Genomic DNA, 144179 nt, shown 5'->3' with positions numbered 1-144179 from the left:
AGGAAAGGGTGATGATTAAATCAAGAGAGCAAAACTTTTCCCAGATGTTTGAGTCAGGGCAGGCTAAGTGCTGTAACAAACAAGCTGCTCATCACTGGGTTAACACAATAGAAGTTTATTTCTCACTCTTGCCAAGGTCAATTGATAGCAGAGGGTGGGGGTTTGGGGAGAAGATAGGATGCAGCTCTGCTCAGTGCATCATGCAAGGACCAACTTGGAATATGGGGCTTCCAGGATCATACTAGGCATGAACATCCTGCCAGTATACAAAGGAAGACAGAGCGTGGAGAATTGTGTAGGAAGACTTATGGAGTAGGTCTAGAATCGGGGTACTATATTTTTGTTCACGTTTTATTGGCCAGACTTCAGTCACATGCGTTCGTATAGATGTAAGGGGAGCCAGAAAATATAGTCCCTGAATGCACAGTTCCGCCCCGCAGAGTCTCTATGCCATGGAAGGGGAATATGAATCTTTGGGAGTACAGCTGTCTCTGTCACATTGGAGATCCATAGTGACTTCTACATAAATTTTATTGCCCAGAACCATGGCATTTGATCACCCCTGCCTGAGATAAAGGATGGGAAGTGTAATTTTCAGCCAGTACCATTGCAACCCTGAATGGCTTAGGTTTCTCTTAGTGAGGAAGAAAATATTGTGTAGGCAACTAGCAGTGTCTGCCACATGTCAGAAAAGTGCTTAGCACAGTGCCTGGCGCTTGGTAAATTGTTCAGTAAATGCTAGCTGTTGTCGTTGCTGTGATAGCTTTCTTAAGGAAACGTGCTATCTGACACAGCTGTCTCTCCTGCTGTGAGTTGCTCACTCGGCACTCTGGTTTATCGAGTGCTGAACCTGGAATTGGACGACCTGGGTTTAGATCCCGGCTAGGCCCCTTACTATCTTCTCTGAGCCTCAGTTTCTTTATCGAAAATATGGGAAGGGTTGATCCTGACTTGCAAGTTTGTTATGTGGATTAACTGAGACAATGGGCAAGAATGGGCTAAAAGCATTATTTCAAAATACGTTCTACATACACAATATTAAAACAGAATCTCAAGTGGAGTCAACCCAAATGCCCATTACATTCATTTGCTAGGACTGCAGTAACAAAGTACCACGAACTGTGTGGCTTAAAACGTAGTGGTTTATTCTCTGTCAGTTCTGGAGGATAGAAGTCTGAAATCAGGCTCCCTCTGTAGGCTCTAGGGAAGAAGGGTTCCTTTCCTCTTCTAACTTCCGGTGGCGCTGGCTCTCCTTGGTGTCCCTTGGCTTGCAGCTGCATCGCTCCAGTCTGCCTCTGTTCTTCCATGGTGCCCTCCCTGTGTGTCTCTTTTCCTCTAAGGACACCAGGTATATCAGATTAAAGACCCACCCTACTCCAGTATGACCTCGTCTTAACTAATTACGTCTCCTATGACCCTATTTCCAAATAAGGTCACATTTTTGAGGTACTCGGGGGTTAGGACTTCAACATTTCATTTAGAGGGGGACACAATTCAATCCAATCAATCCAATCAAATGGTGAGCGGATAAATAAAATATGGTGTATCCGTATAATAGAATATTACTTGCCAATAAAAAGAAAGTACTGACCTTGAAAACATCATGCTAAGTGAAAGAAGCTAGACATAAAAGGTCACATATGGTATTGTTCTATTTATATGAAATGTCCAGGATAGGCAAATCCATAGAGACAGAAAGTAGCATAGTGATTCCTTAGGCCTGGGGGAAGGGGGATTCGAGAGTGACTGCCAAAGGGTACAGGCTTCCTTTTAGGGGGGACAAAAATGTTCTAAAATTGACTGTGATGATAGTTGTGCAGAGAAAATAAGCCTCCGCCATTTTAAATAAGTTTAGGCCTCTAACCTTCTATAAATTACATTTCCAGGGTCCTAAAAGAACCTATACATGTCATCCTCTAAATGCTGCTGGAAAGCTGAAAAGAATCACGTGTTTGGGAGGAAGTAAATACAACTTTTCAGGAGGAGGCGACTTAGCTGGCCAAGGGGATTGGTGAGAACGGACACCAATTAGTCAGTTCTCTAATCAATCAGTGTCGTCTAATTCCATGCACCTGGAAGTCTCCTTAATTAGGAACGGAGTGAGTTCCTTGATTTACTGTGAGGATAGCATCCTGTAGCTTGACTTATCTTGACTTAGCTCAATCTTTAGCCCTCCGACACCATTGGCAGGAGTAACCCCACTGTTTTCTTTTCCTTTCTTTTCTTGAACCTAAATTTGCACATAAGTGTTCACTTCACAGGTCAACTTTGGCAAGCCATTCAAGGCCCTGTGTGAAAGTTTCCATGAAATTAGCCCTGCAATGTCACGAAATGATACTAAAATTGGAGACATCTCTTCTATTATTACCAGACTGTTACTTAAACTTGTATTTTCATTTATATTTCCCATAGCATCTAAGTATTTCCATTTCATCCTCCAGATAGGAGGGGGCAGAATCTCATTTTTACATGGAGAGAAGGCAGCTGAGAGCTGATGTTTTGGTCTTGCATACTGCCACGTTCCTGGCCCGGGGCTGGGGGCTGTCTGAGATACAAAGAGGAGTAAGACGCAGCCCTGCTCTCAAGGATCTCTGAATCTGGTTGAGGACAGTGTGAATGGTGAGTGAAGTAGAAAGAACTGGTGCCACTGAGATTTGTGACTCCAGCTGCCTCCCAAACTGGCCTGTGTTCCTTGTGTGTACATCTTTATGTCCCTTTCTGGGTTTTTAATAATTTCGCCACTTTCTCTATGTGCGTCATTCCAAAGAAAGTTTCTCTGGGTCTCTCTTCTTCTTCCCTCCACCTTCCCCTTTCAATTAGTAATACTTCTTTTTGGGGTGACTCTCTCCTGCTCCCTCTAAGCCTCCAAATCAGTAGGCCATTTCTCGTTTCCAGCTGCCCAGGGTTGAATACAAATGCCTGCTACATTAACAGGAAGAAAATGGAACTGAAAGAAAGTTTGCCTAATTTGTAAAATAAAAATGAGTTTCGATCCCAGGAGCTTATGTGTTATTCTCATAAGGACTGGGTTTACATCGATCATCTTTTCCATGGCAGTCAAGTGTGGAATGTGGTGGAGTTAGAAACGTAATTGTGTAGACATAAAAAATTGCATCTCTATAACCATCATCGGGACACTTTTCTCAAGATGCTATCTCGATGTCCTTCAGAGAAATAACTGTATCAATTGAGAATGTAACAGAAGCAACTTAAATATTATGTCTCGTTTACTCCTGGTAAGGCTAATGTGCTTCAGAGCAAGACTATTACTCGTGACATAAGGTAGTCTCAGAGAGGCTGGAAATGCTTCAAGACCATTAAAATAAAATGCCAGCCATTCCTGCTGTTCAAATATTCTTTAACTTCTAATTTAAGGCACTAACACCTAAGAATGTAATTGTGTTATTCTCTCTGATAGCTGGAATCTATGTAAGCCAAATGCCTGGGAATTATGGACTATTGGGGCTACGGGAGTCCAGAAGACAAACGAGGTGGATAAAATGTGTTATTTTATACTGGCACGTTCAACATTTGTGCTCCGTTGTCATTTATGTGTTAAAATGTCTTCGAGGATGAAAGCGCCTGACGTGGTTTTCCTCAGCTGAATTGCAGAAGAGGTTGGGGAAATGCATAACGCACCTCGAGATCGAAACTCAGAAATCTGAGAGAGAGAGAAAGCTCACACACCTGTGCTCAGAATTATTTTCCACACTACATTTTCCCTGGAGTTGACTGTCCATTTTTGAATCAGGAAGTTGTCCTCTTGATGAAGCAGCCCCCAGCCTGCTAACTCACAATTCTCTCCCTGATGAGCAAGTGGGCCACAGTTTGAAAAAGGCATGTCGGAGCAGAAAAGGGCAATTTTAAAAGCCAATGCTGTGAGAGGTGACGCTTCCCCATCACACGGGGAAATGATTTCTGTTTAATGCCTGCCTTGGGAGGGGTACACTTCAGGTTCAGGGACCCCATTGGCACATCAGGACTTTGACTGGGACACGGTGCCAATTCAAACTGTCACACAGTACGAGGAGGGAAAAAAAAAAGCCTAAATCAGCTTCTATTCTTTAATAGAAAGCAATACTGTAGTTTAAATTAGCAAGGCGCTGCTGAACCACTATTTAAAATACGTTTGCACTGACATCCCAAGAAAAGGGTTTTTTTCTTGTTTAATTGCACTGTCAGTGTGGAACGCTTTCACTTAAAACCATTCTGAGGTAGACCTTTTAATAGAAAGTGACAATTTAAATTGCCATGATAGCAGCGTAAATGGTGCTTAAAGTCATTACTAAACTGATGTCGCAGTTGGCTCCAGACCAGTTTGTTAAAGCCAAAGAAAAGGTGTTGGGGGAAGGGAGGAAAGTAACTAAATGGTGAATCATTAATTCCTTTTATATTCATTGTAATAACATTAGCTGTGATGAAGTCATCTGGCTCCCAATGGCTGTAACGTACATTTCTATTGAAGTCCATATTATTCCATTCTAACGTTGCCCTGATTAATGCGTATAACTGAGGAATTGCTCCAGTCACAGGCACTTGCTTCTCTGCAGTTACTTTGTTTTCTTGTCTTCAACCCCATGGCCCAAAGAGAGGAGCTGTGGCTTCCATTTGCTGGTTGGAGTTCAGAAGCAAAAGTGCTAGATTTATCTATCGCCTTTCTGTACTCTCCCTTAAATAAGTCAGATTCTCCTGGTGGCCATTGAAAATGACTCTTGCTAGTCTTCAAGGAGTGCTGTCCCCAGAGCTGAAGGTGTTATGTGAGTTGAGGTCAAGGCCACCTGAGTGGTGTCGTTGGTCAAACTTGATTGGTTCAACCAAACCAACTGCTTTGCCAAACCAGTAAGGCCACATCTAGGGACCCAGTGGGTGGGGGCACCATGAAGTCTCGGGCAGTATTGGATCTGTGAGCCTGGAAAGGAGCTTCATAGGTGGGTTAAGGTTGAGTTTGGAGCACTGGGGACAATGGGAGGGATGGATGAGGAACAGAGAAGCCTGTGGGATCGAGGGCCACTCAGTCACCTTCACAGTCTATCACCCAGTTGTCTCGGTTCTGAAACATACTCCCTTAAAAGTAAATTAATCATTTGGTTGTTTGGGTACAATAGGCAAACTAGTTTATTATAGAATTACCATTTAAAAATATACTGCAACCTACAACTAGTATATACAACTATGGACTGGGGGCTTTGGGGGAAATATATAATATACTGCACATTCCTTTTTATTATGTAAAAATTACTGCTAAGAATCAAACATTGTAATTGGGCTCACAGTAGGGAAACATACTTCACATTTTAAACTTAAAACATTATATTTAGGGCAGGGTTTCTAAATAGTTTCCTCAGGCCATACTATTTAAGGGCTCTGGGAGTGACTCTATACCCTTCAAATTTTCCCTAAATCAGACATTACAATTTCTGAAATTTCCATCACTAAGAATTGGAAATGACCATGGTGATCATGTTGGGGCATGATATTAGGGTCTTAATTTGGGCCTGTGGGTGAGTTGCAGAGAGACCTTGAAAACAATACACAGATTTTTGTGTAGCTCTGCATTACAAGGAGAGAGAGTTCATTTCTTTCATCAGAATTTCAAAGGAGTTTGCTAACCAAAAAATAGTTAAAAACCATTAATCCAATCTTACTTTACTACAAACCAGAAAACAGAGGCCCAGAGAGGTGGTTGACTTCTCAAGGTCACACTGATAGCTCTTGGCTGGTCTACAGAATCCTGGTTTCTGATTCCCAGTCCAAAATTGCCTTTTTAATTTTTCGCAATTCTTCTTCCTTTTGCAAAACCATGGATACTGCAATGCTGTGCTTTCTGAAAGCTGCTCTCCTGGCAACCTCAGCTCCCTGGACCACAACTGTCCCTGGCAGGGGCAGAAGAGGCCTCAGAGCCACTGAAATGACTGCCGTGATGCTCATGCACTTTGGTCCGTGAAAGAAGGACCCAAGAGATCATCGAACACACCATTCATTTATTTAACAAAGATTTATTGAGCTAAATACTTATCGATGCTTTATTTGCATGTAATTTTGACAAATTTTGTTATTCAGTTTCACAGAAAATACCAGGAAGTTAGCTGGAAGAGGACTGCAAAAGGCAGAGCCATGGATCCAGGATTGTGAGATCCTCGCCTGCAGCCTGACAGCCAAGGGAAAGCAGGAGCATCCACTGTCATACAGTGAAGATGCCAAGCCATGAAACAGACAGCAAATGACCTCTCTCCATCTGTTTGTGAACACGGGGTTGGGCAGAGGGTGCTTAAAAAATGTATGCCATGTGATGAAAATATATGTCTACACGAAAACTTATACATGAATGCTCATAGCAATGCTATTAGAATAGCCAGAAGGTGGAAACAATCCAAATGTCCATCAATAGATGAATGGACATATATTCATAAACAGATGAGTGTGGTATATCTATACAATGGAATATTATTCGGCCATAGAAAGGGATGGAGTACTGACACATGCTACAACGTGGATGACCCTCGACAACATTATGCTAAGTGAAAGAAACCAGTCACAAAGGACTCCATATAGTAGGACTCCATTTTTTGAAATATCCAGAATAGGCACATCTATCAAGACAGAAAGTAGACTAGTTGTTGCCCAGAGTTGGGAAGGATCGGGGGGAGGGGGAGATAGCTAAAGGATGCAGGGTTCCTTTTTGAAGTGATGCAAATGTTCTAAAATTGACTGGGTGATGGTTGCACACACACATATATATATACTAAACACCATTGAATTGTACATTTGGAGTGGGTGAATTGTACGTTGTGTGAATTATATCTCAATGAAGCTGTCATTTTTTTTAAATGTATGCCATATGAATGCTTAAAGCCTAAGCTTTCAGCCCTGTGGAAAATTGATTTTCCCTTTGGAGCCAAATTCTGAAACATCACTGGTCTTGGAGAAGGGGTAACAAATGAGGTTAATTCACACCAGGTTCTTAGTGATGTCTGCTTTTGTTAGAGTAAGAAAAGCTGCAGAAAAATCCGTGGGAGAGCACAGAATGTCCGAGGATATCGAGGGAGGGAGGAGAGAGAAGAGTTAGAAAAAAAAGAAAAAAAAATATATATATAGCACCATGTCCTGTCAGAGGATAAACTTGGGTTATGGACTCAGTCATCTAGTCACCTTAACCACCTTAGGGAAGATAATTCTCGAAATAGGGAGGGGGAGGATGTGTGATATAAATAAGCCTACTGTGTTTTGAAAGGCTGAGTCTTCTTGGAGAAAACTAAGTGCTGGTGTCCACAAAATGGGGCAGTTAGTCTCTTGCATTTAAGGGTCAAAGGAGAGAAACTGCCTGGTGGGGTGGGGGTGGGGGTAGTGCAGAAGACAATCTAGAATCTTGAGAGAGGGTGGGGGAGGGTACGGCCCCTCCGTTGTCTTTGGGGATGTAGGAGGAGGCCGCTAGCGCCCTTGAGACCCCCACGACTAGAAAAGGGGCAGTAGTTTTGTGAATTTTACAAAGCATAGATACCTGGGCCAGCCTGAGCCCAGCACTTCCGGGGCATCAGGGCACTCATGGGGACCAACTTGTGTGGCTGATGGGACCAGACACTAAAAATTGTGACCTATGGAAGCCTGTGTACCATGAGCCGAGCACCCAGGGTTGAGCAAATCACTGAGGGAATGCAACACACTGTCCCGGGGAACATCACAGCAGCGAGGCCGACAGCATTGGTCAGCAGCTATGGAAGACTGGTGTTCTTTGTGACACTGGGAGGCAGCAGCTACCACCACAGCAATGCCAGCACCAAGTGACAGTCAGCTGGGATCTTCCCTTTGGACTATATGAGGCCCACAATGTTCGCAGACTGCCTGGAGGGGCATGGAGGGGCCCAAGAGCTTGATGATGGATATTCTGTCCCCCTGGAACATGTGGCCCTGAATCCATCCTAATTGAACTTGGAAAAATAAGAGATGCGATGCGCGTACACACTGAAGTTTGTGGAGAAGTTCATGCTGGTTACGATGAGAATAATGAGCCCGAAAAACTGTACAGGACTTTGAATTTATGATGTAGTTTCACAAGCATCATCTCGTATGGTCCTCACAGAAGTCCTGTGAGAAGGTAGGTGGTTGACATTATTCTCTCCATTTATCAGATGAAGAAATTGAGGCTTAGTGAAGCTAAATGAATTGCCCAACATCACATAATTAATAAGTGCTGAAGCTCTGGCTACAGTCAGATATTTTGACCCTTAGTCCCATGGGCCTCCTATTATGACATGATGCCTCTCAAAGAAAGGGGGTACATAAGCCCCCTCAAACTTCAGGATTTTCCCTGGCTCTGGCCTGGAAAGAACGCTCATAGTCCAGGGCCATAGTCCTAAATAACTTCAGTTTGGCCCCAGCTGCTTTTCTTGCTTTAGTCCAGGGCACTCACTGAAAGAGAACCTCTCTCAATGCAGCTGGGCCCTCCAGCTGCGCCAGGCCCAGGCCCAGGCCCATGACTGCGCCCGCCTGCAGTGGCTCCTGCCCAAATCGCATACGCGCTGACCGAATCCTGCTGCGCCAATCGTTTCTGAGCTCACCGTGTAACGGAGAAGTGAGACTGTGCTTTGTTTGCCGGGATGTCTCCAATATTACTGCTGTCTTGCACTGTTAATTATCTGGGTCGTTGGTGTAAATTCTGTCTTCCTAACTGGAGTGGAAGTTCCTTGAGATCAGGGGCCTTGTTTTACTCACTTTTGACTGTCAGCTGTGTCTAGTGCATGGAGGGGGCCTGTAAACCTCTTTGAATGAGTATTTATTCCTTTCTCTCAGACACATAGTGGGTGCTCAGCAAATTTGTCAATTGCCTGGTTGGCAAATTTACTATTCTCTAGTCAACTCCTACGCCAAAAAACAAAAAACAGAAAAAAAATCAAGATTCTCAGCACCTCTGCCCAACCTGACCCTTACAGACCTATTTTCTCAGTCAGTGACACACTGATGACAGCTTCTCCCTACAGAGTCATGGTTAAAAGCAGGGGCCCTGGGGCTGCCTTGATTCAGGCCTCTCCATCAGTATTGGCTGAGTGAGCTCAGGCAAGCTGTTAGCGTCTTGCTTCCTGCCTGTGAATTGGAGATGATGAGGATGATAACAGTTCTTATCACTTTAGGGTTGTTATGGGGATTAAGTGAGTTAATATGTGCTTAGAGCTGTGCCTGGAGCACAGAGATGTGCTGGATAAGTGCGGCCTGTTAAGATGACAAGGTCAAGATTACACCTGCCCCGTCCGGATGGGGTATCCAGTCCACTAACACCGTGGGTTTTTGTCACCCCCCTTAGCTGAGCTTGAGGTAGATGAAAAGCAGATTCCAAAAACTGCCCCCCAAGAAGAGGAAATGACAGTTTAACAATAGTTTTCCTGGGAACCTTCCCCTCCCTCTTCAAGATGGGCTTTTAAAAAGGGACTATTCTGTGACTCAGTTGAGCTATTAGAGTCACAACAGGTCTTGTCATGCCTTATCCAATGGCAGCAAATCATCGCAGCCCAGCAATGATATTGGGAATTTTCTCATGCCCCCAAACTGTCAAAAGCTTTATAGGTTTGAGTGGGTGTCATTTCAGGGAGCCACTCTACTATCAGCCATCTCCTCAATCAATCACTCATTCATTCATTGAGTCACATATTCTTTCATTTGTTTAACAAATACTACTTAGCACTGACTATGTGGTAGATACATGATAAATGTGACTGCTATTTTCATTATATACTCTTGATCCTCCAGAATCCCCAAACAGATCCATTTCCTAATAGTTTACATCCTAGTCATTTACAGACAATAGACAAGATAAAGGAGGAAAATATGTAGTATTTTTAGAAAGTGAAGTATATGTAGTATTTTAGAAATGTGCTAAGAAGAAAAAATAAAGCAGAGAAGGGGATATGAAATCTCGGGGGATGGATACTGAAATTCTAGATAAATTGGCCAGGGAACCAAAGTCTGTATCAGTCAGGGTTCTGCAGAGAAACAGAAACACCAGGACGGAGAGAGAAAGAATGAGAAAGATTTTTTTTTTTTTAAAGATTGGCACCTGGGCTAACAACTGTTGCCAATCTTTTTTTTTTTTTTTCCTGCTTTATCTCCCCAAACCCCCCCTGTACACAGTTGTATATCTTAGTTGCAGGTCCTTCTAGTTGTGGCATGTGGGACGCTGCCTCAACGTGGCCTCATGAGCGGTGCCATGTCCGCGCCCCGGATCCGAACCCTGGGCCGCCGCAGCAGAGCGCGTGAACTTAACCACTCAGCCACGGAGCCAGCCCAGATTTTTTTTTTTTTTTGAGGAAGATTAGCCCTGAGTTAACTACTGCCAGTCCTCCTCTTTTTGCTGAGGAAGCCTGGCCCTGAGCTAACATTTGTGCCCATCTTCCTCTACTTTATATGTGGGATGTCTACCACAGCATGGTGTGCCAAGCAGTGCCATGTCCACACCCGGGATCCGAACCTGCGAACCCCGGGCTGCCGGGAAGCGGAACGTGCGAACTTAACCGCTGCGCCACCGGGCCGGCCCGAGAAAGATTTTTAAGGAATTGGCTCACGTGATTGTGGGGGCTGGCAAGTCTGAAATTTGCAGGGCAGGCCAGCAGGGTGGAGACCCAGGGAAGAGTTGATGCTGCTGTCTTGAGTCTGAAGACAGTCTGGAGGCAGAATTCCTTCTTCCTGGGGGCACCTCAGTCTTTTTCACTTAGGGCCTTCAGTTGATTGAATGAGGCCCACCCTGTTAGAGGAAGTCATCAAAAGGACATGACCGCTGGTTGACCCTCGAGCTGGACCCGGGCAATCAGATCCTCCTCACCCCCACGCCCATCCTTGGAATGTTTGTTCTGCCCGCTGTTCCCACACTAGGAGCTGGTTTCAAGGATGTAGTCTGGAGAGAGCAATGTGTTGTTGAGACCAGCTGGACGGTATACGTGACCGAACCCAGTTAAGGCCTCTACATAATCTTTTAAGATTCTGGCGGGCAGACGCAGAGATCAACTTGCCTTGTGGCCGCCCAAGACAAGCCTCGTATGTGAGCTCCCTTGCTTGTTTAACCTGCCACCTACTAATCTGGAGTGGCCTGCCTCTCGCTTCCGTCTCTCCTCGCCCTCCATGTACAGAGGCTAGTTTGTGAACCAGCACACCCACATTATGGAGGGTAATCTGCTCTGCTCAAAGTCTGCTGAGAAGGGGGCTTTTGAGAAAAAACTTTCAGAAAGTGAGAGAGTGAGACATGCAAGTAAATACCTGGGAAAGAGAGATCCAGGTAGGGTGAGAAGCAAGGACAAAGGCCTTGAAGTGGGAGTATGCCAGGCACGCTGCTGGAGCTGTGTGAACAAGGGGGAGAGTAATGGAGAAGAGATCAGAATACAGGGGGTGGAGTATGTGGAGCCTTGTAGGTCTTCATAAGGACCTGGGTGTTATTCTGAAGAAAATGGAGGACACGGTTTCAACAAGGGAGTGACAGGATCTGACTTAGATTTTCACAAGATTCCTGGCTGCTGTGCTGCGAATGGACTTCAGGTGGACAAGAACAGAAACAGACAGACCAACTGGGAGCCTATTTCTGTAATCCAGGTGAGAGACAATGGTGCCGCCTTGGACCAGCATGGCAGTAGTCGGGGCAGGGAGAAAGGTCAAGGAGAAGTAGTTAAATTCTGCATCTAGTTTGAAGATGGAGCTAGGATTTGCTGACAGACTGGATATGGGTTGTGAGGGAAAGAAAAAAATCAAGGATGACATCGAGGTTTTTGGCTTGAATCAGTGGAGCTGCCATTAACCGAGGTGGTAAAGTTTGCAGGAGTAGCTTGGAGTGGGCTTGGTATAGCAAAGACTCTATTTGAGACAGATAAAGGGAGGTGCCTAGGACATATTCTAAGTGGAGATGTCAAGCAGGCAGTTGGATGTACAGATCTGGAGTTTGGGAGCAAGGTCCAGTCTGCAGATATACATTGGAAAGTGATCAGCGTGTAGACAGTATTTAAAGCCCTGAGACATTAAATGAGATCACCCAGAGAGTAAGGTAGAAGCAGAAGACGTCTACAGATTGAACTGTGGGCACTTCAACACTTGGAAATTGTAAAGATGAGGAGAAACCAGCAAACAGGATGAGAAAGTGTGATCAAAAAGGGAAGACAAAACAGCTGAGCGGGGTATTGTGGGAGCCAAGGAAGAAAGTGTTTCAAGGAGAAAGTTACCAACGTGTCAAATGCTGCTGCTGAGGACTGAGAAGTGACCATTGGGCTTAGCAATGCGAGGGTCATTTGTGACTAGGACAGTTTTGGTAGAGAGATGGGGACAAAACCTGATTGGGTGGGCTCAGGGGGAAATAGAAGCAGAGAAATCGGAGATAGTGAACAGAAGCAACTCTATTATTTAATATAGAAGAAATAACAGCACATGTGTATGCTGATGGAAATGGTCCAGGAATAGGAGAAAATTGGTGATGCAGTAGAGAGAGGAGGATTGCTGTAGCCATGGCCTTGAGAGGGGATGGAATCTAGTCACAGGTGGAGAACTGTTCTTGGCCAGGAGCATAAATATGTCCTCCATCTGTTTGGAGAGGAAGTAGAGTATATGGGTCCAGATGCAGTGGGGAGGGTAGCTGTGGAGCTGGGAGCTTGTGGAAGTTCTCTTCTAACTCTTTCCATGTTCTTAGTGAAGTAGAAAGGAAGGTCAAGCTCAACTGAGAGAGTGAAGATAGGGGGAGAAGAGGTTGAAAGTTTGAGGAGAGAGTTTAAAAAAAAAAAATCCAGTGCTGAAGTTTGCTTGAATTTCTATGAGTTAGGGGCAAGTTCTTTATTCGGTAGTTAGAGCACAAGACACACAAAGCATGGAGTGAGCTAATCCAAAGGCTTAGGTTCATAGTAAGATGAGTGTCCACAGAAGGGAGGGAAGAGGAGAGCACAAAGGGCCCCAAGATGCCTGCTGCAGGACAGGAGGTACCCCATCCTGTCCATCAGGTAGGAACTGGGGATACCACTAATTCACCAAGTTGGCTTGTGTTGGACCCCACTGTGAGGTTTCTCAGTGCCTCCAGAAAGCAACAGATGAAGAGCATTTCCTCCATCTTGCCCATTTGCTCCCTTCGAATGGAAGATGGGGTATAGAGGGTCAAGCAGCGCCCCCCACCCGGCCTCTGCGTGGCTGGCCCTGCTTCTCTATGCCACGAGGTGAACATGGCAGTGGGATGGGCTGGGGGACCGCTATGAGGAAGGGGAGAGGAAGGCCCATTCTAACTCTTCTACACTCCAAGGAGCTCCTCATGTGCGAAGACAGCGGTTCTCAAGTGCAGTCCCCAGACCAGCAGCATCAGTTTCATCTGGAAAATTATTAGAAATGCAAATTCTGGGGTCCCATCGGAGACCTACTACATCAGAGCCTCTGACAGAAGGGGCCAGCATCTGGGTTTTAACCAGGTCATTCGGATGTGCATGGAAGTTTGAGAACACTGCTTGAAGGCGGCCTGGAAAAGTTTCCATCTGCTCTTATCCAGTAGTGCCACCTATTGGGCAAGCTCTTCCGATGCTGGGAGTTAATATAAACACTGGGGAATTTCCTCTTATTTTTCTGTATTGAGACAACTTTAACAAACCCAAACCAAAAAGCAACCTTCTTGTGACCCTTCACATTATGCAAACACTAATTTTACTTGGCTGTAAGGAACATATTGAGACTCTATATTTTGTTTTTTCATAAAACATTTTGTACCCACTTTCCATGCATTAGCCCAGTAGAACATATAGTCATCATTTTTATTGTAAAATTCCATTATAATAAAATTACGTAGTCACAGGGACCACATTTTTCAAGGTAAATTGGACACATGGCCTGACTGAGCATAAACAAACAGATGGAGACAACATGAGCTAATATCTGGAATTAATACCATCCCAGGAAATCTTAGAGGTTTGTTATTATATCACAAATTGGTCTGTCATTCCATGGCTTTAGATGCTTGAGCTATTTCCAGTTTTCAGTAGTTATAAATATTAAAGCAATAAGTACCTTTGTGCAATAAGCTAGGGTGTTTTGTTGTTGTTGTTTCTTTGGGATTAAAAGAAATCTCTAAAGTAAAATTTCTAACCCAAAAGGTCTGATAACATCACAGCATTATTTAAAGTAAGGTAAAAGAAAAACTAGAAATAATCCAAAAGTGTTAACAAAAGAATTGGTGAGTTGTGGTACAGTCATCATGTGTGCTATTCTGCAGCCATCATCAATCATGTTTACAACATGCTTAAAACAACATATTGTCAGGGAATTTTGTCAAGGTTGTGGCTTCCCAGCATCTTTGGAACACCCTTCCTATGTTGGTCCTGCCTCCCTGGTAGAAGCCAGAAAACTTGCCTTGTCAGCTTCCCTTGCAGATAGGTTCACACATGACCTAGGGTCTATCCATCAGACGTATTGAAGTAAGACTGATGCAAAAGTGAGCAATGTGAAGAAGCAGAAAGCACGTGGAATCTGCTTTCTGGTGAGGGTGGCATTGGCTTCCAGCATTCAGAGGTTCTGGTATCCAGTCCTCAGCATTGCAGGTGCGAGCTGTGGGTCCATGTCTGGTGGTCTTCACCTGATGGTGTGGTTTGACCATTACTCCTGGCTGAGTAGTCTTAAGCCCAACACTCTGGCCCTCTCAGAGATCTGTAAACTATCTAATTTTTTAAAATAAATTCCCTTTCTGCTTGCGTGCTTATTCTAGTACATTTGCTGTGAAAGAAGTCACCCTAAAACTTAGTAGATTACATGGCTTAAAGTAGGGTTTCTCAGCCTTGGCACAACTGGCATTTGGGGCCCGATAATTCTTTGTTGTGGGGTGCTGTCCTGTATCCTGTAGGATGTTAGCAGCATCCCTGGTCTCTACCCACTAAATGCTAGGAAGAGCCCCCACTCAAGTTGTGACAACCAAAAATAATGTCTCCAGACATTTCCAAATGTCCCCTAGGGGCACAATCTCCCCTAGTTGAGAGCCACTGACTTAAAACGACAATCAAGTATTGGAGGAAGTCTTAGCTGGGAGGTTCTGGCTTGGGGCGTCTCATGCAGTCTCAGTCAAATGGTGGTTAGAGCTGGGGGCTGACTGGGAATCTTTCTCTTCTCGTGGAGTCTCAGGGCCTCTCCACATGGTCTCTTTGTATGGGCTAGTTTGGGCTTCTTCACAACGTGGTGACCTCGGATTAGCCAAACTGCTTATGTGGAAGCTCAAGGCTCCAAAAGAGTGTCCCAAAAGAACTGGGTAATGCCTTTTATGACCTAGCCTCAGAAGTCACATGTTACCACTTCAACCACAGTCACAAAATTCAAGGGGAGGGGACACAGTCTCTACCTCTCAATGGGAAGAGTGTCAAGGTTACATTGTAAGATCATGTGGGATGGGAGATATTGTTGAAACTTTCTTTGGAAAACTTAATCTGTCACAGTGCTCAACATCATTACTCATCAGAGAAATGCAAATTAAAACCGCAATGAGACACCACTGCACACCTACCAGAATGGCTACAAATAAAAAGATCCACAATACCAGGTATCGGCAAGGATGCAGAGCAACTGGAACTCGCATACATTGCTGATGGGAATGTAAATTGGCACAGCCAACTTTGGAAAAATTGTCTGGATTGACTAAAGCTAAACATATGCCCAGTCCATGACCTAATAATTTCTTTCCTGGGTTTGTAATCCAAAGGAAATGAATGCATGTGTTCACCAAAAAACGCAAATGAGGATGTTTACAGAAGCTTTATTCAGCATAATTAAAAACTGGAAAAAAAACCCAATGTCTATCAATAGGAGAGTGGATACATAAATTGTGATCTATTCATCCAGTAGAATGTTACACTGCAATATAAAAGGACAAACAAGTTATATACACAATAACAAGGATAAATTTCATAGACTTTATGCTCAGCAAAGGAAGTCAGACACGTACACATGGTGTAAGTCCATTTATATAATGTTCAAAAACAGGAAAAACTGATCAGTGGTGATAGAAATCAGAGGAAATGGTTACCTCTAGGGGAGGGAGGGAAGGAATACTGACTGGGAAGAGACACAAAGAACTTCTGGAAGGCTGGAGATAATTTATATTTCGATCTGGGTGGTGATGACACAAGTGTATACCTATGTAAAAGTTAATTGAGGTATATAGTGGATTAGTACCCCTGAAGTACTTTATTTCATCTCTCAATAAAAAGTAGAAATAAAATACCTTTTCTGTTTAAAGTACCCATTGGATTCTGTCAGTTACAACTAAGACCCTCACCTAAGATATATGGTGGCCCTCGCCGCTGGAAGGCCAGGGCTCACACTGCAGCCACCATGCTCCTTTGTGGCTGGCCCCTCTGCAAATTAAGCCCACTGGAAAACCATCTCCACTCAGCATGTACCCCAGAGAATTTTTCTACAAGAGAGAAGTCCACAACCAAACATTGTAACCCTAAAATATTAAAAGCTGAGGAACAAAACATGTAGCTATTGAAGGGGCTGGCCCCGTGGCCGAGTGGTTAAGTTTGCGCGCTCCGCTGCAGGCGGCCCAGTGTTTCGTTGGTTCGAATCCTGGGCGCGGACATGGCACTGCTCATCAAACCACGCTGAGGCAGCGTCCCACAACTAGAAGGACCCACAACGAAGAATATACAACTATGTACCGGGGCTTAGGGGAGAAAGAGGAAAAAATAAAATCTTTAAAAAAAAAAACCATGTAGCTATTGAAGATATCAGCTACTAGCAGACTGTGCCCAGCGGGAGGACAAATTAGTCAGCTGAAAGGTTACACTAAGGAACTTTCCCAGAACACAGCCCAAAGAGATAGAGATGAAAAGAATGAAGAGGATTGTAAAGACACATGGAGAAATGTTCAGCAGTTACGAGATTTCTCTTAAAGTTATTTCCAAAAGGAGATAATTGAAGCAACATTCAAAAAGTAATGATAGTCAAGAAATTCCCAGAATTGAACTCAAACAAGTCCTTAGATTGAGAGAGAGAGACTGCTGAGTGTTAATCAGTATTTTTTTTAAAAAACAAAACAACCCACATCTAGACACTGTGGCAAATTTTTGGAACAAGAAAGATGAAGAGCTTGGGGCTGGCCCCGTGGCCGAGTGGTTAAGTTCGCGCGCTCCGCTGCAGGCGGCCCAGTGCTTCGTTGGTTCGAATCCTGGGCGCGGACATGGCACTGCTCGTCAGACCACGCTGAGGCAGCGTCCCACATGCCACAACTAGAGGAACCCACAACGAAGAATACACAACTATGTACCGGGGGGCTTTGGGGAGAAAAAGGAAAAAATAAAATCTTTAAAAAAATAAAAATAAAAAAAAAATAAAAACAGCAAACCAAATCAGGAAATGTATTAAAATAAATGTCAAATTTTATTAAAAAAAAAAAAAAAAAAAAAAAAAGAAAGATGAAGAGCTGCCTAAAAGCTACTAAAACAAAAAGACCTGAAAGAAATGAGAGTGAGATTGACATGAAATTTCCCATCAGCAAAATGGATGCAAAAATACTGATCATTTCTGAAGTCCAGTGACAGATACATGGGAGTTCATTCTATGATTCCCTCTACTTTTCTATAAGATTAATTTTTTCCGAATAAAAAGGTTTCTTTTTTGTTTTTCTTTTTTTATGGATGCAAGAAGATAATAGAGTAAAAGAGGGAAAATATCTTTGAACTTTGAATTCTATATCCATTCATATTATCAAGGACTGAGGGCAAAATAAAGAAATTTTCAGGTTGCAAGGACTCAAAAATGCTATCATGCCAGATGTTCCAAGAGAAGTTTAACAAGGAGAAAAATGAAACTAAAAGAAGCAATGGGATGCAAGGAGCAATGAAAAACAAAGAAATCCGTAAAATATGTGGTAAATCTAAATTATTATTGCTTATAAAGATTATGGTCTTTAACACCAAACTGTAACTAAAATTCAAGATATATCAACATGGAAGTCATGGGAGAGGGAAGAAGAGGTGGGGTTAGGGGAGTAACAGCTTCTAAGGGCCTCATTTTGTCCCAGTTGATTATACAGAAACGGACTGACCACCAGACCAGTGCTCCTCAAACTTTAATGTGTATACAAGTCAGCTGGGGGTTTTCTTACAGGCCAGTTTCTGATTCAGCAGGTCTCAGATGGGCCTGAGAGTCTGCATTTAAAACACACTCCACAGACCACACTTTTTAAACAGATTTGTTTTTCAAACAGATTTTTTTCTGCTTTATCTCCCCAAATCCCCCCGGCACATAGTTGTATATCTTAGTTGCAGGTCCTTCTAGTTGTGGTATGTGGGACGCCGCCTCAACATGGCCTGATGAGTGGTGCCATGTCCACGCCCAGGATTCCAACCGGCGAAGCCCTGGGCTACCGCAGCCGAGCGCGCGAACTTAACCTCTCGGCCACGGGGCTGCCCCCACAGACCACACTTTGAGCGGCAAGGCTTTAGACTATATTGTGGTTAAGAGTTGTGTTGACTCAGGGTGACTATATGCTAAACTTCCCTCACTCAGTCTCAAAAATGTAAAAATGATAGATATAGTGTTTCAGGAAATATTTAGGGGCATGATTTTTAAAATTATGGACCAGAAATGAAGTGGAAACCCACAGCAGTAAGCGTGAGCTTAACGTGTGGGCCCATAGTGACCAGGTAGGAACTGACCCAGACAGTAAAGTCTGGAATTTCAATTCCAACCAAGGAATGAGGAACCACCCCGCCCACCCCGTTCACAGTGGGGAAAACTGATGCTCTGTGCTCATGTTCCCCCAGCTATATCTGCCAACTGAACAAGTCTTTCCTCTCTGGGTGGAAGTGGAGCTAGAAACCAACTGCTCGCTTGCAGTAGAGCAAGAAAGCAGAGAGATTTGCACAACCAGCCACCATTTTGTGTGAGCTCCTGCTTTGGAGCTGTGATGTGCCCACAGAGCAAAAGCCCTGAGCCACTGACTTTTGTCCTCAAGACACTGGGCTAAAGCGATCATAAAACCACTTTCCAGGGACAGTGAATGGAAGAGAAAAAAAAGCCTCCGTGAAGATGAGCATTCAAAACGAAAATTACACAGGCCGCCCTGGAAACCCAACACCGCTAAGGGAAGCCAATGAAGCCAACGTATGAGAAGAGTCACATAAAAGAAAGCAGAAATAATAGAACAATCTGGAAAGGGTTTTTAAATAAGTGTATTTAAAATCAACAAACAAAAGCAGGTGGCTATGACTCAAGAACAGATGAAAAATTTGGAAATTAAAAAACAAAAGAAAAATAATTTTTAGATGGCGTATTACTCAAGGTCCAGTCAGGAAAAGAACAATTCTCTAGATATTTTCAACAGAGGGAACTTAATACAAGGAATTTATTACACAGGCCATGGAGGAACTGAAGCTAAGAGGGGATGATAAGGCATCCTAGAGATAAAAACAGCAGGAAGCTGCTACGGCCCCTGTGGTTGAAGGGACAAGAGAAGGAAGTTGTGTTAGCCGAACCCAGCATTTTGAGCCATTGGATGGGAACTAGAACCACAGCAGGAGCTATGACAGCGGAAAGTGCAGCTACCTGGCAGGAGATGGAAGCACAGAGGAGACATTGCCCAAAGCCAAGACAGAAGGAGAGAAATATCCTAGTTTCTCCCCACCTCTCCCTCAAGCATCTACCAATACCTCCCGTTGGCCAAACCCAGAAGGGGTCATGGGACACGTAGTCCTTTGAAATATAGAACAGGGCAGAGTAGGGTGGGGAATGAATCTGAGAACAAACTGACAAATGGTCGACATAATGAGATAAGCAATGGGTGCAAAAAGTGAATTCACAATTTAGAAGACAGAGCTGAAGAATTCACTCAGAGGCAGCACAGTAATAAAAAGATTAAAAATAGGAAAAAGTAATTAAGAGCTAGGAGGATAGATTGAGAGGCACCGAAACACATTTAATGAAATTTCCAGAGAGTGAAACTAGAAAGAATCAGGAAGTAGCAATATTTAAGGAGATAATATCAGAGAATTTTCCAGAACTGAAGACAAATGGAGTCCCTAGATTGAAAAAGCTATTTCCAGGAAAGATGGGCTATATTACTTCTACCAATCATCCCACTGAAAACAACTAAAATTATGGATACGATTTTTTAAATCATAAGAGTACTAAAAAGCTAATGAAAAAGTAAGGAAATACCAGATCAAAATTCAAGAGAAAGCAGGAGCCTGTAGAAAAGAATAGTTTCAAAGCACAGAATCACTTTTACCCCAAGGGACTTGCTAATAAGGAACACTTGTGCTTCGATTTTAGCAGCTTAATGTGGAAATTTGGACATCAAACAATGTCAGGGCCTGCCCAAGGTAGAGAAAGTAAGGGGAGGCCTTCCCTGTGTTAAGCTGGGACCCCACTGGCTTGGTGATAGTTAGAAAAGGGAAAAAAGGAAAGGAAAAAAATGCTTTCCTGCGAAGTTGTGACCGTGAACTTGCATCTCCAGTTCACACTGCCTGAGTAGTTCTGGGAAATTAGAGCTGTGTACCTGACTTAAAGTGGTTCCAGATTGGGAGGGCCCCAAGAAGCAAAAGCAAAAGCAGAACTTTCGTGGAGAAAAGCAGCTTCATTCTAGGCTTCAGTGAATCTCCAAAAGAATTTTTTAAGTACAGTAACCAGCAGAAAGTAAAAAGTAACCAAACTTATAGGAGAAGAAGTCGCCATGAGTGGGAACCAGTTGAAACAATAGACTGCAGAATTAGACTTACCAAAACTTCAGAGATTAACTGGGGGAAAAATGCTTACTTTACTTAAAGAAATAAAATACATGATTGAAAATATCTGCAAGAAGAAAAAACTACAAAAAGTGACTCTTCTTGGTTTCCAATACCATTCTCCAATAAAAGGAATCAAGGCTCCTTGGAGAAATGGTTGTTTCTAGACTGGGGCAGAAAAAATACTAGATGAGCCTGGAGCACCTTGAAGTTCCAGAAAGTAAGGAAGTGCTCAAAAAACACAATGATGGGGGTATGTCAAAGGAACACAGGAGACAACCTGAAGGAGCTCCCAATGGCCAAAGCTGGAACGATTTGGGCAAGAGAAACAAAACAAATAATGTAGCAGTGAATTATAACTTAAAGTTCTATTTATAAAATAAATATCCATGAGTCCATACTGATAGATACAATTGAAAAAAAATTAACGGGGGAAGGGGACAAATCTCCTGTACAGAAGAATTCCAAATAATTTATGTAGCTGCTCCCCCTCAAGGAGGTAAAGCTTAACTCCTTACCCCTTAAATGTGGGCTGTGCTTAAAGCCTTGCTTCCAAAGGGTACGGTATCGAAAGAGAGCAAAGTAACTGTACAGGGGAGAGACCTGACAAGCACTTCCTCAGCCAGGTGATCAAGGTCAACATCACCAGTGAAACTGCAGAAAGATATATTACAAAGAAAAAACAGACTAACAGTGGACTTTTCAACAAAAATAACAGGCCAGAAGAAAATGGAAAGATAATTTTAGTGAGCTGAAAGAAAATAACAGCCAACTTAACAATGTATACTCAGTGAAAGTATCCTTCAAGAATAAATGTGACAGGCCAGCCCTGTGGCCAAGTGATTAAGTCCATGCACTCCGCTTCAGCGGCCCAGGGTTTCGCCGGTTCGGATCCTGGGCACGGACCTAGTACTGCTCATCAAGCGATGCTGAGGCGGCATCCCACATAGTCCAACTAGAAGGACCTACAGCTAAAATATACAACTGTGTACTGGGGGGCTTTGGGGAGAAGAAGAAAAAAACAGATTGGCAACAGATGCTAGCTCAGGGCTAATCTTTAGAAGAAAAAGAAAAAAAAGAATAAATGTGAAATAAAACAGAAGAGAAGCAGAACCACAAGAGCTCCAGAGAATGAGGTTATTAGATTGCAATTTAAAAATAACTATGATTAACAGGCTCAAAAAATTAAAAGATTTGAAAATTTTGGCAAAAAATTAGAAACTATGAAATGAATCAAATGAGAATCTAGAACAAAAAATACAGTCTTGAAATGAATAACTTGGTTGATGGGCTTAACAGCATATTTTACACAGCTGAAGAGATAATTAATGAACTGGGAGATAAGCCATGAGAACAAAATCTATGACAAAGGACGGGGGAAAAAACAGGAAAATACAGGAATAGTGTAAGAGACATATAGGTTATAATGAAAAGATCTAACAAACGGGTAATTGGAGTCCCAGAAGGAAAGAAGAGGCAACATGGGACAGAAGCAATATTTGAAGAGAGAGTGGCTGGCAATTTCCAAAACTAATGAAATACACAAGCCATATAGTCAAGAATTACTATTAATCTGAAGTTGGATAAATACAAAGAAAACCACACCTAGACACGTCATAGTCAGATGGCTGAAAACAAAAGCCAAAGAAATAAATCTTAAGAGAAGACACACAAAAAAAACAATTACCTTCAAAGGGCAATAACGAGACTGACAATTTCTCAACAGAACAAGTTAGAAGAAAATGAAATGATGCCTTCAAAGTGTTAAGAGTAAATAACTTCTCAAATTATTTATTCAACAAAAATATCCTTCAGAAACGAAGGTCGGGGCCGGCCCCGTGGCCGAGAGGTTAAGTTTGTGCACTCCGCTTCGGCAGCCCAGGGTTTCGCTGGTTCGGATTCTGGGTGCGGACACGGCACCACTCATCAGGCCATGTTGAGGCAGCGTCCCACATGCCACAACTAGAAGGATCCACAACTAAAAGAATATATATACAACTATGAACTGGGGGGATTGGGAGAGAAAAAGCAGAAAAAAAAAAAAAAGGAAGATTGGCAACAGTTGTTAGCTCAGGTGCCATAAATCTTCTTTAAGAAAGGGGGCCGGCCCGGTGGCACAGCGGTTAAGTGTGCATGTTCTGCTTCTCAGCGGCCCGGGGTTCGCCAGTTTGGATCCCGGGTGCGGACATGGCACTGCTTGGCAAGCCATGCTGTGGTAGGCGACCCACATAGAAAGTAGAGGAAGATGGGCATGGATCTTAGCTCAGGGCCAGTCTGCCTCAGCAAAAAGAGGAGGATTGCCAGTAGTTAGCTCAGGGCTAATCTTCCTCAAAAAAAAAAAAAAAAATAAGAAGGTGAAATAAAAATATTTTCAGACAAAAGTCTGATGGAATTCATCACCAGCAGAATTTTCTTAAAGGAAATTCTAAAGGGTGTCATTCAGACAGAAGGAAAATGATCCCAGATGAAGTTTGGATTCACAGGAAGGAATGAAGGGCAATGAAAGGGTAAATATGTGGGGAGTTCTAAATTAATATTGACTACACAATACAATACAATAATAATGTTTTGAGAAGCTTATATACACAACTACAATGGCATATAGGTCAGGAGGGGGTATAAATGGAACGTTTCAAGGCCCCTACATGGTCCTGGAAGTAGGCAAAAACACCGTTTAACATCAGACTTAAATAAGTCAAAGATGGGTGTTTAATCTCTATTACAACCACGACCCAGCAATTTTACTCCTGGGTATGTGCTCAAGAGAAATGTGTGAACAAAACACCAAAAGAAGTGCAAGAATGTTCTTAGCAGCAGTGTTTGAGGCAGCCCCAGATGTTGATAGAGAATGGATAAGTAAATTGAAGTACATTGTCCAATGGAACAAAACCGAACCAGGGAGATCCAGAGAGTCTCTGTAACTGGACTGGCTTGACAATCTTTCCCAGCACAGCCACTGGAATGAATGAATTGATTTGCTTCACTCCGTTTAGGATTAAAGGATTAAAAGTTCCAGAAGACTGAGTCACCCTCACATACTTTAGGCAACATGCTGACACTTTGGCTCTATTGCAGAGATTAGAGGAAGAATCTGGCAGATGGAGCCTTCAGGGGCCTCTTTAGTTTCTGTAGCAGGAGTTCTGCCAGATCCTCAATTTGTCATTCCACCAAGATTGTACACACCTAGGGAATTGCCCAGAAGTAATCATGCTTGCTGTGGGAAGGACGAATGAGTGTTGGGTGGTACCCCCTCCCCTCACAAAAGTCCATCCCTTTGGTCACTCATTATTCACATAACCCGTCTTCCCATATATACACTTCCAAAATCCTACTGTCTAAAATAATGTGATTTTTCCCATCCAACATAAAATGTGCTCACACTTCCCAAAGAGAGACACACCAAAGTCTCCTCAGTTTCTGCATCCAGCTGCAAGATAAAGATCTTTGGATCAGATCTATCCCTCTTCTAATTCCATCACAATTCTGTAACACGTGGTCTAAATAGCAAGTTTATCCAACTTCATCTATATTGAGAAAGGAGTCAAAGATATAAGAAATTCTTTAAAATATATAAACATACATATTTGGCAAGGAAGAAAACTTGAGGATCAGCAATCAGTCTTTGTTTTTGCAACTAGTTGTGAGGTTTCCCTCCCCCATCACATAATTCTAATTCCTCTCGCCTTGCTGGTGTGAGGTGTCTCAAACTTTAATTCCTGAGAGTCTATGCCCTTGTCAGCCCTGCCTGTTTAGGCATCTGGTGGTCTTCCATCAACTTTTGCCCAGGGGAGCCCCCTGAGTTCCATCCATCCTCTGCCCTGCCCCCGTAGAGTGGCAGCAACATATTTTGCATCAATCAGAGGCGATTAATCAAGCTAATATCCTAACTCCCTCGGTTTTGCTTTCACACAATAGTATCAGGAAGAGGCAAGCAGTTTGTGTACTGGCTGACCCCAGTAGCTCTCCAGACTAATGTCCTAGGTGAAACCAGTGGCTCTTCCTCATCCCAAAGGGAGAGACTGCATGTGATCTCAGTTTCTCACAGGCTCTCCTAGTGCTATCAGCAATGGGCAGCTGATGTTCTCAGAACTGGTATGCAACTCCCCCGCGTAGCTGGCGTTCAAGTTCAAACCCACACTCTCCCACCCCCACTAGACACATACACAACTGCTCTCACAGGAGCCCTATAAAAAGGGGAAAAATCTCCAATAAATACTATATGAAAAGATTTTCAGCCTCACTAATCACCAGGGGAATGCAAACTAAAACACTGAGAAATCATTTTTCACCCACCAGACTGGAAAATATGACATTTTGGCAAGGTTTAGGGCAAACAAGCAATTTCATTACTGCAGGAAGTATAAACTGAACAGCCATTTTGTCAAGCAATTTGGCAGTGTTACTAAGACTGAAAATGCACATATTATATGACCCAGCGTCTCCCATCTTAGGTGGCTGGCCCAGAAAAACACACTCTGGCATAAACAGGTAGATGTTCACCGCAGCATTGTGGATGATAGTGAAGATCTGGAAGCAACCTTAAGGTCATCAGTACAAGATAGAGAAGGAAAATGCGGTGTTTTCATTTCATTGCTAAGAATGAACTAGATCCACATGTATCAACAGGGATTTCAAAACTGGATGAGATGGTTGAGTGAAAAAAAAGCAAGGAGTGAAAAAAGTGAATGATATTGCAAGACAGTATTCTTTTTGTAAAAACAAGCACATGCATGTTTATATAAATTTCTTAAGTTCTAGAAAGATTTACTCCAAACTCATAATAAAGGGTGGAGACACAGGGAGAAGAGGGATCTAGATCAGGTTACTGTCAAAGAGGACTTTATCTTTATCTGTAATGTACTTATTTTCACCAGAAGAATGTGTTCTTGTTTTATTTTTACAACTGAAAATTAATAATTACTCTGGAGAGTCTACTTACCTTAAAATGCTCACTCACCTGGTGTATGATAAAGATTTGCCTTTTGTGATATCCTCTTTGCAGGCCTATAGACTGAGTGGCTCCAGAAGCTTCCAGGAGTATTCCCCTGGAGACGCAAAGTCTAACAGGTTAACAAGGCAAGCACAGTAGAAAGTCTTTATGAAGCTTACTAAGCCAAATTCAAACAGGAAATTTCTGAAGCTTTTGAAAATCCATCAAGATTAGTGAGCCAGCATTGGCCCTTGAATTAGTTATCTACTGCTGCATAACAAATTATCTTGAAATTTAATGGCTCAAAACAACATTTATTTCTTCAGTTTCTGCAGGTCAGGAACCAGAGTCTTCACCGTGCTGCTGTAAGCAAGAGACTGCAGGGCTGCAGTCTTATCTGAAGGCTCTAAGGGGGAGGAATCTGTTTTCAAGCTCACTGACGAGGTTGTTGGCAGACTTGTGTTTCTCACAAGCTTTGGCCTGAGGATCTCAGTTCCAATGAGGGCCTCAGTTTCTCACTGGTTGTTGGCCAGAGGCTGCCCTCAGTTCCTTGCCAAATAGACCCCTCCATGGTGTAGCTCACAACATGGCAGCTGGCTTCATCAGAACAAGCAAGCAAGAGGCACCAGAGAGAAACATTTTGTGACCAAGACAGAGATCACAGTCTTTTGTAACCTAATCTCAGAAGGGACACCCCTTGCTTCTATTCATTATAAGCCAGTGACTAGTGCAGCGCATACTCAAGGAAAGACAAGCATCATTGGGATCCAGTTCAAAAGCTGCTACCACAGCCCCATGGGAATTTTGTGCTCTGTTTATGTTGTGTTAAAATGGGGCCAGTGTGGGGGTGGGGAGGGAGTGCCCCAAGAATGGAGGAAATATTAGTATCCAAAAGAGTCCTGAATGAGAATTCCTGGTGTTGTTAGAGAGAATAATAGTAAATCCAGTAGATGGTACCCTTCAATATAAGCTGGTACCCATTCCCTTGAGAACAGTACCTTCTGACATGCTTACCCTGGGAATAAAGAGATTTAAGCAGCCAATCAAATATTCTTGTTAGTAGGAAATTATCACATATACCATATTGATGATTAATTTCCAAAGAAAAATAATATAATTCAGCTACAATTCTAAGTGATGTCTGTGATTTCCTTTTTCAAATTTTGTTGCAGATTTTGACATGTATGGTGGCAAATTATATCATAACAACATATGAAGTTTTTGCGTGTAAGCCAGGATCTGAGTATTACTAAGAGAGAAGTCATTTTAAACTAAGAACATCTCAAGTCAGCATCACAACTGATAAATTCAACAACATGTGGCCATTTGTGCCTGACAAAATATTGCAATTCCAGAAAAATAGCTGTACCATCAACTAACTTTTAAACTTTTCTTCATATGGTTAAAATCTCTGGGTTATTATAAATATTAAGGGTCACCTAGCAGTGTTTTTCAACGTATAGTATGTGACTTATTAGTGGATCAAAAGCGACATTCCCATGGGGCTGAGCAATCTTCTGGGTGGTTAATTTGAAGACTACATATGGAGTGCTCGCTCGCTCTCATCGCACGTTCTCCAGGGGCTTGTGCTAAGCAATGGACAGCAGCAACATGTACTCTCTGTCTAAAACTGCCCTAGGAAGCCAGCAATCCCCAACAGAGAGAGATGCAGCCAAACATCCCCCACTCTACCCCAGCCCCATAATCCTAAGAACAAAGCTCCGTAATCAGAGCCGGCGTCACAGCCATACAAGCAGGAATTCTCCAACACAAACATGAGCATGCAAAAATCACAGAACATCTGAGGAAATCCATTGCCATGAAAGACAGCCACCAAGCTCAGCCAAGATAAGAAATACCAGAGTTGCCTCTGGTATTTATGGAGGGATAGTTGTGTGTGTGTGTGTGTGTGTGTGTGTGTTTCCTTTCCACTCCACCTTGAGGAGTCTGAAACATCTCAAGGCTGAGGTAATAGGAGGAGGCTTTCTAAAAAATGTAGTTAAAAGCTGAGAAGGAAACATGAACTCTTTCAGCATAATTAGATTCAAAATATACACCAACAGGAAGTTATTTCCCACAGAAACTTCTCATTGCTTTGTAACTATTTCTCTCACAGGTCATGGCACTATGATGAACTCTTCCACTGTCCACTTCCACCATCAGGACCTAAAGCTTTCTCTTCCCTCATCCAAGAGGAGAATTGGATGGAATACAGTATAACTGATTGTCCATGACAGAGATGATAAAAAGGTTAAGGAACATGGGGAGAGGGCGAAGATATTGGAAATGGTTCAAGGAGGTTGCTCTCTACTAGCAGAAGGACTGGACACAGATGTACAAGATGAGTTGAATGGATGAGGACAACCTACCAAGTTCTTCTTTAGACTACATATGGCTTGGATTATGAAGTAAAGAACCAATTTTGTGTGTTTGCTTGGCTGATGGTGTGGATATGATGTATCTTTTACCTCTCCAATCACTCACGAAACTTTGCTTTCTCCCAAGTGAAGACAAAGAGAGGAAAAGGTCATGCATGGGGTAGTTCCTGACGGTCTCATCCCTTCCCGACAAAATGAGGGCGTAGGGCCTGGACTACATTGTGGGGCACTATAAGTCATCTTTGGGTTTTAAGATGTGATTGCACCTTGACTTCAGGTTAAAACTTTCATGTTAAACATGAACAGGACAACATTTTCATCATGAATGTCAAACTATCGGAACAATGATGTTAAAGAACAGGAGTTGCCCAGACCCAAGCCAAGATAGATCTGACATTCACCCTAGATAGCCCAAAAGAGGGACATTGTGAGGTCTGAAGTCAGAGTGGCAAATTTGGGGGAGAATGTGCCGTTAGAACTGTATATATTGGAGAGAAAATCAAATATATGTGGCATTATGTAAGTCTATCAAATTGAGAAAGTCTGAAGTTGTAAATCAGATGTCATTTAACACATAACCTCCACAGGTGTCCAGTTTCTTGAGAAATTGAAGTTGTTCCTGGATAGAGACAGAGGTCTTGTGACCAACATGCCTGCATTCATTCAGGGCCCTCCTAGGCTCCACCAGTGCCATCAGCCCCCTGGGATTTAGCAGCCTCTGTGAGGCTGGTGAAGATGTAGGCTTCGAAATCACTGATGTGGAATCCTTGCTACCAGAAGCATGGTCAATTAGTGAGAAGTACTTCTTAAGGTACCAGCTCAAAAGACTTAGATCTGTGCTTAGAGATGCCAATGAAATGGGACAAGAGTAGAAGCTGTAAGAACAGAGCATCAAATAAGTGATTCCCATGTTAGGGTTGTTCGTAGACCCTAGCTCACCAAATTGATCGATTATTTGTTTTGTTTTTTGTTTCTTTTTGTTTTTGCTGAGGAAAATTCACCCTGATCTAAAATCTGTTGCCAATCTTCCTCTTTTTGCTTGAGGAAGATTTTCCTGGAGCTAACACCCATGCCAAGTTTCTATTTTGTATGTGGGCCACCACCACAGCATGGCCACCAAGAAGTGGTGTAGGTCCACACCTGGGAAATGAACCCGGGCCACCAAAGCAGAGTGCACCGAACTTAACCACTAGGCCATGGGGCCGGCCTCTTGAGTGTTTTTTGAGAGCTGCTTCACAGCCCTAGAGAGAATAACAGAATGGACAATGGCTGCAATTCATAGGCCAAATTTATTAGCACATGTTAGCACGAAGGGGAAAGGACGCTACCTACTTCTTCAGACTGGAACAACTCCTCCAGCAGGCATCTCCTGGGAAAAAAGACAGCAAGGCTAGAAGGGCCAGAAGCACCTGGAGCAGAGACTCTCAGCTTTGGCTGCACAATGAGTCACCGAAGGAGCTTGTTAAAATGACTGATGGCTTGGCCCCTCTCTGAGAGATTCACGTTCAATTGGCCTGAGCTGAGTCCTGTGTACAGGAACTTGTTAAAAGATCCCAGGTGAGTCTAATGTGCAACTAGAGTTGAGAGCCTCTGATTCAGATTAAATACCTGTAATCTTAATTTATAGTCAAGATTTATTAAGCCATCTTAGACATCACAATCTTCAGAATTCTCACTGTTGGTGAAACTAATCTGAGGACAAGAAAAAGGTTACCATATCTGTTCTCCAAAACCAAGATTAAATCATAAAGCTCAGACTGAAGATTCTGGTGTACGTCTAGGGGAGAGAAGTGATACAAAAATACGAAATCAGACCCAAGATAAGCAAGATCCCAGGGGTTTGGATAAAGCAGGGTCTGAAACCTGAGTAGGGCCCCCCTCCCCAGAGTTTGGTTGGGAGACTACACCCACTAATTTGCTTTCAGTTGAACAGGATAAGTCACAAGTGGGGTGTCAGTGAGTTTTTGGTCACTCATACCCTGGCATTTTGGAAACTCAGACAGATGGAAATGAAACCTAAAATGCTACCTTCAAACACTGGGAGGTTCTATATGGCCTGGGTTTGTTTCAGGTTGTTAAGCAAGACAACCATCCAGCAGCAGCTTACAGACATGAAGCTATCTACTTGGTTAGCATCTCCTCATCTTCTGGTTACACAGGGAAGAAACTGTGGAGTGTGCCACTCCCAGGCTCTAAGGTTTGTGAGAAGGAATTGTGATGAATTCAGTCAAGCTCAGCCTGGCATGGCCTCCAGGATGCCAAAAAAGTAATTAAACTTATGCCAGCAGGAGAAGGATGGAGATGGAACTGGAGAAGGAATAGTCTCTGGGTGCCACTATTAAATACCAGGATTCTCTTTACAGAGACCTTCAAATACTTGCTCAGGAAAAGTCTAACAGGGATGACAATTTTATAATCTGTGTATTCACAATCTTACCTCACTAGGTTCAGTTTCTAAGGGAGAAAGACTCTTCTTCATGTTGCAGCTCTTGGGTTTTCCTTTGTTGTGGAGAATCCCCAGGTAAAGCACAAGGAGATTAAAAAAAAAAAGTAAAGAACATAGAGATTCCAAGTTGGAAGGAGAGCAAAGGTGGGGGGCGGTGGGGGGAGAAGCTGTATGGACTAGATATTAGGGGGGATTTGAGAGGGTTGGAAAACGATAACGGGAGAGATTTTTAGAGATCTGTTACCAGCAGTGAAAAATGTACTGGGGAAGCAGCAGTGGGGAGAAGGAATATTTAAGATGTTAGGTAGGTATTAAAAATGCACTTCCTCTTTGGTTTTTCTCAAGAGACCAAGTAAAGCTGTAAATTACTCATCATGAATGTTGGCTGCTGACCTAGATTTCTTGGGATGGATGCCTTGCAATAAATGGATCACATAAGGCCCTGACTTAAATTAAAATTATTAAGAATAGATGTAGCACATAGAAAATGACTTAAAATTAATTATTAATATCTAGAGAAAGATTAGAGAGGTTATCACATTCATAAAACAAGAATTGGCTGTTAGGAAACAAATCAAAGATTGGAAAATAAAAATTTGAATATCAAAAAACTCTCTAACTGAAGAACAATTTTTTTCTGAGTGATTTTCTTAGAACACAATGCAAAAGGGGAACAAAAGAGATAAAAATGTAAAAGAAAAGTTGAGAGAACAAGAACAGATCCAGTGTATCAGCACTGATCTAATGAAAGTTCCAGAGTAGCTGAAGAGAATAGAGGGGAGAATACGATAAAAGAAATGAGACGCAAATTCCCCAGAGGTGAAAAAAAGAGACAGTTTTCATATTTAAAGAGCCAATCAAATGCCAAGTAGGATAAGTTTTAAAATATTTATCTGAGCTATTACGACGAAATATCAGAACACCAAGAATAAAGAAAAAATCCTTAAAATTCCCAAAGAGGAAAAACATATTGCCTTCAAAAGAACTAGAATAATATTATTCTCAAAATTCTCATCACTGCTTCTAAATGCTATAAGAAAGGAAAGAATATGGCTTCAACTATCAACAGTGAGAACGGAATAAAGACATATTCAGACATGCAAGGACTTAAAGTTTATCTTCCAAACCCTTTTCAGGAATTTAGAGGATGTGTTCCAGCATGTGACTGTGTAAGCCTAGAAAGAGAAAGACATAATATTAAAGAAACAGTAAGTATAACCAGGAAAATAATAAGTAGAAATAATTCAAGGATAGCAGCTGCACAAATAGACCTGGAGAGAAAGCAAGCCAATTGAAACAGGAGAATGAGGCTCCTAGAGAAAAAAATCCAATGATTCAAATAAAGAGCTCAAAAATGGTAAAATGACTGGTGATGAACATATCTATATAAATTTAGAACTAACACTAAACAACTGGAAATTGTGATTATAGAACAGAATGCAAATTGCAAACACCTTGATGAAGTAAAATATTAAGTAACCAACAACAAAATGAAAGGTAAATTTTCTATTTCTGGCAATAGTGAACTTGTTGCATACCAACCCTCTCACCAAGTACAACCAGAAAAACTAGGTAAGATATTTTTATAAATCTTTCAAGGTATCAAAGCCAATGCAATGAGGACTTGAAAGCCAAGATAAAAAAAGAGATGAGAAACACACAAAGATGAGACCAATATTCATTGCTGGCTGCTTTTCCCTTCAAGGCATTCACTGATTCTAAAAAAGCAGCTGAAAGGCTGAGAAGCTTAGCAGAAGCGATGACTCATAGACTGAGGAGCCGAGCAGCGCTTCCAATAGTCTCAAAGGGATAAGGGGGAAATTAAGAGTTTAGGATCCACCAAGGAAAAGAGACCCTGATAAATACTCCATGTTTTCCGCTGGAATCCCTGAAGGGCCATATATTAGGAATAAGGATGAATCAGAAATGAATAAGCTCTCAAAAAAACTTACTCCCAACTTCAAATCAGTTTAATCCCTGACTATATTAAGGAGAACTGCCTCTCAGCTGCCAGCCTGAAGCTAAAGTAAAACTATTCTACCAGAAAATAACACTTTACAGAGAATCAAGTTATCTCTATAATTTTTCAAACACAATGTCAAACATTCCATCAAAAATTATTAGGAGGATTCTGGCCAAGATGGAATATGAGGATCAAATTTTCCCTCCTATCTGAGACAACTAAAAGATGGAAAAAATACGTAAAACACTGGGTTACAGGACACTGGACATTAGGCAACAAATGATAGCAATAGGGAGATCTGGGAAACAAACAAGGTGAGCACTAGGATCGCTGCCAGGGGTTTTGAGGTCATAGTACAGGAGACCTAGGCATAGCCTGGCGACCTCCCCAAATTGAGGAGACAAAGCCGAAAATCTGGGGAGATCAAAATGGCTAGAATCTGTGGGAATGAGTTCCAGAGACAGAGAACTGCAAAGAAAGAGAGAAGTCCAGCTATCTGCAGAGGGTCCCTCTTGAGTATCCAGCAGTGTGCTAATCAACACAAGCTTGTTAGGAAACTGCCCAAGGTCAGGGAAAGAACCAAAAGAAGAGATTAGAAGGAGTAGTACTCAGAGCTTACACAGGGCCAAGAATATTGCCTGTTCCCACTAACCAGACTGGACAACCTCAAAATTCACAGGGAATTTGGCAGAGTATTCAGAAGAATCTTGGGTCAGTTGTGGGGATAATTAACCCTAGACTAAACATTATTCTGGTCCTGTTTAACAAATCTTAAAAGCAAGACCTGAAGGACTGAATTATTTCCAATTAACTGTGTCACAGAATAAAGCTCAAGAATGTTTATAGGAATACAAAATTATCTAGTTCTCAATATGGTAAAATTCACAATATCTGGTGTCCAATTAAAAAATTACTAGTTGGGGCCGGCCCGGTGGCGCAGTGGTTAAGTGTGCACATTCCACTTTGGCAGCCCAGGGTTCGCCGGTTCGGATCCCAGGTGCAGACATGGCACCACTTGGTAAGCCATGCTGTGGTAGGCGTCCCACATATAAAGTAAAGGAAGATGGGCACGGATGTTAGCTCAGGGCCAGTCTGCCTCAGCAAAAAGAGGAGGATTGGCAGCAGATGTTAGCTCAGGGCTAATCTTCTTCTTCAAAAAAAATTACTAGTCATGCAAAGAAGTAGGAAAATACAACCTGAATGAGGAGGAAAAATCAATCAATCAAACCAACCTAGAAATGACACAGATGTTAGAATTAGTAGACAAGAACATTAAAAGAGTTATAAAAGTGTTTCATATACTCAAAAACTTAAGACATGGAAGATATATTTTTTAAAAGACTGAAATTGAGCCTCAGGAGAAGAAAATTACAATGTCTGAGATAAAATTACACTGGATAGGATTAATAGCAGATTAGTTAATAGCCAAAAACTTTTCCAAATATGATGAAAACCATAAACTCACAGATCCAAGAAGCTCAATGAATCCCAAGCACAAGAAACATGAAGAAAACTAAACCAAGACACATCATAATCATATTGCTCAAAACCAGTGATAAAGAGAAAATCTTAAAAGCAGCCAGGCAATTAGAAAACTGTTATGTAACAGAAGAACAGCATATTTTTCTTTGGAACAATGCAAGCAAGAAGACAGTGGAGAAACATCTTTAGAATATTAAAAGGAAAAACAGTCGACCTACCATTCTATACCAAGTGAAAATGTCTTTCAAAAATGAAGGGAAATAAAGACTTTTTCAGATTTACAAAAGCTGAAAGAAGTCATCACACAATGGGAAAAAGATAGTCTCTTCAATAAATCGTGTTGGGAAAACTGAATATCTATGTGCAAAAGAATGAAAGTGGACACTTATCTTACACAAAAATTAAGCTGAACTAGATTAAAGAGTTAAATGTAAGACCTCAAACCATAAAACTTCTAGAAGAAAGCATAGGGGAAAAGTTCTTTGACATTGGTCTTAGCAATGATTTTTTGGCTATGACAACAAAAGTACAGGCAAAAAGAGCAAAAATAAACTAGTGGGACTACATCAAACTAAAAAGCTTCTGTACAGAAAACGACACAATCAACAAAATGCTGCTACCTACGGAATAGGAGAAATATTGCAAACCATCTATCTGATAAGGGGTTAATATCCAATATATATAAGGAACTCATACAACTTAATAGGAAAACAACCAATAATACAACTTAAGAATGGGCAAAAACCTGAATAGATACTTTTCCAAAGAAAAGATACAAATGGCCAACAGGTTCACAAAAAGATGCTCAACATCACAAGTCATCAGGGAAATGCAAATCAAAGCCACAATGAAAGGTCACCTCACACCTATTGGAGTGGCTATCACCAAAAAGACAAAAGATGAATGTTGGCAAGGATGTAGAGAAAAGGGAACCCTTGCACATTCTGGATAGGAATGTAAACTGGTGCAGGCATTATGGAAAACAGTGTGGAGGTTTCTCGAAAAATTAAAAATAGAACTACCATATGATCCAGGAATCCCACTTCTGGGTATCTATCTAAAGGACATAAAATCAGTATCTTGAAGAGTTATCTGCACTCCCATGTTCATTGCAGCATTATTCACAACAGCCAAGATATGGAAACAATCTAAGTGTCCGTAATGGATGAATGGATAATGGATGAATGAAGAAATTGTATTATTTACATAATAAAAATATATTCCATTATTTAATATAACATTATATATATATATAATGGAATATTATTCAGCCCTAAAAAAGAAAGGATGTGTTAAGCAAAATAAGCCAGATAGAGAAGACAAACTCTGTATGATTCCACTCATATGTGGAAGATAAACAAGCACATGGACAAAGAGAACAGATTAGTGGTTACTACCAGGGGGAAGGGGGTGGGGGTGGGCACAAAGAGTGAAGGGGCGCACCTATAAGATGACTGACAAATAATAATGTACAACTGAAATTTCACAATGTTGTAAACTATCATAACCTCAATAAAAAAATTTTTTTTGAAAGGAAATCCTGCCATTTACAACAACATGGATGAACCTGGAAGACATTATCCTATGTGAAATAAGCCAGGCACAGAAAAATAAATACTACATGATCTCACTTATATGTGGAATCTAAAAAAGTCAACTCATAAAAGCAGAAAGTAGAATGGTGGTTGCCAGGGGCTAAGGGGTGGGGGAAATAGGGAGATGCTGGTCAAAAGGTACAAAGTTTCAGTTATGCAGGATGAATAAGTTCTGGAGATCTAGTGTACAGCATAGTGACTATAGTTAATATTGTATTGGATACTTGAAACTTGCTAAGAGAGTAGATCTTAAATGCTCTCACCACAAAAATAAAGGTAAATATGTGAGGTGATGAATATGTTAATTGGCTTGATTGTGGTAATCATTTCACAGTGTATATGTGTATCAAAACATTACATTGTATACCTTAAATATATAGAATTTTTACTTGTCAATTATACCCCAATAAAGCTGGGGAAAAAACCAAAGGGAACAAAGAACAGATGGGACAAATAGAAAACTAGCAAAAGATGATAGCTGTAAACCTAACCATATCAATAATCAAATTAAATGTGAATGGTCTAAACACCCCAATATAAAGGAAAAGATCGTCAACAAGCACTTACCACAGTGTCTTATACATAATCAGCAAACATTATTTACTAAATGAAATTAACAGTGAGTTCCTCAGGACAGGGATCACGTTGTTGTGTTTACCAGTGGATACCCATGATCCAGCACAGGGTACATGGTAGCATTCAATAAATGTTTCTTGACTGATTGAATAAATAAAAGGATGCCACTTGTCTACTCAAAATTTTTCAAGGGGGACCGGCCCAGTGGCGCAGTGGTTGGGTTCGCATGTTCCACTTCGGTGGCGGCCTGGGGTTCGCCAGTTCAGATCCCGGTTGCGGACATGGCACTGCTTGGCAAGCCATGCTGTGGTGGGTGTCCTGCATGTAAAGTGGAGGAAGATGGGCACGGAGGTTGTCTCAGGGCCAGTCTTCCTCAGCAAAAAAGAGGAGGATTGGCAGTAGTTAGCTCAGGGCTAATCTTCCTCAAAAAAAAAAAAAAAACCCAATTCTAAAGAACTTAAGCATGAAAAGAGGAATTTATTGGCTTGTATAACTAGAAAGTCTAAAGATCAAGAACAGGATTAAGTGAGCCAGTGGGTTGACAGTGTGCTGTTGCATCCCAGGGTGCCTGAGGCAAGGGAGATGGACACAAAGTTAAGTGGAGGCTAAAGAAGGACAGATGATGGGGAAGGGTGTGGGGGGGGGGGTGGTACCTGATAGGTGCTTGAAGCAAATCCTGGAGTCTGGATTTTTATGCAATCCCAGGACATTTGCCTGAACAGGGAAGGTCCATTTAAAGCAGCTTCAATGGGTAAACCCTTAGTGGATGTCAAGGACTAAAAACAGGACTGCTCAACCTGGGGGTGTGAGTGGAGGGAGGTGCTTGATAATGCCATACACGAAGTAGAATTAGTCAGGAGCTTCTACCCAGTGAGAGAGCTATTTTTAGGTAATAACCCCCTCCCTTACCCAAGTGAAAAGTATTTCCTTCCTGTCAAAGAACATCAAGGCTGCTGATAGCCCAGGATAACTTACACACTCATATGCCTGAAATCAAGGACCTGTACCAGAGAGCTGTTTCCTGGGCCTTTCACTACTATAATTTCATGGTTGTTTCCCTTTATCAACAACATGGGACTTCACCAATTTAAAGAAAGCAAAGAGTAGTGATCCAGGGTTGATGCAAACCAGCCATATTTCCTGGAAAGGTGTGTGTCCCCAGGACTCAAAGCTAGGCCTTGGAGTCACAAACCCAAGGCAATAAAAGCGCCACAAGATTGATGTTAACTGTAAATGCTCCAGGAGTTTCTTTATGCATATGAAGGGGTACTGAAGTTCAAAAAAAATTCTAAACAAAAATTTGGCAAATTGAACCCAACAATATATAAAAAGGAAAGGGCATCTACAAAAAAACCCACAACAGGGCTGGCCCCGTGGTCGAGTGGTTAAGTTCACTGGGCTGCAGGCGGCCCAGTGTTTCGTTGGTTCGAATCCTGGGCGCGGACGTGGCACTGCTCATCAAACCACGCTGAGGCAGCGTCCCACATGCCACAACTAGAAGGACCCACAATGAAGAATATACAACTATGTACCGGGGGGCTTTGGGGAGAAAAAGGAAAAAATAAAGTCTTAAAAAAAAAAAAAACCCACAGCTAACATACTACTTATTACTGAAAGAGTGAATGCTTTTCCCCTAAGATCAGAAAAAGGCAAAGATTTCCATTCTCACTACTTCTATTTAACATTGTACCGGAAGTCCCAGCCAGTGCAATATGACAAGAAAAAGAAATAAGTTGCATGATATTAGAATGTAAAAAGTAAAACATGTGACAGATGACATGATTGTCCATGTAGAAAATCCTAATGATTTGACAATATAAAGCTCCTAGAATTAATAAGTGAATTTAGAAGGGTTGCAGGATTCAAGGCCAAGATACAAAAGTCAATTATATTTCTATATGATAATAATGAACAATTACTTGGAACAGAAATTTTAAAAAACAATATCACATACAATAACTCCCAAATTAAATACTTAGGTAGAAATCTAACAAAAATGTAGAGGATCTGCATGCTAAAAATTAAAAAATGTAAATGAAAACCATGTTCCTGGATTGGAAGAGTCAATAAAATTAAGATTGCTATCATCAGTTGATTAACAGATTTAATGCAATTCCAATCAAAATCTCAGCAGAAATCTTTGAAGATATAAACAAGCTTATTCTAAAATTTATATGGAGATGCAAAGGAACTGGAATAGCCAAAACAATTTTGAAATAAAGTTGGAGGACTCATATTACCCAATTTTAAGACTTACTATAAAGCTACAGCAATCAAGACAATGTGGTATTGGTGAGGGATAGACATGTAGATCAATGGAACAGAATTAGGAGTCTAGAAAGAGAACTACACAAATACGGCAAATTGATTTTTGACAAAGGTACAAAGTCAATTCAATGAAGCAAAGATAGTCTTTTCAACCAATGGTATTGGAACAATTGGATGCAAAAAAAAGTATCTCAACTTCAACCTCACACCTTATACAAAAATTAACTCAAAATGGATCATAAGTGTAAATCTAAATTGTATAGCTATAAATAAAATAGGATAAAAATCTTCTCAATCTAGGGTTAGACAAAGAGTTCTTAGGTATAATATCAAAAGCATAATCAACAAAAGAAAAAATTGAAATATTGAACAAAATATTGAACAGAAAATATTGAAAAAATTTAAAACTTCTGATCTGCAAAAGACTCTGCTAATACAATGAAAAGATAAGCTACAGAATAGAAGAAAATATTGGAATATTACATACCCAACAAAGGCTTTGTATCCAGAATATATAAAGAAACTCAGAACTCAACAGTAAGAAAACAACTCCATTAAAAATGGGCAAAATGCATTAACAGACACTAAAGGAGGATATATGGATGGCAAATGAGCGTTTGAAAAGATGCCCAATATTACCAGTCATTAGGGAAATGCACATCAAAACCTCAATGAGATAGCATTACAAACCTATTAGAATGGCTAAAAAAAATAAAACTAACAATTCCAAGTTCTGACAAGGATGCAAAGCAACTAGAACTCTCATACATTGCTGATGGTAATACTAAATGGTACAGCCACTCTGGGAAATGTTTTGACAGTTCCTTATACACATACACTCACCACATTACCCAGAAATCCCTCTCCTAGGTAACTACCCTACATAAATTAAAACTTACGTCCACAAAAACCTGTACATGGATGTTTATAGCAACTCAAATCATAATTGCAACCCAAATTGCCTTCAATGGGTGAATGAATGAACAATTGTGATATAGCCTTATAATGGAATACTACTGAGCAATAAGAAGGAACAAACTATTGATACATCCAACAACATGGATGAGTCTCAAAGGCGATATGCTGAGTGAAAGAAGCCACTCTCCAAGGTTATATACTGCGTGGTTCCATTTATATGACATTCTGGAAAAGGGAAAACTATAGTGATAGAGAACAGATTATTGGCTGCCAGGAATTAGGGGTGGGATGGGGATGTGATTATATAGAGAAGTCTGAGGGAGATTTTTAGGATGACGGAATTTTTCTGCATCCAGTTTCTGGTGAAGGTTGCACAGATATATATACATTTGTTAAAACTCAAGGAACTGTACACCAACAACAAAAAAAGAGTTAATTTTACTATATGTTAGTTTCTAAAAAACTCTTAGAACTTTATACCAAAAAGGTCAATTGTACTGTATGTTATTTAAAAATGAAATAAAAAGAGAAAAAATTCAATACCACTACATATATACTAGAATGGCTAAAATTTTTAAAAGATTGACCATAACAAGTGTTAGTGAGGATGTGGAGCAACCAGGACTCTTGACACTGCTAGTGGAATTGTAAAATAGTACAACCACACCGGAAAAAAAGCTTGGCCGTGTCTAAAATGTTAAACATAGACCATACAAACCAGTCATTCCACTTACCCAAAAGAAATGAATACATATGTCCACACAAATACGTAAATGTTCATGATGGCTTTATCTGTAATAGCCTAAAACTGAAAGTGATCCAAATGTCCCTCAACAAGTGAATATCCATACAATGGAATAATACTCAGCAATTAAAAGGAATAAACTATTGAGATATGCAGTGATATGGATGAGTCTTGAAATAATCATGCTGAGCAAAAGAAACAAGACCAAAAAAATGGTAGTAGGGTTAAGAGCAGATAATATGCAGCCAGTGACAGAATTACTGAACTGGAAGGTACATCAAAAGAAACTATCCATGATGAAGTGTGGAGAGACATAAAGGATGGAAAACATATTTTAAAAAGTATAAGAGACACAGGAGATACAATATGGAGACATAACATATATTTCATTGGACTCCCAGAAGGAGAGAGAGAATGGAGAAAAAGCAACATTTTTTTTTTCTAAAGATTGGCACCTGGGCTAACAACCGTTGCCAATCTTTTTTTTTTTTTTCTGCTTTATCTCCCCAAACCCCCCCTGTACATAGTTGTATATCCTAGTTGCAGGTCCTTCTAGTTGTGGGATGTGGGACGCTGCCTCAACGTGGCCTGACGAGCGGTGCCATGTCTGTGCCCAGGATCCGAACCCTGGGCCGCCACAGCGGAGCGCACGAACTTAACCACTCGGCCACGGAGCCGGCCCTGAGAAAAAGCAACATTTGAAGAGATAACAAAAGGCATTAATCTCTGAATTCAAGAAGTCCAACAAATCCTAAGCAGGATAAATAAAAAATAAATCCACACCCAGACATATCATAGTGAAACTACAGGGGGGAAGAAAGCACATAGAAGGGAAAAAACTGACTATCTTCCAAGAAGCAATAGTTAGATTGATAGGTGATGTCTCAATAGGAACAATGGAATCCAGAAAACAATATAATGAAAGTAACTTCCAACCTACAATTTTATATCTAGCAAAAACATCATTCAAGAATAAGATGACACAAAGACATTTTCAGACAGCAACTGAGCAAATTTGCCAGCAGTAGACCTATAGTAAAGAAAACTCTAGGGCCGGCCTGGTGGTGCAGTGGTTAAGTTCGCATGTTCTGTTTCAGTGGCCCAGGGTTCGCTGGTTTGGATCCTGGGTGCAGACCTGCCCACTGCTTGTCAAGCCATGTTGTGGCAGGCGGCCCACATATAAAGAAGAGGAACTTGGGCATGGATGTTAGCTCAGGGCCAGTCTTCCTCAGCAAAAAGAAGAGGATTGGTGGCAGATGTTAGCTCAGGGATAATATTCCTCAAAAAAATATATATATATTTTTTAAGAAAGAAAACTCTAAAGAGTATTCTTCTGACAGAACAAAAATGATAGCACAGAAAAGATCAGAGATGCAGAAAAGAGCAACAAAAATAGTACGTATGTGGGTCGAAATGAACATTGACTTATATACGAAAAACAATAATGTTATAGAGGGTTTAACACACACAGAGAATTAAAATATATGACAACAGTAGCATTTAAGTTGGGGAAACTAATGTGGTCAACGTGTTCTATAGTCCTTACATTTTCTCAGAGAAGTGTAAAAGTACCCATTAATATTTCACTTTGATAAGCTAAGGAACCATGTTGTAATGTCCAGGGTAACTATTATTAAAATAGTAAAAGAAACTTCTTTTATTTGCAGACTAACAGAAGGGGAAAAATGGAGTAGTAAAAAACAATAAAACCAAAACAAAGCAAGTAAGTAGATGAAAGGTAAATATACATCTAAATTTACTCAGTAATCTTAGCATCATTAAAAGTGGGAAAGCCAGATCTTATGTGCCTTATGACGTGATGCAATATTATGCACACAACACCACCAATGAAGGCTTCTTGCCAAAAGAATTGAATATGAATCTGATCAAGGCTTCAGATCTAACTACCCATTTACGAGAAATATGAGCAACAGAAGAACGAGTTAAATGACATCACGAGAGAGCAATCAGGCAAATACAGTCTGTGAGACATTCCACATAACAAATGACCTGGTTTCTCTGAAAAATCAATTCCATAAAAAAAGGCTGGGTGAGTGGGTTAAGAACTCTTATAGAATAAAAGAGTCAATTAGAGAAATTTGGATATGGATTGAATGTGTGATAAGTAATTATTATAAACGTTCCTACATCTGATGATGGCATGGTAGTTATATATGTTTTTACTGCCATCTGAGAAGCATACTTGGATATTTATCAGAGAAACTACATGATATCTAGGATTTGCTTTAAAACATTCCAGCATAAAATGGGAGGAGAGAGACAGATGAAAGGAGATTGCAAAATGTTGATAATTATTGAATCTGGATAATGGATAAACAGGGGCCTGTTATCCTATTCTGACTGCTTTTGTTTACGCTTGAAATTTTTTTTTAAAGATTGACTCATGAGCTAACATCTGTTGCCAATCTTCTCTTTTTTCTTCTTCTTCTCCCCAAAGTCCCCCAGTACATAGTTGTATACTCTAGTTATAGGTCCTTCTGGTTGTGCTATGTGGGATGCCACCTCAGCATGGCTTGTGAGGTCCTTCTGGTTGTGCTATGTGGGACACCGCCTCAGCAAGAGCAGTGCTATGTCTGTGCCCAGGACCCAAACTGGCAAAACCCTGGGCCACTGAACTTCACCACTTGGCCAATGGGCCGGCCGCCAAATGAAATTTTAAAAATTTGCTTATATACTGCTTATAAGAGATTAATCTAAACCATGATGGTTAAAAGTAAAAAGATTTTTTAAAGGAAAATATTAAGAATGATATATTTGTAAGCATGCAATAAGTTCCCAAAATATATAGTATATGGACTTTGCAAAGGACCAAGAAATCAAGACACCATGAAGAAAAAGAACAAAATGGGTAGACTTACCATAAGAAATGTAAGAACTATTTTTAAACTATAGTAAGTCATGAGACTGGTATCCAGAATACATAAAGAACTCTTTCAACTCAATAATAAAAAGACAGATTACCCAATTAAAAATGGGCAAAGGGGGCTGGCCCCATGGCCGAATGGTTAAGTTCGCACACTCCACTTCGGCAGCCCAGGGTTTCACTGGTTCAAATCTTGGGCATGGATGTGGCATCACTCATCAAGCCATGCTGAGGCAGCATCCCACATGCCACAACTAGAAGGACCCACAATTAAAAATATACAACTATGTACCGGGGGGCTTTGGGGAGAAAAAGGAAAAATAAAATCTTAAAAAAAAATGGGCAAAGAATTCAATAGATGTTTCTCTGCAGAAGGTATACAATTGGCCAACAAGCACATGAAAAAATGCTCAGCATCCTTTGACATTAGGGAAACGCAAATCAAAATCACAATGAGATAAAACTTCACACCCGCTAGGATGGCTATAATCAAAAAGACAATAACAAGTGTTGGCGAGAAGGTAGAGAAATTGGCCCCCTCATACACTACTGATAGGAATGCAAAATCATGCAGCTGCTTTGGAAAATAGCAGGTGATCAAAAGGTTAAACATAGAATTACCAAATGACCCAGCAATTTCACTCCTAGGTATACACTCCAAAGAAATGAAAACATATAAACATGCAAAAACTTGTATATAAATGCTTATAGCAGCATCATTCATAATAGCCACAATGTGGAAACAACCCAAATGTCCATCAACTGGTGAATGGATAAAGAAAATGTGGTCTACCCCTACAATGGAATATTATTCTATCATGAAAAGTAATGAAGTACTGATACAGCTACAACATGGATGACCCTTGAAAACGTTATGCTAAGTGAAAGAAGGCAGCCAAAAAGAGCACATATTGTATGATTCCATTGATTTGAAATGACCAGATTGGCAAATCTATAGAGACTGAAAGCAGACTAATGGTTGCCAGAGGCTGGGAGGAGGGGGGATTAGGGGTGACTGCTAATGGGTACGAGATTTCTTTTGGGATGATGAAATATTCTAAACTTAGATCATGGTGCTGGTTGCACAACTCTTTGATTATACTAAAAGCATTGAATTGTATACTTTAAATGGGTAGATTTTATGGTATGTGAATTATATCTCAATAAAGATTTTTTTAAACCATAGTAATTCAAACAGTGTGGTATAGTTGCTGAAAAAGACAAATGACAAATGGAACAAAACCAAGAGCCTAGAAACAGACCCACATATGTAGGAATATTTTATATATTACAGAGCTGGCTCTGCAAATCAGTGGGGACAGTATTGGTTATTTGATAAAGAGTTGAACTTGTATCAATTTGAAATTTAAAAAACTTAAATTGGATGCCTAATTCATACATATCCTAAAACTGACTCTGTCAATTAAAGACTTAAGTGTGAAAAGTCAAACTATAGAGCTTTTAGGAGATAACATCAGAGAATATCTTCATTACTGTGGGGAAGGGAAGGCTTTCTTAAGACATAAAGCACTAATCATAATGAAAGTATTTCAATTTTACTACTTTAAAATGAAGACTTCTGTTCATCAAAAGAAACAATAGAAAGAGTAAATGGCAAGCCACAGAGCAAGAGAAGATATTTGCAGGGATTGTTAAATTACATAAAACTGACAAAGGACTAATACCAAGAATATATAAAGGATGTGTGTGGATCAACAAGGAAAAGGCAAACAACCCAACAGAAAATGGCCATAAAAAAAGATCTATACAGGCATATCACAAAAGAGGAAACACGAATAATCAATAAACATGTGAAAAGATGCTCAATGTTATTCATAAGTAGGGATATGTTCGCTAAGGCTTAGATGTAATTTTTTTCTTTTTTTTTTTAAGTGAGCTTTTTTTTTTTTTGCAGGGAAAGATTCGCCCTGAGCTAACATCTATTGCCAACCTTCCTGGTTTTTTTTTTTTTTTTTTTTTCGCTCCCCAAAGCCCCAGTACATGGTTGTATATTCTAGTTGTAAGTCATTTTGGTTCTTCTATGTGACCCACCACCACAGCATGGCTACTGACAGATGAGTGGTGTGGTTCTGTGACCGGGAAGCAAACCTGGGTCACATGAGCACCAAACTTTAACCACTAGGCCATCAGGGCTGGCTCCAATGTAATTCTGTTTTTTAACATGCAAAGTTGGCAAAACTTGAAAGTCTGAAAATATGCTTTGGTGAGACTGCGTAACAATGGGAATTCTCATACATTGCTGCACATTCTTACCAAAACCTAGTATTTTCAGATTTTACCAGTGGAAGTATAATCTAGTCCACTTTGGAACAAAGCTTGGCATTGCATGTTAAATTCGATTAAGGTGAGAAAGATTTTCGGGGACAATGGCAGTGTCTGCTACAAGAATGCTCTCATTCTTGCTTGCTTAACGAGATTTATAACATACCAGGAAAGGAAGATGTGGGGAACACTTACCCAGCACTAACTATGTGCTAAGCATTAAGTTAAGACTTTTTCACAGGCTTCTTTATTTAAAGCAAGGCAAAAGGGATACCCCAAACGCTGTTATTCTATGATGGGAAACTTCTAGCTGAAGTTCCTTCTACTAGAGACTCAGGACCACTGTTACCCCATCAGGACAAGCAACACGTTTACAAACATTACCACTCTTACTTCTTGCTTCAAGAGGCATCGGTTTCAAACATTTAAAGTCTTCAGTACAATAATAACCACATGCTGGGTGTGGGATTAAAGAAATTCTTTCTTCTCGATACTATTTGATGGTGACAAGACAAATCCAGGGGATCTTCTATGTGAATGCTAGGAATGCCCAAAGAAGCAAAATGCCAGTCGAAGAAGTAATCATTATACACATAATATATGAAAATTTCCTTCAGCTGAAGAGAGACTTGAGTCATCAGGAAGAAAGGGCTCAACAAATAACAAATCCCAGATATGGTTAAAAGGAAACACACCCCTAGATGGATCTTAATGAACTTTTTGAGTTCAAAGATAAAGTCATATAAACTTCACAAAACAAAGGAAGAGGCAATACACAAAAGAGAACCAGACTAGCATCAGACTGCTCATAAAACTGAAGTTGGAAAACAGGGAAACAACATCTATAAACTGTGAAAGAAAAGGAATTGTGACTAAAAGTTTACACCTCCCAACTAAGGTACCATTTCTCAAGGCAAAAGTGGATATTTTGGGGTAGTCAAGGCCTCAGAAAGAATATACACCCACATATCAAAAATGAGGGAATATACATGAAGTATATACATCAATCAAACGGCAATTTATTCAGCACAGAGATGTCAAATGGGGACAGATGAAATGAATATGAAACAGCAGTAGCAATAAATCATGCAATGGACACTTATGTCCAAATAGATTACGATAACATGACTGAGGATTTGTAATATAAGAGATAAGAAAGGACTGTTGAAATAGAAAAGACATATCAGACAAAGCCGGATTCAAGATCAAATGTTAAAGAGGACAGAAACAGATGTTCTGTAAAAGGTACAATCATGAAGAAGATATGTCACACATCTATGTGACAAAAATCTATAGATGTCAAATACATAAAGCAAAATTTGAAATACAAGGAAACTGAATAAAATGCCATTACGATGGGAGATTTTAATAGTTTTTTCAAAAGTGAAAAAATCAAGTAGTCAAAAGATAGCCAGGATATAGAGAATTTGAAAATATAATCAACAAGCTCAATTTCATCCATAAATTTATACCAGAAATGGAAAAATACACATTATACTAACATGCTTGTGCTGTATTTCCCCCAAAAAATATTATGCTTTGGCCCCCCCAAAAAAACTTTAAAAATTCCAAAAACTGTAGAAGTGATACAGGCTATACTTTGAACCCAAACCAATAAAGCTAGAGATCAATACTAAAGAGATTAATAAAAACATTAACTACTTGGGGGCCGGCCCAGTGGCCTGGTGGTTAAGTTTGCATGCTCCGCTTTGGTGGCCTGGGATTCGCGGGTTCAGATCCCAGGCGCAGACCTACACACTGCTCATCAAGCCAAGCTGTGACAGCATCTCACATACAAAATACAGAACGATTGGCAACAGATGTTAGCTCAGAGCCAATCTTCCTCACCAAAAAAATAAAATAAAACTTTAACTACTTGGAAGTTAAACAGCACTGTAAAGTGGAAATCAAAACTGATGTGTAGAACTATTAAGAAAGTTATGAAAAAGAACAATTCATATACAGTGGGACATAGTTAAGTTGTATACTAAAGGAAATGCACAGCTTTCAAGGAGTTCATTTAAAAAGAAATAAAAATAAGTGAAGTATGAAACATAAGACATTTTAACTAGATAACAAAATGAACCAAAAAATAGGAAAAGAAAATTAACAACAACACAAGAGGAAATTAATTAAATAGAAAAAATATATAAAGAATAAACAAAATTAAGAGCTGTCTCTTTGATAATATTTATGAAATAACTAAACTTCTGAAAGCCTGTTTAAAGAAAAATGAGAGAAAACAAAATATACAAAATTCAGAATGAGACAGGAGATATAGCCAGAAACAAAAGAGAATAAAATAATCATAAGAGAATACTGTGTGTGTCTTTATGGCAATAAATTGAAAATCTCGAAAAGTGGTTCTCAACCCTGGCTGCACACTGTTATCACCTGAGGGGTTTGGAATATTACTGATGCCTGAGCGCCACTCCCAGAAATTCTCATTCAATTGGTCTGCGGTGTGGCCCAGGCACTGGGAAGTTCAAAGACTGCCCCACAGGATTCTGATGTTCGACCAAAATTGAGAAGCACTGAATTCTTAGAGGGCTTGGGCCATGTGGTCCGTGGACCAGCAGCATCAGCATCTCCAGGGAGCTTGCAAGAAACGCAGAATCACAGGCCCCACCCTTGGCCCATGGCATCAAAATGAGCATTTTCACAACATCCCCCAGGTGATGTGTATGCACATTAATATATGAGAAGTACTGATCGAGAGAAAATGGGCAATTCCAAGGGAAATATAGATACCAAAATTTACTTAAGAAGAAAAGCTGATGGACCAATTAATGTAGAAGAGATCAGAAAAGTAAAGACTTACCATTTATAGAGAGGCATTAGACCCAAATACTTTCACAACTGAGTTTTATCAAATCCTTAAAAATCAGATAGTGCCTCTGGTTTTTAAACCATTCCAGATTATAGAAAAGTTTCCAGGTTTATCATATGGAGCTAACGTTACACCAATATCTAAACCTGATGACAACAGTACAAAACAAGAAAACACCAGAATTACGAACATATGTACAAAAATTCTAAATAAAATACTAGCCAATTTAGGCAACAGTGTATTTAAAGAACAATAAAAATTGCCTAAGTAGGGTATTTTTATCCTAGAAAGGTGAGTATGGCTTAACTTTAGAAAATCTATCAGTGTAATTCAATATACTTCATTACATCAACAAATAAAAAGAGGAAATCAAGTAATTATATCAATAGGTGGCTAAAAGACATTTGATAATATTTTCATTCCTAATAAAATCTCTAAGTAAAATAATGGAAGGATACTAACCTTGGTAAACACTATTTTCCAAAATCAACGTTATGCTAAGTGGTTAAATACTGAAGTCCTGCCATTAAAGGCAGGAGTACACAGAAATGCCTGCCAGAATATATATTATTCAGCATTGTTTTAGAAGTTCTAGCTAACATATGATGCAAAAAGGAAATAATTGGCATCTTTTTGCAATATGACTGCACACAGAAATTCAAAAGATTACTAAAGCACAATTAGAATTGGGAAGTTAATGTGGTAAAGTAGCTGGGTACATGAAAAACATACAAAAATCAATAGCTTTTCTCTAAATACTAGCAGTATCTAGGTAGCTAAAAAATTATAATGTACTTATGAAAAGTATAGGACCTATATGAAGAAAGCAATAAAATTTTATTAAAGAATGTAAAACAAGACTAAAATAAATAGAGGAACATGGATGTGAAGACAATATGATAAAAATACCAGGCTCAATTTAATATTAAAAATTCATGCAATTTGAATAAAGTCCCAATAAATCTAAGGGAAACTGGGTAAAATGATCTTAATGTTTCTATGGAAGAATAAATGTCAAGAAAACTATGAAGAAGGAAAGGACTTGCCTTCTAGGTATTAGAGTTGACCACAGGGACTGTGAGTAAAACAATATGGCATCAGCAAAAGAACAGCAAATAGATTAGTAACACAGAATAGACTTCAGAAATAAACCCAAGGATCTATGAACTTAACAGGTAACAAGGCGTCATTTCAGTTCACGGGGTACAGGACGACCAGCTTAATAAACAGCACTGTAATAACTGGCTCTCTAACCAAGAGCAAGGAGAAATAAGACCCCTACCAAACAACATATACCAAAATAATTTTAATTGTATAAAAATCCAAATAAAATTAGAACAGTAAAAATATCAGAAGAAAAGCTAGGCATATATTTGTAGAACCTTAGGGTAGAAAAGACCTTTTTATAAGTAGGACAAGAAACTCCAGGAATCATAAAGAGAAAAAAATAAACATATTTGATTACACAAACATTAAAGATTTTTGTATATATAAACAATAACAAGATAAACCATAGACTAGAAAAATGTGCAGCAAATGTAGAAGAAAGCTAATAGGCCAAATATACAAAAGACTAAATAGAAAATGGGGCACGGGATTTGAACAGGTGATTCATCAAAGAGAAAACTCAAAGGGCTGCTAGGCATACGAAGGTATTACTTAACTCCACTAGGAGTCAGGTCAAGGCAGATTAAAACAATGATAGCGGGTCGGCCTGGTGGCACAGCGGTTAAGTTGGCACATTCCGCTTCTTGGCAGCCCAGGGTTCGCTGGGTTCCCGGGTGCAGACATGGCACCGCATGACAAGCCATGCTGTGGTAGGCGTCCCATGCATAAAGTAGAGGAAGATGGACACGGATGTTAGCTCAGGGCCAGGCTTCCTCAGCAAAAAGAGGAGGATTGGCACCAGTTAGCTCAGGGCTAATCTTCCTCAAAAAAAACCAAACAAACAATGAGGGCATGTATAGATTCTTTTACCTGTGATATTGACTCTAGCACCCACTGTTTGTAAGAATGAGGGGAATGGGCCCTCCCCTATGTTGCTGTGACAGTGTGAATTGCTACAACCCTGAAAACCTCAACATCCAACAAATATTTCTTTAGCACCTGCTGTGCACCATGTTGTTGTAGGTGAACAGCAATGAACACACCATAAACATCCCTGCACTCCTAGAATTTACATCCTAACAAAAACTAATTTGCAATTATCTAGTCACATTTTTTAAAATAGCATATATCCTTTCACTTGGCAATCACATTTTGGGGGAGTCCAACTTATAGAAATCGAAGCACAAGTATGTAAGGATGATATGCACAAGGATAATTATTCCAGCATTCTCGTAGTGGCAGAAATCTGGAAACAACACAAATGTCTATCAAAGGGGAATGGTTGACTAAATTATGGGGAGTCCAATCTCTGGAAAGATATTTAGCTATCACAGAGAATGAGAGAGATCTCAGTCCACTGTCCCAGAGGGATGGATGTGATATATTAAGTGACTCGCACCGATATGTAACCTCATTTTGGTCAAACAATTTGAAATCTCGCCACATCTCCTCTTGCTCTCTGCACGACCCTACCTCTGTATAGGTTTGTATGAGCACGGAGGGAAGGCGCACAGTCTGTTAACTAGGATTACCTCAAGGAAACTGGCTTGGAGGAAGTGTGGGGGTGAGATCATTGTCTTTATACTTATTTTGCGTTGTACAACATTTGTTACAATAACGCGTATTTTTGCAATTGAAAAATCTAATAAAATTAAAACTCAGTAAAGATATTTTTTAAAGGGTAATAAAATTCTGGGTAATGGGATTGAGGGGGGAAAGCATTTTACTTTCTTCTCTGTACCATTCTGAATTTTCCATATTCTAAAAAGAATGTGCATTAAAAACTTTGTAAAGGCAACCAATAGATACGGAAATACTTGATGTTCGAAAAGAAAATCACTGAACATAGAATAGAATCGAGCTGTAGTCACAAGACAGATAAAAGATTTACGTGTATGGACTAAGACCGGAAAAGCACAAAAATGAACACCACTAATAAACCAAGTGGCATTGTGGGTGATCATTTTTCCAAATTTTGTCATGAAAACAGGGAATAAACGTAACTTGCAAGGTTTCCATCTTTGTATAGTAAGTATATTTGCTCTTTAAAAGTTCTTTTTCTGAAGAAAAATTAAAGCATACTGCCCTGGGAGAAACGGGGACTAAACCATTGGAAGTCTGTCACAACCACCACTTAAAAGGGGCAGTAAACGTCAATACAGGAAAACGGACACGAATATGCAAGGCTAAAGGCAAAAGCCTCACACTTTGCTAGTGGGATATGCCAGAGGGCAACCCAGAATTGGACTAACCCTTACGATGTTATGAGAACGGCCTAAGGGGACTCTTCTCTGCCCTCTGGGAGTCCCAGCCCGGGAGGGCTAGGGCGGACGCCGCAGCCGTTCTCTCCCACTTGCTTCTCCCACTTGCTCCGCATCTGTGGTAGGAGCCCGGGCGGTCTTTCTATAGCTCACGGAGGGTAAGGCGGGTGCCACAGCTTCGAGTGGCCGGCTGCATCGGTCAAGGCCTAGATTGGGAGAAAGAGATTCAGCCTCTGGGTCTCCCAGTCCAGACTCACTAGATGAAGTCACACACACCACTGGTGGTTTCCTGTGTCTATTCTCAATGTGGTTAGAACCCAGAGAGGAGGATGGGTGTCATCAGAACCTCCCAAACCCCAACAGACAGCTCTGCAATACCTCCCCTTATTTCAAAGCAGCTCAGGCCAAAGGAAATGGGTTCCGCATTTAAAGCCAAACCTAAGCATGAAGGAAAAGCAGAAACTGGCCTCTCGGAGAGCAAAAGAACATGGGTCTAGTTATTCTATTTTTGTCAATGTGTTTAGATATTTCTGTGGTAATTCACATCATGAATGCATAAATGCCTTATCTCAAATTCCTAAGCAGGTTTTCCATAGCAAAGTATTCTAGAGGCTTTAAAATATCAGCAGGTCACAATGCCAAATCCTTTGTGTTCACCAATACCAGCAATACAAGTAACATGAGAGACCAAGCGAATAGGAAAAACCAAGTAAAGGAAAATAATTCTTGAATTTTACCTCGAACTTGGTAGACTAAGAATATCCATCTCAGAGGTCATGAAAATGATTTTAAAGTCCGAGCAGGTGCAGACGTCATACCTATACGCAACAGCAATACGTCACCAGTGTTAGCAGGGGTCGCATCACTTCCAGCTCATACCGTGTCAGGGATGTATTATCTGTGTGATTTAAGCGCCCTCATTTGTGTGTGTGTGTGTGCCTTGTCTATAGCCAACACTCCACTAGGGTAACTTAAAACAAAATAGGAATTTATTTACAATAGCAAAGATGTCAAAAATAACAGGAGTAATATATAACAAATCCAAGAAGTATTTTATGAAAAAGGCAAACAATATATACACAAAAGATAAAACAAAATCCAAAAGGGCAAACTTAATTTTGACCTTATCTAAACAGCTGAAGAATGTGGCAAAATGGTTTCTCAGATACGAATTACTTAAGTAACGCTGGGCCAATTAATTACACATACACACGCACGCATACATACTTTTCAGCCCTTCTCTTTCACTTACTCAATCTTCCTCTGAATTCTATTTACCTTTGAGGAATGTAACTTAGGGGAGGCCATGCAAGATTTCGGAAGTACACGCTACTTACATGTGTACCAAAGGATATACTTACTGACTGGCAGGCTCCCACTTTCAAAGGGGTCAACTGAGGGTAGAGCCCCATTTCATCTTCACTGCTTATTTCTGGGGTTTTGTGTGTGTGTGTGATTTTCTTGTCTACCACACAAAATGTTGCACCAGTAATCTTTTAAGTTCCTCGAGTGCTCTAAAACAGTGTTTCCCAAATGTGAGCATGCACCAGAATCATTGGAGGACATGCTAAGGCACAGATCACTGGGTCCCACCCCCAGTTTCCGGATTCAGTGAGTCTGGGGCAGGGCTGAGAATCTGCATCTTCAACCAAGTCCCAGGTGATCGTGATGCTGCCACTGCTGCCTAGCCACTTTGAAAGAAAACCACTGCTCTCAAGCATCACCCCCCCTACGATTTAGACTGGTTAAGCTTTTCCTTACGTGAATCCTAGAATTTGTGAGAAATAAAGGAAGTTATTAATACTGAGATTCCCAGAGAACAGAGCAGTACATTATCTGACTGGTTAGGATCACAAACCGGTAAGATGTTATGTCAGGCATTATATTACAACTAAGTTTTTCATGCTATGGTTTTGTCTGATTTATGGCTCTGGACAGTGATGTTCACCATGTTCTCTTGACGGTTTACCTCAAGTTTTGATTATTTACTATTCCAAATTAGGCAAACACTTGTTCTGACATAGTTGAATTTAACTGCAGGATCTCATCTTTAAAAACCAAAGGTGGCTCAAACCCATCCTGTTATTCTCTTTTGACCCCTGATAACTTTACCTAACTTCTGATGTTTATCATGACACTGACTATTCTCTGGTATGTTAGTGCCCACTAAAGCCCTTCAAACTGGGCACAAAGGCGTAACTCCAGGGCAGGGCTTCTGCTGTGGAAGTGGGGACATCTCGCACTGATTAAACGTGCTGTAGATTGATACTGAAATGAACTTAAGTGCTCTCAAAAACCACTTTAGGCGTGGGAATTTTATCTCAGGGAAACTGGAGATGCTAATAAAACAAATCCTTTATGAAGATAAAAGAAAAAACAAATTTCAAGGACATGCTCACCAAAGGACTCACCAATCACCTCAACTTCTCTGAAATATTACTTGCAAATTCACAGGGCTGAAATATTATCAGTATTTGCATCCAAGTCACAAAATTCAAAGCAATCAAGCATTTTGCATTCCACTGCTGCATAAAAGGAATTAAGAAATGGGGAAATAAAAATACACTGCTTTTGATGTTTATTAGGTTTACAAAAACTGTACATTTTTTTCTTAAGAAAAAGCATTAACTTAGTACTGGTATCAAATAGACTAAACATTCATTAACAGGAAAATATTCTGATTTTTATTTTTGCACGTTATTCTCAAGTACACAATTACAATAATGTCACACATCCCTATATGATTTTCTTTTTATGTATTTTACTTTTTTTACAAAGTGTACAGAGGGAGGGACATACAATATTTAATAGGATATTTCTACAGAACAATAACTTATATTATGTCCTTGTAAAAATCTGTACCTCTTTAAAACATTTAACTGAAACATCCATTTTTTTAGCTTTGCTAATCAAAATTGTTTTAAGAATTAAAACTAGGTTGTAACTAATGTCAGTACATAACAGTGACTACAATTTCATTTTCTCTTTATACAGACAAATACATTTTATCATATTCACTTGACCAAACCCTTAAATACCTTTTAAAGGTTTCAATATTGTGCTTTAAAAAGAAAAGAACTGTGTATGATTCCAGACTATGTAAGAGAAATATAAAGTGTGTAAAGTGTTGTGTTCTTTATCTTTCAGTTTATTTAAAAAAATATAGTTAAATGACCAATTATTTATATTTTCTGTATTAATTTTACAAGACGTTTTAAAATTAATAAATTTCCACTTTCATTTAAGTGTATTACCTCATTTCTGGGAAAAATAAAAAGGAAGGGAGATTTTAAAGGTTCTCACAAAAAAACAGACAGAGCTTTCAAAGAATAGTACTGCAGGGCAATGAATCACGTAACTGTAAGTTACTTAAAAAAAAAAGCCATGTTATGGGGGCCAAGAGGGCACAGGAGTTCCCACTGGGATAAATCGATGCCTTGGCTTTGACTGGCATTCAGGTTGGAGCCCATACCAGCCTAAAGCACTTGATTTAGAACTGGACTAAATCACCTAGCACTTCACAGGCTTGCCAAACACCAAATATTTAGATCTCTAACTCTATAAATATCAGTCTTCAATATAAGTATCAATGGCAAAAAGAAGGATGAAAGGTAAAAACCTAACAGCATGAAGAGGCTAGGGTACCATAATGAAGTGGCAAGGCAGCTAACAAGTAGAAAGGAAAGTCCTAAATCGCCCACAGTGTGCCAGATACTCATGTGCCGATAGCCAATTTAAGGGACCCCCAAAACTGTTTTCTGTTCTCCAAGATTCATCTTAACATAAATAAATTCTAAATAACAAGAGCTCGTTTTATGAATTTATGAGCCTGATTCAGAACTGTTTGTTAAAAAATGTCAACTCTCAAAGAAAAAACTGTGAAAAGACTTGGTGACATTCCAAATAAGGCCTCAGATTTTCCTCATGCACTTAAAACACACCTTTATCTTCTAATCAAAGCCAACATGAGTGTTTTTTAAAGTTTGCTAACTGTAACTAAGAAATAATAGAGCAGGCTGAACTTGCCAAGTGTGTCATAATTAGCACCCATTCTCTGGTACATGAAGCCATCGCTTCCTTAGTCCCCCTCACTTGGTGACACAGAGTTCCCTCATGGGCTTCTCAGAGAGAAGTGAGGGAGTTACGTCTGGATACTCACTAGCTTTTCAGAAAAATATAAAGGCATGGAGCTGAAGTTGTATGAAAACATCCTATCTAGAAACATCTTAACTTCTATTTTTCCATTACCAAAGATATTTAAAAGAAAATACCTTTATTCTTTAAAAATACTAGTGTCCTTATTTTCCTTCTAATTCTTCACCTGAGTAGTCTCTCTGAAGAGCATGACTTACAAAATGCTCTCTCATGCATCCCTGCATCTTTCATGTTATTGTAAATTTAATACTTTTCATTATAGATTTTAAACAACTACTACTTGGGGTTGTGTGTATAAATATGTAAATAAGCAATACACACAGATACATGTTATATATATGTGCATATATATAATTCAGGGTACATTTACATATATAAAGTTGCAAAAGATCCTATGAGCCACGAATTACCTCTAGGTGATTCCAAAATGCAGTCCTCAATAAGTCTCATTTGTAGTACACAACCATTCCAAGACAAGGCAGCACAGACAGAATAATCAAAATACAACAGGATCAAGCAAAATTTTTCAATAAAGTTTTCTAAAAGTTTGCTATGCTGACAAAAGATGTAAATACTCCAAAGAAAGCCCCCCAAAAAGTGTATTTTGTCTGCTCAACAAAATGAAAAGTAAACACGAACCCAGCCACTGCTCTTTACTCAGTGATGCCAGGGACGCAAAAGCTCAAATGGAAACTGTCATTGTCATGTGGTCTGAAAATGTAAGCAAGACGAGTAAATGATTTCCATGTTAGGATAATTAGACCTGACCGTAAAATCTCCCATTTATGTTAGTAGATGTCTCTGACAATTTTATTGTGAGAAATTTATGGGGGGGGAAAAATGAGTCAACACGAATACTTTTGTAGTTACCAATCTAAAGTTACCTTATGTTAAATGGTCTTAGAAGAGTACCATCAAGGTAAGCAAGGTAAATATTTAAATAAATATAAAACTTCTAAGATAGAAAAATTCCATATAGAATCAGGGATTACTTTATTAAAAGCAACTTGCTTGTTGCTGCTCTTCCCCATTTATTAAACAAACTGAATAGAATTCAGAACACACTATTGAACAAAATGTAAAAAAAAAAAAAAAAGGTCAACTAGAAGCAATAATTCTATTTGTACACAGCATAAATCAATATACAGTATTGTATGTGAACGAGACTGGTTGGCTTTAAAATGAATTTTCTGTTTTAAGGCCAACATCTCTACAAATGTCTGCAGAAGTATTGTTAGGGCAGGCCAACTTCTTTATGATGTCGCATTATGTGCTGGTTCTTTTCTGAAGGCCTTCGGAACCCTTTCTTGCAGTACTCACAACGGTGAGGATAGTCTTTCGTATGAATGGAAATGACGTGCCGTTTAAAGCCTGAGGCATCTGTAGTGCTATACTCACAGTACTCACACTGATACACTTTCCGGCCACTGTGTGTCTTCATATGCTTTTTAAGCTCATTCTGTTGCCTAAATCCCTTTCGACATCTCTTACACCTAAACGGAAGATCTTTTGTGTGAACTGAGAGAATATGGCGACTTAGAACAAATGGATCTGCAATCTTAAAGTCACAATGTCTACACTGGTGCATTTTTTTACCCTTGTGGGCAGCCACATGTTTCTTGAGTTCCGAAGGCCTGTGAAAGCCTTTATCACACATGTCACACTTATGGGGGTAGTCCTTTGTGTGAACTGAAATTATGTGTCGTTTCAAATCACTTGAGTTCGAACTCTTGTGGTCGCAATGCAAACACTGGTGTGTTTTGCTTTCTTGGTGGATAAGAGCATGTTGCTGCACCTCTTTGGTATCTGAGAAAGTCAGAAGACAGATGTCACACTTGAATGGCATCTCTTTACTATGCTTAGTTTTTACATGCGTTTTCAAGTTAGAAGAGTCTGCAGACCTATATTCGCAGTACTGGCATTGGTACGGCTTCTCCCCAGTGTGGATTCGCATGTGCTTTTTGAGCTCTGACGGGTGCCGAAAACCTTTACCGCATTCTACGCAAATATGAGGGAAGTTCTTGCTGTGGACTGCCAAAAGGTGGCGATTCAATAACCCTTGTTCAGCTGTCTCATATTCACAGAATTTACACTTGTGCATTTTGTTGGCTCCTTTTTCCTTATGCACCATTTTGTGAGTAAACAAAGCCCCAGCATGAGAGAAATGCTTCCCACACTCATCACACTCGATGGCCTTCTCTGCCTTGCTGGTCAGCTTGTGGCTCTCCAGGTGGTTGTGTAAACTTATCTTCTTGTTGGTGGTGTAGTCACAGTCAGTACAGCGGTACTTCTTCTTGGTAAGGTGTTCAGGATGGTTTTTCATGTGCCTTTTCAAAAAACCTCTCGATTTAAACTTTTTCCCACAAATCATACAAGGATAGACAGTTAAGGGATGTCCATCAGGGCCAATAATTATTGCTAAGAAAGGAAAAGAAAGGAGCATGAGTGATCAAATCAAGTTCTGTTTTGGTTTCTTCAAGAATTTAAAGTGTGTGTTCTGGACATTACTGAGCAAGTACTCCTAAGTTAGGCTATTTGCTACTTAACATTCCTTTTACCATTTTTCAACATAAGAGAAATAGCAACCTCATCATAAAGAGAACTTCGTCTGGAAACTTTATTCATAGTTTTGTGATCACAATTTCTGCTTTGGTTATTCCAAAAACCATAATTTACGTCAATTTATAGTAAAGCTTAAATTTTAATATGCAAATCAGTATACAAGAATAGACAGGAATGTGTCACATGAACTGAAATACTTGTCCTGCTGCTCTGTAAATTATGCCTGCTTTATGCTGACATAATCAGATTCTTAAATATATGATTTAGTTTAAAAAAGTTAATATTGCAACATATTTGAGGGATTTCTTTTCATTTCCACATAAAAATCACCTGAATTTTGAATTTTTTTCATCCATGTTTGATCCATTTCCTGTTTCTTTTTATCCAAGGAAATCATTCATGAATATCACTGAATTCTTAAAATTATATTTTCAAATTCAATACACAAAAGCTACACGTGGTCTAGCAGCTAAAATGCCATCCCAACACCTCTGTGGATACATACTAGAGTTTCATCTGAGAGCTCGAAAAGCACGCTGCGCTGTGGACTCGTGCGCCCTCACCTGTTTGGTACTGCCTGGAATCAGGTCTTCTCCTTTTCTTTGGTTTTTGTTTAGCCAGTCTGCCGAGCCCAGCAGACTCATCTATGTGCAAGAGGGCACTTGCAGTGCCATTCCGGTTTTCAATTCCATCAGAATTATTACCTAACAATGCGCATTAAAAAACAAAATTATACAGTATTATAAATTATAATGAATTAGGGATTGTTTACTAACTATAACAACGAAAAGTAAGCCATGATACTCATGAATGACAGAAATTCCCCATTCTAGGTAATGGGTTTATGACATTTATTATAGCATGACTGTAGGAAATGCCTAGCTTCCAAATCTAAAAAACACATGTCAGCGTTTTGCCCCATGGACTCCCTTGTTGTTTCCCAAAATTGTAAAGTCCTGGGCCAGATATAATCAAGATGAAAAGTTTCAGCTTGAAAGCCTGTGTACTTCTTGCAGTACTTCCTTCTACGTAATAAACACATGAAGGAAATTCCTGTTAAAAATAAAGACAAAAAGTAGACTTTATAATCTTCCTCTACTCTTGTTCAAATCAAATAACCCTTCCAGGGTTACTGGTATTTCAGATTTCTTAAACCTAAGACCACAGAAACTGTTTTCCTATCATGAATTCATGATCAAGAACCAACTCAATCCTAAGAGCTGCTCTGTGACTCACCGTAAGCGGCTGCCCATGCTATTGGCATGAAGGTCTTGATTTCATTGTCATCGATTTGCTGTTCATGCACGGCAGCAGCTGCTGCTGCTGCAGCAGCATCCTCCTCTCCTACAATCACTTCCATATAAACTTCATCAGCAATCTCAGCAACGTCTAGGTAGAAAATTACATAAATTTTTGTGACTAGGTTTACAGAGATCACAGGAAAGATATTTTCATTTGAATTCAGTTAATAAACAAGTAGAAAGAAGGTTCAAATATTATATACCTAGAACACAGCTTTCACGCAGTAAGCGTTCAATAAATATTTGTTGAATGAATCATTTCTTGGCTTTCACCATAATTTGTTTCTAAAACAACATTCTAAGTATACATAACGGGTCACTGGGAATATCCCAGCATAATCATCTCTACAATAACGCTACTTGTTTCCCTCAAATACTGGCCATATTAAAAAAAAAAAAAAAAAGCTACAGGAACATAAAATTTTCTCCCACAAAAAGGCCACCTACTTACTTAAATCTTCATCTTCTTGCTGAGAGTCGTTGACAGTCATATAAACCATCTTTTCCCTTGGCACACGAATACTGCTATTCTGATCAAGTAGTTCAACTCCATGATCATTCTCAGGCTCACTCTCCACAATGTCTACGGTGCCGCCTATCAGAGAAGATGACATATCCAAGGATTTATGTAAAAATTTCATTTCCAACTGTTTCACTTATTACATCTCACATACTTTTCTATTGCTACATTGGAATCCTTGTTTAAAAGTTATCTTCAGAAAAGATTTCAAATGTTCTCAATTTAAACCACCCAAAAGTAATCAGGTTGAAGTGCTTGGATCAGGATGTATAACATACCGAAGGTTTCCTCTTACCTAAGTCATCTTCTCCAGGGTCAGCTTTAAAAATGTACACCTTGATGACTTCAGGGCAAGTGCCATCTACTTTACAAGGATCGATTTCCGACTCTGCATCCATGGTCATTCCAGAGGAACCGTCGTGTTCTATTTTACCAGCATCATCCACTAAAAAGGCAGGAAACACATTACAAATAATAATAGCAGATACTTAAATAAATGTTACCATTTTCAAAAGCCCTTTTTACAAATATCATCTCTAACTTGATTCACATAAAATTGGATGATTTTGCCTAGACAAGCAGACATGCAGGGTATGGTGGGAAATATGGCTGACTGCTAAGCCAAAGCCAGGTCACAGAAGGCCTTGTGCAACCAGGCAGAGGGGCTCAGAGACTTGATCCTGGTAGGCTGGAGGTTTCTCAATCTGGTCAGGTATCAAAAATCTCTTAGGGAATCTAAAAACACAGGCCCCAACCCACCAGTACTAGAGAATCAGAATCTGCAGGGCTGGGATCTGATAATACAGACAGATTTAGAGGTACCTTGCCCAAGGATCCTGATCAGAGTTTTGAGAACCTCTGTTGGAGGTGCTGGGAGACTTTTAAGCAGAGCAGTGACAAGCTCAGATGGTCATTTTTGCTACACCATGCTGGCAATAATGCAGCATGAACACAAGTCAAGGAGGAATGTCTGTACTGACCGTAGTAACCTGGAAGTCACTGATGTTCCCAGTGAAAAGCAGTGTAGTGAAGGCTGTATGGGGTCAGATTAAGGTGGGTTGAGGATTTAATGGAAGCTGTGAATTTCTTCAATCTAATTTTAAGATGGAGAACAAAGGGGCAGTAACTAGAATGGGTTGTAGGGTCAAGGAGTTTTCTGTTTAATTGATAAAAATACTCACGCAAGCTCAGTCTGTGAGAGAAAATAGAAAGTGCAAGGCTGAAGCCAAAGAACATGGTGAAATTTCTGGATCAAGATGTCAGAAGAAAAGGGGGAAGACAAAAGTAGGCACAACGCTGAAGGAATTTTCCTTCAGTAGGAGAAATACACTATTCTTCTGAGACTTGAGGGGGTAAACATGGATGAGAATGAAGCTACACTGTGTTTAGGGAAGGGGAGAAGGCTGTAATGCAGAACATCGGAGGAGTTCATGGCTGGTGGCTCCAGCCGGGGCTATGAAATAGGAGGCAAGGGCTTTGGTTACCAGTGAGAGAATGGCAGACTGGGCTAAGAGCTTGAGATGCTAGAAAAAATGAGCTGAAGTAAGACAAGCTTAACAAAATGAAGGTTCCAAGAGATCAGCTGGTTAAACTCTTCGTAGTTTACAAAAAGAGAGGTTCCCTGAACCCTGAACATAACTACCCAAATTCAAGTATCTTGACTATGCTTTATAAAAATGGTTTGTAGGGGGAAAGAATTGGCACTATATCCTTATTTCTGGCCTGATTTGTACTTATGCTTTTCAAAGCTAAATATTTCTATGACATACTCAGCTGACTACGCCAATGTTATTTTCTTAAAGGTGGGTTTTGAATTTCAAACTGAGGTCGTATGAGAAGGACGAAGATCTCACCAAACTAGCAAGAGAGTGCTGAATAAATCTGCTACATTAACTCATCTCTGAACAGTTTGATATTGTTGATGAAACATGGCCTCTTTTGGCAAGCTTTGTCAAAACTGATTCTAACAGGTACTGGAAAATCAAATGTCCTTGTGTTTACAGAGAAAAAGGTCAGGGTAACTGTTTTTGCGTACGTTAGTATGTCAGTACTCATTAAGATAAAACCTTTGATGACTAGAAAATCTAATCATTTTAGAGCTTGCAAAATGTCACGTATTTACCTGTAACTTGGAGTACAAGATCTTTCTGTTTGCTTTCATAAATGTGAGGGGAAACACGTTTCAAATATACAGGCTTACCAGAGGCGAGCAAAGGTATTCCACTGTTAAACAAAAGTAGAATTCACCTTCAGATTTTCACCTTGAGAATTTGCCTCACTAACTCAACCTATGAAATTAGTCCGAATATGAAATAGTACAGAAGAGATTTAAGAAAAAAAAGCCACTGTGATGTTCCCGTTAAGGACTCAAAATTTCACTGATTTTAAAGCTACCATTAAAAATGAATGTCTAAAAACAAAGAAGGCTTCAATAAAACTGAGTCATCATATGTATGATGTCTGCATAAATGCCTTTTTCTGATGTAATGAAGGACTAGAGCTTTCGAATAAGGCCTTTCCAAAATAGAAGAGCATAATTTCTGGAAATTAAGACTACTTCTAATAATAACTACCATTTGCATGGCATTTTGCAATTTCCTTAGCATTTCTATGCACTTTTATTTCATTTGAGTCTCACCTTTTCCAGATAAAGAAATAAAGGCTCTGAGATGGTATGTGACTTGCCCAAAGTCAGTGAACTACTAAATGAGGGGTGGGAGAGTGAGGAGATGCCTGTATTTAGAACCCAGACCTTTATTTTCATCTTCTGATTTTTTTTAAGAAATGTATGCTCACTGTATAAAATTTAGTATTTTTTTTTAAATCACTAATAGTTCCACCAACCAGAGATTCCATCATTATGTTAGTAAATTTCCTTCCCAGTTTATGTGGTTTTTCTAAATAAAATTGGCATCAGTTTCCTCAAGCCATATATAATAATAATCTGTACATCTCATTCAGCATTTTAAATTTCAAAACTGAAGAAAAATTTGACTTATCAACGATCTCATTAGTAATAGCAAAATATAGGTGTACTTTATCCTGCTTCAAGGGAGCTTCAGTAAAACCCCATGAAGACTGAAAACCAGGGGATGGTTATCTGCAATGCTAATAAATACTATCGTGTCGAAAAACATAGTTCATTAAGATTTCAGAAAGCCCAGTAGTTCCTGAAAAAGAAAAATTACTGGGGGCAGTGGTGCCACCACTACAAGGGTCTGTTAAAAGAATGCTGATCTAACATTTCACGGAGAACCCATATAATAAGGAATGATGGTGGTTGTGATAGATAATGATAACAACAAACATTTACTGACCACATACCATACGCCAAGCATGATGCTAAGCCCTTAAAATGTACCGTTTACTCCTCACAACAACCTTATGAAATAAGTAATATTGTTTTGTTATTCTCACCTCTCTAAGCTTCTAGACAAAGTTCATTATAATTTTTGCCAAAATAGAAAAATATATGGTATTGGATTGCAGTGGAAATGAATTTGTCTAAATTAACATCATAAAGAGAGACATCTTTACCATTTGATCTCTCTCCCCAGGTTTCCCACCAAACACCCCTCCACGATGCCCTCAGTTAGCTTTCCTAAAACAAAGATCCAGTCACCTTAATCTCTAGCACAGAATGGTGCCCCATTTCCTACCCAGTAAAATACACATTTCACAGTATAGCAACCAACCTCTGACCAAACTGCCTTCTCCCTTCAGTCTTGTCTCCCCCAGCAGCCCCCAGACTACGCCATGTGCCCTGAACTTAAACATGTTTTTATTTCCATTCTTTTATGCTTTTTCAACTTTGCTTTAAATACATATATATTGCTTGTTGCAGAAATTATACAGATTTGTTAAGTATTTTTAAAGTATAAAAAAGAAATTAAAATATGCTCAAAATCCTACCACCTGGAAGCATCAGTAGAATTTACAGATAATTATTCAGACATTTCTCTAGGCATATTTATAAATAAAAGGACGGAAGAAAGAATGAACAGAGTTTTTTTTAATGAAAATTAGATATTATAGCATGCTTTTAAACAAAAATGGTTACATTAGAATTTACTTGAACTCAACAAAAAAACAACTTTCATCCCAGAGTCACTCTCATTCCCTGGCCCTAGCCCTCTTTTCATTTCATCATACTGGCCTGGCAGAACCACAAACTTGGCTTAAATGCAATTTTCCGCTTCGCCTCTGCACCAGCACCTATACAGCTAAATCCGGTTGGAAACACACATACCCACCCCCGCTGACTGTTTCACTTTAAATTCATGACCCCGAACCTGAAGTGGGCCTTTTCTGCTACTTTCCCGCTCTCCTATTTTCCACATTCTCCTCTCTCCTCAAATCTCTAATATCACCTTCCCATCCTCGTTCTCAGGTGATCTCACTTCTTACTTCACTGAGAACAACTGAAACAATCAGATAAGAGATGATCCACTGACTACCACACCTACTCACTTACCAGCAACTAAACCTGGCCTGTTACCATAGACAAAACATCTGTGTTCCTAGCTAAAGCCTGCCCCTTCTTTAGTGTTCCAGCACCTCGCCTCTCTCTCCCCCCACACCTCTACTGGATCATTTTCATAAGCATACAAACAAGCTATTCTCTGCCCCCTTTAAAACAAAAACTCTTGATCCCATTTCTCCACCACCTCCAATTCTTGTCATTCCATATCCCCTAAACTCACTTCAAGAAGGCCCGTGACTTCACCAAACTGTTCAACAAGGTCGCCCATTCTCAGCACTCATTTGACTTACCCCGCAGCAGCACTCTCTGTGATTCACTTTCCTCACTTGGCTTCCCGGCCCCAAGCTCTCAGGTTCCTCCTCCCTCACTGGCCACACCTCCCAGTCCTTGGAGGAGTCTCCTCCTCTCTCTCAATGTTGCAAACCGCAGGGCTTAGTCCTTGGGCTGGGTTTATCTACAATCACTCCTTCGGTGATCTCACTCTGTCCTACAGCTTAAATTTCATTTATATGCTAACAACTCTCAATTTCGCACTGCCATTCTAGTCCTGTTTCCTGAACTCAGATTTGTACTTGTCTTTGATGTCTATCAGACATCGCAAAATTAAGTGTCTGCTCAAATGTCATCTTCTCAGCAAACTCTGACTACGTTTGCAACTCAAAATTTTCTTTATATTCCCTCTTTTTTCCTCCCCAAGCACATATCACTTACACTACATCACTTATTTATGTCTGGGTACCTCTGCTAGAATATAATCTCCACGAGGGAAAGACACTGTCATCCATTTTGTTCACTGATGTATCCCAAGTGCCTATGATACTGCCTGACACAAGGTCAGCATGCAACATTCATTTGTTAAATATACGAATGCTGATCTTAAAGTAAACGTTTAGTCATTAGTTCTTAACCCTCTAAAGATAGAAAAAATTAATATTATAAAAACAATGTCATCTTTTGCTTATAATATGAATCAATTTTAAAGCTAGTATCTACTGTCACCCTACTAGGAAAGATGTACAAATTAACATATTTATACACCTCTCCTTCCCAAACATTTTATAGTTAGTTTTATATTAAGTGAATTCAATACTCACTACCAATCCTTTTACCACAGTTTCTCCATTCTAGAGTTCTTTCTATTGATTGATCCTTTGGTTTGACAGATTCATTACCAAACAGGGCTGTCAAGAAGGGTTAAAAGGGTGCTACAGTCTCTGAGTTCCTGAATACCTGAAAATGTTAGTCCATGACCCTTACTTGAAGAACAAATTGTCTAGGTATAAAATTCTTGGGTTATATTTTCTCAAAACTTCGTAGACACTGTTCCACTGTCTTCTAGCACTGAGTATTTCTGTGTGGATGTCCCTATAATTCTTTATCCTTAAAGTTCATTAAACATCACTATGATTTTAATAGTGATGGTGGAATAATGGTGGTTTTATCATTTTGTCAATCTCTTGAAACAAGAAAGATTCAATCGCTATTTCAGGAAAATTTCTTGCATTACAAATGTTTCTCTAGGGGGCTGGCCCAATGGCATAGTGGTCAAGCTCACGCACTCTGCTTTGGCGGCCTGGGGTTCATGGGTTTGGATCCCGAGTGTAGGCCTACATACCGCTCATCAAGCCATGCTGTGGCAGCACCCCACATACAAAGAAGAAAAAAATAGAGGAAGATTGGCACAGATGTTTAGCTCAGTGACAATCTTCCTCACCAAAAAAATTAATAAGTAAATATTTTTATAGTTCATTGGTTATTCCTTTCTTCAGGAATTATACTTATGTGTTTGTCTCCTTTACCTGTCTCCCATGTCTATCCATCTCCATTATCACTTTTGTATCTTTACTTTTTTTTATCATTTCATTTTTGTGATTTCCTAAAGCCCGGTCCTTCTGCCCCCAGTTATATACTGAGGCATATTTATTCTTACAGTTGCTTCTATAGTAGCTTTTATCTTGATCATATTTTTATTTTTCTCTTCAGCTTCTTTCTGAATTCTGTCAGTTTACTTTCTATTTGCCTCTAATGTCTTATAACATATCCTTTGAACCTCTGTATCTCTTCTTTGATTTTTAAAAAAGAGAACCTTGGGGCCGGCCCTGTGGCTGAGTGGTTAAGTTTGTGCGCTCTGCTTTGGTGGCCCAGGGTTTCGCCGGTTTGGGTCCTGGGCGCGGATATGGCACCACTCATCAAGCCATGCTGAGGTGGCATCCCACATGCCACTACTAGAAGGACCCACAACTAAAAAAATATACAACTATGTACTGGGGGCTTCGGGAAGAAAAAGGAAAATAAAAAATCTTTAAAAAAGAGAACATGATGTTTGCAATTTTGCTGAGCCTATAGGCCAGTGCTAACCAATAAAACTTTCTGTGATGATGGAAATGGTCTATATCTGCACTAGCCACATGTGACTACTGAGCACTTGAAACGTAGCTGGTGCATCTTAGGAACTAGACAAATCTTATTTACTTTTAATTCATTTAAACTCTAATTAGCCACATGCGGCTAATGACTACTCTATTGGAACACACAAGTTTAGACAATTGTTGGAATAAACTCTTGCTCTGTTTAAGAAATTCTTCTTGCAATATATTAAATAAAATTCAGAGAGCTGAAGAAAATGAATCTTCAGATTCAAAGCGCTCACCATGCATGAAAACACAACACATGAAAAAAGACCCACACTTAACTAAGCACAACCTTATGATATTTCAGACCACTAGGGATAAAGAGAAGATCTTTAAAGCTTTTGAAAGAAAAAGAAACACCCACAAAGGAATTAAAATCAAAATGGCATCAGGCTCCTAAACTGTAACACTGAATGCTGGATGATGATAAAACATGCCAACACAAATTCTCAGGGAAAATTCATTTCAACCTACAATTCTGTTGTTAAACCAAATTATCAATCAAGTTTAAGGGCAGAATAAAAATATTTTTAGTATACAAATCTATACTCCTTAGGAAGTTATTTCAATATGTAGGCCCATAAAATAAGGGAGTAAATTAAGAAAGTCACGCAAGGATCCAGAAAACAGTGAATTAATCTCATGAAATGAGAGAAGGAAAATTTCAGAAAGATGTCTGTATTACAGTAAGCCTAGAAAGCAACTACTCCAGAACGGATCAGGATAGGAAGCTTCAAGAGGCGAGTCACCAGGAAAAGGAGCGCTCACAGAAAAACCTAATTGGACAGAGAAGTCAGTCAAACTTGAGGATATGTTTCTTAGACGGCATAAACAATTAAGGAAAACCTGCACTATGAGGATAGAATCAGTCTCAAAGACAAAGTTTAAAGATTTTTTTTTTCCTTTTTCTCCCCAAAGCCCCCCGGTACATAGTTGTGTATTCTTAGTTGTGGGTCCTTCTAGTTGTGGCATGTGGGACGCCGCCTCAGCAGGGACTGATGAGCGGTGCCATGTCTGCGCCCAGGATCCGAACAGGTGAAACCCTGGGCCACCGAAGTGGAGCGCGTGAACTTAACCACTCGGCCACGGGTCTGGCTCCTCAAAGTTTAATTAAACTTGAAATCTATAAACCTATGACCAGTACCCACAAGGATTGAGTCCCTAAATCCCAGCCTTCCCAGACCCGGAAGCTACCTGATAGATCTTGAAACAGATTAATTGGAAAGAAAAATAAAGACGATTTTACTTCCTAAATAAGTTACTTCAAGGGACAGTCTGAATATGCAAATCTTTTCTAAAGTGAGTGTTAGGATTGAGGGCAGGGAGGGAAACCAGTCCTTTTCCTAAGACCATACCTCAGTATTGCTGTCAGAGAGAATTCAGTTCTCTGAACCAAGAGCCTGTTCTAACTTACTCCGGCAAGTTCAAAAGTCTCACTACCTAATCACTTCAATCTTTTTTAACCTCTAAACCCAAAATCCAACCAAAAGAAAAACTGCAGGATAAAAACTTGATAGTATTCAACATCCTAAGGGTTCCTGTGTAGGCGGGTGGCTATTTAATAGTGATGATACACCATGGACGGATAGTTCCTCCTAAAAGGACACCTGGGCTCATGAGAAATTGTTACGTTGCAGACACTGTAAGCGGTTTCCCTATATTTTACCATGAAATCAACGACAACAATCCCACGACTTAGGTGTTTTGTTTCCTCTTTGTAGATGTGAAACCAGAGCACCTAAAAGACTCAGTAAGCTGCAGGAAGCATTCTGCTCATGCAGCAAATGTTCCAGCAGATAAAGAGACTTAAAATTTCACGTTTAGACCTCCCTCTCTTACCTTCCTCTTCAGGAACCCTCTTTTCTGGGGTTAAAATTCCATCTTATTTTTACCATATAGCCTATAAAAGATTTCAAAGAACTGGTTATAATCTGATTTCCTTTAATCCCTGAAACTTTCTTGAAGAAGTTAAAAAAATTGTTGAAATTAGCTTCATTCTGTAGACAGGGAATTAAAGGATCAGAGCCATTCAAGTGCCTGTCCTAAGTTACAGTGATCTCTGGCATGTCAGAGATATAATTAACAAAAAGCATTTGCCGAATTGCACTGAATTGGTCTAAAACATAGTTAACTAAACCTAGTTAACCAAGAACTGATTTCTTAATACTATAAATGCAGGGGAAAAGGAAAGGAGTGACTATCTTTACTCAAGAATTCCCTGATGGGACAGATAATAGGAAGGTCTTAAGTGAAGCTAGTCCAGAGTTAGTCTTGCTAGCCCAGTGGATGCCACCAACAGAAAGACTGTGTGGACAATAACAATGGCTAGCAGTTACTGACGGGCATGTTCTGTGATGGATACCTGGTGCACATGATCTCTACTTCTCACAACCATGCTGCAGGTAGTATTACTGCCATTTCACAAATAAGGGAACCAAGGCCAAAGAGAAGTCAATAACTTGCTCAAATTCGTACAGCTAGTGAGCAGGCGGGCTGGTATCCAAATGGAAGGCTGGCTGACTCTAAGCTGCAGGTGCTGTTTCCACAAACCGTGTTGCTTCTCTAAGACCCCGAAAGGAGAGGCATGTACTCTTTCTCCCTCTTTCCTCCTCTCTCTTTCCCCTCCCCCACTCCCATTATCCCACAAAGTAATCACAGATCTGTGCAAAGGACAAGCTGTCCGACGATTCTGTCTAGGTCTCAAGCAGATAAACAGTAACTATGAGTCATAAGGCCAATCTGAAGCTCCAGTTACTTCTAAGGCTTTCAAGATTTAAGACCTTTTAGCCAGTCTTTGTTGTGGTGGGGGCAGGGGAGGACTACAACATCTTTGCCTTATTTGAGCACTTTATTCTTGGCATAAATCTGATATCCAGATTGAACATTAAATGAAAAGTCTTAATTCTTTTAGTGTTGATTTCTAAATAAATCTCAGAGTACCTACAATAAAGACACAAGAATTTTAGATGGATTAACAGAAACCTTTTTGAATTTTATCAGTACAAGCTTAAAGTTTGATCAACATATCTCTAAAATATTCTTAGTTCAGTAAATAAGACTTTTCTCATTTCAGAAATAGTCCCATGTAGACACGCATTTTTAAAATTCTAAAATGTTATTCTTTGGTTTACCAAATGGTTTAAGAAACAAAACTGATAAAGCACATATATAAAAATAATGGTAAGATACATACACATCCAACAATCAGCCCACAGAACAAAGAAATAAACAAATATTTTACCATGTCTCCTGTGCTAATAGCCCCTAGAATCAATAGATAAATCATCAGATTGTATGGATCCTCAGAGTTTTTGCATTAAACACAGGGGTTTGGATTTATATATTCATTCATTCCCTGAACCACTTTTTATTGGATGTCTACTATGACCAAAGTTGTGCTTAATTAGGAACTAATATCAGACCAACCAGCCAAAACGTGTAAACTAGAAGGCAAGGGCCACCAGGCTCCATGTCCGCAGGGGTGCCATTTACACGGTAGCTGTACAGTGGACAGCTATGTGCAGCAACCCTGTAGACAGATCTTCAGCACATCTAAATGTGCTCTTCCTCTAATAATGGTTTTGCCATCTGCCAGGCTGCACAAGCCAGAAACCAGGCAGGGAGCTTCAAACTCTCCCTCTTCCTCAAACCTAAATTTAATCCAAGTTCTACTTCTTAAACATGTCATGAAGCAGTATCGGCCAAACTCTACTGATAGAACCTTATTTCAAACCATCATCATCTGTTTCTTACCTGGACTACTACAACAACCTCCCATAGTGGACTTTTTGTTTCTGATTTTCTTCTTACCTTATGCGCTCTCAACACTGCCATTAAGATTACCTTTCTAAACTATAAATCTAAGTATGTTGTTATTAATCTGCATACAACCTTTAACAGCTCTCCACATCAAAAAGACAAAGAGGCTTCTTAGTGTATTCAAGGGCCTTTATGATTTGGGCCCTGCCTATTTCGCCACTCTTATTTCTCACCATTTCTTCCGTTCTCCTGACCAAAGACATTACTTGCACACCAAAGAAAAAGTCTCTGAACACTCAAAGATCTTTCACATCTCCCTGCCTTTAAACATACTCTCCTCTCTGCCATTCCTCCCTCTTCAGCCACACAGTGAAACTTTTATTCATCCTTCAAATTGAGTTCACCCCAAATTATTTTTTTTAAAGATGTGATAATGGCATTATTGTTTCATTTTTCTAAAAATCCCTGTCTGGGGGCTGGTCCCGTGGCCGAGTGGTTAAGTTCACACACTCTGCTTTGGCGGCCCAGGGTTTCGCTGGTTCAGATCCTGGGTGCGGACATAGCACTGCTCATCAGGCCATGCTGAGGTGGCGTCCCACACAGCACAACCAGAGGCACTCACAACTAGAATATACAACTATGTACTGGGGGGCTTTGGGGAGAAGAGGGAAAAAAAAGATTGGCAATGGATGTTATCTCAGGTGCCAATCTTAAAAAAAAAAAATCCTTGTCTTTGAGAACTATATACTGAAATACTTATGAACAAAATGATACGTGGAATTTGCTTCCAAACCATACAGGAGGGAGGGAAATGGATAGGAGTAGAGATGAAATAAATTGAGTCATATCTTCAACGAAGCTTCCACAGAACTTTGGTTTATAACGCTTTCATAGCATTTAGCTCACTCAAGTGTACCCAAAATTTCCCACCATTTCCTCCCTTAGTGCTTCCAAAATACTTTGTGTAGCCAGTTATATATCTTTTCACACTCAACTGTAATTACCTGTTTCTGTTTGTCTTCTCTCCAGGACTGTGAACTCTAAAAAGTCAGATACTTTCACTGATTAACAGCTAGTAAGGTTCCTAGATTATCGCGGCTGATCAATAAATGTTTTTGAATGAAGACAGAAGAAGAGGAAACATGGGCAAGAGTAGAAATAATAGTTTATATATGACTCCTTTTCCTCATGTAAACAAATTTGAAAGAAAATAACATTTTTTAGGTAGAAAAACAATGGCATAGGGCTTGGAAACTGTCTGGGGGCCTTCTGCTATAACAAGTTAACTAAGAAAATATTTAAGCGCCCCCCCCCCCATTATTTCCTAACATTGTTGAAATTGGGCATTCAATAATATTGTAAATTTTAGTAATCACTGGAATTCTTTACCTCCTCCATCCACCAATAAGCACTACTTATCCCAAACTTTATTGCTTTGTAGTATTAACTTTATACACACATACACAGACACACACACACACACACACACAAAGAAAGGCAATATGAGAGCAGACACTTTGGAATAAAATACACTTGATTTCAAATCTTCGCCCTAATGCTAGGTGGCTATGTTACCTTGGACAAGTTAAACTGAGCCCCAGTTACTCAATCTGTAAAATGATGATAACACCAACTTTATAAGGTTGTTATAAAAACAATAATGTATATTAAGTTCTGGCACACAGATACTATTTATTGAAGGTTTACTGTTACCTATTTTTACTGTTACCAACCTGTTACAAATCTCCAACTAAATAATCTTTCTTGGTATAAAAAAGCTTAAGTTTTAAAAAAAATTTTAACTTGTCTACATTGACTTGATAGCAATCAAACCACAAATACAATCCAAAACGTTTTTTCCCCTCACCAAACAAACTTCATTACGTCTTCAGATGGAAATGCCAATTGATACAAAGCTCATTAGAAGACGGGTTTGATGAGTCTGAAGGCATTTTGCACACGTTAGCACCTGAGCTCTTCCTTGAAATATTAATTCAAATGGACTTAAATTATATATATATGCCAGCAGACCAAAAGAGTTCAATAAGCATTAGTTAAGAATTAATCAATCTAACGACTTATTAACATTCAGCTTTTATAAAAGCATTTGCATACTGTAGAAAAATAGGGCTTCAGATACAACTTTATCTTCATGAAAAACTCTTTGGCCTTAAAATATAAAAATAACTAAATGGAGAGAAGACAGCTATACTACTACTCCACACTTGCTGTCATCAAAGTTTTAATAAAGTTATGGTCTGGACAAAATAAAATTTCCAATTTTATAATCAACATGTTGAAAATGGTGATATTTTCACTTATCCAAACTAGTTTAAAGGGTTCTAAACTTAAATTATTTGCTATAATTTTTATTAATCTCTTTTAAAACTCCTTAAAATAACTGAAAGCACATATTTTACTAAAATGTGGATTAGAAATGAAGCATCATATATGTTTACATTAGAATAGAGACTCTTGGGGGCCAGCCCGATGGCGCAGCGGTTAAGTTGGCACATTCCACTTCAGCGTCCCGGGGTTCGCCAGTTCAGATCCCGTGTGCAGACATGGCACCACCTGGCAAGCCATGCTGTGGCAGGCATCTCACATATAAAGTAGAGGAAGATGGGCACGGATGTTAGCTCAGGGCCAGTCTTCCTCAGCAAAAAGAGGAGGATTGGCAGCGGATGTTAGCTCAGGGCTAATCTTCCTCAAAAAAACAAAATAGAGACTCTCTAGCCAAGTGTTCAGTTTTTGGCAGGAATGACCCCATGCTCAAGAGGCATATTAGTTTTTTCCTTTGATGTTACTAAAAAAGGTAGTACGCACACATATCCAGGGACCCTTGCTTTCCATAAGAATGTATTATGTCACCATCACTTATTAATTTTGCTAAACCTTTAAAACTGAATTATGCATTTTTGCCTGGACTTTAAAATTTAGTCTTTAATATTTAGGGTAGTAAATTTTGCAAATTCACTACCCACTCCTGACAGCATGAAACTAGTATAAGGACAAACATATAGATGAATGGAAGAGAATTAAAGAGTCCAGAAATAAACCCCTCACATTTACAGTCAATTATTTTCAACAAGGATGCCAAGAACATCCAATGGGGAAAGAATAGTCTTCTCAACAAATGGTGCTAGGACAACCAAATATACACATGTCAAAGAATGAAGTTAGCTCCCTACCTCACACCATGTACAAAAATAAACTCAAAATGGATCAAGGGCCTAAATGTAAGAGCTAAAACCATAAAACTCTCAGAAGGAAACACAGGTGTAACTCCTCATGACCTTGGCTTAGGCAATAATTTCTTAAATATGACACCAAAAGCACAAGCAAGAAAAAAAATAGAGATAAATTGGACTTCATCAAAATTTAAAACTTTTTTGTATCAAAGGACACTATCAAGAAACTGGAGGGGCCAGCCCCATGGCCAAGCCGTTAAGTCCATGTGTTCTGCTGCGGCAGCCCAGGGTTTCACTGGTTCGGATCCTGGGCGTGTACATGGCACTGCTCGTCAGGACATATTGAGGCGGTGTCCCACATGAAACAACTAGAAGGATGTACAACTAAGATATACAACTGTGTACTGGGGGGATTTGGGGAGATAAAGCAGAAAAAAAAAGAGAGAGAGACTGGAGACAACCAACAGAATGGGAGAAAATATCTGCAAATTATATATCTCATAAAGGACTTGTATCTAGAATATATAAAGAATTCTTTCAACTAAATAATAAAAAGAAAATTCAATTTAAAAATGGGCGAAGGATGTGAACAGACATTTCTCCAAATATATACAAATGGTCAATAAGCAAATGAAAAGATGCTCAACATCATTAGCCATTAGGGAAATGTAAATCAAAACCACAACAGGATACCATTTCACATCCACTAGGATGACTACGATCAAAAGGACAGTATTAACAAGTGCTGGAGAGAATGTGGAGAAATTAGAACCCTCACATACTGCTGGTAGAAATGTAAAATGGTGCAGCTGCTTTGGAAAACAGTCTGGCAGTTCCTCAAAAGGCTAAACATAGGATTACCATATGACCCAGCAATTCCACTCTCATATATATACCCAAGAGAAATGAAAACATATGTCCACAAAAACTTGTACACAAATGTTGATATTATAGTCATAACAGCCAAAAAGTGGAAACGACCCAAATGTCCATCAACTGATGAATGGACTAAAATGTATACCCATACAACGGAACGTTATTCATTAATAAAAAAGGATGAAGTACTGATGGATGCTACAACATGGATGAACGTTGAAAACATTATTCTAAATGAAAGAAGCCAGTCACAAAAGACCGCATATTACAGGATTCCATTTATATGAAATGTCCAAAATCAACAAATCTATCAAGACAGAAAGTACAGTAGGGGTTGCTTCGTTGGAGGGGATGGAGAGGGTGGATGGCAGTGATAACTAAAGGGTATGGAGTTTCTCCTTGGGGTAACAAAAATTTTCTAAGATTGTGATGATTCACAAGTTTGTGAATACACTACAAACCATCGAATTGCACACTTTAAATGGATGAATTGTACGGTACATGTATAAAGCTGTTACCCAAAAAACCTTTATGTCAACACTTAAGTTGAATATAGGATTAGAAAGGAACACCTAACTCTCACTCATCTTCTACCTAACTGTTTTAATTAAAAGATAGGCAATGTCAACAAGATCTAGAGGGACATCTCATTAATCATGTTAATATCAGAGGCACCCAAAGAATATTTTGTTTCCTGCAGCTGTTCTAAGGCAGTGCCTGACTCATCATCACCAGATCTCCTCCAACTTTCCCCATTGTACAAACTGATGTTTCACAAAATAGCATCTTGATTATACAGCTGCAAAGTGAAACTCCAGGAGGCTGAAGACCACTGCAAAGAAATTAGGGATGTCTGGCAGCTGTCTCAGATTAAAGGAGAACTAAGAAATAACTTGAGTAACAAGTGGATGACTCAAACACTCCACCTCTCAGAGCGCCAGAAAATTCCTAAGTGCCACAAAGCAGTAACACGATATCTAGCCTGACCAGAATAAGTAAGAACCAGTAGCAGGGAAGAAATATATCATTAATACCTTGGATGAGGCATGATATCTAGACTTTCAGCTACAGTATTCGTATATTCGTTTATTCAACGAATATTTCACACCTAATATGTATAGAGTTTCATGGGGAAGACACATAAGTGACTAAGATGCATCAGACAGTTCCTGTCTTCAAGAAACATACAATCAATTTAGAAAGAATCATAATCTAGACTGCAAAGACTAGATGAATTGACCTCAAAGGCAGCCATACTGTGACAACGAGCATTTGTGTCAATATACACTACCATGACACTATAAAGAATGAGGACTGATACTTTATCATTTTAAATGAGACCTTCAGAGGGAAGAAATCTGCCAAGATAGACACTAAAAACTTTATAAAAGCTGCTTATTAGGCTCTCAGATTCAACGACTTACTGAAATTTTTAAAGAGTATTTGGACTTCTGTTCATTTTCTTCTTTGACTTATGAAGTGATGAATAAATATCATAGGAATTCAGAGACACCATCATCTCTCATATTATGAAAAGCATTCAAGTTGACCGCTAATAATGGCATCTCAGCACTCTCTATCTCAGATAAAATCGGGCCACAGTTCCTCTATACACTTACCACAAAGCCTCTGTCAATCCCAAACTTGTGAAATCAATATATTGTGTAAGCTAAAATGCAGGATAAAAGAAGTATCTTTACTGGGAGGTTGAAACAAGAAAAATGCTAATTAATTCCAAGGCTTTCAATTGGTTTCATTCCAAAGCCAACAGTAAATTAAATGTTATACCATGATCATTACTTTGAAGGGAAAAGGAACGATGGTGTGGAGGGGAGGAAAAAACAGTGACAAAGTGCCTGTATAATAGAGAAAACAAAAGATATTACCAAAAGTCACCATCTCTAAACCCAATTTAAAACCAACCGAACTATTTCATTATAGTAAAATAGAGTAAGATAACTCGTGTGTGTGTTTCTTGTATTCTTCAAGCTTGGATGTGACATTCTATCTTAAAAGGAAAGGAATAAATTATCATTGTATTATTAAACTATATATTATATATACATATATAAAATATACTAAAATATACTACAATAGCAGTTTGTGTTCATCCATATTTACTTTTTTCAGGAACGTTAAAATCTATGTAAATTAGCAGAAACCCAGGGCCTAAAAGAAAGATGATTATAAGATTTTCAGTGAAAATTTTACAAGTCTGGACTCTGTAATACAGGAATCTAGTATACTACGTCAACTGTTACTAAAGCAACTTCAGGGTTTTTTAATGACTTTCTGGGAGGGGTGAACTTCCTAAAACAGTAATAAAGGCAAAAGATAGTGTGCAGCTAAAAGTCAAACCAATGCCATGCATTTTACTCCTTAGCAAACAAGTTTAAGACAGAAGAAGGCAGAAAACAAAAAGAGAAATCAAAGAGAACAGAGACTGCTTTCTCTTAAGTGTTTCACCAACTCCTCTTCCCCTCACAAAGCATGACGAAGCCAACTCCCTATTTTCTCCAGCCTTGTCCTGGGTTGCCTGGTCTTGTGATTGAAAATCTGGCAGTGGTGTTTAAAAATAACATTTTCATACTAAACAGTGTGTCTTACATACAAACTTAAGACTCCCAATCTCAGCTGGCCCCTCAATAAAGTTCAGCCATCTATCTTATAAGTTCTTAGCTTCCTGCCCCAGCTCATCCCCATAAGGCAAAGGCTTTTCAACCCTTCGCCACTATCCTTCAGTTTCCACCCAACCTCTGCAGGTCCTTCTACATTAGCAGGTGAATTTGCTGCACAGAGAAAATAGCTCCCAACACTCAACCACTCCTTTTACTTTCCATCCCTGGCTCTCCAATTTTATGGATAGGGGCCCCATCCTTAACTGCCTTCCTGTCTCGAGAGGAGGATTCACTCGTCCTCCCTAGGACTCACATGTCAGTCCTCCTTCCTCTTCTCTGGAACCTGCTCCATCTCTTAGCCCCTCCTTTATCTTCAGTCCGTCTCTATCCAATGGTTTGTGTTCTGCACCCATAAGCCTATAAATGTGCTCAACACATGTTCACCATCCAGCCAACCACCAAAAGTTGTACTCTTGCCTCTTCTATCCCTTCACTGATCAAAACGGCAATCTATACAAACCACTTCACGTACTCCACCTCTGCCAACTTCTCAATCCATTACGGCTCATCTCTTCTATCTCCCCTTCATCAGCCCATGCTTTATGGAAACTATTCTAATTAAGATACCAATGACCTCCTAATTGCCCAACGAAAAAGCCCACTCTCCTGAATGACCGACACTTCTAGAAATTGTTTCTCTCTTACAGTGTTAAAAACACTCTTTAAAGGTTTTTCGCCTCCTCCTATTCCCAAAACCTCCTGATTTTCACAGGTTTTTCTCCTCTCCCTACTCCTTAAATACCCAAAGGATCCATACTTGACTCTTACTCTACAAGCACTCTCTGGGGACCACCATCCATTTCCACATAGGATAATACCTATATTCTGTTGTCCCAAATTTCTTCCTTTAGCCACAAACTCTCTCAAAAGCACCAAATTCATGTTTTCAATTGCCTAGAGAAAACATCCACCAGATTGTCCCCAGCAAGCAACTCAAACTTTTAACAGGGCCTAAATCATTGTCTTTCCACTAAATCTATTCCTCCTCTCAGGTAATGGCATGACCAGGTACCCAATTTCCCAAGGTAGAAGTCTTAGGGTCTTCCTTGAAGTCTTTCTCCCTCAAATCCCCACCCCTATTCTATCTGTTACCAAACCTCATCCACTTTACTTCCTAATCTCTCTTGAATCCAGCTCCCTCTCTCTGTCCCCATTACTATGAAGGTACTTAGGATCTTCTTTATCTCATACACGAACCATTTCAACTACTCTCTGCCACTAATCTCTCCTTCACCTATGCTTATTCTTATTCCATATTACTACCAGGATTATCTTCCTAAAATAAATTCAAACTTGAAACAGGATACCATATTTTCCCCTGTCAGATTGGCAAAAACTAAAAATGAAAATAATACTCCGTGTTGGTCAGAGTGTAGGGAAACAGACAATCTCATAAAGTTGGTGAAAGGAGTTATATTAGGAAAAATATTGAGGCAAGGCCCAGTGGTGTAGTGGTTAAGTTCACGTGCCCCACTTCGGCAGCCCAGGGTTCATGGATTAGGATCCTGGGCACGGACCTACACACCACTCACCAAGCCATGCTGTAGCGGCATCCCACATACAAAATACAGGAAGACTGGCACAGATGTTAGCTCAAGAACAATGTTCCTCAAGCAAAAAGAGGAGGAGTTACAACAGATGTTAGCTCAGGGCCAATCTTCCTCACCAAAAAAATAAAATAAATATTGAGACAATATAACCAGACTTGTAAACGTGTACACCCTTTGATCCAGCAATTCTATTTCTAGAAATTTATTCTAAGGAATTAAACAAAGTGCACAAAGATATACAAGTACATCCTAAAGTTCCCACCATTCCCAGCAGAGGCCAGGACCGTTTTTACATACTATACCATTTGCCAGGAATGTCTCCCTCCCACCCATGCTCTTTTTTAACTTGTAAAACCAGAACTCATCCTTGAGTTCAAAGGTCAGCAACTCCCTCCTGTCTCCTCAGTAATTTAGTCACACCTCTGCATCACAGCGTAACCTATCTTTTTCTCCAGCGGTAGACTGTAAGCTCTCCAAGGATAATGGTTTCAGGTACTTTTTTTATTTAGCACAAATCCATTTCTGCACTACCTAGAACAATGTCTGACACATAGTAAGGGCCCAATAAACATGCATTGAATGAAGGTGTTTTCTTCCTCTTTACACAAAGAATTCATTGATTTCTAAAACCTCAAGAACTTTTAAAAGGTATTTCCTAAAGTGCTGGTGGACTCTACTATATGTTATATTAAATTCCTGTATTATAATGGGTATTCAAGCAAAGCAAATAGTCTTGTGAATTTATCTAAGCAAATGGTCTGTAAGTCTTTATTTGTCTGAAGTTTAGTTCCTAAAGGCATAAGAATCTCCATACTGGGTCAAAACTGTGGTCTATCCAACTGACGATTTTATCTCTGAAAGTGATACCAAGAAAATATGTCACAAGAAGACACAGCTGCCCTCTCAGACTAACGTATGTTCCAAAACACCTTACTTTTCTTCAATAACTTAATATGAGTCCATCATACTTGAAATCATGCTTTGGAATCATTTATGTTTCAATCCTGTTCCAGAGCTCTTTTCCATGCTATCTGTTATATAAATAGCATTTTATATATTATATAAGTAGAGTGAGTATATAAGTATTACATAAATAGTAGCGTACATCCATATACAAGAATATAAGTAGTTCGGTTATACACTTTTTTCCAAGTTAAACTCCTTTTAAGTTTCAAGAGGGTTCCTAATTCTAATAAAGGCTGGTAACAGCCTAATGACATCCTTCACGATTTCACAAAGTTCAGTTCTATTCCTTTCCGTCTTTGTCTTTCTAGACTGAAGACATCTCATCTTTCTATTGCGTCCTTATAGAGAAGCAGCTCTTTACTCTGCACCATTTCACTTTTCTTAACTTTGAGTTATCTTACAGGCTCCAAACTGAAACAACAATGCAGGTCTATGAGATTTACTTTAATTTTATGAAAGTCAAGAAAATTTCACCCCTGAAATTAAGTTAGGAAAGACAGCCTTCAAAAATTTCTTTGACAATCACCGTACCCCAAGACTTACAGGAAATCATAAGGTAGTCCTCACAGTTGCTTTTGTCATCATCTTGCTGGTCCACAGGGATCCCATTGGCATCTATGACTGCTTCAGAGGCACAATCTGCTACCAGTACTTCTTCGGAAACTACGTCGGTTGTCAGAGGATCAGTGACGATTTCTGCCTCTACTACACTATCATGAACCACATGTTCAACATGTCCAACATCAGACACATGTATAGATTCACTCGTCAAGACATGTTCTGGCATAGACATTGAGGCTGAAGTAATATCAGAAGCTAAAACATCATCTGGGACTGTGCAATGTGCTAAAGAAACTTCTTCAGTTACATCTGAGTCCAGCACTTGCTCAGGAATGATGACCGTTTCAGATACATCTGCTTCTTCCATGATATCTGGGCACTGAACATCTTCTATAACAACGTCCTCGATAACATCTTGGATTACAACTGAGTCTGGGTCATCAGGAACAAAGTTATGCACAGTTATGTCTGAATCCACGACATCTGAAACAAAAACAGTTTCTTGTACTTCCACAACAATTTGATCACCATCCATGTGTGTAGCATCAGCTCCTTAAAAAAAAAAAAAATTAAAATCACAAATTTCAAGTAGGTATGCATGACGACCTCAATTAATGTAAATGTGATTTAATTTCTGCCAAGAAAACAGACTAGCTCCTCAGTTTTCTCAAACATTAAGATAGATAAAGAAATAAAGAGGGAATCTATTTTTGAATCATATCAGAAACAGAAGTTTTGTATTCATCCCACATCAATTAATAGATGAGGAAATAACAGAAAAACAAAGCAATTGAGGCAGTCATAAAAGAAAAATATTCATGAAAATAGAATTCTCCGCTCACTAAAATTAAACCCATATACATAAGAAGGGATGATTATAAAAATGAATAAGTAAAGCAACTTCAGGTGGCAAATATACCATTTTCCATTATATGTGTTTCTCATTTCTTTTCCTTCTTGCTCCATCTTTCCTCAACTCATTTTTCTCCCTTCCATCTCTCCCATGTATTTATTTTACTTCCCTTCCATTCTTGTTGTTTTCTGCCCCTTTGTTCTGATACAATATCCTCCATTTATGACTATGGAAATTTAGAAATTAATCCTCTGAATCTAGGATATAAAAGGATCAGGGCATAAATGAAAAAAGGGCTAGAAGGCCACAGTTAAGGAGGAAAGACAACTGGTTAAGGAGTCTCTGTGGATAGATAAAATGAATAAAAGAGCAGCTGCTCTGGAGCGGTGGAGGGAGAGGTTAGCTGGAGCAGGGTCCGCCCCAACTTCACAGGGTACTCTACCTCCATCTGGCCTCCTCCCAGCCCCCAGACCCCAATCCCCCAGGAGGTTCCTCAGAACATAAGAAACCCTACTCTAGTCCACTCTGCAGTTAAGGAATGAAGGTAGAGGGTTGGAATCAATTGAAGCCCAGTGAGATTAAATGACTTCACCAAGATCACACAGTTTGCACAGATTATGGTGCTCGCTAATTATTACTCTGAACGAATGCCACAAATCAAAATCGAAATCAGATATCCTTGCTAAAAACATAATGTAACACAACATAAAAGAAAACAAATCCAGTATCTTGGCTCCTGGTCCAGAGAAAAGAAAACGAAGTTTTATAAAAGTCTTACCTAAAAATAAGCTATTCAGTCACTTAGTGCTTCTGGATGTGACTCAGACCAGACTGAGATCAAGCAGTTCCCTAACTCATCAACGGTGTGTCACTAGCCAGGCCCTCAGAAAGACACATGGCTTTGTTCAACAAACACAAATGATCAATAAAGGCCAAAGAACCTTAAAAAATGTAGGAAATTTTAAAGCCATTTTAACTACATCTAGAAATAATAAAAAGAGTGTGTTTGCTTTAATTTCCATAGAACTTCTACAAAATGCTTTATATTTATTTCTTTTCAATATTCTCAATATTAACAACAAGCAATAAATCACTAATCTCCATTTTGCAGACGTGAAGATGAAAGCATTTAGTGGCAAGAGCACTGGTTACAAAATCTAAATCAGAGAGCAGAGTTGGGACACTTATTAGTTTTGTGACCTTGGGCAAGTCATTTAACCTCTGAGTTTCGGTTTCCTCATCAGTAAAATGAGGATAGTAGTATCTGCCATGCATACCTCACAGGACTGTTGTGATGATCAAATGGGAATGTATGGGAAGTGTTCTGAAAAACTGTAATGAGAGGTATCATTATTATTAGGACATATGAAAACGGAGGCCCTGGCAGATTAAGTGACTTGCTCAAAGATAAACAAACACCATAAGTGTTAACAATCAGGGCTAAAATGCAATAGCCCTTCAATCTACCACTTAGCCCATGACCAAGGCTTGCTTGTGGCAAGATTAAGCTAGCAAATACTGTGCGCTTTTCTCCAAAGAGCTTAGTCTCTCTTTCAAGCACATTAATTATACTTAATGTTCTAATGAAGAAAGAATTATAACTTTGCATTTATCATTATCAAACTGAAATTACCTAGTATGAGTCAAGATTATCCCAAATTGTTAAGAAAAATAAACATATCCCCACTGGATTTAGAGACTGAAGAAAAGTTAAAATTAAAAATCACTAATATTTAATTTCCTGATAAAGTTAATGCTGTTTCCTTAATATACTGCAATATAATCATTTCAAGTCCACTGGAAAACTCGTTAACATTTTATTTATAAGGGTAGCTAGTTACTGTGATATAAAACCATTTTACATTATAAAACCTAGCATAATCACTTTATGATGTTATATAATTGGAACCATCAATAATCCAAAATTGTGAATAATTTTTTTTTTCTATTTTCAGAACTACATGAATTTAATTTTCCTTGTATGGTTTGGGGAGTAAAGTAAGGCTCCATCTTCCTGAAGCAAAAGGCTCCTTTTGTCAACTTGTGAAAGACAGAGTTGTAAAAGTAGGATGGGGTCAGAACGTGGAGGGCCTTAGGTTTATATTTTACTTGCTGGGTAATGGAAAACAGAGAAATGACACGATCCATGTGTTATTTCACAATGAGTACTCTGACTGGGGGCTAGATAAAAGAGACTAAGGGCAAGGAAAATAATTTAAAAGTTATTGCAGACTAAGAATGAGATGACGGAGCCTGTCAATGTGGTAGCAAGTAGAATGAAGAGATGTAAGCAAGGAACATTTTCAAAGGGAGGACTAACAGGACTTAATGCTATAACTAGGCAAGATGAGATAACTGAAGATAACATTAAGGTTTCGATACTGCTGCTGTTACTGACAAGAATATGAGAGTTGGTTGTGAGAGAGTCAAATTTCTAAGGAGGGGAATAATAATGTGCTCACTTTAACATTTGTACACTCGACAGGATAACAAGATACTAAATGTGTATATCAATGCAAGAGTCTACAATTTGTCCACTTGATAAACAACTCCAAATGTGGTAGGTGGGAAGTGGAACAACCCAAGTAGTTATACCTGTTGCATCAAAAAATGAGTTTGGCTCTTGTGGTTGTAATTCAAGTCCATCTTCATCCATGGCCTTTAATTCTCATCAGTCACAGCTCCTAAATTAGGGAAAAAAGTAAAGCAAGTATTACTTTTTTTATATCATATATTAAAAACGTCATGTGCAAAAAGTCTCAACAAAATTTTGGCAACTCGAATTCGGCAATACATCAAAAGGATCATACATCACGATCAAGTGGGATTCACACCAGGGACACAGGGATGGTTCAACATCCACAAATCAATCAACATGATACACCACATCAACAAATTGTGGAATAAAAACCACATGATCATCTCAAGAGATACAGAGAAAGGGTTTGACAAGATCCAACAGCCATTTATGATAAAAACTCTTAACAAAATGGGGATAGAAGGAAATTACCTCAACATAATAAAGGCCATATATGACAAACCCACAGCCAACATCATACTCAATGGGCAAAAACTGAGCGCCATCCCCCTGAAAACAGGAACAAGACAAGGATGCCCACTATCACCACTCCTATTCAACATAGTACTGGAGGTTTTGGCCAGAGCAATTAGGCAAGAGGAAGGAATAAAAGGAATCCAAATAGGGAGTGAAGAAGTGAAACTCTCACTGCTTGCAGACATGATCTTATATATAGAAAACCCCAAAAAATCCATTGGAAAACTAATAGAAATAATTAACAACTACAGTAAAGTTGCAGGGTACAGAGTCAACTTACAAAAAATCAGTTGCTTTTCTATACTCCAATAACGAACTCACAGAAAGAGAACTCAAAAATATCATTCCATTTGCAATCGCAACTAAAAAAATTAAGTACCTAGGAATAAATTTAACCGAGGAGGTGAAGGACTTATACAATGAAAACTATAAGACATTACTGAGAGAAATTGATAATGACTTAAAGAGATGGAAAGAGATTCCTTGCTCATGGATTGGAAGAATAAACATAGTTAAAATGTCCATACTACCCAAAGCAATCTATAGATTCAATGCAATCCCTATCAGAATCCCAATGACATTTTTCACGGAAATAGAGCAAAGAATACTAAAATTCACATGGGGCAATCAAAGACCCCGAATTGCTAAGGCAATCCTCAGAAAAAAAGAACAAAGCAAGAGGGATCACAATCCCTGACTTCAAAATGTACTATAAAGCCATAGTGACCAAAACGGCATGGTACTGGTACAAAAACAGGCACACAGATCAATGGAACAGAACTGAAACCCCAGAAATAAAACCACACATCTACGGACAGCTAATCTTCGACAAAGGTGCCAAGAACATACAGCGGAGAAAAGATAGTCTCTTCAATAAATGGTGTTGGGAAAACTGGACAGCCAGATGCAAAGAATGAAAGTAGACCATTATCTCACAACATACACAAAAATAAACTCAAAATGGATCAAAGACTTGAAGATACGTCCTGAAACTATATAACTCTTGGAAGATAATATTGGTAGTACATCTTTGACGTCGAACTAAAAAGGATCTTTTCAAATACCATGTCCTCTCAGACAAGGGAAACAAAAGAAAAAATAAACAAGTGGGAATTCATCAGACTAAAGAGCTTCTGCAACACAAAAGAAACTAGGATCAAAACAAAGAGACAACCCACCAACTGGGAGAAAATATTTGCAAGTCATATATCTGACAAGGGATTAATCTCCATAATATATAAGGAACTCACAAAAATGAACAATAAAAAAGCAAACAACTCGATCAAAAAGTGGGCAGAGAAGATGAACAGACATTTTTCCAAAGAAGATATACAGATGGCCAATAAACACATGAAAAGATGTTCAACATCACTAATCATCAGGGAAATGCAAATCAAAACTACACTAAGATGCCACCTTACACCTGTTAAAATGGCTATAATCACTAAGACCAAAAATAACAAATGTTGGAGAGGGTGTGGAGAGAAGGGAACCCTCACACACTGCTGGTGGGAATGCAAACTGGTGCAATCACTATGGAAAACAGTATGGAAATTCCCCAAAAAACTAAAAATAGAAATACCATATGACCCAGCTATCCCACTACTGGGTATCTAAGCAAATAACTTGAAATCAACAATCCAAAGTAACATATGCACCCCTATGTTCAGGGCAGCACTATTCACAATGGCCAAGACACGGAAACAATCCAAGTGCCCATCGACCGATGATTAAAGATGTGTGTGTGTACACACACACACACACACACACACAATGGAATACTACTCAGCCAGAAAAAAAGACAAATTCATCCCATTTGCAATAACATGGAAGGACCTAGAGGGAATTATGAAAAGCAAAATAAGCCAGTCTGAGAAGGACAAACACCATATGATTTCACTCATATGTGGAATATAAATAAGTACTGGGAAAAAGAAAACAGTTCAGTGGTTACTAGGGGAAGGGGGGTTGGGGGGGCACTGGGGGTGAAGGGGAGCACTTACGTGGTGACAGTCAAGAAATAACGTACAACTGAAATCTCACATTGATGTAAACTATTATGAACTCAACAAAAAAAATGAAACAAACAAAATGTCATCATGATATTTAGATTTCTGAAACACTCAAAATTATATGACAGAAGAACATCTATCAAAATGATATATGGGCATCTATCTATATGACAAAGGAAGGCAGATAAATCAAACAAGTCACCTTTGCCTAGACTTTGTTTAATTGAGATACTGCTTACAAACATCAAGGGCACACATCTTGATGAATTTTGACACACACATAAACCTGCGTAACCACTATACTACCCAGATCAAGATACAGAACATTTCCAGCACCCCAGTACTCTCGTCTCCTCTCAGTCTGTACACCCGACACTCCCACAAGGATAACTGGTTTTATAAGCGTTCAACTTAAACACACTCTGTAGCTTACTGGGTGGAAATTTCTGTATGATTTTCATATTACTTCTCTAAATTTAATGTAGTCTGCTATCTTTTAACCAATACATTAAGCAACAGTAAAAATATGAAGTTCATAATTGTAGTAAACATCCTTTGGGATTTCTGCCTAACTCACAATGACCTCTCTTAACTAACCCTCCAATCTAGAGAAGCAAATTCCCACAGTGTATTTATACTCTCCTGGACATAGCTGATTGGCACTAGCTATAAAATGGTAAAACTAAGTTCATCTTTGAGCACAATAAAATCAAAGTCCTATCCTTGAGAATCTGAAACCATGAGCAAGGGTCAGTCAATCTCAGTCTCTCTCTCTTCTGGTGGCTGGAAGATAGGAGCTGAGGAAGGCCTTTTTCCAACTTCGGCTTAGACTAGTGAGATAAAGTTTACAAATAAAAAATAAAAAGAATCCCATGAATGTGCTGAGAAACAGAGTAGAGGGAGCAGGGAGGGGAGGCTTACCAATAGCTTTTTAGCTCCTGCTTCTAGACCTTTCTGAGGTCCAGCTACAGAACTTTATCTACCTTGGGTTTTTGCAAGACATCCCAATAACCTTAACACTCCCTTTTCTATGTAAGCCAAAAATTTACAACAAAAAGAACTTCAGCAATTAAATAATAGACTACTTAATAGTAATCACAGTTTCAAAAGAGCAGACATCAGGGACCGTGGTTTTCTCATGTTGTAAGTATTGCATAAACCTCCTTCCTCATAGGTTCCTTATCTCTACTTTCTCACTTTCTAATCCAACTTAAATGGATTAAATTATATACATCTTTCTTTTACCTTTATCATTTTTTGCTCATGATATAAGTGCTGCATGCTTCTTATTAAAATTTCAAACAACAGAAACAGTCATTTTTCTAAAGCATAAACTAGGTGATGTCATTCCACTGTTCAAAATGTTTAAGGGCTCCCTGCTACCTCCAGATGAAGCTCAAATTCCTATCATCTTCTAAGTTCCGGCACCAAACTATCTTTCCATCAGTTATCTCCCCTAACTTTCCTTCAAGTGCCTCCTCCCACCACCGCACGCAGCCAAACAAAAATGCCCAATGACCCCTAAGACCCCAACTCTATATTTGGCTCAGGGTTTCTTCTACTTGGAACACGTTTCCCCTCTCATCTCTGCTTGGACCTTTCCCCCAAATCCCCTTGCCTACAAACAAAGAGCTGAAAATGATCTCTCCCTTCTCTGAATTTGCACAGCACTTTTTCTTTTTTCTCTAATTGTGCTTTTTTGCTATAAATTATGGTTATTTATATGTCCTACTTTCAGATGCTAAACTTATATATATATATTCCTTAAAGAAATATCCATGAGAATTAACCTTAATAAATGGATTTTCAACATGTCAACTCTGAGATATATCCTATTCATTTTCAAGAAAGAACATGTTTCATGTTATTTATTCAAACTGCTTCAAATTAAAAGGCTCAACAAACAAAAAAATTTTCAACTTCAAAAAATGGAAAGTGTACCTACTCTGCATAAGTTCTCACCGCTCTCTCCCCACAAAAATCACCTCTGGCCGTTATTCTTTTTCCCTCTTTAAAAATGTAATTACAAAATGATAAACGTAAATTAATCTTCTAAGCATAATGACATACTACTCTATGAAATTAAGCCAATTAGAAGGCAATAAATGGGTTTAATTAAGGTGTTTAAGGCCCCTCTCCTCAATTTCCCTACATAAACCCGATCCCATCAGCTCTAAAAATTTTCACCCTACACAATAACTCCTCTTTTCAGCATTCATCCTCCTCAGCTTTTCTATTAGAGTTTGACAGATAATCAATCCCCTCGATTCTGAAATTCTCTCCTTCCTCAGTTTCTTTAAGTGACACCCGAGATCTCCTCTCGCCTTCCCAACTGTTGTTTACTCTGCCTCCCCTCAACCATTACTGCAGCTTTGCCCAGGGGCGGACTCGGTCCTCTTCTGCTTTCTCTTTATTCCATGGTTTCAACTACCATTTACACAAAGATGATTCCCCAAATCCACATACTCAGGGTAGCACCTAACACCTCCACCAGACTGAATATCCTCATCGGGATAAAAAACTTTCTCCTGACATGACTGCTATGGCCTTTTCCTTCTTCCCTGCTTATATTCAGTCAGGTTGTCAGACCTTGTCTATTCCTTCTCCACAACTTCTCAGGAATCTATCCCTTTCTTTTTATTCCCACTGTCACCATTCACTCTTAGCTTCATATTTCCTGATCCCTGGGGAAACGAAAATAGCCTCTCAACTGGCCTTTTGTCCCTTTCTGCTACTCCCACAACAAGACCAGGAACCCTATTACAAGTAAGGGCTGCTGCCAAATATTGAGGCACTCCCTCCCTCAGCCTGTGGCCGACAGACTAAGCCTCTGCTGATCACGGTGCTCCCCTGCTCAGAAAGTTTCAGCAGCTCCCAAGTCAGGGTGCTCAAAAATATTAAACCAAACTACCATATCAGACTTATGTGCTATTATTCCCATCATTTTACATCATATCCATTTCCTAACAGATATTCTGGCCCAAATGAAGGGTGTCCACTCACCTTATTTTGACTTAAGTGAGAAGTAACTGTTCAACAGTTTTGACTGGTTATTTTTCCTTCTATTTCATCATTATAAAAACTCAAATCGGGGAAAACTATGTTTCGTACTTCCAGGCAGAGATGCCTACACTTAACTTTGTAACCTTTGTGGAGTTAGAAGTAAATCTCTCTGGCAATCAAAATGATGCCGATGTTCTTGGAATTGAACCTATTAAGAAGAGTTCTCAGGATTGCGATAAAAAGTAAGGACAGGGAACAGGCGCTGACATGGTGACTGAAAGTCACCTTTGCTGCAGGAACCAAGCCTAGAGACCAGTTGAATCTGAAGACAAATAAGCAGAATGGTGCAGAGAACCAAGACTCTAACAATTTGGGTTAACACACAGTAACGTTTAGTCTGATTATGAAATGCCCTCACAACACTTCTGGGACCCCACTCCCACCTCAAGCTCAGTAAAATATTCTCTTCTTGGTTGCAGGAATCATGATCCTGAAAATACTGTGGAAGAATTCACAATAGAAAAACATACAGTTTTAAGAGAAATAATGGATTGAGAGAAACTCGGGAAACTCATAAAAATTTTCTTCCATTTCTTAAAATAAAGCAATAAAAATACCAGAGCAAATAAATAGGCATAGCAATGACATTTTATCTATCTTAGAGATAATGAATATAATTTATTTCTGTTTTCTATCTCCTGATGCCTAGACATTTTCATCATCTCCCTCTTGGGAAGTTAACAGGGTGCCTATATATTCACTTTGCTTTTTGCAGCTAATATACCTAAAAGAATCACTTTTCTGCTTTTGGTCTCTCAAAAACTCAACGCTTTTTAATTTTATGACTCAACTCTAGGTCCTCTCCCTAAGTCACACTCAGAAAACCAAATTGTATTATACATGGTAGACGGAATTGCTCAAGCTGCAGGAAAGGCAAACAAAAGCAGATCTGTCTACAACAGAATTTTTCTTAGAGGGTAATTGTAACTGGTGAAAATGTACATTTCAAGGCTAATTAATATCTTCCCCCTTAAGCTACATTTCTTTCCCAATTTTTTTTTTCTATGTTGTTCAATGTTAGCCATCATTTCTTCAGAGATCTAATTTTCAAATCTGGAATTATATTTCACTTGTCTTACCAATGCAGCCCTTAAATTAAATTTGTCTCAAAGCCAGCAACTCTTAAATTCATCATGTCCTCTTTATTTTCACTGCTACCGCTCTAATAAGCTCTGGTTGTCTTACATCCAGAGCGCTGCGGGCCCTTCCAATCAAGACTTGAGCTCTCAGACATTTTCTTCTGTTGTTTCTATAATTTCTTCCATTTTCTCTGTTCAGTCTTACTAGAATTTCTATTATAGGACGTAAGGATTCCTAAATCTAGCCTCCATATAGCTTTAACTTTCCTCCCATATTTTCTATCTTTGTCTTTCTACTACATTCTCAGAACCCCTAAACTCTTTATTCTAAGCTAGCTAATTTGATCTTCACTCCATCTACCCAATTTTTATTTAAAAGATATTTTAATACTAAATAAACTTAACTTTCTTTTTCACAGCAATCTTTTCTGGGTTTTTTTTTTTTTTTTTGGTGGATATAATATATCCCCAAATATCTCTGAGGATTTAAAGTTTATTCTGTACCCTATATTAAACTGTCTCCTCTGCCATTTCATTATTCAGTTGGTTGAATTTGGTGCCTCTCGTTCAGAGTGCTCGTTTTCCTCAAAAGCATGATTCCTCTAGGTTGTCCATTCATACTTGTAGATGAGGGTCTAGGCTAGAGTTACATTCTGATAGCTGGGGTGTATTTCCTCAGCCCAAGTGAGAATCCCTGTTTGCCTAGCAATGAACCTAAGTTCTGACCAGGGGTCTTGTCTAGAATGAGTCCATGGGAAGGAAAGAAACCACGTAACCAGCCACGCTTCCTTTAACGGTGGATGAGCATCACATCTTCCAGGTACTGGAGGTTCAATATTCTTCAGGATAGCTACAAGCTACCTAAGCACTGCCTCTACCTTTCTCCCCGTGGTATCCACTTTGGAATTTCCTATGGACGAATTTGCAATTCAGAGAGCCAAATTTCTGGCATTACCTCAGAAGGAAAACCACTAGAAACATCTATACTGATAGGTAAGTAGCTTAGCTTTCCATAACTTTAATTATCTGGCTGTGCCCATGGTTTGCTCTAGGATGTTCTCTGAGAATATCCTTACTTTTGACATTGGGGATAACGCAGAATGACAATTTTTGGATGGTCCTCCCAACTTTCTGAATAGGGCCACAGTTACTAAGCTTTCCAGGGTTTTGCCATTAAGTGATTCCCAATTGCTTTATTCAACCAGAAATTCATCCTATTCTGGTCTTCAGGTGGCATATCTCTTGGGTTTTCTTGTTTCTCTGGATTTACTTTTATCATTTTTATATTTCTTCCTCAAAGTGATTTCAAAAGGAAGGAAAAGTAAATGTGTGTGTTCTCTAGTCTATCTTGAATTTGAAGTCATTATGAATTTGTATGTATCAAATAAATCAGCATGGAAATATGTAAAAACAAAAAAACTATGAGACAGAAATTTAAAAAATCAATAGTGTAGTGAAAGGTTACAACTCGTCAATACTTGACAGATCAAATACTCAAAAAATAAGGAAAGAGATATATATATACATAATTAATATTAATCTAATAGTTTTAATTCAAATTCCATTCCCTAAGAAAATAATATTTTATTTTCAAACAACCTTGCCCCCCCCCGCATCAAGAAGAGGAGAAAAATGCTTGCTGTGGTAAATGTCAGAGCCCCATCCCTTCTTGCCCTGTCCTACTTAAAACTTTTGTACACGTTGCTTAAAAATTCAATGCCAAGTTTTTGTTACAGATTAGTTTTTTCCATAAAACCATTTTTAGCCAATCAATAAGTTCGAGGTTCTGTTTAAAGTCTAAGAGTTCAAACTTTCAAAATCTATTTAATTTGGTCCTAAAATGACAAGCCTGCTTAAAGCCTTATTTTTCTAAAGCCCCTATTCAAGCTCAGATTAAGAGTTGCCAAAATACCCTCTGAGTTCAGCTGTACTGATGTGCTGCGAACACTAAGCACTACACTTTTGAAGTGCCTTTGTCTTTAAGACTGTAGCTCAATGTTAGGAAATGCATACACTTTCTAACTAGATTTCGATATGTAACGCAGTACAGCCTCCTTAATGAAATATTGCTACTTAATGCACTCAATCATTTATCAACCCATGTTTATTACACAACACTCTACTGTATATCATAATGTACAACTCATCTCTTTGGATCACTCTTTTTGATTTTGTAGTGAAATTTTTAAAAAATAGTTTATTAGCTTCTGCTGAGATTTTGAACAGAAATCTATTCTCATGAAGTCTTCTACCTTTAGTTGCACGTGTACTGGTGTGGAGCGTGTGAAACACTTAACGTGATCAAAGGATGAAGGCAGTGTTTTGACATAACATCAAGTGGAGATTAATTTAAACTACATTATACACAGAATAGTTAAAGTAAGTAAAACTGTCTGGGAAAACTTTTTAAAAGGTTAATTTCTGTCAAATGCAATACATGATGAAGAAGGGTCGGTATTATCCGAAACTGTTTTCTTATCCTTTTCCTTTTTCTTGCACCTGCCATCTTTCCCAAAATTGGGCATTTACTTCATCCCTGAACTGGTCATCTCATAGTTGTTAATTTAGTAAGTGCTTTTCTCATCAAACTCCTTCTCAATGAGCAATATGCCTCCTTGTATTAGAAAAACTTTCCGATAATGCATTAGAATTTGGGGTGGTTTTTTTTTTAATTAAAGCATTCTTGCTTTCATGTTACTTTTATTCAAGCTAATAAGTACTTTCCTTAGTTTCCTAGTAACTAGTTGTAAAAACCATGTGTTACAGCTTTACAGTTTTTAAACTATTTTAAATATTCTTAAACTACAAAACTTCTTAAAATTACTGTCTTGCCAGATCACCAACGTGACTAATACTGACCCTACTCTTTCCCTCACCTACAGGAACACATGCTTCCTGTTATTGCTTTTCCTAAATACATTACATTGGGTCTGTGAGGTTCTGTAAACTCAGTGCTGACACTAACAATGTTCTCTGTACATCTTAAACACCAGCAAGAATATATCATCAGGCTTTTCAACAACTATAACAAATTTTTTAATTTTTAAGTTGACAGTTGCAGAATTATGGAGTGTTTTCACAGTGATCTTTTGCTAATGCAATTAGCAGTATGTTTTGTACTATAACTTAATAAATCCTTTAATCACTAAAAAAAAAAAAAAAGAACAGGCTGGACAATGCAGGGGCTGGTTTGCAATATACCTGCTCCTAACATGACCAACAATGGGCACGCTCATTGAATATGAGCTCCAGGCTGAGTAGCAGCAGCAGTAATTCCATGATCATTCCCTGGAGCATAGCTAGGGAAGCAGCTAATTCATATCTCCCCCCCCCCCAGAACCCCAAACCTGGCCTTTTTCAGGGGTTTGGAGAGATAGTAAAATACCACTAGATAATAAGCTAGAAGAGGAGGGGAAACTGGGGAAAAGCACAAACATACATAACTTGAAATGATAAAGAAAAAAAATACAGAAAAAAATGAAAAAACTTGTAAGAAAATAGTCCATAATTCTATGCTAGTACATTGAGGGCAAATGCAAGTTATCAGTATTAACTCAGTAAGAGATAGAAAACCCAATCACGATGAAATTGGGGGGAAAAAAAGAAAGTTGTCTATTACCCTTTCAAAAAGCTCCAGGCTTTCCCCAAAGCAATCCGAACTATGCCAGAGCACAGAGAAGGAAAGCTTTCTCAATTCCTCTTACAAAACTAATTTACCATTTTTTAAAAACCTAACAAAAATAACAGAACTAAACTACAAACTTGGTTAATTATGAATCCCCAAGTCAAGTCTTCGCAAATGTGATCCATCATGTAAAAACATATATACACATGTATATACATAGACCTTGACAAAGTATGATTATTTTAGAATTCAAGGATGGAGCCAAGTAATGGCCCAAATTAACAGATCAAAAAAGGAAAATCCTGATTTTAATAGATGTTGAAAAGTTGAAATTCAACATTTATTTTTTATCTACAACAAACTACTCAAATTGGAATAGAAGGATATTTTCTTAACTGTTAAAAAAAAAAAGACAATAAATAGGAATGAAATACTAATACTGCTACAACATGGATGACCCTTCAAAACATTATGCTAAGTGCAAGAAGCCAGAAACAAAAGACCACATATTATAGGATTCCATTTATATGAAATGTCAAGAATAGGCAAATCTATACAGACGAAAGCAGATTAGTGGTTGCCAGGGGCGGGGCTGGGGGAAGAACGATTGCTAATGGGCACAAGGTTTCTCTTGGGGGCGATAAAATGTTCTAAAATTAGTGGTGATGGCTGCACAACTCTGAATCTACTAAAAACCACTGAACTGTACATTTTAAAGGGTTCATTTTATATCTGAATAAAGCTGTTATAAAATACCCAAGTATATGCAAATCTTAAACTAGTTCATGTTACAACATGTGTTTTTGGATGGGAGAATGATGTCAGTATCACAAAAAGTATTACAAAAAGACGTAATAAAACTAAGGTAAAACACTAAAAGTATTCCTTCCAAAGTCAAAATCAAGACAAGGATGCCCATTAACACTATTATTATTTAAGATTGTATGGGAATTGATAGCCAATGCAGTTAGGTAAGATAATGAAACGTAAGATATAATTATTATTACTTGAAAGAAATTGTACTTATTTATATATGATCTATTTAGGAAATCCAAGAGAATAAACTGAAAAATTAATCAGTATGTACCAGTGTGCTGGTACAAAATTAATATACTTGAAGACAAAAACTTTCTTACATAACACTTAAGAATGGGAAATCCTATTGATAAGAATAATTGAAAACTCTACTAAATGGAATTACAAAAAAAGACAAATATGTAGAGAAATCAATTTTGCTGTTGGATCAGTAGTATCAATTCTCCCTTAATTACCCTCTACATTCAGCCCAAATCCCAGTACACTTTTGTTGTAAATCAACTGACCTTATACATCTAGGTCTGCTTTTGGACTCTATTCTGTTCCATTGATCTGGCTTTGTGCCCACTGTTTTAATCACTATAACTTTATAATAAGCTTTGATATAATGGTAGTGTAAGTCTTCCCATTTTTCTTTCAAGACTGCCTTTGCTATTCCTGGCCCTTCACGTTTCCATATAAATTTGAGAACTGATCTATCAAAAAAAAAATTCCTGTTGGGGTTTTGATTGAAGTTGCATTGAATCTCTTTATATCAGAACTGACATCTTTATAATATTGACACTTCCAATCCATGAACAACGTATCTCTCCCCATTAATTTAGTTCTTCTTTCATTTCTCTTAGTAAGGCTTTTTCTAAAGGTCTTAGAATGCTTTGTTGAATCCATTTCAAGGTATTAGACGTTCTCTGACCTTATTATAAATTGTACTGGCTTTTTTTAAATTTATTTTTTTAATTCTAGTAGCTTTATTTATTCTTATTTTTTTATTTCATTTTGTTTCTTTGTGAGGAAGATTGGCCCTGAGCTAACATCTGTTGCCAATCCTCCTCTTTTCGCTTGGGGAAGATTGTCGCTGAGCTAACATCTGTGCCAATCTTCCTCCATTTTATGTGGGATGCCACCACAGTGTGGCTTGTCAAGCAGTGCTAGGCCCGGACCTGGGATCCAAACCTGTGAACCACGGGCTGCCGAAGCAGAGCACACAAACTTAACCACTATGCTATGGGGCCGGCTCCTGTACCAACTTTTAAATTTGATTTTCAAATCGTCTGTTGTTAGTGTAGAGAAATACATTTGATTTTTACATATCAATCAATGTTCCCCAACTATAATGCAATAAAATTAGAAATAAATGTCACAGATAGTAACAGCAAAAAAAATATATATATATCATAAATGTGAAAACAAAGTTCTAAATAATTTAATGGGCAATAGGAAAACTATGAAAATCACAATATATTTAGAACTAAACAATAAAAATCAATTCATGTCAAAATCACGGCATCTAGTTATAGCTCTGAGGAAAATTTATAGTTTTAAAAGCATATATTATAAGAGTAAAGATTAAATACGCAGGAGCTAAATCTCCAACTTAAATTTTTTAAATGTCAGAATAAATGCAAATAAAGTAGAAGGAAAGAATATTAACCATATGAGCAGAAACAGAAAGGTCAATAAAAAGAACAATTTGAAAAGTCTTAATACAAGCAAGCTACTGGCAGTACTCATCAGAAAAAAGGGAACAAATTAATGAAATTAGACAATTTAGTCATTAGAGAAACTTCTATTTTATACCAATGTTAGAAAATTTGTATTTTTCTAGAATATCGTTCATTTTGTATAAATTTTAAAAACTCACGGAAAGCCAAAAAGACTTATAACCATGAAAGAAACTATTAATAAATCAAAAACCAACTCACAGACAAGACACCAGGCAGTTTCACAGATGAATTCTATCTAACTTTCAAGAAACGGATTATCTCTATTAAATACAACGTGTTTCAAAAAAGAAATATTCCCAGCCCATCTCACGAAGTCAGCATAACCTTGTTATCAAAACAAGACAAAGACTACATGAGAAAGGCAAAGTACATGGCAATAACAAAGGGATGCAAACATCCAGGGAATCCAAAGACAGTTTAAAACAGAAAATCTATGAATGCATCACACCAATAGATGTGGCAAAAGCATTACAAAATCAACTTTTGTTCATGATGAAAACTCTAAAATGATAAGTAGAAGAGAACATAAACTGATAAATAATATGTATGCCCTCTAAAAAAACCCCACTACAATACCATACTTAATGATAAAATATTAGAAGCATTCCACTGAAGTACCTAGGCAAGGATGCCCATTATCAATGCTTCTATTCAACACTGTGCTAGAGGCATTAGTCAATGTAGGGGGAAAGAAAGAAAGAAACAAACATGAGGCAAAAAGGAATCGAAAAGAAGAAATAAAACTTCATTATTGACACACAACTACTTAGAAAATACAAAAAAAAATTATAAACTGTTACTACTCCCACATTTCATTGAATCTAAAGATACCAATTGTAAGATGTATCCTTATTTCACATACAACTAAAAAAAAAAATTGCCAATTACACTGATGCCATATTTTATTATCTAGAATTTTCATTTTAGATTTAGAGACAATTCTTTCAGACTTAGACATATTTTTATCATATCTTGTGCATATACAAAAAGAAAAAATAAAAGCAAAAGAAACTGGTAGGGTACCCCTAAAACTAGATATTCAGGGTCCTACTATGGATTGCTTTTCTACCCAATGCTATCCAATCTTTGCCCAACAATATTGTCCTCTGCCGACAAGAGTGTCCGTGATACAGCATTCCTTAAAATGCTCCATTATTATCTATGGGATTTGCTTTCCAGTCAGACACACACTTTGCAATTTCTTTTGCCTTCAGTTGTATTGTTTGGCATGAAATAACAACACAACGATACACATACTCATTTAAGTGATGACAAAATGAAAAGTCTTGACCAAGTTTGTGCCTGTGCAGGCAATGATAACTATATCATGACTGCTGCCAAGACAACGGTGATTATAGGACACCATCAATTGAAGATCTGTTTTGATTTCAGAGATGTTAAAATGTAGGGGGGAAAAGTGCATCTCAGAATCTATGAAATATGGTCATATGAGAGTTCAGAAAGGTTACATGATCAATACATGTAAGTCCACAGTGTTCCCTATACATCAGCAATAACTAAATAGAAATAACTACTAAAAGAAAATTCTATTAACAAAACTTACACAATATCTAGCAAAAAAATCTAACAAAAGTTTGTGCAAGAATGTTATGAAAAGCAATAGAGCATGGCCAGATTCAAATCGCAGCTCCACTACTTAGCATACGTCTATGATATGTATCTATATATTTATTCTATAAATTTGATGCAAATATAATAAAAATCCAACAGTTTTTCATAGAAATTGACAAACTGACCCAAAAATAAACAAAGGGAGGAAAATAGCTTTAAGAATCCTGAAGAAAAAGAACATACATTAAGACTGAATTATAAAGGCATCATTATTAAATCAGAGTAGTATAGTCAGACCAATGAAACAAAAAGCAAGAAACTAGAAACAGATGTGTATATGTGAGAAAATGATAAACCTCAAGAGTTGCATTATTAATCAGTGGGGAGAAAGGCTGAACTACTTGGCAAAGCCACATTAAAAAGATAAAATTAGATCCCTACATCACACAATAGAGAAAAAAAATTCCAGATGAATTCATGACCTAAATATGAAAAGGCACAGTATCATTATGATCTTGGGGTAAGGGAAGAATTTCTTGCAGACACAAGAAAACCTAAGCCATAAGTGAAAAAAAAAACCCTGACAAAACTGATTCCTTTCATATTAAGAAGTTCTACACAAAAAATATTCCATAAACAAAGCTAAAAGATAAGCCACAGACCAGGGAATGGTATTTTCAGTGTGTATAATTACAAATCAATTAGTGTTCAGAATATAAAAATATCCATAAACCAATGAGAAAAAGGCAACAATCCAATAGAAAAATGGACCAATGATAGGCACAAGCAAGTTACAAAAAATTCAAACGGCCAACGAATACGTGGGAAAAAAAGCTCAACCTCACTAGTAATCTAAGAAATGCAAAAGGAAAACAGTAATGAGATATCGTTTATATCCAACAGATTCGAAAAAATTGCAAAGTCTAATCTTTTGGCAGTGGTCTGGAGAAAGAGAGGCTCATACACAGCTGGTGGGAGTGTCAAATGGAATACAATTTGACAATGTGGCAAGTCCCAGTAAAGCTGACAAAGGTACAGACTCTTGAATGTAGCAATTCTATTTCTATAATCCCAAGAGAGAAGAACCCTGTATAAGGATGTCCACAGTAGCATTATTTGAAATTGCAGAAAACTGCAAACAACCTAATGGCCCCTCCGTAAGAAGAGATAAATAAACCACAGTATATTTATACTTTGAAATACAAGTAAAATGAATGAACTCCATCAACAGTTTTCAAACTTCTCGGTCTCAGGACCCCTTTGCATTTTTAAAAGTTGAGGACGCCAAAGAGTTTTTGTTTACGTGGGTTCTAGCTATAGATATTTATATTAAAAATTAAATCTGAAACATTTACAAAATATTTATTAATTCATAAAAAATTATAAACCCACTGTATATAAACACAAATAACATTTATTTTAAAATAACTTTTTCAAAACAAAAAAACAACTAGTGAAAGGGTAGCATTGTTTTACATTTTTGCAACTCTCTTTAAAGACAGGCTTAATAGAGGACAGCTGGATTCCCAGAACTGCTTCAATCTCTTATGACATCATGTGCCGTGTGACCTCTGTACAGTACTCAAGCAGCGTACAGAAGAACACAGCCGGAAGAATCTCAGGGATCTCTGGGAAATCCTGGAGCATACTCTGAGAAACCACTGAACTAGATCCACATACAACACGGATAAATCTCAAAAACACACTGCTAAGTGAAAAAATACATACAAAATGACACACACAGTAGGATACCATTTCCGTAAAGTTAAAACACAGAGAGCCATACTTGATATTGTGTTTGGTACATACATATTAGGACAGTGGTTACTTGTGGCAAAGACGAGACAGGAAAGGGATAGGTGAGCACACTTTAACTGGATTTGTGAGGTTTTCTTTCTTTAAACAAACAAGTTATGAAGCAAATACGTAATAAAATATTGAGACTTGTTAAATCTGGGTAATACTCGCTTTTCAGTAATTCTGAAATAGTTCACAAATTAAAAATTTTAAATATATATTTTTTAAAATCCTAATGGCTGTATACTTCAAGCCACTTAGTTTCCTTAAAGTGTACCTCCCTTTGAGTAAAATATAGTTACAAGATACCTGGATTTTATAAAAAGTTGCTTGGAAAAATAATTTGACTGGAGTAAGAATAGACTGGCAACATTAACTTCAGTGAGTTAAGCAGTGGAGGTGGGGTGGGGGTCACTCAGCTCAGGTGGTGTGCCTTAATACGTACACCCCTTGGTCAAAGGACACAGGCTCGAACAGTTGAAAACTATCTAACTACATGAAATTCTCTCCACCCAATAATTGAGATAATTGTTTTTAGAGATAATGACCATGTGCCAGGTACTGCTCAGAGATAAGAACAAATGAGAACCTGTCTCTACAGCGTTTTGAAAAGATGACAAAAATATAAACACACAGTTAAAACATAATAGGTTAAATGCTAAATTAAAGATGTCCACATTGTTACACGAGACAGAGAAGAAACAATGAGCCCGGAAAAATGATGGTGCTATTAACAGAAAGAAAGCTAGCTGGTTTAGAGGCTGTGGGTTACCAAAAAAAAAGATTTTCAATAAATATACTAGGCATCTACTATGTGCCAGATAAATTTAGTTTCAGCCATGTTCAGACAGAGGACACCTGGGTGGAGATGGTCAGTAGGCCACTGGAAATGCTAGACGAGAAACTAGAAGAGAGGGTGGGCACGTTAAAGGACACCAACATCAGCGGAGAAGATTCGAGAAAAAACAACAGAGGATTGACCTTGAGTGAAATCCCATGGTAGAAGACAGAGAAGGCACAGAGAGTTTCTGAAACAGAACACTTTTATATGACACACTGCTGACATGCTGTGGAACAGTTTCCCAGTTTGGGAAATACTGGATTTAGGAATAAGTAGGATGAAAAGAAAGAAAAGTACTGGTGAAAGGAGAGAGAAGAGGTGAGGTTTTTGTAAGATGAGCAAATCTAGAGATGTTTACAAGGAGAGCGAAAGACACCAGCAGATTAGAGGGAATGATGCAAGCGGCAGAATCACTGACAGAGCGCTGTCCTTTGGGACGGGAGCAGCACACAGGCAGAGCAGCTGGGCCTCAAGGAGGCCAATTCTTCCTGCAGTGAGAGAACAGGAGGAAAGCCTAGGCAGAGGGAGGAAGAACATGAAGTGGAAGGAGGGAAACTCAATGGCTTAGATCAGATGGTGGTCTTTCTGGTTTTCGTAAAAGATTAGGCCATCTCTGCTGAGGCTGAGGAGTTTCAAGGACAGGTTGAGGAGTTTAAGAGTGAAAAAGAAAGTCTGGAATCACCAGTGTGCGTAAACACAAATAATACAAACAAGGTCATCACTGACAAGTCCAGATGTGCTTGGAGAGGAAGCATTTACAAAAAGCAATGTGGAAAAAAAATTTTTTTAATGCACTGTGAGCTGGTTTTTAAAAAAAGAAACTTACATCTATCTGAAACATATGCATAAATTAAAAACTAACGCTTCATTAATCCAGGATGGTTGGGTAATAAGGTGCTCCACCAGTCAGTTTTCCAGAGCATCAAGGTCTACCCTTCAGGCAAAAAGCATTGTATATTTAACTGTTTTGGATAGAAATCCTTCTAAACTATACACTTATCTCTCTTCTTAATTATACAACTTGAGTCTAACAATCTATCTTGCACATTCACTCTTGCCGTTCTAGAACATCTACCGCTGCTGTACTGCGCGTGCAGCAATACAATTCTCTTTTTTCTTTTTAACTCTTCCATGTCTTTCCCAGCTATCAAGATATATAAAGCGACTGGTTCTTCTGAGTTTATGTTTACCTTTACCACCTCAACAACCACAGCCCGCCTTAGCAACTTGGGCCTCCTACAATGAACTGTTTCTCAAACTTTTTGTAACCATGGCCCTTTATGATAAACATGAGAACCTCCAGTTCCCTCCCACCGTCACCTGGAGCATGACTGCTCTGACCTGTGGCAGTCTAAGAAAATGGAAAAACAAGTTTCTAAAGAATAGTTAACGCTACCTACAGATTTCTATCTTAAAATTCTAGGAAACACATTCCCCAAATGTGCATCTAGGATAGTCAAATATTAATCAAAACATGAGAAGGCCTGGCTTAGCAAACAGCTTTAGTTACCTTCTCAAACAAAGAGATGGTTACTCTCACCAGGAAGAACAGGGATTGCAAAAGGCCATCTGAAGGCCACTGCCTTTTTAGTAATTACTCTTCTAATCCACTTTTCAAAACTGACTTCTTAAATTACCGTGGGAATACCTACAGCTTCATTCCTCATTTTCGTAAAGAAACCCACAGCACTAGTCCTGTAATTTTCAACCATGGTAAAAATTAGAAACCCCTCCCTATTTGTTTACTACATCTGAGCAAAAGGTGATTTGGAGTGAGAAGTTCGGCTAGAAAAAAGGAGCAGCTGTCTAGTGGAGATGGACCAAGCAAAAAGTAGCCAAATTGGCTTAACTTCTCAACATTCTTGATCATCACTCCGGTAGTGGGAACACTGATCAACTTGCTACTCTCATTATTTCTCAACTTTGAAACTTTTCTTAATCCAATGTAACTGCTAAGTGAATATAAAGCCCGGCTCAGGTGTGTCATCACCGTGCCATCTCAGGGCTTCCTTGCCCTCCCCCATAAGCATAAGCCTCCCCACCTGGCCAGCAAGCTCTTCCACCATCTACCTTTTCTAGCCAGAATTCCCACCACTCCCCTACCGACCCCATCTTCTCCAGTCAAAGTGTAACCACTGGCTGTTTTCTGAAGGAGCCTCACCCTTGAAATGCCCTTTCCCCACCCCCACCTCTGCCTAACAAAGTCCTACCCATCCTTCAGTAACCTTCTCAAAATGTCACCTATTTCAGGAACCCTCTCCTGACGCTCCAAATGGAAACCTTGCGGTCCTCCGAAGCCCCAGTAATTGCCTGTGCCTTTCCCGCAGCACTTTAAGTGCATTTCACCTTGTCTCATCTGCCTCTGACCAACAACTTCTCGCAGCCACCGTCTGCATTACAAGAACCTTTCGAATCTTTCTTAGCACCCAGCGCAGTGCCTCGCCAACAAGGGGCTGCGAGATTACAGGCGAGTTGTACGGCAGGCAATCACAACTACCTTAAGGGATGCAATTCCACCTTAGAATTTTTCAAATCAAACAGGGGCTTCTAAATAACCATGAGAAGTACAGGAACAAAAAATACTGCATCACATGACGTTGTCCTTCAGTAAGGAGATAAAAAACTTTCTGCGCTTTCTTTACTCTTCGAAAAAAAGGAAACACTACCAAAACATCACTAATAGCCTCAAAACAGCTTTTCAAAAAAGGTGTTTCCAAATAAACGAGCTGAGAAGCCTTCCAAATTTTATCCCTCGGTTTTTGTGTTGTGCAACTTGCGCTTTTTCCCCTATTGGATAACAGAGTGGTGAGAACCTTCGCATCAAATTTCATTTTTCTTTCTTTATTCAGATGCTTGGGAACGCAGTGATTGTTGGAAAACCACCGCATCGAAAGCACCCTAATAGCCACGTATGACTTGGCGTGAGTAAAAATAACACGTCTCAGGGTCCCATCTGCCGTGAGGAGCCCAGCAGCCCGGGCTGCCACCCGCCCAGCCGGCCCCCATCGGCTGCAAGCGCAGAGGGAAGGCGCGGGCCAGAGGCGCTGAGGGGCCAGACGTCCCCGGCGCCGGGCGGCAGCAATGGCCGCCTGCGGCAGCTGAGTTCCACTCCAGCGGAAGCAGCTGCAGCCAGTCACGGGGCTGCGGAAGGCAGGGCAGGAAGGTGGCGCTGCCGCCGAGCGCCTGCAGCCCGAGCGCCCATCATGGCGGCGAGGGCAATGGCCGCCGTGGGGAGCGAGCACGCCCCTCCGCGCGCACACGCTGCCGCGCCGGGCCTCCGGGGCCCGTCACCGGAGCCGCCGCCGCCGCCGCCCGCTCTCCGACCCCCCCTCACGGACTGTAGCGGAATTTTCTCTTCAGACGCCGCCTTCAAGATGGCGGCTCCCCCTCCCGGCAACCCCTCAGTCGTCCCCTGCAGCAGGCGCCGAGCCGCCGCCATCTTGTCCCCCGTCCCTCCCCCCCTCGCTGATATTTACATAGCGAAAATCGGCCCGGCCGGCCTGCGGCCTTCACCTCACGCCTGCAGCCTTCGCCTCCCTGCCAGGCCTCGCCCCCGCGCGGTGCCCCGGGCCGGCCGCGGCGCCGACCTAGGGCCCCTCAGCCGCCTCCCGGGCCACCGGGCGACCCTCCCCCAACCCCCGCCCGTTTACGGAGCGCGCCTCCGCCGCTGCTCGGGGCAGCCGGGCTCCTCCCCGGGCCTAACTGCGGCCTCCTCGGGGCCTGCTCGGCGCCGCGCGCCACACCGCCCGGCCTAGCGCGGAAGGGCGCCTTGCGGGCCGCCGACCAGGCCGGGACCAGGCCGCTGCGCGCGCGCTAGGCCCCGCGGCCGCGGCGGCGCCCGAAACTCACCGGACGGGCGTGCGGGCGGTCGGCGACGGTGGCGGGTGCTGCAGGCCGGCCTTTCTCTGGAGCACTGGGCCGGGCTCCGGCTGGTGGGGCGGGAGGAGGGAGGGAGGAGGGGCCGAGCTCGGAGCTGACAAAAAGCGGCCCAGCTCCCCGGCACGGGCCCGCCGTCAGCACGTCACGTCACCGCCCGGGAGAGAGACCCAGGAAAATGCGGAAGGGTAGATAGGCCCCCTCCTCCGCCCGGTGTGTACCCCTGGAGCCCCGGCTCGGCACCGCTCCCGCCCGCGACCGGGGAGCCCAGTGGCCTCGCTGCGGCGGGGTCTCCGGCGGCCGGAGTCTCCGTGACAGCGCCCCCCTTCTTTCCACCTCCTCCGCGCTCCCGCCCGCCGCCGCCGCCGCTACACACGCGCCTCTGCCGCCGCTTCGGCCGTAAAGGCTGCGCGGGGCCGCGGTCCGGCGACCCCGCGGAGAGGCAGGCGGCCCTTCCCAGCCCCGGCCCGGCCGCCCCCCACCATCTCCCGTGGGCCGCGGCCGCCCCCCGGGCCCTCCCCGGCGATCTACCGCCTCTCCGCGCCGGTCCTGGCCGAGGCGCCTGCTCGAGTTGTTTGCAGGCCCTCAGACCCCCGCCCGCAGTAAATGTGTTTTCTTCATCCCGGTGGCTGGAGAAGAAGATAAATTTAGCAACCCCCGCCGTCCCCTGCCTTTGCTTTAAAAAAAAAAAAAAAAAAAAACTTTGAAATAAAATGAAAATAGGCTTGCCAGTCTAAATGGGTGTATGGGCGAGAGAAGGGGGAGAAGGGTTATCCTGCAGCAACTACCAAACAGGTTTTTGGATTTTTTTTTAATAAGCGTTCAGTCAGAGAACCTAACTGATTTTATTAGTTTGCGGGGAAAAATGAGGAAGAGGGTTACATTTTGAAACTCGTTTCGCACATTGCAATAAGCAGGAATTTTTGATATATTTTCTATATATCTGTGTTTCAGAGTTTAGGAGCCTATGAAATGTAGGTCTTGTGTAATTGTTTCATAATGATTTTTTTCACATTAATAAATAGAGAGGTAGCAGAATGGGGTATGGATTCTTTTTTACAAACTACTTAATCCTTTTAAAGTTTAAAAAGACTTAGGAGAGAAGGAAAAATAGCTATTTGATTAAACAAAGCGTTTATCAACTCCAAAAATGTGTATTTTGCGTTTTCATTAGTTTAAATTTTTAAGCTCTTTCCATACTGAACTTGGGACCCAAACTATGTTTAAAAGTTCCTAGTTAAACGTTAAATAGTGTAGTCTTTACATTAATCTGGACTCTGACGCTTTATTTCTTCAGTTCACTAAATGTTAAAGACATTTTTAGACAGTAAAAAACACGAAAGTTATAAAACAAATAGCATATTGGTGTGAAATGCCTTTAAATACAGAGGACGTGTATTTTAGTTTCCTGTCATAACTTTTAAAACTCCCAGAATGCAAGCTGTCCTTTTCCTCAGACATCTTACAATTATAAAATGCTTTCAAAAAGGAAAAACAAAGGTATAGCAAGAAGAAATCCCTGAGAATGTACTGGATGGTAATTTTTCTCTCAAGGTTTTAGCTTTGATTGTTTTTTTCAAGCGATTAAATTTCCTTTCAAAAATGACAAATGACAACATGTCTTCCTTGTTTATAGAAAGTTCCATTGGGCTGTGATGTAGACTGTATTCACAGAAAGGTAAATAAAACTAATATTTATTCAAGTAAAAAAAATGAAAAATAGTTTGCATACCCACACTAATATAATTTTTAAAATTTGATGACCAGCGTTTTAAGTACTTTCCAAGGGCCTCGGTTTAATGCTATGGTATGTCAGGAATGGAGTCTCATCATCCATGCAACTGTAAACAGCATGAACACAAAAACCTAATGTCAGCGTTCTTGTTAGTTCTTCCATAACTACCAACAAATACTTCTAAGTCCACCAGTATAAAGCACTTAAGAAAAGCGTGTCAAGAAGCATAAGCAAAAAAGATGTTTCTTCAATTTAAAAGACCAGGAGTCGTTTAGGGATTGATATTTTTAAAGAGCCCTTTGCCATTGCTTTTCATACATAAAGAGACTGTTAACTTTGATGGGAAACAAGGAAAGGATGGCCTAGTTCTATTAATTATTTTGGATAAAACTTTACTGAAGTCCAAAAAAGATTATTCTATAGATGATTGTACAGATGAGGTCAACTATACTTTTCTTTGAGTTTTCACAAAAGGGAAAGTTAAGTTGTACTTCAAATCCATTTATGGAAGGCCGTAAAAAACAGTATGATAAAAATCATTTTACTAGAAGCACACAATATAAAATACTCATGATAAAGTGAAGGTGCAAAGGAAGTGTGAAGAGCAGAGATCAGAAATCATTAAATGTTATAATAAAATACAAAATACAGTTTATGAAAAGCTTCATGATAGGACCTTGAGAACACCTAAGATCACTGAAAGCGTTTGGTAATCAAGCACTGGGTGATTAAGCACCCGACACCTGGCCCTTAAATGACCTACTACAGCCTATCTTGCATTGATACTTTCGTTCATCGTTTTAGTGTCAGGGACTTACAGAATTCTGGGCACAGGGAGTAAAAAGATGTGCTTGGCCTTGGGGAACTGAATAAGTAGGCTGTCTGTCTATGGCAGAATAACAACATTCTTAAGTGCTTTCATTTCTCACTTAAATAAACACACAATAAACGGAAATTTTATTTAAGGAGATTGAGAGCAGAACATTTCAAAGGCATATGCTGTGAATACAAAATAGATGGTTTCAAAGCAGTCAAAGGGATTTTGGTTATGTGTTAAAATTTATTTGTTCCTTCAGAGCTATTACAGATAGTTAAAAGCATCTACTCAAGGTTTTGACAGTGTTGTAGTAACTTAACTAAAGATCTCTGACATGTTTATAGGTCCTTGAGCCAGAAATAATGCAAGGCCTTTCGATCATTTTTCCAGAGAAAGATTAGTCCGAAAACAAGCTGTTAAAAACAAAAAGGAAGAAAAGAAAACGGAAGAAGAAGAAAAGAAAAGAAACTGTTGATTTTTCACTCCACATCACTGACTGATGGAAATCCAAATAGGAAACAATAAATTATTGGCTTATGAGAAAATATAGACCTTTTTGAATAAAGTTGTGGTAATTCATTATTTTATATCCCAAAGGTTACAAAATATTTACTTTCCCCTAGAAAGGCCCTAGTTTTATTGAACTACGTACACCGTATAAAAATTAACCATTTATCTGATATTTGATACTTAAGTTATCTCATACTTATTGTAACATGAGCAAATTGCATCATGTTGGACTTCAGCAGGCTGTAATTAAGGCCGAGTAAGAATCTTTAATCTGAGTCTTTAAGCCACACACCCTCCCCAAGGGAAATAATTTTAAAATTAACAATAACTGACAAATAGGTGATTTTCAAACAGTATTTTTCACATGGGTCATTAGTTGAATAAGACATTGTTTAATTCCTGAAAATCACCAATAGCCAAATTCTGCCTCGTGGATTATGAATCACAGGACACAGCAAACAAACTAGCTCCTAAAAGAGGTAAAAATCAATATGTGAGGACTGGAAACAGTGATTAACAATAAGGAGCACCCCGGCTGCCCAGACTGGGCCCTCTATATATACAATTTTCCACTAAAGGAACCAAGATTTCTGGGAGAAATGACTGATTCCTGGGCTGGAGCAGAAAAGTACAAGATGAACCAGGAATATCTCCTTATAACAGAAAGCACGAAAAGAAAGTGTCAAAGCTTACTAGGGGTGTGTCAAAAGGTCTCAGGAGCCAGCTTAAAGAGGCTCCAGTTGGCTAAAGATGAAAAATTTGAATGTCAAAAAGAATAATTGCTATGCATTGAAACACATCAAGTATGTTCATGAGTTTATAATTAGACTTTTAAAAATGATTGACTAGTGGTGATGGTTGCACAGCTTTATGAATATACTAGAAACTAGTGAATTGTATACTTTAAAAGGGTAAATTTTATAGCATCTGAATTATATCTTGATTTTTAAAAAGTAATCACCCTTGGAGAATATTAGAGAATCAACTCATTATTTTGAAAACTAGTAAAGGGAAAGATCAGGCACTTATCCTGTATGAACTGTTCCTTAGGCTAAACAAATAGCTCATGAAGGGAATTTTCTTTTAATAGAAGTGTTCCTACTAATACATGAAGAAGGCTTGATAGAATTAGAATATCACCAGTTTGCAACCTCTAATGAGTGAATGGATCTAGGCAATTATCATCAATGACTGCTAACCAGAGTGACAACCAGACATGTCTCATGATGGAAATACACAGTGCCACTAGCCAAGAAAACCAAAACTGAACCTGATCAACCCTCTAACTCTAATTGCCAAATGACAGGAAATACAGGGGACAGAGAAACATATCAATGATACCACAGGGATGCAATCGACAAAATCCAGATGGTGGGAAACCCTATGGGACCTGCTTCTTTCAACAAATAAATTATAGGAAAAAAAATCAGAGGGGAAGCCAATAGATGAGAAAAGAGTTAAAAGACATATCAATCAATTGCAGTGTATGAACTTTGTTTCAATCTTGATTCAAACAAACAAGCATAAAAAAATGATGAGACAACTGGAGAAATGTGAACACTGACCAGATTGTTGTCAACACTAACTGGATATATGCTGACATAAACAAATTATTGTTAATTTGGTTTAGGTGCCATGATGACGTGGTTATACCTTAAAAAGAGTCCTTATCTTTTAGAGATATATTATCAAAATATTTACAGATAAAATAATACACTCTCAGAGATGGCCTTCAAAACAGAAGGGTGAGGGCGGAACAGGGGTTGAGGGTGAAGAGGGTGGGGGATATAAATAAAACAAGATTGGCCATGAGCAGACAGTTGTTGAAGCTGGATGATGGGTACATGAGGATTTGATTTATTATTCTCTTTGGGTATACGTTAGAAATTTTCCTTAACAAGTTCAAAAACCAAAAAAATAAAAAATAAATAAACATACAAAGAAAAAATTGCCTTCAAATTTCAAAGAATCTTTGGAGTGGGGCAAGCATTACAGATACTAGTGGTTTCCTTTCTCACTTTTCTGTGGACCATACACCACTTATTTTCAAAACAATTAGCATAGGAGCCGGCCCCAGGAGCGCTCCGCTTCAGCATCGCAGGGTTTTACTGGATCAGATCCTGGGCGCGGACCTAGCACCACTCATCAAGCCATGCTGAGGCGGCGTCCCACATAGCACAACCAGAAGGACCCGACAACTAGAATATACAACTATATACTGGGGGGCTTTGGGGAGAAGAAAAAAAAAGATTGGGAACAGATGTTAGCTCAGGTGCCAACCTTTAAAAAAAAATAAAACAATTAGCATAATTAAGCAATGAAATAAATAAAACTAGACCACTTATGATTAAGAAGCAGCAATGGTTTTCAATTTGCAAGGGAACACCTTGCTAAAGATGTGGATTCCTGAGCCTCACCTCCTAGAAATTCTGATTTTTAGTAGGGATGGGATAGGGCTGAGGAATCTGCAGTTTAACTAGGAGCCCAGGCGATACGAGTGGGCCACACACCAATGATACTTTAAGAAATATTAGTACATCCTGGCCAATGCATCTTTGCCCACATTTATAAGAGTTTCTCTTGCAGTATAAAGAAGTAAAATTGCTGGATATGGCACATTTTCAATATTCCTCTCCAAAATGACTATACTAATATACATTCCTCCAGCAGAAGAAGAGAATTCCCAATTCCCCATTCCTTGGCCAACTCCTGATGTGCTCATACTTTTTCATTTTTGCCAAGAACATAACTACCTTACAGAATGACCTTTCAGTTAGCAATATTTGCTAAAGGAGCTCTTGAAAAATCTACCACGTTGTGAACAAAGACTTCTTTTCAATGACGTAATGACTTTTTACCCCAAAATATGTTAAATGAATATGCTAAAAGAAGTGATAATTCAACACTACAGTTTAAAGCAAAAATATTCTCACCAAATACAGGACGTAAGAATTCCTCATCAGAGAATTTCATATGGAACAAATTTGAATTGTGCTCTGTGTTTACAAGAAGCACAAATATTTTTTGCTTGTTTTTGCATACAGACATCAAGCAAATAGAAACAAACACCCCAAATTGAGAACAAAACAGGAAGAAGCAGCTGGCAGAAATGTGGAAAGTTTCGTAATTCTCCCAAAGGTGAGGCAAGCCAAGGACACAGCAGGAATCTGAACAAGTAAAATTAAGTTTTAACTAAAGTGTGAATCATGGATGTAAGACTCCTTGGTGCCCTGGCAATGGAGCCCCCACCTTATGGTCATACTATTATACTAAGGGGAAAATGCACACGAAAGTGAAGTGGGTAGTAAAGAGAGTCAGAGCGTTACATGATCTGGTCTGGTGAGGATCTGGGGAATTTTTGCTGTAAAGAATGACTTCACGGGCAGATTTTTAAAATGGATTATGAATAAAAAGGTTAAACTGAGCCTGCGCTCTGGAACGGAGCTTCTCAAACGTTAACGAGCACACAAATCCCCCCAGGATGTTGTGAAAAAGTTCCTTCGGGTGCGGTGGGTCCAGGATGGAGCCTGAGACTCTGCATTTCCAACAGGCTCCCAGGCGAGGCCGACGCCCTGTTCTGAGCAGCAGGGGTTCCTGGGATCCTGCAGAGCTGTTGCTCTCCCCGCGGGCTTTGCGACGAGTCTGTGACCGAGAAGTCGCAGTAGAGCGCGTACCTGCCAGCGCTGCTGCCAGAAACACAATGGGACGGGGAAAGGGCAGAAACCCATTGCCTCAGAAACCTTCCCACATAAAGGGGCTGGGCTTGTGGCAGCCAGTGGCTTAGAGTCCTGCTCTGGGCCTTATGTGGCCCAGGAGTGTTGGGAGAAGAACGGGACTCAACCGCTCTTGGGATTAATGCCACCACCCACGTCCATGCCCCAAGGAACTCAACATTCAGAAGTGGAGGAGAGAGAAAATGACCAGAGAGATGACAGATAGGGAGAAGGGAGAATGACTCCAGCACACAGGTACTTGCTGTTCCTAGCCAAGAGATGCAATAATGAAAGATATTTCAGAAAAAGATTTTCCTAAGCTTCAGAAGATCTCTATCTGCAGACGGAAAGAACTTACCCCATTTCAGGGAAAATTCACGACCTACACACAGACACATTTGGCAACCATTTTTAACGACAAGGGGGAAAAAACCCTGCAATCAGTAAGACAGGAGAAAAGAAAGCATCCCGTGTTGAGGGCTGACCTGGTGTTCGGCACGCTACTTGGTGTTTGACGTGAATTCTCTCCTTTAGACCTCACGGCATTCCAATCAAGTGGGGGTGCTGGCCTTTCCGTTGACCGGATTCGGGAACTCAAGCGATTCTGTCGGGATGCCTTTGCTCTCCAGCTGCCTCAGCTCTTTCATTCCCCGTGGTAGCAGACCGGCTTCCTCCAGACGCAGCACAGGCAGCTCAGGGCTCACGTTATCCTAGCTCAGTAACCGCGGAAGAAAGAGAGAGTCTCTCTTCTGGTTTCGCCACAGAAGGGCTCCAGTTGTTTTTGTGCCTGTGCTCGCCCTGGGATCCATCACAGTGGCCAAGAGGATGGAGTAAGATAATTGGCCAGGGGCCGCCGGTACTCTGATTAGAAGTCCCGCCAGAATTAAAAGGTTGGCGTGAGAAAAAGTAAACATACAAAAGAGAGCAAGGATGGTTTGGCCAACAAATGCAAAGGGTCCAGGACAGGGAGGTCTATGAGTTGCCCCACCTTACAGATGATGAGACAGCATGGATTAGAGAGGTCAAGGTCACACATCTAGTCGAGGTTGAAGAGCCAGGATATAAACCAAGGCAGTCAGAGCAGAGCTCTTCACCACTATGCTGTAAGGCCACAAAGTGACTTTGGTTTCAGACTTCTCTGCAGCATCCGCTTTCAGAAGAAAATGGAGCAACAGCTAGACTTTTTAGAGAAAAAGATTGTAACCAAAAATTCGTACACTCTGCCAAATTGTCTTTCATGATAATAGCGAACAAATATTAAACACAAAACTGTGTGACAGGCACATTTCCAAGTTGTAAGAGGACCTCTGCACTACTAGACTCGAGCTGGGGAGGAGGGGAGGATGGTGGCCCACTTCTCCCTGAGTGACACAGCTGCTCTACAGGAGGGTAACTGGGCAGGGATGGTAGTCCCTGGTCTTCTCGTCTTGCTCCTCTGGATCTGGAACCTCTGCCCTCTGAGCAAGCTGGAGCAGGAGTGATCGGGGCCCAGTACTACAGCCTGTCGCACGTGTAGTAGAACTTCTGTCCTACTGTGGAGGCTGGGCAGGGGAAGGGAGCTCCAGTCCTCTGCCCTGCACCTGCCTGGACGCAGCTTCTGCAACACAGCGCTAGCGGTCATGAGAGATGCTGATGGCCTGCCCTTCCCGGAGTGAAACCATAGCCCTAGACTGGGAGCTAGGAGGAAAGGGAGCCACATCTTCTTGGCTGTATCTTCCCAGAGTAGGGCTTCCGTCACACTGAGCTAGGCGGTGGGAAGCAGTTTGCGGCTCAAATGCCACAGACTCCCATTGTTCTTAATAAGGTTTGGTAGTAGATTTTCTTGAATAAATGTTTCTCTATTTGCTATATGTCCTTAGGACAAATTCCAGAGACTTTAAATGGTTGGGTTTTTAAAATAATTTTCACCAGTTAAATGGTTGTTTCACTGGGGAGAGTGTCTACCACTCTCCTCGCCCCACCATTTTGGAAGTCCGCTACGTCCATCAGGTCTTTTTAAAGGTGAAAAATAAGTTTCTTTGGCAGATTATAAACTCATGATTCAAACATATTCCATGTGTTTCAACCCACTGCAATTATTTTTATTGATGTTCAAATTATCCCAACTGTGGCTAGTGGGAACTTCTTTAAATTGGCTCCTGAATCCCTTTAACATGACCCTAATGGTTGTTGACAGCTTTCTTGCTACTGAAATACTGTGTATATTACCTTTCCCCAGACCCATAGAATGCTTTTGAAAAACTTAAAGGTCACACTTACCAGTATCAAAAGGAATATACACGCCTTCCGAAGAAATGAAGAAGATAAAAGCAAACACTCAAAAGGGAAAAACAAACAAGTTAAAAAATCATAAAAGAGATAAAAAATGATAAGGAAACATTAACAATAGTATAGGAAAATATGACATGAATGATAAAACAAATGCATTAGTGATCATGATAAATGTAAATGGAATCTACTCCCCTATTAAAAATTAAGACTTATAAATTAGATTAAGAATTCAATTTTAGGGGCCAGCCTGGTGGCACAGCAGTTAAGTTCACACGTTCCACTTCCGCGGCCTGGGGTTCACCAGTTCGGATCCCACATGCAGACGTGGCACCGCTTGGCAAGCCATGCTGTGGCAGGTGTCCCTCGTATAAAGTAGAGGAAGATGGGCATGGATGTTGGCTCAGGGCCAGTCTTCCTCAGCATAAAGAGGAGGATTCACAGTAGTTAGCTCAGGGCTAATCTTCCTCCAAAAAAAAAAAGAATTCAATTTTATGTTATTTAAACGAAGCACAAAATGAAACAAAAAGATTAATGGGAAGGAAGGGGAAATATATAAAACAAATGCAAGTGAAGAGAAATCAAAGATGAAAATACTTAAATTTTGTAGAATTTGACATTAAAAAAGTGACATTGAGATGTATAAAGCCAAATATGAAGGATAATCACTTAATAATATGATTAATAAGTCTTGCTTAATAATTTCCTGGAAAGAAACATATACACTAGACAATATACCTTTTTTTTCCCTAGTGCTCATGCAACATTTACAAAAATTAAAACATAGCTTCTCTGACGGTGGCACTTAAACGGGGTTCAATTGCTAAAGAAGACTCATAGGACCCAAAATGACGAAGCTTACAAATCTACAGTTTGTTACAGAGAAAGGACACACTAGAGCAAGAGCATGGAAGTCAGAATATGTATATCACAGCATTTGACTCACAGCAGGGGTCTGGAGAGGCCGGTGCAGGCTCCTATTGTCCTTTTCTTCTGGTCCTACTAGATGTTCTGCACTCTTCTTGTATCTTCTCTGCCCCAGCCCTAGAATCAGCCATTTCTTGAAGGAGCCCTGGTCCTGTTTATTGGAGAATGGTATTTAGAAACAAAGATCTGGATGCAAGCTGTGCTCATGACTTCAGGGATGTCACTGCTTCTAGGCCATCTCAGCAATCAGAGCCAGGAAATATATCTAAGTACACTACCCTATGTAAACATGCATCTCTATATCTCTGTATCTACCAGGTAGAGTATTTATGTACAGTTCTTTCTGTCATTATCTAGTTAAATCACTGTTTTTCTTTTTAACTCTATTGTCTAGTCAAAATACTGTTTCTTTTTTTATTGAGGTATATTGACATACAATGTTATGTTAATTTTAGGTGTACAACATAATGATTCAATACTTGTGTACACTGTGAAATGATCACCACAAGTCTAGTTAACATCCATCGCCATACATAGTTACAGAATTTTTTTCTTGTGTTGAGAACTTATACGATCTACTCTCTTAGCAACTTTCAAATATATAATACAGTATTATTAATTACAGTCATCATGCTGTACATTACATCCTCATGACATTTATTCTATACTTTAAAACATTGTTTTTCAAAGTTACTTAGCAATTTTTTCTCCTATCCTCTTCAGTGAAGTTATATCATACGTTTTCTAATACAATTAGATTCTTTTGTCACAATCTGCAGTCTACACTGGGATCACTGACAATTGGGTTGATTTTTTAAAATTTTGCGTACAGTAAAGTCGTTCTCGGTGGTGTACCGCTCTATGGGTTTTGACAACTGTAGAGTCATGAATCCACCACCACCCTTTGCAGCCCATTATGTTACTCAACCCTTCCCTCTCCCCCATCCCTGGCAACCACTGATCTGCTTTCTGTCCTGTGGTAGACTGAATAATGACCCCAAAAGATATCCATGTCCTAATCCCCCCAAACTGGGGAATGTCACATCATATGGCAAAAGGGACTTTGCAGGTGTGATTAAGTCAAGGATCTCATGATGGGGAGATTATCCTGGATTATGCAAGTAGGCCCTAAATGTAATCACAAGGGCCCTTAAAAGAGGGCAGCAAGAAAGTCAAAGGAGGTAGTAAGAGATATGAGGATGGAAGCAAGAGGCTGGAGTAATGTGAAAAAGGAGTCACAAAGCTGAGGAATACAGGTGACCTCCAGAAGCTAGAAAAGTCATGGAAACGAATGCTTCCCTAGAACCTCCAGAAGGAACCAGCTCTGCAACACCTTGACTTTAGCCCAGTGAAACTGATTTCAGACTTTCTGGCCTCCAGAACTATAAGAGAAGAAATTTGTATTGTTGTAAGTCACTAAGTTTGTGGTAATTTTTTATAGCAGCAATAGGAAACTAATACACATCTCTATAGTTTTGCCTTTTTCAAAGTGTCATGTGAATGGAATCATACTATACTATTGGGTCTTTGCAGTCTGGTTTCTTTCACTTGGCAAAATGCATTTAAGATTCTTCCATGTTTAGATTGGCCCCAGTGGCCTAGCGGTTAAGTTCAGTATGCTCCATTTGAGAGGACCAGGTTCAGTTCTCAGGCGCGGACCTACACCACTCTATTAGTGGCCATGCTGAGCTGGCAGCCCACATACTAAAAAATAGAGAAAGATTGGCATGGATGTTAGCTCAGGGCTAATCTTCCTCAGCAAAGAAAAAAAAAAAAAGAAAGAAAAAAAGAAAAATTCATCCATGTTTATGTTACGTATATTTTACCACAAAAAAAAGATTCATTCATGTTGTCGAGTCAATCAATAGATCTTTCCTTCTTACTGCTGACTAGTATTCCACTGTATGCATATACCAGTTTGTTTATCCGTTCACCTGTTGAAGGATATCTGGTTGTTTCCAGTTTTTGATGAATAAAGCTGCTGTAAACATTTGCATACAAGTTGCTGTGTGTACATATATTTTCAATTCACTTGTCTATTGAAGAAAACTCATAGGTATTCATAGTTTTTAGGACATGGAGATGTCAATTTAAATATCATTACCAGGGAAACACATTATTAAGTAACACAAACAACAAGAGTTACAAGCTTTTTAAGGCCAAGGTTACATTCACAAAACAAGCCATAAGTTCTGAGTTCCAGATATCTTACAAGATCCCTTTTGTTAGAAATAACATTTTCAAGGACGTTTTAAGAAACCAGAAAATCATCTTCTTATACTGTTGCTGGGATTTCTTACACCAGCCGTTAGGGGGGTCTGTGGTTTTCCAGACCACATGCTGAAATTCCATTATTTAGAACTAAGAGAAATAGAGACCTAAAAATATTAAAACTTACTACGGAAAGGAAAGGGGCAAAATAGAATTATAAACAATCAGAATATGAGCATGTAGTATTATCCATCTACTGTGTGAATAGAGAAAACATAATAAATGTTTGAATTTCTGCCTTATTATATTGGCAATCGATTCACCCCTAGTTCTTAGTACTGTTTGCTATGAAACTTTGTGAAAAGTTTCATGAAATCGTTAAAACTTACCTGTTTTTTCCAACAGATGTGCCGTGACACCTCTGCCAGTGGAATTTTGCCTGAACAAAGAAAAAAGTCATTCAAACAGAAAAGTGGAAAAATTTTTCCCTAAAGGACCAAAACTACAGAGGAATAATTCCAAATTGCACCCCTCAATGCACAATCAGGGACAAGTCACATAATAGCCAAAAGGCTCGTAAAACCAGCTGTAAAGTATATACCAAACATTTGTGGGGATGTGGGATTTTCTCCTACTTACAAGCTAATGAGTTAGCCTGCTACCATTTCCTGGATGTCAGCAGCACAGTAAGCAGCATGAGCATCATCAGCCTATTTGCATGGGTTCCCCAGTCCCCAAGACCCACAGGGCCCATGCGGAGGGTCCCAGGGGGACACACTGTATACACAATGCACATTTGACAGCTGGGGAACACTGGCCTTGGGGAATTCACATCTTTTATAGTAAGCCTGCTCTTTATCCCGGAAGGAGCTATCACCTCATCCCTCAAGGGAGCTCCCTGCAAATACAGCCCTGAGAATGGCCCAGGTAACTTCCTTGCATTCTTGGCACACGAAACAAGAACACGTAAGGACACTCTAGGCTGTGACAGACTGTATCTCCCAACAATATTATGCCCAGAGAGAAAATAGATCATCTCTCTTTCCACATGAAATGGACAATAAGATACACTGCCCAGAGTTTTGCCCCTAAGAATATATATTCCTTCACCACTGTCTTTTGGGGGCTAAAATGCAGCTATTATTCATTTTTAGCTGGTGCCAGCAAACTGTGCATAAACCAGGCCTGTGCTCTTTTTCTGTTAACCCATTATAAAGAACTCTCTGGGAAGCCATAAATGTGGGTTAAGGGAGAAGTAAATCAGTGGGAGCAAGTCCCATGGGAGTTTAAAACTCCTCTTCATGCAGTTGACTTGTGCGTTCTGACCAGCTGGGCTCGACTATGTATGTAACATTATCGTTTTCTAATGGAATACTGTCGTCATATCCAATTTTATGTTTCCATGGATCAGATAACATCTAGTTCCTGATGGTCATTTCAGGTAGCATAGCTCATTCTCCCTTCACCTTCCAGATCTCCTGCCCATGCTTTCTATTGAGTGAACCGACCCAGAAGCTGGAGGGCAAGGAAATCTGTTGATACAGTCCCTTCCCAGGGCGCAGAGGAGGTAGAGAGGGTGGAGTGAATCTGGAAGGGCAAATGGAAGATATCCAGCACAGCCCATAAATGGCATTGATGTCATCTGTGTGATTTTCTAAAACATTAAACCATTCTTGGTAAAGTTCCAAACAAAACAACACACACTCCTTTCAATTTACACAGTAGTTCTGTTCCTGGAAAATTCCAGGATATTAAAACCATGCAAAAATACCCTGAGTTATGCTCACTCCGGCAGCAATACACTAAAACTGGAATTATACAGAGAAGATAAGCATGGCCCCAGAAGAGTGACATACAAATTTGCAAAAGCATACTATATTTTTTAAAATAAATTTTAGAAAAGGAAAAAAGTACTTTGACTTTACGTGTGAAATGAGGTTAGGTTTAGGCTCAGATAATTACAAATAGGTTTTTCATACACATGAATGTCTAAGGGGACATTTGAAAATTGGGTAAGATGTAGGAAAATTCATCCTTGTAAGAAAGTCACATGCATTGAAGGACATATGACATTCTTGGCTCCTGCCCACTAACTGCCAGGAGATCCCTGCCAGGGGATTCCTGTCAATCACTGTAACAACCAAAATAGCCCCAGGTGTTTTCAAAGCAGACCCATGGTACTGCCCCAGTGAGACCCACACTCCTAGGTGAAACATTCAGCCTTGCAGAATTTGAGTTTCATCGTTCATCCACCGAGTCTCTAGGGGCAGCACTGAATGGAAGAAAGGACTTCTCAATTTATGGGTCCTTGTTCCATCCAATATACAAAAGTCTCTGACCCACTTACCAAACACTTGCTGCCATTTCTGGCAACATATAATTGTGAATTGGAATTGTCCGATTTAGTAAAAATAAAATGTAAGAAAATAACTGGATGTGAAACTCAAGCTTCACAGGAAGCCAAATAAAAGTTCATAAATAACCACATTTCATGTCATTTGATATTAAACTACAATATTTTTCTACTTCTAACATATATTTTAAGTATATACATTTTAAGTAATATATAGGTATCACATAAAACTACAAAGCATAGACAAAAATAAAAAGTAAAAACATCCCATTCTGTGGTAGACAGAATAATGGCCCTCCTCAAAATCTCTGAAACCACCCCTCCCAACCTGATCCCTGAAGCCTTTTCCGTGGCGAAAGGGACTTTGCAGATGTGACTAAGTCAAGGATCTTGAGATGGGAAGATCATCCTGGATTGCCCATGTGGGCCCAATGTAATCACAGGGTCCTTATAGAAGGGAAGCAGGAGGGTGAGAAAGCAGAGAAGGCGACGTGACGATAGAAGCAGATGTTGGAGTGATGCAGCCAAGGAGTGCTCGCAGCCTCTAGAAGCTGGAAGAGACAAGGAATGGATTCTCCCCCGGAACCTCCAAAAGGAACCAGCTTTGCAGACACCTTGATTTTAGTCCCATAAGACTCGTTGCATACTTCTGACCTCCAAAACTGTAAGAGAATAAATTTGTGTTGTTTTAAGCCACTAAATCTGTGGTAATTTGTTACAGCAACAATAGGAAACTGTAAACATTCTCCCACGCAGAGATCCACCACTGTTAGCACCTTAGTACCTGTAGTTCCAGACCTTTCCCTGTACTATAATGTGTGCGCGTACTTTTTGGATCACAGTGTGCAAGCTATTTTATAACCTGCTCTTTTAAGTCAAAAAACTCCATCTGTCCATTTCATCAAATACCTAGACTATGTTAAAAATGTCCCAAATGACACAAAAATGCCGTTAACAGTTGTTTGGTCCAAATCAGGATCTGTTCGAGGACCACATATAGCATCTGATTATTAGGTTCCTTTCGTTCTGATGTTGGCTATTGAAGAGATGGTCCTACAGTTGTTCTGAGGAATGTGCCACCTTCTGGGTTTGTTTAGTTACTACCTTTGGGGCTGTTTAATTTGTTCTTCTATTTGTTATTCCCTGTTCGTTATTTTTCCTGTAACATTTTTATTAAACATTTTTGGCTAGAATACTCTATAGGTGATGAGTATTCATGTTGAATTGCATCAAAAGACACATAATATGTGGTTAATCCATTAATGATGTTAAGATTGATTTCTGGATTAAGGTGATGACTCCTAATCCCTCCATTGTACAGTTATATTTTTGCCCTGAAACTAGGAAGTGACCGTTGTTACTTTTGCATTTTAAAAATACCCAATGCCATTCATCCATTTTAACACCAATTGATAATCATTATGACGAGGATAATGGTCACGGTAATTTCAATAAAGTTTGTGAAGTGATGTTTTTCAAAATCTATCATCTCTTCTACATTTACTAATTGGCATCCTTCTGTGAAGTAGAGCTTTCTCTCACCTATTGGGGATATTTGGTTACCTGAAATACAGATTCTACTGGAAAGGCAGGATAAAATGCTTAATTCTTTACTACTAACTACCAATTTTCATAGTAAGTAGTTGCTTTAATAGCTGCCTCAAATGGTGACAAAAATTTTCAGATTTTCTCTATTTTGAACATCATTGTTAAATCATGGATTTTTGTAGATTCCATCTGTTTCGATTCGTTGCCCCATTAGTCTTTATGATGCCCTAAATGTCACGACTGTGGCCAGTGGAACATGACTCCATTGATCTTTGAGAACTTTGGTGATATCTAGCACAACAAAATATCCCTGACTCTTCTTGTACTTTTCCTGTCCCAGCCCTGCAATAAGCTATTTCTCCAGAAGGTTCAGCTTCCAGGACCGGCCTTGTGGCCAAGTGGTTGAGTTCACATGCTCCACTTGTGCAGCCCGAGGTTTCACTGGTTTGGGTCCTGGGCACGGACCTGGCATCACTCATCAAGCCATGCTGAGGCGGCGTCCTGCATAGCAGAACTAGAAGGACCTACAACTAGAATATACAACTATGTACTGGGGGGCTTTGGGGAGAAGAAGAAAAAAAATGGCTCAGCTTCCCTTTAATGGGGAGTGGTTTTCAGAGACTACAACCTGAGCATTAGGGGTGTTCATTATTACGGGAGTGACGTTGCTTTTAGGCCATTTCAATGGACAGAGCTAGAAAAATATACATATTGTGGCAGACAGACTCTAGGGTGGCCCCCATGATCCCTACCTCCTGATGTTCATGCTTCTTTGTGCTCCCCTCCTCCTGAAAGTGGGAGGAACCATGAATTGCTTCTAGTCGTAGTGCATGGCAAAGGTGACAGGATGTGCATGATTGCATATAGAAGATTATAGAATGTATGACTAATGCCAGTCTCGCAAGGAGACTATCTCCCTTACTGGCTTTAAAGAAGCCAGCTGCCATGCTATAAGCTGCCTACAGAGAGGGACACTTGGCAAGGAACTGAGGGCAGCCTCTGGCTGATGGCCAGCAAGAAATTGAGGCCCTCAGTCCAGCAGCCTGAACAGTTGCTGCCAACAACCACGTGAAAGTGAAAAGCTGCCAACAACCACATAAGGTTGGAAGCAGATGCCACTGCAGCCCCAGCCAACACCTTGGTTGAAGCTTTGTTAGTCCCTGAAGCAGAGCATCTAGCTAAGCCATCCCAGGCTCCTGACCCACAGAAAGTGGGAAATCGTAAACGTGGCTTGTGGTAAGCCTCTAAGTTTGTGGTAATATTGCTATATAGCAATAGATAATTAATACACTATTTAATCATGGATTTATTTGAATATTTTCAATTCAATTTCAATATTACAGTGTTTTTCTTAATTTCTTGGATTCTATCCTAATATTTTCAAAAATAATGGAACTACTAGTCCTATCCTCTGGAGGACCACACATCAAATTGTGAATAAAAAACTGAAAATAAGGGATCTCCTCTCCTTTCTTTTTTTAATTGAAGTATAATTGATAAACAAGATTATATTAGTTTCATGTGTACAACATGGTGAATTGACATTTGTATGCATTGTGAACTGATCACCACAATAAATCTAGTTACCATCTGTCACCATACAAAGTTAACACAGTATTATTGACCATATTCCCCATGCTGTACAACACATCCCCATGACTTATTTATTTTATAACTGGAAGTTTGTACCTCTTGATCCCCTTCACCTACTTCATTCCCCCGACCCCTCTCCCCTCTGGCAACCACCAATCTATTCTCTGTATCTATGAGTCTGGGTTTTGTTTTGTTTTGTTTTGTTTGTTTTGTTTGTTTTGTTTTTTAGATTCCACATATATGTAAAATCACGTGGTATTTGTCTTTCTCTGTCTGACTTATTTCACTTATTATAATTCCCTCAAGGTCCATACATATTATCGCATATGGCAAGATTTCATTCTTTTTTATGGCTGAGTAGTATTCCATTGGATATATACCACATTTTCTTTATCCGTTCATTTTTCAGTGGTCACTTAGGCTGTTTCGTTATCTTGGTTATTGTAAGTAATAGCGCAATGAATACAGGGGTGCATATATTGTTTTGAATTAGTGTTTTTGTTTTCTTCAGATATATACCCAGAAGCGGAATTGCTGGATCATATGGTAGTTCTATTTTTAATTTTCTGAGGACCCTCCATACTGTTTTCCATAGTGGCTGCACCAATTTACATTCCCACCAAGTGTTCCCCTTTCTCCACATCCTTGCCAACACCTGTTATCTCTTGTCTGTTTGATAATAGACATTCTGACAGGTATGAGGTGATATCTCATTGTGGTTTTGATTGGCATTTCCCTGATGATTAGTGATGAGCATCTTTTCATACACATGTTAGCCATCTGTATGTCTTCTTTGGCAAAATATCTGTTCAGATCCTCTGCCCATTTTTAAATCAGTTTGTTTGTTTTTTTGTTATTGAGTTGTGTGAATTCTTTATATATTTTGGATATTAACCCCTTGTCAGATATATGACTTGCAAATATCTTCTTCCATTCAGTAGCTTGCCTTTTCGTTTTGTTGATGGTTTCCTTCACTGTGCAGAAGCTTTTCAGTTTGGTGCACTCCCACTTGTTTATTTTTGCTTTGGTTGCCCTTGCCTTTGGAGTCAGATCCAAAAAACATCACCAAGACCAATGTCAAGGAGCTTACTACCTATGTTTTCTTCTAGGAGTTTTATGGTTTCAGGTCTTACATTCAAGTCGTTAATCCATTTTGAGCTAATTTTTGTGTATGGTGTAAGATAGTGGTCTAGTTTCATTCTTTTGCATGTGGCTGTCCAGCTTTCCAGACACCATTTATTGAAGAGACTGTCCTTTCCCCATTGTATATTCTTGCCTCCTATGTTATAGATTAATTGACCACATGTGCATGGGTTTATTTCTGGGCTCTTTGTTCTGTTCCATTGATCTGTGTGTCTGTTTTTGTGCCACCATACTGTTTTGATTACTATAGCTTTGTAATATAGTTTGAATTCAGGGAGCATGATACCTCAGGCTTTGTTCTTCTTTCTCAAGATTGCTTTGGTTATTCAGGGTCCTTCGTGGTTCCATGCAAATTTTAGAATTATTTATTCTAGTCCTGTGAAAAACGCCATTGGAATTTTGATAGAGATTGCATTGAATCTGTAGATTGCTTTGGGTAGTATGGATATCTTAATAATATTAATTCTTCCAGTCCATGATCTCCTCTCCTTTCTATTTTTCCATTCTTCCTCTCTTTGAAGGAGAACATATATTCATTCATATTTTTTTCTATACTTCTACATATATATAAATATATTTCTATATTTATATTTCTATGAAATCACTCCACAGTAATTTTAGCCCTAGGATTCCTTTAAATTGTTATTGCAAATTATAATATTTCCTGTTACTATTGTACTTCATGGTTTAAAACTTTTTTTTTTCTGCTGAGGAAGATTAGCCCTGAGCTAACATCTGTGCCAATCTTCCTCCACTTTATATGTGGGTCACCACCACAGCATGGCTGACGCGTGGTATAGGTCCACGCCCAGGACCTGAACTCTCGAACCCAGGCCGCCAAAGTAGAGCACACTAAACTTAACCACTACACCATGGGGTCAGCCCCAAAACTAATTTTTACATGTATAAGTTTCTCTAATAAATTTTGAAAGAGCATTCAATTAACAGAAATTTGATTTAGGCAAAACTGTCATACAAATTATTTGTTTCTCACTAACAATGTTTATTTCCCCAAATAAGGCACACCTATGCTTTTAAAATGTTTTTTTAAACAGCTAAATACGTAGTTTGATTCTCCATATTTTTAATAAACATATGAAATAGAAATTCAAAGTCCAAGCTCTGGACAACCACTTATGATGAACAAAGATGACCCTAACCTCAACCAACTACTTCTTTTTTTTTTTTTACTATTTAGTAACAAATATTTATTAACTTTTAAAATTATACAAGTACATTTATTTTTCTATTATTTCTGCTCAAAAATTAAATGGTGTCAAATGTCCACTTAAAATGATATTAATACTGATAAAAGAAAAAAATACTCAGATTCATTTTGAATACTTGTTTATTACTTTCAGGTTTAGCACAAGATGTTATAGAACAAATAATTCGGCCTGACAAAATAACATTTTCCAAAATTACTATTTCCAGTAACAATTTCTCTATTGAATGAGACTTGACAGTAAATATTGTGAAATATCTCACAACCGCCCTGCACATGGGTCAATAAATATTATAAATAATGTATTTTATAGGAAGCAGCAGCTAGCTTCATAGAAGCTTGAGGAACAATGGTCAAGTTCTCCTGACCAAAAATATCATACTCACTAAGAAAGAGATTAAGTTATTTAAGTGAAAGGCTTTTCTGGCACAGCTTCACATATTCCTTAAATCTCTGTTTACGTCATGAAACTGTTTTCTCTGGATTAATAATGCATTGAAGAGGCTGACAGAACCTTGAGAAAAAAGGTCTGGGTTTTATTTCTCTCTCTGTCCCCAGGTCTAGTATAGAACCTGGCATATTAACTCAATTAATGTTAAATAAATAAATGAATAATTGGAGGAAGGAAGGAAGGAAAGGGTGCCAAGGATCTGATGAGATGGCCTTAAGTGGCTTTAAGTGACTTTGAAATATATTTAAATATCTTAAAAGGAATAAAGAAATACAAAGCAATGAAGGACTGAAGGAAGTTAGGCAAAACCTAAGTGAAAGCTGCAGATTGCCACGAATCAATGAAAGAAATAGTTAATAGGCTATAAACCCAGAAATGAGGATTATGTGGACTGCAGTTACAACCTCTACTTTGAAATTTTGGAATCCACGTCATTTTGTCTATAAAAAGGGGATTAGTCTAGCCTTAGAGATCATGAGAAACTGGAGATCCACAACCCACATTTCACAACCCAGTTAGTGTCTGGCCAAACAGCAATCTCAGTCAAGAGATAGCAATTGTCTCTGGGGTGCTATGGGCTCAACAGGGGCAATACTGCCCTCTAGGGAGAGTTTTGGAAGTTTGTGGGTACTTTTTTTGACACACTGAAGTGAAACTGCAAAACATTAATGATAAAGGGAATCTCAAACGCCACAAGAGAATAAAGGCATTACCACTAAGAAATGAAAATCAGATTACTAGCAGACTTTGTGTCAGCCAACAACTGATGACAAAAGACAATGGAATGATATTTTCAAAGGGAAGTTATTACCAACGTAGGATTTTATACCTAGGTAAATTACCATTGTAGAGTAAAGGCAAAATGGAGACATTTAGAGACAAACAAAGAAGTAGTTTACCACTCACAGATTCTCACAAAAAAGAAATACTGTGGACATATACTGATTTCTGGTGCCAGCCAAGATGGAGTAAGCCCACTACAGTCTCTCTCTCCCACTTAGAACAACTAAAATCTCTGGGGAATAAAAGCAACTACTTGAGAACTCTGAAAAGTAAGCAAAAGCAGGTGGATTGAGAAGGGAAGTAAAACCTTGAAGAAGTGACTTCTACGGGGGTGAGTTACCCATATTTTTTATGTACTTTCTCTCCCGACATTGATCAGAGAAGTCTCCAGCAGAGCTGCTGTAGGCAGTACAAGGAGAAAAATGCTAAGGTCTTCCACACTTCTGGCCAGAGGACTGAGGAAATGTGCCCCTGAAAGCTGAAAAATGTGAAAGGAATCACAAAGAGGAGAGAGCTGGGGAAGGAAATTCTTTAATTCTGTGTATGAACCAACACAAATCCCAGGCTCATCTCTGAGCTGAGCATGCATGGGGCAGACCCAAAGCAACACAGTAAAGACTTTGAGAACTGAACTACAACATAAAACACCACTCAAACTAACCTCCGAGTGGAGCATATGTGGGATAAGACCAAGTATCACAGCAAAGGCTTTGAAAACTGAACTGCCATTGGGACCAGGGCACACAGAAGGTGATCTAGAACTTGTAGTCTGAACCTAGCCCGGTTGATTGCCTGCTTTAAAAAAATCTCATTCACCAGAGGATTTAACAGGACCCAGATTTTTAGAACATAAGATTCAAAATATCCAGTATACAATCAAAAATTACTTGACATACAAAGAATCAAGAAAATATGAGTAATTCCCAAGGGAAAAGATATTCAACAGATGCCAAATCCAAGATGACTCAGATGTTGAAATTAACAGACAAAGACTTTAAAGCTGTTATAATTATGCTCTGTGAGATAAACACACCCTTTAAATAATCAAAAAGATAGTTCTCAGCAAAGTAAAAAGAAACCATAAAAAATAACCAAATGGATATTTTGGAGGATAAAAATACAATATATGAAATAAAAAATTCACTAGATGAGCTCAATAGAGGTAAATGTGTAATATACATAATATATATATTTATATATGATATATAAATATGTTTATATATGATATATATTAAATACATAATATATATAAAAAACGAGGATTATGTGGCCTGTGGGTACAACCCCTACTTTAAAATGTTGGAATCCATATCATTTTGTCTGTAGAAAGGGGGTTAGTCTAGCCTTTGAGACCATGAGAAACTGGGATCTACAGCCCAGATCTCACAACACTGCCAGTTTCTGCCCAAAAAGGCACCTCAGTCAAGAGACAGCAATTGTCTCAAAAGTGCTATGGACTCAACAGGGACAATACTGCCCTCTAGGGAGCATTTTGGAAGTTTGTGGGTACATTTTTTTGACATATTGGAGTGAAACTGCAAAACATGAATTACAAAGAGAATCTTTTTATATCTATCTATCTATCTATGGAGAGATTAATTTTAAGGAACTGGCTAATGCAATTGTGGGGGCTGGCCAGTCCAAAATCTTCAGGACAGGCCAGCAGGCTAGAGATCCAGGGAAAAATTGATGTTGCAGGCTTGAGTCCAAAGGCAGTTTGGAGGCAGAATTCTTTCTTCCTCAGGGGAGGTCAGTCTTTCCTTTCTCTTCCGGCCTTCAACTGATTGGATGAGGCCCATCCACATTATAGAGGATAATCTGCTTTACTCAAAGTCTATTGATTTAAACGTTAATCACATCTAAAAAATCCCTTCACAGCACTATTTAGACCAGTGTTTGACCAAACACAGAGTGCCATAACGTAGCCAAGTTGACACACAAAATTAACCACCACAGATGACAGAGGAAAGAGTCAGTCAGTATAAAGGTAGATCAATAGAAATTATCTAGTCCAAAGAATGGAAAGAAAGAAGACTGAAGAAATTTGAGGGAACCTCGGGCCTGTGAAAAAATATCGAAAGGTCTACGATTTGTGTCACTGCAGTCCCAGGAGAGCAGGAAGAGATTAGCGCAGAAAAAATATCTGAAGAGATAATGGCTGATAATGGCTGAAATTCTCCTAAATTTGGAGAAAGATGAAAATATATAGACTCAAGATCAGCAAACCCACACCAAGATAAACACACCAACAAGAAAAATTTGTTGATTTTTCTCAATTACATATGAAGCATTTATAAAAAAAAATGACCAGATATAAGTGACAAATGGTCTCAACAAATTTCAAAGAATCAATATTAAACAGACCTCACTCTCTGATAGAAAAGAACAATAAAAAGATATTTGAAAAAAATGTTTAGTCAATTATATCTCAATAAAGCTGAAAAAAGATGTTTAGAATACTAAAGTGCTACTAAATAACTCATGAGTTTAAGAGTAAATCATGATTTGGCAAAGGATTCTTAGATATGGTACCAAAAGCACAAGCAACAACAACAAACAAACAAACAAATAAATTGGACTTCATCAACATGAAAAACTTTCGTGCTTCAAAAGACACCCTCAAGAAAATGCACAGAAAACCCATAGAATGGGAGAGCATATTTGCAAATAATAACTTGGATAAGAGATTCGTATCTAGAATACAGAGAGAACCCTTACAGCACAATAATAAAAAGACAACCCAATTTTAAAACTGAGCAAAGGATCCGAATAGACGTTTCTCCAAGGAAGATATACGAATGGCCAATAAGCACATGAAAAGATGTTTAACATCAGGGTATTAGCCATCAGGGTATGCGAATCAAAACGAAAATGTGGTATCACCTTCACACCCACTAGGATGGCTAGAATCAAAAAGTCATGATAAGCAACAGGAAGTCTCCTTCATCGCAGGCGGGAATGCAAAATGTACAGCTGCTTTGGAAGACAGTTCGGCAGCTTCTTACAAAATTGAACATTCTCTTATCATGTGATCCAGCAATCACTCTCCTTGCTACTCAGATGAACTGAAAACTTATGTCCACACAAAAATCTGCACATGAATGTTTATAGCAGCTTTATTCATAATTGCCAAAATGTGGAAACAATCAAGGTGTTTTTCAATAGATGAATGGGTACACAAACAGTGGGACATTCATACGATGGAATATTATTCAGTGATAAAAAGAAATGAGCCATCAAGCCAGGAAGACATGGAAGAACTTTAAATGCATATTGCTGAGTAAAAGAAGGCAAGCTGAGGGCCGGCCCTGTGGCCAAGTGGTTAAGTTCGCGTGCTCTGCTGCAGCGGCCCAGGGTTTCGCTGGTTCAGATCCTGGGCGTGGACATGGCACCGCTGGTCAAGCCACACTGAGGCGGCATCCCCCATGCCACAACTAAAAGGACCCACAACTAAAAATACACAAATGTATACCGGGGGGCTTTGGGGAGAAAAAGGAAAAATAAAATCTTTTTTAAAAAAAAACAAGGGAAGATGAAAAGGCTGCATACTGTATGATTCCAACTATATGACATTCTGGAAAAGGCAAAACTATGGAGACAGTAAAAAGATCCAGGGATTCAAGGGGAGGAAGGGAGGTATGAGTAGGTGGAGCAAGGGAATTTTTAGGGCAGTAAAACTATTCTGTATGATAGTGTAATGGTGAATATATGTAATTATACAATTGTCAAAATCCGTAGAATGAATAACACAAAGAGTGAATCCTAATGTAAACAATGGACTTTAGTTAAAAAAAAATCTGCTGTTGGGGCTGGCCCAGTGGTGTAGTGGTTAAGTTCACATGCTCCCCTTTGGTGGCCCAGGGCTCGTGGGTTTGGATCCCAGGTGCAGACCTACACACTGCTCATCAAGCCATGCTGTGGTGGCATCCCACATACAAGGTAGAGAAAGACTGGCATGGATGTGAGCTCAGGGACCATCTTCCTCAAGCAAAAAAAGGAAGATTGGCAACAAATGTTAGCTCAGGGCCAATCTTCCTCACATACACACAAAAAAATCTGCTGTCAAATAAACAATTTAAAATAAAAAGAAGGTAGCCCAAAGGAAAAATGTCATAATAACAAGTGTTGGTGAGATGTGGAGAAATATGAATCCTCAGACGTTGCTGGTGGGAATGCAAAATGGTGCAGCCACTGTGGACACAGTCCGGCAGTTCTTCAAATGATTAAATAGAGTTACCATATGACCCAGTAATTCCACTCGTAGGTATATACTGGAGAGAAATGAAAACATGTGCACACAAAAACTTGTATACAAGGGGCCAGCCTGGTGGCACAGCGGTTAAGTGTGCACGTTCTGCTTCGGTGGCCTGGGTTTCGCCAGTTTGGATCCCGGGTGCAGACATGGCACCGCTTGGCAAGCCATGCTGTGGTAGGCATCCCACATAGAAAGTAGAGGAAGATGGGCATGGATGTTAGCTCAGGGCCAGTCTTCCTCAGCAAAAAGAGGAGGATTGGCAGTGGATGTTAGCTTGGGGCTAATCTTCCTCAAAAAAACAAACAAACAAGCAAACAAAACTTGTATACAAATGTTTAAAGCAGCATTATTCATAATAGCCAAAAGGTGGAAACCCAAATGTTCATCAATGGATGAACGGATAAACAAAATGTGGTATCTCCATACAATAGAATATTATTCAGCAATAAAGAAGAATGAAGTACAGATAGATGCTACAACACGGATGAACCTTGAAAACATTACGCTTAGTAAAGAGTCAGTCATATGGCATGATTCTAGTCATATGAAACACAGAACACAGAAATGTATAGAAACAGAAAGCAAATTAATTAGTGGTTGCTTAGGGCTGGAGGGGGGTGCTTGGGGGGAGGGGGATGATAGCTAGAGGGTACAAGGTTTCTTTCTGAGGTGATGAAAAGGTTGTAAAAATTTACTGTGGTGATGGTTGCACTTATCTATAAATATACTAAAAATCACTGAATTGTACACTTCATATGGGTGCATTGTATGGTATGTGAATTACATTTCAATAAAGCTGATTTTAAAAACAGAATGAAGTACTGATACATGCTACAACATGGATGAATCTCAGAAACATTATGCTAGCTGAGTCAAAGAAGCCAGACACAAATACCACGTTGTATGATTCCATTCATATGAAAGTCTAGGACAGAAAAATCTATAGAAACAGAAAGTAGATTAGTGGTTATTAGGGCAGGAGAGCTGGAGAACAAGAAAATGGGGGGGTGATAGCTAAAGGGTATGGGGTCTCTTTTTGAAGTGATTCAAATGTTCTAAAATTTACTGTAGTAATGATTGCACATACCTATGAATACACTAAAAATCATCGAATTGTACTTTTTAAGTGGGTGAATTGTATAGTATGTGAATTACATCTCAATAAAGCTATTTTTAAAAAAGATTAAATCAAAAAATTACAAAATATTTATATCTGAATTGGAATGTAAGTACTACATACCAAATGTATGGAGTATAGCAAAATCAGTATTTTGAGGTAACTTTTTAATTCTTAAATGGACTAATTTTAAATAAAAGAGGAAAGCCCCAAAATGGCTGATTCCAAATGTGGAACAGAAACGTACAAGACAAACCTGGGACAACTCACAAGGATGCTACCAGAAGGGCACAGGAGCCACCTTGAAAGGGCCCCACTGGCCAAACAAAGGATAATTTGAGCATCAGAAATAATGGCTGTGGGGCCCAGTGGTGCAACGGTTAAGTTCACACATTCCACTTGAGCAGCCCAGGGTTCACCGGTTCGGATCCCGGGTGTGGACCTATGCACTGCTTGTCAAGCCATGCTGTGGCAGGCATCCCACATATAAAATAGAGGAAGATGGGCAGGTATGTTAGCTCAGGGCCAGTCTTCCTCAGCAAAAAGAGGAGGATTGGCAGCAGATGTTAGCTCAGGGCTAAACTTCCTCAAAAAAAAAAAAAAGAAAGAAAGAAAGAATGACTGTAATTGACTGAAATACTTAAAATATATAATATACATGAAACCACAGATTTTAACACAGTAATTTTAACAAACCTCTCCATGCTAGAGCGCTATCTCATAATATTGCAAATTGATAAAGAAAAAGAATCGAGCATTTATCCTGGCGTTCTTGTCCCTAGGCAGGACTCCAAGTTTACCAAATAATTAATGTAGGAAATTTCTTTTTCATAGAAGAATTCCAGCCAAAAAAATTAAGAAAGAATGAGAGGACTAGAAAATCAACATTTTGCCACCTCTAGTGAAGTTATAGCTTTAGGTTACAATTATCAGAACCTCTAGATGGGAGGTGAAAGGGGAATGTTATGCTGGAAGGATCACATTGAGAACACCTGAACCCCGCAGTCAATTTTAGCCCATTAAAACTGGGACAAGAAGAGGGCATCTATGACAAACACACAACTCACATCATACTTGACGCAGAAAGATTAAATGCTTTCTCCCTACAGGCCAAGGAGCGCCAAAGATTGCCAGCGAACCACCAGAAGCCAGGACAGAGTTCTGGACCAGATTCTCCCTTACAGCCTTCAGAAGGAACTATCTCGACTGACACCTTGATCTCAGACTTCTGGCCTCCAGAACTGCGAGAAAATAAATTTCTGTTAAGTCACCCATTTTGTGGTATTTTGTTATGTCAGCCCCAGGAAACTAATACAAGTACTGATACAGGCTAGCACACAGATGAACCTTGAAAACATTATGCTAAATGAGAGAAGCCAAGTGTAAAAGGCCATATATTATATGATTTCCTATATATTAAATGTCTAGAACAGGCAAATGCATAGAGACAGAAAGCAGAATCGCGGTTGCCAGGGGCTGGCATTGAGAATGACTGCTTGGGTATGTATGGGGCTTTAGGTTCTGGAATTAGATGGTGGTGATGGTTGCACAACTTTGTGAATATACTAAGAACTGCTGAATCATGCACTTTAAATGGGTGAGTTTAACAATATGTGAATTACACGTCAATAAAAAATAAAACAAAATAAACTATACCCTGAGCCTAAGGAACAAGATAGGCCCAGTGGCCGCCTCTGCGGAAGGGGCTTGATTTTCTTTTAAAGTTGCAAAAACAAAAATAGGAAAACCTGAAAATAAATGAGTTACATATTCAATTCAAGACCCTAGGGTGAAAAAAGTTAACTCAAAAGAAATAGAAAGACGAGTATAAAAAAATAAGAGCAGATGGGCTGGCCCAGTAGCATAGCAGTTAAGTTCGCATGCTCCGATTCGGCAGCCCAGGGTGCATGGGTTCGGATCCCCAGCACAGACCTACACACCGCTCATCAAGCCATGCTGTGGCATTGTCCCACAAACAAAAGAGCAAAATTGGCAAGAGATGTTAGCTCAGGGCCAATCTTCCTCACCAAAAAAATTAATGAATAAAAGCAGAAATTAATGATAGAAAACAAAATAGCCATCAATAAAAACCAAAATCTTGTTCTCTGACAAAACTACTAAAATAGAAAAAACTCCAGGAAGTCTGATCAGAAAGAGGAGAGAATGAGAAAATAAACAATATTAGGGACAGAAAAGGAAATATAACAAATAACGGTAGAGATTTTTAATAACATATGAGAATAGTATGAACAACTTTACTCCAGTACATCTGAAAACTAAGAAGACATGGAAAGATTTCAAGAAAAATATAAATTACCAAAATAGGGGGCCGGGCCAGTGGTGTAGCAGTTAAGTTCATGCGTTCTGCTTTGGTGGCCCAGGGTTCACTGCTTCGGATCCTGAGTGTGGACCTATGAATTGTTTGTCAAGCCATGCTGTGGCAGGCATCCCACATATAAAATAGAGGAAGATGGGCATGGATGTTAGCTCAGGGACAGTCTTCCTCAGCAAAAAGAGGAGGATTGGCAGCAGTTAGCTGAGGGCTAATCTTCCTCAAAAAGAAAAAAAAATAGGAACTGATAATCAAATGTCTCTTATGATAAGAAATACCAAGTTCACATAGTTTTACTAAAAAGTTTTACCAAATCTCCAAAAGAAAATCTCCCCCCCCCCAAAAAAAGAAAAGAAAATCTCCCTATGTGAAATAGTATATTTCAGAAAACCGAAGTGGAAAAGTTACTCAGTCCATTTTATGGGCTAATATAAACTTGATATCAAACCCATAAAACAGTAAAAATAAATTAACATTTTAGATCCTTCTCACTTATTAATATGCATGCAAATCTTCTAAATAAAATAATAAGCCAAATTTAAGCAGTGTATTAAAAAAGGTAACGTGGTACAACCAAGCAGAATTTTTTTTCCCAAAATATAAATTTAATTTTTTCAGGTGTACATCATTATATATTTCGTTTTCTGTGTAGATTACACATGTTCACCACCCAAAGACTAATCACAATCCATCATCACACACATGTGCCTAATCACCCCTTTCTCCCTCCTCCCTCCCCCCTTCCCCTCTGGTAACCACCAATCCAATCTCTGTCTCTATGTGTTTGTTGTTGTTTTTATCTTCTACTTATGAGTGAGATCATATGGTATCTGACTTTCTCCCTCTGACTTATTTCACTTAGCATAATACCCTTGAGTTCCATCCATGTTGTCACAAATGGCTGGATTTCATCGTTTCTTATGGCTGAGTAGTATTCCATTGTGTATATGTACCACATCTTCTTTATCCATTCGTCCCTTGATGGGCACCTAGCTTGCTTCCAAGTCTTGGCTATTGTGAATAAGGCTGCGATGAACATAGGGGTGCATGGATCTTTATGCATTCGTGTTTTCGTGTTCTTTGGATAAATACCCAGCAGTGGGATAGCTGGATCATATGGTAGATCTATTCTTAATTTTTTGAGGAAACTCCACACTCTTTTCCATAGTGGCTGCACCAGTTTGCACTGCCACCAGCAGTGTATGAGAGTTCCCTTCTCTCCACATCCTCTCCAACATTTGTTGTTTCCTGTCTTGTTAATTATAGCCATTTTGAAGGGAGTGAGGTGATATCTCATGGTAGTTTTGATTTTCTTTTCCCAGTTAGTGATGTTGAACATCTTTTCATGTGCCTGTTGGCCATCTGTGTATCTTCTTTGGAGAAATGTCTCTTCAGATCTTTTGCACATTTTTTAATTGGGTTGTTAGTTTTTTTGCTGTTGAGACATATGAATCAAGCAGAACTTCTTGAGGACTGCATCAAGAAGAGGTCAGCATCAGAAAACCTAGTAATACAATATTTTATAGATTAAAGGAAAAATATAATCATCTCACAAGATACAGAAGAGACAACGAACATTTATTCATTATTTAAAACAAAACAAAATAAAAACCCCTAAGAGAGTTAGAATTAAAAGGAAACTTCCGGGGCCGGCTCGGTGGCCGAGTGGTTAAATTCATGCGCTCCGCTGTGGCGGCCCAGGGTTCGGATCCTGGGCGCAGACATGGCACCACTTGTCAGGCCACGTTGAGGTGGCGTCCCACATCCCACAACTAGAAGGACCTGCAACTAAGATATACAACTATGTACGGGGGGTTTGGGAAGATAAAGCAGAAAAAAAAAAAAGAGGAAGAAGATTGGCAATAGTTGTTAGCTCAGGTGCCAATCTTTAAAAAAAAAAAGGGAAACTTCCTTCACCTGGAAAAAGAAGTCTATTTTTTTAAAAAACTATAGTAGAGGTGAGACTTCCAGGGAAGGTGGAAGGCAAATCCTTTCCAAGAAAAGTAACTATAAAGTTGAATACAATCAATAAAAACGACCATTTTCGTGTTCTAGAAATCGACCAAAGAGGAGAGAGGGAGCAAGGAAGGGAGAGAGAGAACACAAACTACCAATGTCAAGAATGAAACAGGAGGGCTGGCCCAGTGGCACAGCGGTTAAGTGCACACGTTCCGCTTCTCAGTGGCCCGGGGTTCACTGGTTTGGATCCCGGGTGCGGACATAGCACCACTTGGTAAAAGCCATGCTGTGGTAGGTGTCCCACGTATAAAGTAGAGGAACACGGGCACGGATGTTAGCTCAGGGCCAGTCTTCCTCAGCAAAAAGAGGAGGACCGGCAGTAGTTAGCTCAGGGCTAATCTTCCTCAAAAAAAAAAAAAAAAATGAAACGGGATATTATTACAGACTCTGTAGACTTAGAAAGGATAATAAAGGAATACTGCGAACAACTCTACACACGAAAACTTGACAACTAAGACAAAATGTACCAATTCCTCGAAAAACAAAAACTACCACAACGCGGGGCTGGCCCCATGGCCGAGTGCTTAAGTTCGCGCGCTGCGCTGCAGGCGGCCCAGTGTTTCGTTGGTTCGAATCCTGGGCGTGGACATGGCACCGCTCATCAAACCACGCTGAGGCAGCGTCCCACATGCCGCAACTAGAAGGACCCACAACGAAGAATATACAACTATGTACTGGGGGGGCTTTGGGGAGAAAAAGGAAAAAAAATAAAATCTTTAAAAAAAAAAAAAAACTACCACAATGCACCCAAAATGAAATACATAATTTGAATAGTCTTATAATTCTTAAGGAAATTGAATTTTTAATCTTAAAAATCCCCAAAAAAAGAAATCTCCAGACCCAGATGGCTTCCACTGGAGAATTATACCAAACTTTTAAAGAATTAACATCAATTATATACAATCTCTTCCAGAAAATAGAAGAGGGAACACTTCCCAATTCATTTTATGAAGCTAGTATTTCCCTGACAAAAACCAGAGAGACAATACAAAAAATATGAAAACTACAGCCAATATCCCTCATGAATATAGATGTAAAATCATTAACATAATTTAGCAAATAGAATTCAGCAATGTATAAAAACAATTATATGGGTTTTAGTATACAGAATATATAAAAAACATGTACAACTCAACAACAAAAACAAAAAATGAGCAAAGGACTTGAATAGACATTTCTCCAAAGAAGATATACCCATGGCTAACAGGCACATGAAAAGATGCTCAACATCATCAATCATTAGCGAAATGCAAATCAAAACCAGAATGAGATACCACTTCACACTCACTAGGATGGCCATAACAACAACAACAAAATGTAAAATAACAAGCATTGATGAGGATGCGAAGAAACTGGAACCCTCATCCATTCCTGGTGGGAATGTGAAAGGTGCAGCCACTTTGGAAAAGAGTTTGGCAGTTCCTCAAAAAGTTAAAACATTGAATTACCATATGACCCAGTAACTCCACTTCAGATATATACCCAAAAGAATTGAAAACAGGTGTTCAAACAAAAACTTGTACATGAATGTTCATAGCACCACTATTCACACTAGCCAAAAGATGGAAACAACCCAAATGTACATCAACAGATGAACGGATAAACAAAATATGGCGTATTACTCAGTCATAGGAAGGAATGAAGTACTGACACATGCTATGACATGGATGAACCTTGAAAACATTATGCTAAGTGAAAGAAACCAGACACAAAAGGCCACATATTGTATAACTCCATTTATATGAAATATGCAGAGTTGGCAAATCCACAGAAACAAAAAGCAGATTAGTGGTTGCCAGGGGCTGGGGGGGAATGGGAATGGGGAGTGATTGCTTAATGAGTATAAGGTTTCCTTCTGGGGTGATGAAAACGTTCTGGAATTAGATAGCAGTGATGGCTGCACAACATCGCAAATGCACTTAGTGAAAATTAACTGCACACTTTTAAATGGCTAAAATGATAAATTTTAAGCTATGTGTATTTTACCACAATAAATTTTTTTAAAGAATTATACACCATGACCAAGTGAGGTTTATTTCCTGGATACAAACCTAGTTTAATACTAAAAAATCACATCAACAAGCTAAAGAAGAAAAATTACATAATCATATCAATTGATGCAGAAAAATCTTTGACAAAATTCAATACCTTTTCCCCATGAAAATTCTCAGAAAACTAGGACTAGAAGGTAACTTGTTCAACTTGATAAAGAAAATCTACAAAAACACTTACAGCTAACATTGCACCTATTGGTGAAAGACTTGACTGCTTTCCCCCTAAGAACAGGAACACGGCAAGGACGTCTGCTCTCATCACCTTATTCAACATAGTAATGGAAGTCCTAGCCAGTGCAACAAGGCAAAAAAAAGGAAATAAAAAGCATCTTGGAAAGAAAGAAATAAAACTGTCCCGATTTGCAGATGACATGAATGTCTATGTAAAAAATCGACAAAAGAACTCCTAGAACTAAGAAGTAAGTTCAGCAAGGTCGCAGGGTACAAGATAAACATATAAAATCCACTGTATTTCTATATATTAGCAATGAACAGACGGACATCAAAAATTTAAAATACAATACCATTTACATTCAGTCAAAAAAAGAAAAATACCTAGGTGTGAATCTAACAAAATATGTATAGGATACGTATGCTGAAAGCTACAAAACACTCATGAAGGAAATACAAGAAGATCTGAATAAATGGGGAGACATTCTGTGTTCATGGATTGGAAGACTCAACATAGAAAAGATGTCAATTCTCCCCAAATTCATACACAGGTTTAATGCAATTCCTATCAAAATCCCAACAATATTTTTTATATAGAGAGACAAGCTTATCCTAAAATTTACATGGAAATAAAAAAGAATTACAATAGCTAAATTATTTTGAAAAAGAAGCATAAAGTGGAAGGAATCAGTCTACCTGATTTCATGATGTATTGTATATCTAGCTACAGTAATTCAGATTGTGTAATATTTGCAGAGGGATAGACATAGATCAATGAACAGAATAGAGAACCCAGAAACAGACCCACAAAAATATGCTCAAATAATTTTTGACAAAGGTGCAAAAAATAATTCAGTGGAGCGTTTTCATCAAATGGTGCTGGATCAATTGAACATTCATAGGCGAAAAAATGAACCTCAACCTAAACCTCACACCTTATACAAAAAGTAACTCAAAATGGATTGTGGACTTAAATGTAAAACATAAAACTATAAACCTTTAGGGAAAAAACATAGAAGAAAATCTTCCGGACCTACGGTCAGGCAAAGTGTTCTTAGACTTAACACCAAAAGCACCATACAAGGAAAAAATGGCAAGTTGAATGTCACCAAAATCTAAAATTTTGCTCTGTGAAAGACCTTATTTAGAGGATGAAAAGTCAAATTACAGACTAGGAGAAAATATTTGGAAACCACGTCTCTGACAAAGGATTAGTATCTCAAAACTCAACTGTAAAAAACCAAATAATCCAATTACAAAATGAGGAAAACACATGAACAGACATCTTACCAAAGAGGATATACAGATGGCAAATAAGCCCATGAACAGATGTTCAAATATCATTAACCATTAGAGGTGCAAATTAAAACCACAATGAGATATCACTACACACGTACGTATCAGAATGGCTGAAATAAAAAACAGTGACCACATCAAATACTGGTTTGGGTATGGAAAAACTGGATGTATTGCTGGTGGGAATGTAAAATAGTACGGCCATTCTGGAAAACAGTTTGGCAGTTTTTTGAAAAACTAAACATGCAACTACTACATGATTCAGCAATTGCACTCCTAGACATTTATTCTGCAGAACTGAAAACTCAAGTTCACACACAGACTTACACATGAATGCTTATAGCAGCTTTAATTGTAATGGGCAATAACTGGAAACAACCAAGATGTCCTTCAATGGGTGAATGGTTAAGCAAACTATGGTACATCCATACCAAGGAATACTCTTCAGTAATAAAAAAGAATGAACTATTGAACTATTGATACATACAACTTGGATGAATCTCCAGAGAATTATGCTGAGTGAAAAAAGCCAATCCCAAAAGATGTGATTCCATTTATGTAGCATTCTTGAAATGAGAAAATTATGGAAATGGAGAACATATTAGTGGTTGCCAGAGGTAAAGGACTAGGGTGGGGGGAGCAGGAGGAAAGCAGGTGTGGCTACATAAGGGCAGCATGAGGGATCCTTGGTGGTGGAAAAATCCTGTATCTTTTTTTTTCCCCAAGTAATTTTATTTGGATCATAATGGTTTATAACATTGTGCAATTTGGGGTGTACATTATTGTTTATCAATTTCTGAATACACTTCATTGTGCTCACCCCCAGGAGTCTAATTTTTCTCCATCACCATACATATGTGCCCCTCTATCAATGTCAGCATCTTGGTTGTGACATGGTACTACAGTCTTGTAAGATGCTACCATTGGGGAACACTGCGTAAAGGGTACATGGGATCTCTCTGTATGACTTTTTAGAACAGCATGTGAATTCACAATTCTCATAGTAAAAAGTTTAATTTTAAAAAATAGTACAGGATACAGAGAAAATGGTGCTTAGAGGGAAATTTACAGCTTTAAATGCCTATATGAGAAAAGAAGATATCCAATAAATAACCTATGCTTCTACCTTAAGAAACTAGAGAAAGGAGAGCAAACTACACCCAAAGCAAGCATAAGAAATAATAAAGATCAGAAATGAAATCAATAAAACAGAAAACAGAAAAACAGAGAAAATCAAACAAACTAAAAGTTGGTTCTTTGAAAAGATCAATAATACTGACAAATCTTTAGCTGGACTGACCACACAAAAAAAAGAGAAGACACGAATTACCAAAATTAGGAATGAAAGCTATCACTACTCAGTCTACAGAAATTAAAAGGATTAAAATAAATTATATGAACAATTTCATGCCCATATTAGACAACTTAGGTGAAATGGGCAAATTCCTGAACAGACATAAATTATCAAAATTATCCAATGAGCAATAGAAAATCGGAATACACCTATAACAAGAAATTGAATTAGTAATTTTAAACCTTCCCCAAAAGAACAGCTCGGGCCAGGTGGCTTCATTGGTAAATTGGTGAATTCTATCAAACATTTTGTCTGTCACCCGTCAAACTGTGGCGGCTGTGTCTTGCTGTGATGCTGACAGCTATGCCACCAGTATTTCAAATACCAGTAGGGTCACCCATGGTGGACAGGCTTCAGCGGAGCTTCCAGACTAAGACAGACTAGGAGGAAGGACCTGGCCATCCACTTCCAAAAAGTTGGCCATGAAAACCCTATTAATAGCAGCAAAGCACTGTCTGATATAGAGCCAAAAGGTGAGAGGATAGCATGAAAAATCAGTCAGGGTTCTGCTCTGCTGTGCACAGGGTCACTAGGAGTTGGAATCGACTCAGCGCACTAACACCAGAAATCAAATATTTAAAGAAGAAATATTACCAATCCTTCACAAACTCTTTCAGAAAATAGAGGACAGAACACTGCTCAAATAATCCTATGAGGCTAGCATTACCCCATACTAATACCAGACAAAGCCATCACAAGAAAACTAAAAATCAACATCCCTAATTAACATAAACACAAGAATCCTTAACAAGATATAAACCAATTGAAGTAAGCAACACATAAAAAGGATCATATGCTATGTCCAAGACAGATTTATCCCAAGAATACAAGGTTGGTGTAATATCCAAAAATCAATTAATGTAGTATACTATGTTTAAAGAGAATAAATGACAAAAAAAAAACCGTTTATCTCAATAGATGCAGAAAAAAATTTTCACAAAATCCATCACCCACCCATGATAAAAACTCTCAACAAACAAGGAATCTAAGGGAACTTCCTCAACCTAAAAAACTCACCGCTAACATCATACTTAATGGTGATAGGCTGAATGCTTTCTCTCTTAAGATCAGGAACAAAACAAAGATGTCTGCTATTGCCTCTTCTATCAACATTGTTCTGGAGGTTCTATCCAGTGTAATTAAAAAAGAAGAAAAAAGTTAAAGACAACCAAATTGAAAAGGAAGATGTAAAACTGTCTTTATTTGCAGATGATATGATCCTATGTGTGGAAAATCCTAAGGAATTCCAAAAACAGACTAGAACCAATAAACGAGTTTATCAAGGCCACAGGATAAGATCAATATATGAAATTCAACTATATTTTTATATAGGAGCAACAATCTAAAAATGAAATTAAGAGAACAATTCTATTCATAATAGCACTAAAATAATTAAATAGGAATAAATTTAACAAAAGAAGTGCAAGACTTGTACACTAAAAACTAACAAAACGTTACTGAGAAATTAAAGGAAACCTAAAAGAATAGACATTCCATATTTATGAATTGGAAGAATCAATATTGTCAAGAGAGTAATTCCTTCCAAACTGGATCTATAAATTTTATATAATCCCTATCAAAATTTCAGCAGGCTTTTTGGAGAAATCGACAAGCTAAACCTAAAACTTATATGGAAATTCAAAGGACTTAGAATAGTCAAAATAATTTTGAAGGGGCTGGCCTGGTGGCGCAGCGGTTAAGTGCGCATGTTCTGCTTCGGCGGCCCGGGGTTTGCTGGTTCAGAGCCTGGGTGCGGACATGGCATCGCTTGGCAAGCCATACTGTGGTAGGCGTCCCACATAGAAAGTAGAGGAAGGTGGGCACGGATGTTAGCTCAGGGCTGGTCTTCCTCAGCAAAAAGAGGAGGATTGGCAGCAGTTAGCTCAGGGCTAATCTTCCTCAAAAAAAAAAAAAATACTAATAATAATTTTGAAAAAAAGAATAAAGTTGGAGGATTTACATTACCTGACTTAGAAAAACTTACCGTGGGGCCCAGGCTGGTCCCATGGCTGAGCAGTTAAGTTCGTGCATTCTGCTTCAGCAGCCCAGGGTTTCACCGGTTCGAATCCTGGGCGTGGACATGGCACCACTCATCAGGCCATGCTGAGGCGGCATCCCACATGCCACAACTAGAGGGATCCACAACTAAAAATACACAACTATGTACCAGGCGGCTTTGGGGAGAAAAAGGAAAAATAGAATCTTTAAAAAACAAAAACTTACTGTAAAGCCACAGTAATCAAGACAGTGTGGCATATAGATTAACAGAAAAGAATTCAAGAAATCAACTTTTATACCTTTGTCAATATTTTTGATAAAGGTGTCAAGACAATCCACTGGAGAAAGAATAGTCTTTTCAACACATGGCTTGCAACAATTGGATAACCATATAGAAAAAAATGAACTTAGACCTTTACCTCACACCATAAAAAAATGAACTCAAAATAGATCATAGACCTAAATGTAAGAGCTAAAATTATAAATCTGTCAGAAGAAAACATAGGAGAAAATCTTTGTGACCTTGGGGTAAGCAAAGAGTTCTTAGATACAAAACCAAAAGCATAATCCATAAAAGAAAAAACATAAATTGGACTTCATCAAAATTAAAAACTGCACTTCAAAAGATACCATTGAGAAAATGAAAAGACAAGCCGCAAAATAGGAGAAAATATTTGCAAATCATATATCTGATGAGGGACTTGTATCGAGAATATATAAAGAACTCTTACAACTCAATAATAAAACAAAAAACCTAGTTTAAAAATGGGCAAAAGATTTAAATACACATTTCATCAAAGAAGTATGAATGGCTAATAAGCACAAGAAAAGATGCTCAACATCATTAGTCATTAGGAAAACGCAAATTAAATCCACAATGCAATACCACTACATATCAACTAAAATTGTTATAATAAAAAAAGATAATACCACGTGTTGAAAAGGATGTGGAGAAACTGGAACTCTCATACATTGCTGATGGGAATAAAAAATGGTACAGCCACTTTGGAAAACAGTTTAGCAGTTTCTTTAAAAAGTGGAATATAGACTTACTATATAACCTAACATTCCACTCCTTGGAACCTACTCAAGAGAAATGAAACGTATGTCTACACAGACTTGAACGCTAATGCTCACAGCCGCATTTTTCTTAATGGCCAAAAAGTAGAAACAATCCAAATGTCCATCAACAGGTGAATGGATAAACAAAATGTGGTATTATCTTTACAGTGGAATACTATTCAGCAATAAAAAGAAACAAACTATGGATACATGCTGCAACATGGATGACTCTCAAAAACATTCTATGCGGAAGAACCCAGATGCCAAAAGACTACATATTGTAGGAACATGAGGGAATTTCCTGGGGTGATGCAAATGTTCTATATCTTGTTTGGGCTGATGGGTATATGAGTGTATAAAACAATCAAAACTCATCAAACTGAACACTTGAGATGTGTGTATTTTATTGAATGTAGATTATACTTGAATAAATAAATAAATAAATAAAGTCTTGTTTGATTTTGCTACAAAAGTCCCAAGCGGGAACTGCTTGGCGCTCAATGCTTATATTAGAAAGAAGAAAGGCTAAAAGAAAATTAACAAGTACTTA

General features: G+C 39.1%; 2 protein-coding genes, 2 long non-coding RNA genes and 1 other non-coding gene across 13 annotated transcripts in view; 4 read left to right on the top strand and 1 right to left on the bottom strand.

Moving 5' to 3' along the window:
* LOC106781347 (uncharacterized) overlaps nucleotides 1-6318 on the top strand; it is a 9447-nt gene extending 3129 nt beyond the window's left edge. The window contains exons 2-3 of the long non-coding RNA XR_011434880.1: nucleotides 2442-2619; nucleotides 6061-6318. This is a non-coding gene — a long non-coding RNA (uncharacterized lncRNA). The remainder of the gene's footprint in view (nucleotides 1-2441; nucleotides 2620-6060) is intronic.
* A 46017-nt stretch (nucleotides 6319-52335) lies between these two features.
* On the bottom strand, nucleotides 52336-105346 carry ZFX (zinc finger protein X-linked). 9 transcript variants are annotated; one of them, XM_070256816.1, is made up of 9 exons: nucleotides 105226-105326; nucleotides 104668-104747; nucleotides 83830-83918; nucleotides 80364-80933; nucleotides 60202-60351; nucleotides 59838-59981; nucleotides 59322-59474; nucleotides 58649-58789; nucleotides 52336-57941 (listed from the first exon to the last, which is right to left on the bottom strand). In XM_070256816.1, exons 3-9 carry the CDS (start codon nucleotides 83888-83890, stop codon nucleotides 56758-56760), a joined length of 2403 nt encoding a protein of 800 aa, XP_070112917.1. In that variant the 5' UTR covers nucleotides 83891-83918; nucleotides 104668-104747; nucleotides 105226-105326; the 3' UTR covers nucleotides 52336-56757. The 9 variants fall into 9 exon arrangements, with proteins under 9 accessions (XP_070112917.1, XP_070112918.1, XP_023489756.1 ...); XM_070256817.1 differs by lacking the exon at nucleotides 104668-104747 and having other exon boundaries at nucleotides 105226-105346; XM_023633988.2 differs by lacking the exon at nucleotides 105226-105326 and having other exon boundaries at nucleotides 104668-105142.
* Nucleotides 101153-104573, top strand: LOC138921977 (transcription initiation factor TFIID subunit 4-like). The gene is made up of 2 exons (XM_070258358.1): nucleotides 101153-101311; nucleotides 103764-104573. The coding sequence occupies exons 1-2, from the start codon at nucleotides 101153-101155 to the stop codon at nucleotides 104571-104573; spliced, it is 969 nt and encodes a 322-aa protein (XP_070114459.1).
* Nucleotides 104782-107774, top strand: LOC111771578 (uncharacterized). Its single transcript, XR_002805482.2, has 3 exons — nucleotides 104782-104907; nucleotides 106331-106372; nucleotides 107637-107774. It is a non-coding gene; the product is annotated as an uncharacterized lncRNA (long non-coding RNA).
* A 10881-nt stretch (nucleotides 107775-118655) lies between these two features.
* On the top strand, nucleotides 118656-118758 carry LOC111771683 (U6 spliceosomal RNA). Its single transcript, XR_002805611.1, has one exon. It is a non-coding gene; the product is annotated as a U6 spliceosomal RNA (small nuclear RNA).
* The last annotated feature ends 25421 nt before the right edge of the window (nucleotides 118759-144179 follow it).

The sequence above is a fragment of the Equus caballus genome, chromosome X (assembly GCF_041296265.1).
Source record: "Equus caballus isolate H_3958 breed thoroughbred chromosome X, TB-T2T, whole genome shotgun sequence".
Classification (NCBI taxonomy): domain Eukaryota; kingdom Metazoa; phylum Chordata; class Mammalia; order Perissodactyla; family Equidae; genus Equus; species Equus caballus.
Note: the sequence above shows the minus strand (reverse complement) of the source record. Positions and strands in the feature narration are given on the sequence as shown.

Coding starts and splice junctions, on each gene's coding strand:
- ZFX (XM_070256817.1), bottom strand. CDS start 83,890: ATGGATGAAGATGGACTTGAATTACAACCACAAGAGCCAAACTCATTT. Junction 59,982..60,201: donor CCCTGGAGAAGATGACTTAG/GTAAGAGGAAAC, acceptor CTTCTCTGATAG/GCGGCACCGTAGACATTGTG. Junction 57,942..58,648: donor TTCCAGGCAGTACCAAACAG/GTGAGGGCGCAC, acceptor TTCCTTTCTTAG/CAATAATTATTGGCCCTGAT.
- LOC138921977 (XM_070258358.1), top strand. CDS start 101,153: ATGAGCAAATCTAGAGATGTTTACAAGGAGAGCGAAAGACACCAGCAG. Junction 101,312..103,763: donor GGAGGCCAATTCTTCCTGCA/GTGAGAGAACAG, acceptor AACACGTCTCAG/GGTCCCATCTGCCGTGAGGA.